Consider the following 144,179-nt stretch of genomic DNA (forward strand, 5'->3'; position numbering starts at 1 on the left):
CATATATCACCTCTACAACATACCCTAGGGGTTCGTATATCACCCCTGTAACACACCCCTAGGGGGTCCGTATATCATCCCTGTAACATACCCCTAGGGCTCCGTATATCACCCCTATAACATACCCCTAGGGGTTCCTATATCACCCCTATAACATACCCCTAGGGGTTCATTTATCACCCCTATAACATACCCCTAGGGGTTCCTATATCACCCCTATAACATACCCCTAGGGGTTCATTTATCACCCCTATAACATACCCTAGGGGTTCATTTATCACCCCTATAACATACCCCTAGGGGTTCCTATGTCACCCCTATAACATACCCCTAGGGGTTCCTATATCACCCCTATAACATACCCCTAGGGGTTCATTTATCACCCCTATAACATACCCCTAGGGGTTCCTATATCACCCCTATAACATACCCCTAGGGGTTCATTTATCACCCCTATAACATACCCCTAGGGGTTCATTTATCACCCCTATAACATACCCCTAGGGGTTCCTGTATCACCCCTATAACATACCCCTAGGGTTCCTATATCACCCCTATAACATACCCCTAGGGGTTCCTATATCGCCCCTATAACATACCCCTAGGGGTTCATATATAACCCCTGTAACATACCCCTAGGGGTTCCTATATCACCCCTATAACATACCCCTAGGGGTTCCTATATCACCCCTATAACATACCCCTAGGGGTTCATTTATCACCCCTATAACATACCCCTAGGGGTTCATTTATCACCCCTATAACATACCCCTAGGGGTTCCTATGTCACCCCTATAACATACCCCTAGGGGTTCCTATATCACCCCTATAACATACCCCTAGGGGTTCATTTATCACCCCTATAACATACCCCTAGGGGTTCCTATATCACCCCTATAACATACCCCTAGGGGTTCATTTATCACCCCTATAACATACCCCTAGGGGTTCATTTATCACCCCTATAACATACCCCTAGGGGTTCCTGTATCACCCCTATAACATACCCCTAGGGGTTCCTATATCACCCCTATAACATACCCCTAGGGGTTCCTATATCACCCCTATAACATACCCCTAGGGGTTCATATATAACCCCTGTAACATACCCCTAGGGGTTCCTATATCACCCCTATAACATACCCCTAGGGGTTCCTATATCACCCCTGTAACATATCCTCATATTTGTATATCAACTTATATATTATATACATATATATCACTATGGTACACAATTAATCATATTTCTCGTTGGTGAGACAAGGATTGTCGTGTCCGAGCTGCCTGGCACGTTCACGTATGTCGGTACATAGGTTGCGGCCTGACAAAAATTAAAATGTTAATTAGCATGGAATTGATTACATCTTTCAATAAATTTAATATTACATAAACACTCGCGTTCCAAACTAATTACAGTCTATCAATAAAGCAATGCAAATGTCCTGTCCTTAGAAATAAAAAACATTATTCTGAAAATATCTGTGCTTTCACATGAAAAGCTGCTTCCGTATTAAATCTATATATGTCTCCACATTCCTTAGAAGTCTCGATGGAAGATGGCTTGGTGGTTTGTTCGGATTTTACCTGTTTAATATATTCTGGTTTTAGTGTTGTTGATCCTGTCACAATGGACGCATGTCTTATGTCCTCAGTTCGTTATATCAATATTAAACAACTTACTCATCTCCCTACTACACAAACAATTACCATACTACAATGTAAATGTACGCGGAACCAAAGCCAGATAATGGTACTGTGAAGCGTCTGTGGTTTGGAACGAGCTATCTCAATTCCTTTCTTCACCATACATGAGGAAGGGTATACCAGAATTTTAAAATATAGAAATAGTACATGTACTTGTACATACTACACAGGGCAATATTTACATTTGCTCCGCATATCCCCATTGACACAATGCTAAGAGACAGTTGCCACCATACGCCTATAACACCAAGTGCCTCAGGCTTTAACACCCAGTGGGTCATGTGACATTAAAAACGCCGGGATTTATTTCTTTCTTTTGGGGGAGGGGGGCATTTTTTTCAAAATTGACGAGGGTTCATTTTTTTCAAAATTGACGGAAATTGTAAGACAATGTAAATATAAGAAAGTGAACAGTGGTTTTAATGTTGTTATAGTCGATATGGCAGCAAGATGTATGATGAGTAAATGTAGCATGGGAACCCGTTAGGTTCCCCATGCCATTTGCCAACTATACATCTTGCTGCCATATCGACTATAACAACATTAAAACCACTGTTCATTGCTTAATTGACTCCGAAAGGCTATATAAAAATACGAATATACCCTAAAACGACTCCGCTCACCAAAAGAAGAACAATGTTACCCTGTACAGACATTGAGTTCTCATTGCAAAGTTCCGTAAAATACAATCACATGAAAGGAAGAAAGCTGAAAAAATGTCTGAATATATAAAGAAATATATTTCAGATGTAACTACGTCATAAAATAGAAAATATATTAATTAAAACTAAGTAATACTTATGAAAACTATTTGAAACTAATTAGAAATAATTAAAACTAATATTATAAAACTAATGTATATTACAGAGATTGTGATAGGGACACAGTATACTTATAATGATTATAAAAAAGATCAGCAAAGAAATACAGATCTAGAGATCTAAGAGTAAGATTGATGTTGTTATATTAGGATATACTACAAATTAGGGTTCATAAACGATGAACACAAAACATAACTTTAAATAGAGTTAATTAAAACTAATTAAAAAGTAATGCATGACACATTCTAGCTACACATCCAATATACATCACTTATCAATTGTCAACAAAAACACATTTCTTAAATCCTTCATCGGGTAATAATGTTTGATAACAGAACAGAAAACGAACTCTTGTCTAAACTGTCTTAGTTTCAGAATTGAAACACAATGAAGTTACCGATAAAGTAATCACTAATGAAGAAGTCAATTCTGTGACACCCAAACTAAAAAAATGAATATCACATGACCCAGATTTTATGAACCATGCAATTATTTAACATAGAGGTCAGTGATGTCTATTGTCAGATTATTTACCTGCATTTAAAAATGTGTTATATATCCAGATGTATGTAATAAATATTTCATTGTTTTATTACATTAACATGGAGATTTGTATTCTCCTGATCACTATAGGGGTACTTCTATTACAAGATGTCGAAGACAACTTTAGATTCTAAACAATATTAAAACTTCTTGAGTTAATGTATGACAAAAATGAACAAAAAATTTAATTTGGTTTTAGAAAGCCCTAAAGGACATCCGATTCCATTCTCTGTCCTTAAATCTTTGTCAAATAAGATATATTTATATAGGTATTAATATTTACATTCCCATTAGGCTTCAGAGAGAAATAATTGTTTAGTAAGACCACATATAACTCTAATTTTTTATCTCTCAACCTCTGAATGCCAAAACTCGGGCTAAAAAACGACAAAAGAATTTATTTATTTTTATCTAATTATACATTTTTTTTTTCATGTTTTTTTACTATTATTTTCTATAATTATTTTATTATTATTATTTTTTTTATTATTATTGTTATTTATTATTATAATTATTATTATCTCTCCATTGATAACTAGCCATTTGAGTAAGTGCCCTTAGAATTTTGCAAACAATATTTGGGAGTTGGAAGAAAAGCAGTAAACTTCGGGAGGTGAACCCGGACAATAGCCAGCGGATACGTTCATCAATATACAGGCTTCTTGTGACTTCTTTACTGTTTAGAATCTCTTAAATCATTCTGTCCATATATCCGCTTGTTAAGGAAGCACAAACTTAAAATAAATATTTACATAACAATAACGTATATTGCTGGTATACCTGTATAAGTAATTCTACCAGAACTTATAAAGTAAATGATTTGGACAGCGACTGTATCTGTACTACAGTAACAACACAAGATTCAGTCTTCCTAAAGCCCAAACAGTTATTTACTGATAGAGTTCGATTTCTCGGTTAAGAGATAAAAACACTATTAATGTATAAGAAATTGAAGCAGGAATTTCAACTTGAGCCGTATTTATGTAGCATTAGCGACACCAATCCATGACAACTTTATACTAAGTTTCGCAATATAAATAAAAATATTTTTTTCAACGAAAATTATCCCAGCCGGTTTTTGTATAAGAGTCTGCAATGTTATTGAAAAAGAAACGTACTTTTTCTATAAATACCCTTTTTATGATTACGTTAGAGTAATGTATCCCAATAAAATGAAATTAAATATAATCAGAAGATGAAAATCCGAATACCATTTTGTTAGCTCATAACTCTGAGGGTATACGCAGTACTTCGTCCATTCATAAAACTGGCATTAAATCTGAGGAGAGTGGGCCCGGATCTAGTATAACCGATATCTTACTGTATGTTAATGTGTTGTCATCAAATTACTTGTGTAATTAGGAATGTGCAGTAATTTTTTTGAATTTGTCAAAGTCATTCCAAATGTCAATGAAGCCTCTACTTACAAACATTTTACACGACTTGTCACATTCGCGTTAAAGATCTAATAGGTTAACATTTAATCGTGTAAAAATTGAGTTACTAAAAATGTATAAGTATATATAATTTCAACTGCTTTGTTACTGAAACAAAATATATCGATAGAGCTATAATGAACAAATCAATTAATAATCGAGAGTTATTTTAGGACTTAAAGTCGCAACCGAAATCCTGGAAAATAAAGTTATAGGTTGGTGTTTATTTTCGTTACTCCAGCAACGTTAGAGGTTGACAACGATATTGTGTTTTTTTTCCTTTGACACAATCGAAGACGAAGACCATATTTTACTTATATATCCATCTTTTAAACGTAAATAAATTAAAAGGTATTATTGGATTAGGACTTCTGTTTTTATGTTAACTAAACTTGTTTGTATACAGAGTCGTAAGGTAATTAATAATTTATGCAAATTTATGGTTGAAGCATTTAAAATTAGATCATCTGATGTATATTTACTGTTAGACTATATACCTGTATATGTATTAATACCGAAGTTGTTACAGTTTATAGCACTGTTTTTTCTGTGTTTAAACTCTTAAGATATTATTGTATTTTGCTTATTATTTTTTGATGTTGTAAATGTTAAGTCAATTTGTACTTTCTTTAGTCAACTTTCTTTATTCAATCTCTTTACAAAAGTTCAATGTATAGAGAAACATATTTACAACATTCAACAAATACAATATATAATGTATATTGGAAAGGCCTATGTGAGGATACTGATGAGTCAGGAGTTGATAAAGGACTTGAACTCGAGCTTATGAGCTGAAAAGCTCAAGGCTAATTAAAGAAGTGTGAACTATGATCCATGACACGGTGAAAAATTGACGATATGCGTCGTAGTCGGTGCAATAACGTCAGATAATAAATCGGCTGACCAGCGCCCTCTTATGTTATTGGAGTAGAGTTCGCTGTGTGTCACAAGAGCTGTAAACGTTCGCTGGTCTCCACAAATTTTGTTAACAGTGGTCATTTTAAAGTTTAAAAAGTAATATTTGATTAAGAACGGAAATATATCCATGGTTTCTGAATTAACGTATTTGGGGTATGCTTTATACAGGACGGTTACCTAAATTCTCTGAAACAGAAACTGACTGTTTACGTTAGTTCGAGTAAAGTTGATATAGTCTAAAGGAGCATGTTTTGAAGGAGACTAAATATTTTTCATTACTTTCATCTAGCATACTTAAACTGCATCCGCTAGAAAAGACTCTCAAAGGCTCTACATCGCTGAACAAAATGTAATTCACACACATTGTATACAATTACAACCATTATGACGTCACAAGCGAAACACGGAAGTAATTGAGGTCCCGAAGGAAGGGATTTAAAGAGGCTTGCCCGCAGAGAGATCAGAAAAATTGGCTAATAGAAAAAGATTTTTTACACATGACAGATTGTTGGAATTGTTGAGTTTTTCATTTTATTTTCCTTATAAAACGCTGAAAAGTGATATTAAAACCTCATTTTTAAATATTATTTATTTAATCGCAACCCGCAATAAGTCTAATTTGATTGACACATCAAAGAAACAAGCACGTGCACAGTGCCGCACAGTGATAACTTCAAAGGCAGCGGCGATTTACAAAGAAGATTTGCCGTTATATTCCATACATTTCCCTCTCAGGTTGAGTTTTAAAACGTCTTTTAAATACATATTCTGTAATTGTTTTCAAGAAATAAAGTCGGAAAGCCTCTAATTTTGTCACATAGAAACGTGTACTGAAGTTTATTTAGTGATCGGAGATGTGCCGTTTACCGGTCCGTCTGCGGGTAAGCCTCTTTAAATGTGTTCATCTTGTTCGTAATATTAGATTAGAAACATTGCCGATGTTACTACCGATAATACATTCAGTATCACGTGATCGGTATTGTGTACATTGTGTAATAACGATTTGTCTAACTAAAAGCGCCATGAATGGTTCTACTTTAGTTTGAGTAAACGGTAATCGATGAGCCAGCCATATTATAAAATGGATGAACTGAGTATCTATTCAATTTCATTTATTCATTTTTTATCATTTTTGTTTAATTGACAAGAAACGTTGTTACGAAACTATCCTGTCACCATGGTAACCTTCTTGGATATCGTCTTGTTCCAAAGAAAAAGCTTGAAACAACGTTCATATAAAACTGATTTGTTTAAATTGCTAAAAATCTGTACCACTGACAATACAAATTGAAACAATAAATCCTATTGCACCATCATACGTCATATTGTACCATCATACGTCATACTGTACCATCATACGTCATATTGTACCATCAAACGTCATATTGTACCATCATACGTCATACTGTACCAACGTACGTCATACTCTAACAACGAACGTCATATTGTACCATCATACGTCAAATTGTACCATCATACGTCATATTGTGACAAACTACGTCATATTGTTCAAAGGACACAGAGCCATGGATCAGTTTGTTGAGAGCTGACACATATCATAATGTGACGGGATATGACATTTGAGGAATTCCAAGTGAAACTCTCCGAGTTGTTCCGAGCATAATTATCCATCATCATCGGGGAATTTAGCTTTAATATTATACATGTATATATTTTCTTATGTTATGGAGATATAACACAGAAACACGGAGTGTATTCAAAATAACAGCGATTTATGATGAGAGTACGATCCTTTTTTTGGTTTCCATAACATGGAAATATATTCGATATAATCGCGGCGACCTTACAAACAGCAACGCCATTTTTACGTTATAAGCTGTATTTTTTTAAGTCTTTGATAAAAACATTTACATTGTTTTACTTTTTGTTTATCTTTGACAATTTATTAATTTATTATTTAAGACAGTGCATTTCACACCACATAACAGTACTTTGTGTATAGCAAAGATGGAACTCGTGAAGCATGTCACGTGCTGGGTCGATGTCATTTCACTCCAGCTGCTTTTATTGTTCGTTTTGTCAAGTGATTTTTCCTTAGGAGATCATCATCAGCATTAAAGTTGACTCATTCTTTTTTTTTTATTTTAAACTATCAAACTATCAATGATATAAAAAAAAATGTAGTTATTGATATCGTTATGCCAAATTAAAACAAAAAACAAAACAAAAACGGCTTTCTTACAAGCGTATCAACAGACACATAGCGATCTGTCACTCAAACATTAAATGACATCTCGAGGTCAGAGGGCAAGTTAACAAATACTGAACAATACCTCTCCTACTATAAGGTCAGTCGGGGTTAATAGCACCATATGTAACACACTTAAGTGTTAAATCGTCTGTTATGTGTATGGGCGGCTTCACAAGATATATGTGGCGTAGTGATATCTAACAATCGAAAACCATTATATGTATATATACACATGTACACTAACTGTACGTGTAGTACCTATACAGTTTATAAAACAATATTATTAGCGCATTTTACAAGTAGTCTGAAGTTTCCCCATGTAGAGCACTTAAAAAGTTCGCTATGAGATCAGTGGACTATATCTCTATCAGATTTATTTACCCTGTGAGTTGACGGCCAGATTCGTGCAAACGATAACCATACGCGGACTATTCGGAACTCCCCGACTAAAAATGGCAGATCGGCAAAAAAGCAAACAGCAATTCCATCTGGCATAAATAGCTATATCATCACACTGTATATCATCACACTGTATATTACCACACTGTATATTATCACACTGTATATTATCACACTGTATATTATCACACTGTATATTATCACACTGTATATTACCACACTGTATATTATCACACTGTATATTATCACACTACATATTATCACACTGTATATTATCACACTGTATATTATCACACTGTATATTATCACACTGTATATTATCACACTGTATATTATCACACTGTATATTATCACACTGTATATTATCACACTGTATATTATCACACTGTATATTATCACACTGTATATTATCACACTGTATATTATCACACTGTATATTATCACACTGTATATTATCACACTGTATATTATCACACTGTATATTATCACACTGTATATTATCACACTGTATATTATCACACTGTATATTATCACACTGTATATTATCACACTGTATATTATCACACTGTATATTATCACACTGTATATTATCACACTGTATATTATCACACTGTATATTATCACACTGTATATTATCACACTGTATATTATCACACTGTATATTATCACACTGTATATTATCACACTGTATATTATCACACTGTATATTATCACACTGTATATTATCACACTGTATATTATCACACTGTATATTATCACACTGTATATTATCACACTGTATATTATCACACTGTATATTATCACACTGTATATTATCACACTGTATATTATCACACTGTATATTATCACACTGTATATTATCACACTGTATATTATCACACTGTATATTATCACACTGTATATTATCACACTGTATATTATCACACTGTATATTATCACACTGTATATTATCACACTACATATTATCACACTGTATATTATCACACTGTATATTATCACACTGTATATTATCACACTGTATATTATCACACTGTATATTATCACACTGTATATTATCACACTGTATATTATCACACTGTATATTATCACACTGTATATTATCACACTGTATATTATCACACTGTATATTATCACACTGTATATTATCACACTGTATATTATCACACTGTATATTATCACACTGTATATTATCACACTACATATTATCACACTGTATATTATCACACTGTATATTATCACACTGTATATTATCACACTGTATATTATCACACTGTATATTATCACACTGTATATTATCACACTGTATATTATCACACTGTATATTATCACACTGTATATTATCACACTGTATATTATCACACTGTATATTATCACACTGTATATTATCACACTGTATATTATCACACTGTATATTATCACACTGTATATTATCACACTGTATATTATCACACTGTATATTATCACACTGTATATTATCACACTGTATATTATCACACTGTATATTATCACACTGTATATTATCACACTGTATATTATCACACTGTATATTATCACACTGTATATTATCACACTGTATATTATCACACTGTATATTATCACACTGTATATTATCACACTGTATATTATCACACTGTATATTATCACACTGTATATTATCACACTGTATATTATCACACTGTATATTATCACACTGTATATTATCACACTGTATATTATCACACTGTATATTATCATCACACTGTATATTATCACACTACATATTATCACACTGTATATTATCACACTGTATATTATCACACTGTATATTATCACACTGTATATTATCACACTGTATATTATCACACTGTATATTATCACACTGTATATTATCACACTGTATATTATCACACTGTATATTATCACACTGTATATTATCACACTGTATATTATCACACTGTATATTATCACACTGTATATTATCACACTGTATATTATCACACTGTATATTATCACACTGTATATTATCACACTGTATATTATCACACTGTATATTATCACACTGTATATTATCACACTGTATATTATCACACTGTATATTATCACACTGTATATTATCACACTGTATATTATCACACTGTATATTATCACACTGTATATTATCACACTGTATATTATCACACTGTATATTATCACACTGTATATTATCACACTGTATATTATCACACTGTATATTATCACACTGTATATTATCACACTGTATATTATCACACTGTATATTATCACACTGTATATTATCACACTGTATATTATCACACTGTATATTATCACACTGTATATTATCACACTGTATATTATCACACTGTATATTATCACACTGTATATTATCACACTGTATATTATCACACTGTATATTATCACACTGTATATTATCACACTGTATATTATCACACTGTATATTATCATCACACTGTATATTATCACACTGTATATTATCACACTGTATATTATCACACTGTATATTATCACACTGTATATTATCATCACACTATATATCACACTGTATATTATCACACTGTATATTATCACACTGTATATTATCACACTGTATATTATCACACTGTATATTATCACACTGTATATATCACACTGTATATCATCACACTGTATATCATCACACTGTATATCATCACACTGTATATTATCACACTGTATATTATCATCACACTGTATATTATCACACTGTATATTATCACACTGTATATTATCACACTGTATATTATCATCACACTGTATATTATCACACTGTATATTATCACACTGTATATTATCACACTGTATATTATCACACTGTATATTATCACACTACATATTATCACACTGTATATTATCACACTACATATTATCACACTGTATATTATCATCACACTGTATATTATCACACTGTTTATTATCACACTGTATATTATCACACTGTATATTATCACACTGTATATTATCACACTGTATATTATCACACTGTATATTATCATCACACTGTATATTATCACACTGTATATTATCACACTGTATATTATCACACTGTATATTATCACATTGTATATTATCACACTGTATATTATCACACTGTATATTATCACACTGTATATTATCACACTGTAGTGTGATGCTGCAAGTAGACATTCGTTGTAATTAAAATTTCGATCACAAGACACAAAATACAAATTACTGTATTAATTTTCAATCGCCCTTATTTTATTTTATTTAAAATGAATTCACTGTTGTCAAAGTAAAATCTTTGGTGATTTTGTAATTTGGAATAATAAACAATTAGTTCCCTGTTTGTTCAAATGTATGGAGATATGGTGATTCGATTACCCGCGTAAAGTAATCTTTAAACATACGTCATCATATTGTACCAACATATGTCATGTTGTTTAACATTCGTCATATTATACAAGCATACGTCATATTGTATCAACTATCGTCATACTTTACTGACATACGTCAAGGTGTACCATTGTATCATCTGTTGATATCATATTGTACCAACATACGTCATCATATTGTACCAACATACGTCATCATAATGTACCAACATACGTCATCATACTGTACCAACTAACGTCATCATTGTACCAACATACATTATATTATACCAACATACGTCATATTGTATTAATATACGTCATCATACTGTACCAACATACGTCATATTGTACTAATATACGTCATCATATCACGGTACCAACATACGTCCTGAGTGATACGTTATAATGTCGACCTAAGCACCCGGTATTGTGCACGTGTTCTGAAGCCGAGAATCAAACAGGAAGATATTTAATAGTTTAACTATATAATTACTAGAGAACAGTTAAAAAAAAGTTGATACATGCACCTTAAGGTATAATTACTAACTGCATGTACATGTAATTACATTAAAAATAATAACAAAAAAAACAAAGCAAAAAAACACGTACAATTCAATTATAAAATCAACCGTCTAAACAGGGTTCTTTATATTTATGCGAACAATAGAAATTATTTAAACATCAAATATTACTTACAGGTTAAACAGACAAGGAGAGCACACTTCCTCCTCCTCATTAATTTCTCCATGTTGGCGTCCTGTCTGTGTTAATAAGAGGACGCTATCATAACATGCTCGATTGAATGGTACACTTTGTTAAACGTCCGCCATCTTGAACGCTGAAATGTGATGTCGCATGTGTACACAGAAAACTGCTGTCTCGAGGAAGAATTATTCAAAACCGGAAACTGCTCAAATGTGTCATTTGAGAGGCTGGGTCAGAATTGTTGTGTTGTATGTGTATGAGAATTGACCATCAGTTCATATTTAGAAACAACAGTTCAGGCTAAAACACCTTTGTGATAATTCAGGAAGCTTTAAATGACTGTGAATAAAAACTTCCTTGCTACATACATTTTACATATATACATGTACTGTAGGGATCACTCACTGGGCGTCGTTTTCTTTACAAACCTTATTACGTAAGGGCAATGACAATTATCAAACAAGGACTTTGTTTATCAAGTTTTTGAGTTTGAGAGACCGGTATTCCCTTTATAATCAATGTGACACTTTTCGTCCTTTTGCCAGGAGTTAATATTTTGGGAGAGATCTTTTAAAAGGGGAGGTAACTCTTTAAAACAGGACGTGTTACATGTACATTACAAAGTGCCTAAGTAAATAGCTTTTCTGCTTGATTTATTCCATATTTCCATAATAAAACAATTCAGCCAACATTTATATATATATAAAGGACTTTTTTTATGTCTTCCTTCTCTGCTACTTCCTCATTCTTCTCTATGCCGTCTTTATATAACTTATGTATACTGTATTCCCCATTTACCACAATTACATGTACCTTAAATAAAAGGATGTCTGTGGGTCAAAATTTACATAAATAAGACGATTTGCTGAAATTATCTCTGGAAGCATATATTTCTATGCCAAGAACATTCATTCATTCATTCATTCATTCTGTAATCCATTCATTAATTTTGTAATTCTTTTAATCATTCTGTTATTCATTCATTCTGATATTCTTTAGTTTATTCATTCACAAGAATCGTGGTTATTTAATGTATGCATTTTTATTTCATTTTTTTTTTAATTCTGGAAAACTCATTCATTCATTCATTCATTCATTCATTCATTCATTCATTCATTTATTCATTCATTCATTCATTCATTCATTAATCTACGTATTCCTTCATATACGTATTCATTCATTCATCCATGTATTCATTCGACATCCACGTATTCATCATTCATCCATGTATTCATTCATTCATCCACGTATTCATTCATTCTTTAAATCTTGAATCTTAAATCTCGCACTTTATTCATTCTGTAACGCTGTGACAGAATACTAATTACCGGTAAATTACACACTCTGTCAGAATACTAATTACCGGTAAATTACACACTCTGACAGAATACTAATTACCGGTAAATTACACACTCTGTGACAGAATACTAATTACCGGTAAATTACACACTCTGTCAGAATACTAATTACCGGTAAATTACACACTCTGACAGAATACTAATTACCGGTAAATTACACACTCTGTGACAGAATACTAATTACCGGTAAATTACACACTCTGACAGAATACTAATTACCGGTAAATTACACACTCTGTGACAGAATACTAATTACCGGTAAATTACACACTCTGTCGGAAGACTTATTACCGATTAATTAATTAAATTCTTTATTCATCGTAAACGGATACAGTTCATGGATACAACATTTGCATACGTTAAATTACAATAAATATTTCCAGGGTCAATCATACAAAATCTAATTTTCTGCTAAATAAAAATCTCGTAATATGTTTGCATGATGAACAAATTTTCCTAAATTGCACAATTCTTTTGTATTACCAGACGATAGAAATATAACTAATTTGAAGACGGAGGGATTTATTCGAAAATGGGGCTTAATATATTTGATTCTCAGCTCCCTGTACAAACACACTATGTCAGTGGGCTTATTACCGGGATAATATCAGTTAATAATTTGATAACTTTCCAAATTTTTGACTACCCACTAAGGTATAGGCGTCTCTAAAGTAATATATGAATGTGAATCATCATGTTCAATAATCTCTGTATATAGTAGCAATGAAAAAAAATATGTTCCAAAGTTCCTGATACCCTTAATATAGAATGTACAGATTAAATTAATTTCACTGATCGTTTCTCGGAAGAATTCTTTGATTGATTGTCGATTAAACATTTAATTTTGTTTCCATTGAACAGTTGAATGTATATGGTACATAAACGTCCAGGTTTTACTCAACATAAGTGATACGACATCATCCATTATGGAGGAAATATAACTTCATTATGTTCTATTCAAATTCATTATGGTTGTTTTCAGTGTTCGTCAATATATATATTTTTTTTTTACTATTCTGTTTTCAACTGGTTACAAAAATTCATTTTTTCATTAAATTTCTGACTGATAATATCTATAAAAAACGGATTTTTAATGTGGCAAAAATGTTTATTTCTAAAATATTGAAACAAATAATCAAGGGCAACAGAGGATTCCTTCATTAATTGTACCATTTCTTTTCTTTTTTTTAAATATTATTTTCACAATCGTCGTATATTTCACCGTAACACAATGTACATACACATATATAACGCGTCAGACTTCAATAGAGTTTGTCTGTAAAGTTCCGAACTTTATTACATCTATACATATCATATATTCAACAAAACAGTTCAATTCTAAAATAAAATCATTGCTGTGTTAACTATAGAAGCCACGTATTTTGTATACGGTGAACATGTAGTATATATTGACTTTCCGTCCGGGTAACTTGAGGCTACAGTAATAGGAAATGAGTCTTACATATGTTATAGATGGATATCATATCAAATTCTATCTACATCACGTAGTACATCTCTTATACACCTTCAAATCAGGCCATGTTTTCACAAACCAATGAAGTAACTGTCGAAAACTGTTAGGGTCTTTTCCCAAATAATGACGGAAATACAAGATTGGTTTCCGTCGATCACCGTCAACAATAATCGGAGTTGATTCCGAGAGTTTCCGGAAATTTCCCCGAGATGTTACGATTCCGTCAACAATTACTGTTTCTCCAAATCTTAGAAAAACGACAAATGATGATTTGCCGGAAATCTATTTGAACATAAATAGAAAGATCTAAATATATCGCGCTATTGATGATAATCGTTCCGTTTAAACTAGACTGGACTGCCTTTACTTACTGCCTTCTTAAACTCATTTCCACTGAGTTGGTAGGGCGTTGTTTAATTTCTCAGAGTGCAGTGGGATCGCAGGATAATGATAAAAAAACGTCGCATTTTTATTTTAATTGTTAACATGATGGGGATGTCACGGCGTCCTACCGACGATTGGGGATGTCACGGCGTCCTACTGACGACTGGGGATGTCACGACGTCCTAACGACGATTGGGGATGTCACGGCGTCCTAACGACGATTGGGGATGTCACGGTGTCCTACCGACGATTGGGGATGTCACGGCGTCCTACCGACGATTGGGGATGTCACGGCGTCCTAACGACGACTGGGGATGTCACGGCGTCCTACCGACGATTGGGGATGTCACGGCGTCCTACCGGCGATTGGGGATGTCACGGCGTCCTAACGACGATTGGGGATGTCACGGTGTCCTACCGACGATTGGGGATGTCACGGCGTCCTACTGACGACTGGGGATGTCATGGCGTCCTACCGACGACTGGGGATGTCACGGCGTCCTACCGACGATTGGGGATGTCACGGCGTCCTACCGACGACTGGGGATGTCACGGCGTCCTACCGACGATTGGGGATGTCACGGCGTCATACCGACGATTGGGGATGTCACGGCGTCCTACTGACGACTGGGGATGTCACGGCGTCCTACCGACGACTGGGGATGTCACGGCGTCCTACCGACGATTGGGGATGTCACGGCGTCCTACCGACGACTGGGGATGTCACGGCGTCCTACCGACGATTTGGGATGTCACGGCGTCCTACCGACGATTGGGGATGTCACGGCGTCCTACCGACGATTGGGGATGTCACGGCGTCCTACTGACGACTGGGGGTGTCACGGCGTCCTAACGACGATTGGGGATGCCACGGCGTCCTACTGACGACTGCGGATGTCACGGCGTCCTAACGACGATTGGGGATGTCACGCGTCCTACTGACGACTGGGGATGTGGCATCCTACCGACGACTGGGGATGTCACGGCGTCCTAACGACGATTGGGGATGTCACGGCGTCCTACCGACGATTGGGGATGTCATGGCGTCCTACTGACGACTGGGGGTGTCACGGCGTCCTACCGACGATTTGGGATGTCACGGCGTCCTAACGACGACTAGGGATGCCACGGCGTCCTACTGACGACTGGGGATGTCACGGCGTCCTACTGACGACTGGGGATGTCACGGCGTCCTAACGATGACTGGAGATGTCACGACGTCCTACCGACGACTGGGAATGTCACGGCGTCCTAACGATGACTGGAGATGTCATGGCGTCCTAACGACGATTGGGGATGTCACGGCGTCCTACAGACGACTGGGGATGTTACGGCATCCTACCGACGACTGGGGATGTCACATCGTCCTAACGACGATTGGGGATGTCACGGCGTCCTACCGGCGATTGGGGATGTCATGGCGTCCTAACGACGACTGGGGATGTCACGGCGTCCTATCGATGATTGGGGATGTCACGGCGTCCTACTGACGATTGGGGATGTCACGGCGTCCTACCGACGATTGGGGATGTCATGGCGTCCTAACAACGACTGGGGATGTCACGTCGTCCTAACGACGATTGGGGATGTCACAGCGTCCTAACGACGATTGGGGATGTCACGGCGTCCTAACGACGACTGGGGATGTCACGGCGTCCTACCGACGACTGGGGATGTCACGGCGTCCTACCGACGATTGGGGATGTCACGGCGTCCTACCGACGACTGGGGATGTCACGGCGTCCTAACGATGACTGGAGATGTCATGGCGTCCTAACGACGATTGGGGATGTCACGGCGTCCTAACGACGACTGGGGATGTCATGGCGTCCTAACGACGATTGGGGATGTCACGGCGTCCTTCCGACGACTGGGGCTCCCGTGTCGTGATACTGGTGATACCGCGTTCCCACGGAGTTCTAGTCGGTAACTTTCTAGTTGGTGACTGACTGCTCTCTCAATGAGTGCCTACAGCTCATTAGAGCTGTCATCGTGCGTCCACGGGGCGCATACTGCACTGTCGGAGTGCTCAAGACCTCCGTTCGTTCTGCATACACAAATAGCATCACCAGTTGTTATCTCGGTCGTCGCGGCAGATCAGATATTAGCCGACAATAATGAGGTATGTACAACAACAACAAAATCAAGAAACATGTCTCGCAAGATCTTCTTGCGAAGTCTCGAGATGCAAGGACCACGAATGTACAAAACACTAATGGCAGCAATACGACCACACGTGCGTTGGAAGTGAGAGGGACGTAGGCATAACGCACGGGCTTCGTGTGTTTTACTACTGCTAGAGGCCACAAACTTTGTTTACGTCATAACAACGCCCTGCCAATGCTGGGGAAAGCGCCACGGGGTCGCAATACTCTATGTGGCGCATGGAAGCGCGGTAGTGACGCAGTGATGTGTAAGTGCCACCGACTATAGCGTATCACTATGGTATATAAACAGGATGAAACGTGTATTCAATTGAATGACATTCAAGGTTACACTGGACAAATGTGTTAAGTCCATATTAAAAAAAACAACAAACATCAACTATCAGTATGTATTTCAGATTTCAGTTGAATGTCAAGTCCCGTGGACCTCTTATTGATGGGCGCCTTGGGATCGTCGTGAGGTCGCAGCTCTGGTATGAGAGGGCTTTTCACGTGCAACTTGTGGGCTGGGTGGTCCCAACAGTCCAAAGAAATTTTGTCAATTTAGCGTGGAAAAATGTAAGATATGCAATGCAGGCGTGTCCTCAAAATTTATTCGTCTAAAACCGATCACTTTATTGCTTACATACATATATACATAGTTTTTACGACATAAGGATGCTCCTTGAAGGGCGCTGGGATGCACATAAAGTCAATTTCAAGTGCTTTTTTGGAATTTGTTCCCTGCCCGCGCACGATGTATTGTCTAATTCATCAATGTGGTAGAATTCTTCTGAAGTATTGACACCAGTGTCATTCTGTACTGACGTCATCCTTTACTGACAAAGGAAACCTGACCACAATTTACTTCCCAGTAACACCTCTAACCCGGAAACCCTTATTCAAGGTTACAAAATGGAAACTTTGATCAATTGGGACTCACGCATTTAAACTCTAACCATTGACCTGAGTTTGTCTTTCTTTATAAACCATAGCCATGTCAATAACACACTTGTTTTTCGAGAATTCTAAATTAAAAAGAAAAATTCAAAAAGTGTCATTGCGTTCGTCAGGACACAAGGATCAGACTCAGCTGCAGTTTCAGATAAGTCTAATGTATTTTGTCACGTTATGAGATACCAACTGCCAAACAATAAAAGCGCGTTATGGACAATTACCGGATATGACGTAAGACGGAACTCCGCGAAAAAAATCCCCAAGTGCTTCTAGTAGGACGGCCTTGTTAAACTGTCCAGACCAAATTTTCACACATACTTGTTTAGGGTAATACTCGTTTTGAAGCACGCCCTCGCATCGTCAGTTTATCTTACAAGGCGAGGCTGAATGAAGTAGATTTCTCAAGTGGTTCAACATTACGGTCTTCAAGTGTGATATACATATCATGTATAGTATCTACTATATATAGACTGGGAGGGGAGGGGGGGGGGGGGGGTGACTGGCTTCGAGTCTCAATGAAAACAGTACAATCACTTTAGGTGTCTCATAAGTCAAAACTCATTGGCTGGATATTGATCAAATGTTTTAATGAATGTATGTATATCTATGTTGATCAATATGTGACACTTTAATAAACTATTTTTTTTTTCTTATAACAAATACGCCAGGGGGGATAAACTTTACCGCGGACACATAGTAAATGTTCTTATTACCGTTGCTGGATCCTCAGATGGTATTTACTGTAATCAATAGAACGTTATGACTCATAGATCGTGTTTAGATATATTCTACATGAAAGCCGCTCAATATTTACAATTTTAGGTATTCACATACATTTTAGATATTAACATTTTAGATATTAACATTTAGATATTTACATTTTATACATTTATTTTTTTAAGATATTCTATTTTTTGATATTTACAATTTTCTATATCTATTTTTTTTCTGTACATACATTTATGATATTCAAATACATTTACGTTTTTAGAATTCGTTTTTAGATATCTACATTTTTAGAATTCGTTTTTAGATATTTACCTTTTCATGGTTCAATTTTAAATGTTTACATTTTAGGGGTTTTGTTTTAGTTTTTTTTTAAGATATTTACATTTTAGATATATTTCATACGCCTCCCCTCGCTGTAATACACATATGCCATGCACGTGGTATCATACTATTCAGTATAGCGATAGACACCGGATATACTGTCAATCCCTGACTGTTTTTGAAGGAGAAACGACAAAATCTTGTATTTAATATTCTGAGCAGGTTATGTTCTATGAGTCATCAATGTTGACGTCATCATTTCCTGTGTACTGCCTGGCACGTAGACAGACACAGTGCTTTTGTGTATAAACACAACCCCGCACATTTCTCCAAACAGGCAAAGCCAACAAAAGTCATAACACTGTAAAATATGTTGATTTTTTCGTTATTTTGAGAAAATAAAACAATTTGACAAAGGCTTAGATATCATTGACAAGGGAATGTATTATATACATTGTATATTGAGATAGAACTAAATTGAATCCAAATAAGGGCATTTGATGTTATCCTTAGTGTTCATCAGACAGATAGTATAATAGGATTTGTTTACCATTTTAGTGTTGGATGTTTGGATATGGTTTTGTCATTTTGCCCTTTTCCATTTTGATAATTGAAATATTCATTTTTTTTATAAAAATTAACCATGAGAAATAAAATTTAAACATAGAGTTCGGATACATTATATTCTTTTATACATTCAAATGATAAAAGTATCAACCAGGATTTTGATGATTAACAAGGATATATATTAGTTTGGCCTTAGATTCGTAATTAAGGAGTCATACATTATCAATGTTATACGTATAAATGTACACTTTATACCTACAGTATCAACCATGGTCGACCTCACGAATTGTGTGGCATTATTTCTTCTGGTTTTCGGTAAGTTTTAACAAATTTTAAATGTCTATAACGAATCGTACTTCTTAGTAGTCACTTTTTCAGTCTACGGCCATCACTATAGTAATTTGTAATATATAGATTCACATATACATGTAATGTAATATAACCGTGGTTTGGGTCATGGGAATGTATAGATCTCGAAAGTGTATTCCTTTTTTTGTTTTTTTTTTTTTGTTATAAATATGAATCGTTTTAAACAACCTTTTTTCTCCTGTAATATAGACTATCAAATAAATATATAAGAACAACTATTTGACAATAAGAACATTGACAAGTTTGAGATGTCTTACATGTCTTGAACAAATCTAGGAACACCTGAGGTTGACTCTCCCGGTACTTGAGACATAATGAAAATCAATATTTAATGTTTGATATCACAATGAAAATATGTTCAACGTTTACAAACTACACCAGAATTTAACCATAGTATTTTTTCTCTCTGTATATTTTTTTCAGTCCCATTCTGCGTGACGACCCCCGTTCCAGACACCGCCCCATGTTCCTTAACAGTTTGGAATCGAGCGACGTTTGACAACGTCACAAAAACAAAACTGAATGTTCGGGAGGGTGCGACAGTGTCCCTCTCGTGCGAGTACCGCTGTCCCGGGGCTGAGAAAGGAAAACCACCTGAGATTGAATGGTTGGGACCCGGATATACCCGGATAAGGTCCACAAAAGGAAGGTAAGTACCCCGCCGCCGCTGCCTATCCTTATTTGAATCCCAATTATTAAAATCAATATTGCATGATATTCAAATGTTGCACCATTTCTATTCCAGGATATTTGTTGATCCGGGAGAGACGCCAAGGATTAAGTTATTGTATGTCCATTCCATCAGCGCCGACAATATCGGGCTCTACACCTGTCATGCCCGGGGTGGCCCATCCGTACACGCAGAGCTGGACATGGGTAAGCAATGGGGAAACCTACGTCACCGGAAGTGACATATCGGGCATCAAAACGACGAGAATTGTTTAAATGCTTAAATCCTTTTTAGAAAGACATTAATATACTAAAGCTTGTAAGGCAGTGTGATGTTAGAAACTTAATTAGCATTTTATGTCTCCACCTCGCTACTTTTTTTTTTCGACGATAGAGGTATCGATGACATTGTATTACCTACAACTTCAGCGCCATTTTACACACTCGCCTTACTAATATATAATATCTGAATGCTACCGCTGTCAAAATAATTTAATATAACACATGTAGATATAACAATCTACGTTTCGTCGCTTGTTCTGAAAGCGATATCGATCAACCGGATGCAATTTAACTTTGACATTTATGAGCGTTTTTCATTTGTCGTGACTAAGATAAGTTGAAGAGAAAAGCCTAATTCGGTCTCTATAGCAACACATCCTCTTTGACTTACGCTAGCTTTAGCATATTAAATGTCTGTCTAATTAGGAGTTGAGCAGATATCTACCTCGAAGTGAACGTTTTCTCTGTGCTCTGTGTGTGTTCGATATCACTTCCGGTGACGTAGATTGCCGCCATTGTGAGTATATGATGAGTACAGATAGTCCAGACATTTTCGGTGTACGCAATCATATGTTTGTAACGATAATGAGAGAGCTGGTTGTAATACACGATTATTGAAAGCACTGGTGGCTTCTGATGATTGGCATTAATATTTCACACAATGTGTACATGTCGTCTGCTTGGTTGGCTTTGCTAACACCAAATGTATACTTGGGTTTGTCTGTTTCTAATTTTACTTGGAATTTGATAGAAATTTTGTCAGTCCCGATTCATAAGCTATTTTGAGTTATATCATATTGGTGTTCTCATATTGTGTTGAATATGTCTTAGGTGGGAATAAAACTACTAATGAAATATATAATAAAATCCGCGAAAATACGAATGCAGGTGATAGCACAAAAAAACTACCTTCGGGTGATATTAGTTTTTTAGGAATATATTGATGAAGTTATTAATAGTTTTTGTGTTGTATCAACATTGTATAGGACAGATTCTGACAAAATTGTAATAACTTTTTGTATTTGTTTATATCAGAGGTGCAGGCTAAAGAGTTCACTAACCTGGATTTGACGAGAGGGGAGGACAGGCCGTCTGATGAGGACAGGTTTTTACCATAGTGACCACGCAGTTATAGAACAACGAACATCAAATTCAGTTTTTTCACAATATTTAAAATACAAAAGATGTACATGACACGTATGTCAATGTATGATTATTTGATCGCTCGCGCCAAACGCCACATGTATCATGTATACCGTGTAAACAAATAAAAGTTAAGAGGGTAAATACACCAGATGTTCAGAATTTGTATGATAAAATTCTTAACTGTGCATGAACATCTCTTAGTTTTCATTTAATTTCGATTGATATGCATGTATTGTCTCGATATCAATTTGGAAACATGTTCGGAATTCGTTGTTCGCTTCGCGAGTAGCTATATCCGGTGTACGATGAATAGACGTGGTGTTGTGGAGTATATCATACACTGTGTTTCGCTTCAGCACTAGCACGTGTTTCTTCGATATGTAGAAGCATAGGAAACGCAGATAAATGGCTACCTGTGACGTTTTGGTGTCTAGTAAGAAATGTACTATTTTGCATTTATCAAATAACTGACGAGTACAATCACAGAACTTTATTTTTATCTCAACAAGGCCTTGTCAAAGATTAAATGTTAGATTTTATCTCTACAGAAATTTTTTATATTATCCGTTTTTGAGATAAATAACAAATTCCATAGCCCGGGCACTGGAAACCGGAAAAAACCCTCTTACTTCAACCAGTACCAAGCACGGTATCAATGAAGAGGGCTTCTCCGTTTTGACTTTTTATGACTTCCCACAAACTGTCTTTCCTTCTAAAGATATCTTGGGGGTGTTGACTGTCTCTTAATCACAAACTGCGATTCCAAAATGAAAATTTTGAATTAATTCCAATGGAAATTAAACAAATATTGACCCAAAATATTATTCCCCTATGTATCGTGTAGTAAATTTTACCTTCTCGCTACAGGGGAAACCTGAGACCTCAGGGTCATGAAATTCGCACCTGTCGACCTATAGAGTATTTGATGGTCTTGAGAAGATTTTTGAAATTAAATTTCAGTCATTAGCCTCCAGAGGGGGAACTATATAATTCACTATTTTGGTTGACCTTTGGTCATGAAACGCTTCAACAAAATTCCATTAAAATTTGTTCAGGTGTTTTGGGTACCAGGTGTGTCAAAAATGTTAACTAATGACGAAAACTTTTACTCGAGGATCCGTCTCAGGCGACCTAACAAGAGGCCCAGAGGGCCTGTATCGCTCACCTGGATATTGCAGCAAATATAGGGAAACACTAGGGGATTAACAACGGACACCGGAAGCTCATTGGCGCAGTTGAGCTGTAATTCATGCTGCTGTAAGGGAGGTAACTCGTGTAACGTTGTCATACTTCATGAACTGGACTAAGACTATTTCCTCAACTGTATTTATTTTTAATAAAATCAGACATACATAGATGGAGAAGGTGCTTCCAAGGGAGAATTTTACACATCGTAATTGTATATACAGAGTTTCCCTTAGAAAAATACACATATTCCCACTTTTTACTGTAAGTCCTCCTCGGAAATAATATCTAAACAATAAAAACGAAAGTGGGTGTTCCGATAAATATAGTCTTTTACATGAAACAGATTTAACTTGTATTCATACAACAAAATTAAGGTCATCAAAAATGATCCTCCAGCCCACGAGCCTTGACGGAATTGGACGAGATGTTACGATGGGATCCATGTCTGTATCGTAAGATGAACTTTATAGTGACATCAAATATATTCAAAACGTCATACATCTGTTAAATCTTTATTTCACATATATACCATACAATAAAAATTAAAGTCACGTGAAATTTGCATATTGTTTACATAAAAAAAAAACATTTATGAAATGAAATGAAGTCAAACCGATGATCAATGTGAGGTATCCAGCAGTATCATGAAAATACATACACCCCTCAAAAATTTGACGTCTGGCCTCCTAATCTACGATTGGCTTATGAAACATCAGCCTGTCATGTTTTCTCTTTAACTTGGTTCCTCTACATTCCTCATCAATCTGGACTGCTACAACATTGTTCCTTACAGGAAGCGATTTAATTTGTCAGAATAAAGATTGTTATAACGAGATTCAATTGTATGGTATTAATGAAGTTCCTTAGGCTTCGGAAAGGAGGGGGAGGTGGGGGGGGGGGGGGGTTATTTATTGTTTTCTTCACTCAATCACTTTCCACTGCAGGAACATGAAATTGTCATTTGAAATTATTTAACAATTACGACAAAAATAAAGAAAACATATATTGAAGTTGACAATTATCTTACACAGGTAAGGTGATTAAATCTTCACACTGTTTTTGGTCATTATATTATATACATGTATAAATATACCAAACTCTTAAATACACTGACATCTACTATACTACACACGACGGTGTGGAATGACGATCTACGTCATAAGTCCGCCTCATATCTACTTTCTAATTCCTGGAGGATCAACCATAACGTAAAATCAGACTATTTCCGGAAGAATGAGATCAGAATGTAAATGCTGAATCGATGACACCAGACACCTTCAAAATCCAAGGGTTCCGCGTAATAAACCTATCAAGATTGCAACCCTTGGGTTCCGCAGGTGAAAGACGAATGATAGTTTGCTGTAGTGGGTCACGATGAATAGTTTTTTAAGTTTAATGAGAACGAAGTATTTCCGTTATGATTCGAAGTGTAGAAACTTTGAATTATCGTTGGGTCTATACAGGGACCATCGTGGAAATATTTTGTTCCAACAGTGAGCACATGTTTATCTGATAAAACACATTATGGTATCATCCACCAATTGAATTATATGTGTTTCAAAATCAATTGAAATTGCGGTCGTTAACAACTATGAATATGAATAATTGATTTTTAAATGATTTGCATAGTTCAAACAAAGTTACATTCAAAAAAAAAAAGTCAATTAGTGATCATTTCATATTCTCGTTGGCGCTGATGACGTCGTCGAATGCACGTGAGGAGACCGTCTGTTAAGCTGTTCCCTGGCGTAGCGATCTCTGCTCTCTGTCGTAAACCTATGTAAGTAGTCCCTCGCGTAAGATTCAAAATGCTTCCGCTGTGAAATGTCCATGGTTTGTTTGACGGACGAAAGTGGAGGGATTTCACCTGTAACAAATGGACATTATTATTAGGAAGGCTATTTTTTGTTTCCTTGCTGTTGAGAAGAAAAGATCTTACAGTAATTAATCTAAAGTCTGATGAGGCGCTAACAGATTGATAAACGTCTTTATAACATAAAAACAAGAAATACCTTTAAAAACGATAAACTGCATAGTTTTAATACTGGTGGTTATAATGTTAAACTGTTGGCGAAATAATTCAAAGAACTAATGCGTTTCAGCACGGAAAACAAAATTAGACAAGTTTGAATCATTTTTGGTGATAATAAGACTGTATTTGAATCAGGAATATAATGTTATTAATGTGTCATTTGAAAAGATACATACACTTATTCAGGTTGCATTCAATCTTAACTTTGTTTCGTTTTAACTGCATATTGCATTTTGCATTTACCGCTACATTGACCAATCACATACTTCATCTTGACCGGTAACGCCACTTGTCGCGTCATATCCGGGGCCAAAAGAATAGTATACAGCTATGCCGAATAATAACCAAGAGACTCAGAATTGACAAATGACTATTCAGCAAGTAAAATCAGGCGAATTGAAAAAAATATCAAATACAAACCTCTATATGGTGACGTGCCTTCCGGTAGAAACGTCGGAAGTGGAAGGACTGGCGGAAGATTTAAAGGAAGTCGGGGTAACCATGGAAACATGCTGCTGCGAACGGAAGAGAACGCTGACGGACTATATCCAACTGGAGAAAATGCAGGTGGTGTCACGTGATATGGTTCAAGACGGTGTCTCCAGACATCGAACATGCGCACTATATTTTTTTCTTGTTTTCTCCATTTCGCTCTTCGGTTCTGGAACCATACCTGTGAATTACAAAAATAAATAAATAGATTAATAAATTAATTAAATAATTAAATAAATAAAACAACAGGGAATAATCAGTATGACATCTCAATATAATTCAGACACATTCACCATTTTATCAAAGTTCCGGCTTATGACAAACTACTGGATATTGACGGTATTGTAACAATTCGGCAAATCCCGGCAAAGTTCGGGAAACTGATTAGATTGTTTCGATTACTTTAATCAGAGACGTGTATATCACACTGATATACACGTCTCTGTTTTAATTTAGAATATATATAATTAATACTGCTGATGAATCATATCGTAATGTCACGAGACCACGCGACCCAATTAACATAAACATTAACAAACATGCTTAGCTACGAAATTTAAACGATTGTATTTGATCGACGCAGGCACTATTTTTCCGTTTGGAATCCAGTTGGTACTTTAATGTATGTGTGTACTATACGCTGAAGTGTTTTACCCAAACTGATAAATGAAAATTCTGGCGCGACGTGGGTAATAGAGAATAGGGATGAACAATTAGTGCATATATGATATTCAAATTATTCAATAATTCCGAATTTATTGTGTCAAGTGTATTCTTATTAATACGTACGTTGTATAACCGAATCATAAACATATATAAATATTATAAATATTTGTAACTTTGCCAAGCGACTAAATATAATCGAATTACATCAAGCAAAAACATGTTGGTTTGGAATTAAAATTTAAATGTTCGAATTCAGATTATAATTTTATTTAATTATCCTTAATTTAAAAAGTTATAATTATTCCATTGTCAAAATTACTTTTCAAAATTTAAGCTTTTAAACTTTAATTGAAAGCACGAATATTAAATAGAGAAAAGCTTTTCCTTCGAGTTAATAAAATCCTCTTTATAATCCCTTTATCCTAATCTGCGAACTTAAACTTCATTTGTGATTTTATTTTTAATCTTTACATTTCCCCTTAAGTGTCGTACGAAAACCTTCCTTTCAATGATATGTCTCGTAAAAAACACCCTTCCTTTCAAAAAGGACAATTTTAACAAAACCAATATTTCATCTAGATTAAATTTAACTTAATACCTCTAATCTCGATTTTCGCTCATCAAAATGACACGATTGATTTGTTGAAAGTTTATAAAACGTTAAACTAATTGGAATATTTGAAAACAGGTCTTACAAGTGCAAGATTAGACGTTTAATCTATAACTCTGATCCTGTCTCGATTCGTGGTGTTGTTTTCGATTATCTTTTTTACAAATCTGTCACTAATTGGGAGGTTTTAACAATAGATTAATTCAAGACGCTCTCCTGATTATTCTCAAACGTCCCACTTACGTCAGAAAGTCTGCACGTGTCAACAGCAGGGGCATGCTACTTAAGATGATTTTAATAAACCCTAATAATCTCATCATTATCAAATTGTCATTTAAAATCCTGCAAACAGTATGGTTCGATGAACGTGTGGAGAGTCTTACAAAGATATATGATTCGGTCGACGTGTGAAGAGTACCAGCGAATGAAATGTATTCGGCTACTAATCTCGGTACCTGGACGTGGAAGGGGGGCAGTGAGACACAGCAAGGCCAGGCATTAATTTTGGTTTTGGAATAGATTTGGTTGGAATTAACACAGCGGTTTTATTCTAGAAATATCAATTTCTTACCAGTATTTTTAATCTGTTCTTTCAATTCCTGATAGAATACACCTCTGTAAGGCTAATATTGTCTATATATTTTAATTCCCTGATCAAGTAAATCGTCAGCCCCGCAGTGAGACTTGAGGGCCCATCCGATTACAACGGTTTGTGAAAATGACACGGAATTTGTTTTGTATATTGATGGATGGTATGATATATCAGTTGGGTTATGTAGTAAATGATATAATTATTTCTAATGTGTAATCTGTATTTAACCTCGATTCTTTACGATAAACAAATATTTGTCTTGGTGTTGTCTCTCTGATCGTGGTGTGATGAATGACAGTTACGTAATCGACACAGTAGGAGTGACTATAAGGTATTTAAGTAAGCTAAATTAGACTTTGGTCTGAAAATAGGGAATACACGATGAATATTGATCGTCACGCGGATAAATTAACACGTAAAACGAAGGCGGCTCTTTGCGCACGCGTGGTTCCCGTAGACATTCGAAAATGTTGAGCAGCTATGGTCAGTTTTCATTTCATATCGTTTTTAAAAAACCTGATTCGGCACATGCTGTTAGTTACACTATAATTCTTGTTTATTTTGTTGATGTTGTAGGAATTTATAAGTTGGTAAAACTTATTGACTTATCCCTTTGTCAATTTATGTCAATAAAATATCTTTAAACTAAACTATGAAACAATTTCCTTGTAATATTGCTAAATTTTAATATCTGAAAGAAAAGAAAAAAAAATGAGAAATATATAAGATAATTTTAACACCATATTTTATTTTTTATTTTTTTTTTGTTTTTTTTTAATTTAACACCTTTTGTATTTCAAAAACATAAGGGTTTTAATAAATGACAGATTTTATTAGACACATTTAGAGACATTTGTTCCGATCAAATAAGAATGTCTAACAAAAACATTCTAAATGATAAAATGTCTACCGTACAGTTTTGTCGTAAAACTGTCCGGGGCGTTTATACTCCGTGAAGTGTGATGTTATTAGGAACAGTGAATTATGTGTTACGTCACATATGTATGTATATCCATGAGGTTTAACAGATTATTACAATGAAGTTTGTTGATACGCTAGGTCTGGGCCTGTGTGTTGTATTAATAGGATATACCAACGTTCTGGCTGCAACGTCCAAGCGCCATAATAAATCTCATTTCAAATCCGATTGGCTTGACAAATAAAAATATTAATATTTGGTAACATATTAGCGAGTTATTACATTTGGGCTAAGTATACTCGACTGAGTTGATAAAATGTTTATCTTATAAGTTCTCTGTGGCGTAAAGGGGCCAGATATTATATACTGGTGATTGCCATCATTACATTAAATATTATATAAATTCATCAGTTTTGAATCCAGGTGTGTCCGTAATATTAGAGTCCTAGTCAACCCTCAAAATAAGATTACATAAAACGTCCGTTTCAAGAAGGACGGACATGTATTGCATTGTATACAGGATTATGTAGATATTCGCGATTATTGCAAATAAGTAAAGCATATAATTCAAATATTGTAATTCTATATTGGTTTTGGAAAGAGGCGTTGATAATTTGCAAAAAAACTTGCCCAATCCCTTTGTACGTTTTGACAGTAAAATATGTTTGAATCAATTAAAATCAAGTCAAACAGCTTGATCAAAATGGAAATATCCTAATGAATACACCATTGCAAATTAAAATACATTTTATTACTGAAATTAATATTGTATTTTCTATGTGTCTTTAAGTTAAGGAGCGTCAGTTTAAATTATTGTAAACATGGCGATGTCTTTATTGATGATTTTTACACTTTTCAATTGACATTTAATATTTTATGTGAAGTTCTCAGATGCGTACTAATATACAGTATAATACGTGTCGTCATGCAAACACTCAAAAATGCGCATTCTTACGGCAGTGTGAGCTTGGACATTAAACCTGTTATCGATATTTATTTTTTTATTTGAAGCAATATCAGTGGCGTAGGAAGCGGGGGGGCAGGGGGGGCAATTGCCCCCCCACTTTTTTCAGTGGGGGGGCAAACATATCTTTTTGCCCCCCCCCCCCCCCCCCCCCCCACTTTTTGACATCCAAAATCTAAAAAAGGGGATAAAACGCGAATTTATATATTCATTTCGATAAATATCTGTATATTTCCGAACCGATAATGTTTTCTTTAAGGCAGCGATAAAAACTTTATCTTGTACATCCGGAACATTCCGACTTTTATACTAGTATATCAATCCTCAGACCTGTGTGTCGGTCGTCTGCAATAGCCTGGTAAGTCAATATTTATATCTTAATACGCAATTTTGCTTAACTTCATCACATAGATTCAATAAGTTGATGATAATTTGTGAAGTTAATTGAGTTCATAATGAGAAAAAGACAGAAACACAACATGAAGAAGAATGCGCGGTTTTAACGTGAATAGAGTGATATTAATTACCGACAGGTACGAGGAAATACAAAAAAAAAATCGCCTCGCGCCTACGGCGCTCGCTTTATCACTAAATTACTGCCCCCCCCCCCCCCCTTTCGATTGCAGATCTACAGGGGGGCTTCGCCACCCTGGGACCCGCTGGGCGGCCCCCAGACCTCTCGCAAAAAGGGAAAAAAAATCGGCTCGCGCCTACGGCGCTCGCTTGATCACTTAATTACTGAACCCCCTTTCGAAAACTCCTGGATCCGCGCCTGATCCCGAATTATTGGAAATGTGCTATATTCAGTTTTCGCGGAGGGCTTAGACCCCCTTGAACCCATATCAGGGCGCTGCCCTGGACCCGCTGGGCGGCCCCTCGGACCCCGGCCTACGGCGCTCGCATTATTACTAAATTACTGGACCCCCACCACCCCCACCCCGCCCTTTCGAAAATCCTGGCCGGGCCTGGTGATTCATGTTTTGCTATATTTAATATATATATTCTGATTTGCGTAAATAACTTATTTTGTACTACATAAATTATCAAAATTATCATGGGATGTTGAAATGATAACTATTGGCTAATTTTGCGGAGATGGCATACGATTTGTTTAGTGCGTAAAATTTAAGGTTAAAAAAAATTTTGCCCCCCCACTTTTTGATGACTTCCTACGCCACTGAATATCATTGATAAATCCGATTTCCCGACAAATCTCTGACTTTTATCCAAATGTATGTATTTGGTCGGCCTGACTTATCATAGTATGTTTCCACTTGATTAATACACGACACATGCATGGATGATTTGATGACAGAAATTAACGATATCTCAAATGATTGGGGATCTATCTGGGTTAGTTATAACTAATATTCGTTATTTAGATTTTTTAAGTTCCAAAATATTTTTCCTACATTGTGTATTTGTGATATTGATTTTAATGAAAAACAAACTGATAAAACTCAGTCATACCAATGTCCGGAAACACAGTTTGAAATAGGCGCGAATTGCGGTTTTCTTTTTTACTTCAAGGTAAAAAGGCCCCTCCCCTCCCTCCTGCGTAAACCACGGCTATAATACGGTCGGTGTATCAGTTCTGGGGATCACTGTAAATTTGTTTATAGTGTTTTCCAAACGAGCCTATTTTACCTCATTAGTGAAAATGCCTGATACTTCTGATCAATTTTCATTTTAATTCCACAATAGGGATATTCTTCTCAACAATTCATCCCTGCGAACCTAAAAGAGGATTAGTTAAAATTGTTTTGTCCTTTTACTATGTCGGAAACTTTCCATCAGCGTCCCAATTTATAAATTACCGAGCGTGTTAGTGGCGGTTACTGGCGTCCAGCAGCGCCCCCTGTGTGTCTGTATCTCGTATCAGGAGCGGTTAATCTTCCTCTTTTATCTCCAAAACAAGGATCGCTAATCTCTCCCCTGGAGATACAAACTTTCTAGATAGCTTGAGAATGGCACATTATCGGAGTTTTATAAGTTCATACTTTCTACAAATCGATATTGGGTATTTTTGTTCTGTTCTTTAATATTTAACCGTGTTATGTAAATTAAATCCAATGGTTTCAATACTTCGCCCTGCCCAAAAGAGATGTTATATCCACGTAAACGGTTTATTTATGATCTGGTTTATATATTAATTTACGAGAAATATCTTCGTAAGTTCACGAACCACTGATGGCTGCAAAGTAACAGCGTAAAGCTACATTTTCATTTTTCTAGCTCCATTCTTCAAAATTTATTCGACTGATTATATCATTTTAAGCAATAAACTTTTTTAACAGCGAGAAAAAGCATTATCAAAATTTTAAATACTGTAATCTTAATCACTGAATTTTAATTCTATAACGGTTCCTCACATATTGATTTGGTATATTTTGTATTCGAGACAACAGAGTCCATTGGTACGTATACTGTATACCAAATGTAGCGTAATTATGTAACTTACTCAACTCATTTACACAGTAGTCTTCCCTGACGATGAAAAGTACAAAATAGAAAAGTGTTTGTTTGATTTGTTGAAATTGTTAATTTCTGTTGATTAATATTTTAACAAATATGGTGGTTACGTAGGAATTGTAAGGCAAACCAAGTTGTAAGCTTGTATTCGTGGAGCAATGAATATCCAATATTTAACCAAATTATATCTTATAAAGTATTTTATAGTTTAAACATATTTTATTGACATATAATAATGACAAAGGGATTAGTCAGCAAGTTTTTCCAACTTATAGACGACTTCTCCCGTAATAATAACAAAATAATAAACAATAACATAGTCACATGATGGCATATACAAATATTCAGAAATTCGATAAAGAAACGAAAATATAATGAGAGAGAGAGAGAGAGAGAGGTACATATAAAGTTAAATGACTGCATCGGGAAGGATCACGACTTTTGGAATGAATTCAAATATACTTAATCAATTAGAAGAAAAAACAGTTTTATATTATATGGATAAATGGAGCATTAAGTTTTTTTATTATAGGAAAATAGTATGAAAAGGGGAGGGGGGGATAGGAAGTGATGATCTTTTATACTTGATGAGATATCTCATATACTTGGTGAGATATCTGATATACTTGGTGAGATATCTGATATACTTGGTGAGATATCTGATATACTTGGTGAGATATCTGATATACTTGGTGAGATATCTGATATACTTGGGCAGATATCTGATATACTTGGTGAGATATGATATACTTGATGAGATATCTGATATACTTGGTGAGATATCTGATATACTTGGTGAGATATCTGATATACTTGGTGAGATATGATATACTTGATGAGATATCTGATATACTTGGTAAGATATGATATACTTGGTGAGATATCTGATATACTTGGTGAGATATCTGATATACTTGGTGAGATATCCGATATACTTGGTGAGATATCCGATATACTTGGTGAGATATCTGATATACTTGGTGAGATATCTGATATACTTGGTGAGATATGATATACTTGATGAGATATCTGATATACTTGGTAAGATATGATATACTTGGTGAGATATCTGATATACTTGGTGAGATATCTGATATACTTGGTGAGATATCTGATATACTTGGTGAGATATCCGATATACTTGGTGAGATATCCGATATACTTGGTGAGATATCCGATATACTTGGTGAGATATCTGATATACTTGGTGAGATATCTGATATACTTGGTGAGATATCTGATATACCTTATAAAAAGTCTATAATTTATAAATAGAGGTTACACAACGAGTGGTTGTTGGATATGGAATTTATTTCACACGAGTAAGTTATTTTTTAAAAGTTACAAAAGACACGAGCTTTAGCGAGTGTTTTTTGCAACTTTTACAAAATAACTTACGAGTGTGAAATAAATTCCATATCCAACAATTTCGAGTCGTGTGACCTGTTTCTACCACAATAATATCGGCTTGAATCAAAGGGAAACGTGGCCAAGAATAATTTCGCGTATGCAAATAAAGTGTACCGGTGACGTCCGGGACCCGGTGATGTGACGTCATTAGATTATTGATGACGTCAATAACAATTGCAGCTTGGGTCAAAGTTCACCGTGTTAGCCAATCGAAATGCGTACAGAGTTTATACCACGTGTGGTATAAACAGATTGTTAATCAACAGCTGTAATGATTAACTGATGGTCTGAGAGTTGAATAACACAGGGTATTGTGGTAGAAATAGAGGTTACACAACGAGTGGTTGTTGGATATGGAATTTATTTCACACGAGTAAGTTATTTTTTAAAAGTTACAAAAGACACGAGCTTTAGCGAGTGTTTTTTGCAACTTTTACAAAATAACTTACGAGTGTGAAATAAATTCCATATCCAACAATTTCGAGTCGTGTGACCTGTTTCTACCACAATAATATCGGCTTGAATCAAAGGGAAACGTGGCCAAGTATAATTTCGCGTATGCAAATAAAGTGTACCGGTGACGTCCGGGACCCGGTGATGTGACGTCATTAGATTATTGATGACGTCAATAACAATTGCAGCTTGGGTCAAAGTTCACCGTGTTAGCCAATCGAAATGCGTACAGAGTTTATACCACGTGTGGTATAAACAGATTGTTAATCAACAGCTGTAATGATTAACTGATGGTCTGAGAGTTGAATAACACAGGGTATTGTGGTAGAAGTTATTTTATATAATTTGGTTAATGACTGGATCAGTATCTCCATTAATAAATGATAACTTGGTTTACCATGTGATTGTTTCAGCTGTCAACCTTAAATCAATCTCATATCTCAGGTTAGGTGATATGGTGACACATACCACAGGGGCATTTCTAGTCTTATATTTAAACAAGAAATATCTTTAAAAAAAGATAAACGGCATAGTTTTAATGCTGTTGGTTATAATGTAAAACTGCTGGTGAAATAAATTAACGAACTAATGCGTTTTAGCACGAATAACAAAATTACATGTATATCAGTTTGAATCATTGTTGGTGATAATAAGACTGCATTTGAATCAGGAAGATAATTTTATTAATGTGTCATTTGAAAACACATACATTGATACATCCACTTATTCAGCTTGCATTCTTAACTTTGTTTCGTTTTTACTCCATATCAGCATTTTGCATTTACTGCTACATTGACCAATCACATACTTCATCTTGACCAGGAACGCCACCTGTCGCGTCATATCCGGGCCAAAAGAAAAGTATACGGCTATGCCGAAAAAATAGCTAGAAATACCTATATAGTCTTAATATATAGGTATTTCTAGATATTTTTTAATATAAGACTAGACATGCCCCTGTGCACATACTGTACTCGATGGTGCGTCAGGAGAAATGTACTTTACTTAAATTAAGATTGTGTATTATTTTTGATTGACAGTTACCTGCACCCTTGCTTCTGTGAGTTCCACTTTCTCTGCGATCTGTTCCCGTAGTGTACAGTCGGGGTAGTGTGTGTGCGTGAACACCGCTTCCAGCTCCCGGAGCTGCTCCGCAGTAAATGTGGTCCGGTTCCGTCTTTGCTTCTTCAATGAAGCCGATAGATCGTCATCCGCATCGCCATCACAAAATGCTTCGTTGTCATATCCTGAAAAAAAATAAGAAAGCTTGCTTATCCATTATCGTCTAATAGTGCAATGATAGAAACCAATTTATATCTCATACCATAGCTTCAGTGGTAGCATAATGATGATTCATGTAATCGTGAGACTTAATGTATCTTCATTTATAACTTTATATTAACATTTGCTCTACTAAAAAGACTTGATAAGTTCCGGGCTATGACAACCATGCATGAACCGGTATAAATATTAAGTGTTGATAACCAATGTTCGTTATTTGCACGCCACCGATCGCACGACTCGTTAATATTGTCATAATGCCAAGTACCGTTTTATTTAAATATATCTTATTTGCTTCAAACGCAGAAAGGATTAGGCACTAATTATTACAACATTACTAAGGCCCTCTCCACAATAAATATTAAATAAATTGAGAAATGGCATAATATGATCACAATGAAAACTTCTTTTTTTTTACAAATAATCATAAAAACAAACAAACAAACAAACAAACAAACGAAACAAAAAACAAAAACAAACGATGTATATCAAATCATATTACTGGAACATTTGGCTGGATTTTATATAATTTTGCACACGTCTAAAAATGCTTGTGTTTACATCTATCGGCAGATTTCCTTATAGTAGTAAGTTTAAATCACTGACAACCTCCAGATCTAAATTTTGTAAATTTGAGAAAAGGGTACGTCTTTGTATAATATAGTGAGAATATATGAAAAAGAAATGATAGGCATTCTCACAGGAATTTCCACAAGAACACTCAGAAGTTTCAGTTTGATTTACTCTAAAAGATCACAGTTTAGTGAACTACATGTATACCTCATCTTTGTATGCAAAATATTCTCCCCAAAACTGTGGGAGGAAGGCGCTGTTTTGATGATTAAATTGAAATGAAATAATGGATTTAAAAATAAATAGAGGAGACGATATTTTGTGTTGTCGTTGTGACGGATATAAATGATAAACTGATATAAATCTATTTATGTATACTAAAACACGATTTAATTTTACAAATCTACATCATATCATTAATAAGCATCGACTCTGACCTTCGTTATAAGATACTACACACACCATATAGCTTAATATCTGAAGTAAGTGTGTAGGTATCTTATCAATACAACATTCTGTTGAATTACATTATGTGTTTGTAGGATAATAAAAACTGAAGAAAATACAATTAGATAAAAGTTTTACATCTTAATAACAAAGTTAAAATATATACAGATTGGCCTAAATGTGATATCAATTCTAAATCATCTCAATTTTGTGATATGAAATTAATTTAAATTTGAACCAATTTTGTTGCAAACAATACGCAAAAGATCGATAGACTAAGGCGATAATGAGGAATTTGATATTCATCTCTATTTCTGAGATTATAAGCAGACAGATCAGACACTTTCGGGGGAAGAAGAGACACAAGATAGCATGGTGAATTACATGACTGAATGCTATAAAAATGAGTTTCTGATATTTCTACGTTCTTTTCAGGATTGCCAGTTCAATCCCCGATATACTCTAAATTTACTTGTAAAAATGGGAAAACCTGTAATAATTCTGGAGGCATCATACTGTATGTTTTCAATAGCTTCTGTGTCTCCTTCGTTGCAATTACCCAAACCTCACATGCATATTCTTTAAAGGGCCGGACGTATACGCCAAAAATAATTCTTCTGTGTTTTTGTTTGTTTGTTTGTTTTTTTGTTTTTTGTTTTTTGTTTTTTTTTTTTGTTATTAAGTGTAAGAGTTTGATTCCATATGTGATTTAAGTGTATATCCAGAATACTTAACCCTTGTAGAGAAAACAGTATTGCAACCATTACGACTAGTATGATTTTAATACTGATTCCCATTTAGAGCGAAACTGTGATGAAGCTACTGCTAAAAATGTATTATATGAAATAAACGCGTACAAAAAACAAACAAACAAACAAACAAACAACCAAAACAAATAAAAACCAATCAATAAAAATGCTTTAATAATTATCCGATTAAACTTGTCTTTAGTTATTCGAAAGCGTGAATAAATTAGCATGTATCCCTGTTACCTGAAAAAGGGGTGAATTTTCAAATATTTAATAAATTTTCCGACAAATATTACGGAGTAGAAATTTTATAGAATTGTAAACAAATTAAACTTTGTTTGATATCACAAAGGTGGTGTATACATATAGGGAGATTTATCAATCTCGGAATTAAAAAGAGTTGTATCGTTTATTGATTACAAAAATTATTTTTCGAACTTCTGTTTTAAACAAATTAACACTTTGTTAACACTGTCTACTCGGGAGCATCATGGAAAGAGCATCTGAGATTTTATATGAAAAACTAAAGCATCTAAAACAAATTCGTATTAAGGGAAATCAATACGATTTGATTAACATATAAAATTAATTAGATTGGTCAAAGGTTCCAACTGAATAAAGAGCCAGACCGATTCAGCATTGCAAATGTCATTGGAACCAAGATATTCATGTAATATATATATACATATATGTCTAGTTTTCAGGGGAAAGACTCTCAAATTGGATAAATGAATTTAAAAGATACCTTAAATTGTTTTGTTTTCACTGTAATAACCGTAAATATGGTTATATTGGTGATTGTTTTCTGCCAAATCATTATTATCTTAACAATGATAATTACTTACCGATTTTCAACATACAAACATCGCATTTCTGGCAAAATATTCAAGTTAAGAAAACTTCATAATTTGTTTCCATTACACATTGTATAGTTATATCAAATAAAACAGACCATGTTTTTGTGAGGAAAAATAATAGATCCTTTAAAATGAACGATATTTGCTTCTTCTTTTCTTCCATGAAATATCGTAGTTCAAGTCTTCAATATCATTTTGAATCAAAAATTAATTTGATTTTACCAAAAAAACTTGAATAATATTTATGACTCTGATTTGATCTGTTTAAACTGAAAACAAAAGCTTTTAAATAAATGGTTGTTTCTGATTGGAATGGTTAGTGACAGCTCCTTGTGTTTTAACTCGTCATCAAATACAAATCCTTACCTCTGTCTGAGGAGTCATTGTCATTATCATCTACCACATCTATTTCTTCGTCACCAGAATCTTGCTCCGTCTTTTCGTGAATTGCCCTACTGACAGCCTCTCGGTCTGGTTTGTACGTGAGATCCTCGGCATCGCTGTAATCCTTTTCGCTCATTTTAATTAAGTTAATAACACAAAATAATGATAAAATAATCCGTCTATAATTATGTTTTTATATTTGTTTTAAAGCACTTCTTTGAATCTTTTATACTTCGTGGAATGATGTACCCAGTTTTACTACATTTCTAAACGAGATGTTCTAGAGTCATCCTACAAGTGGTATTTTCAAACAATTATTGTTCCGCTTAATGTCCACATTCAAATTAAAAACGATCCAGAATTTATATTCTGAAACAATCCATTTTCACATTTCGTAGTTTTTCCACCAATCTAAAAGTTCCGAATTAGATTTCCAAAATAATGAAAATGCGTGTTCCTGGTCGGTGCGGTGTGTTTGAGCCTGTGAAGAGAGATACCTGTGGACTATCTGTTACACGTCCTAATTACCCACTAATATCCAACATTTCCTAGGTTAACTTTATCCTCTACGTCTGTATTGTCCGTGGCGAACGAGCTCGTCCACTTAGAGTGAAAGGCTAAAGAGTATATTGAACCGAACAATGAGCACATCCCTGTAGGGGCGAAATCCCCTAAGCGGGATTAGACTGTAGGAATCGTACAAGATACGCCCCCAATAATCCGATCAGTTCAGCGTTTTTTATTATGAAATCACTCTCTCGTTAAAATGAAATAGCTTCACGCATCTTGATTGTTCAAATATCAACAACGTGTTTATTTGCCTGTCGTATTGAAAGTCAAATTAAGAAAATCATTTTTATTTATACACTAAGTATAATTCGTATTGTTTCTGGCCAATTCTTGACCAATACAGTCAATGACAATGAGAATTGTTTATTCTCGTTAACAGTACAGTCGAACATGTGTTGAGTGGACCCCGCCTATACGACAATTTATCCCTATATGTACAAGTTCTGAAATGACCGATTACCCTGATCACCTAAGTACATCTCCATAAACAATGCACTTCTTATATAATTACTTGCATTTTATTATCGATCATTCTGCACTCCAATAGTCCCTATTTCTAAATATATGTATTAAAGAAAATTGTATGTATTCAATAAACATATTTGTGCAATAAAAAGAAATTCATGCAATAGTTTTCATTGTGTGGGGCAGCATCGTGTAGCATCGTGTAGCATCGTGTAGCTTCGTGTAGCATCGTGTAGCATCGTGTAGCTTCGTGTAGCTACCTGAAACGACTTGTCTGATTGGACGATTAAGAATATTTCTAAACTTATAAAATATTGCATTTTTTGTTGTTCAAATATTGCCTTTTTCTCTTTTTTTTTTCAAATATTGCAGGCTTTTTTTTAATTGTTTTTTTTTCACGCCATAGAAGGCAGTATTTCTGAAGTACAATTAATGATCCATGAAATTTCAACTTAACAATATTATTTATAAACTTGATTAATTTGACAACAACCGATCAGGGGATCCAACCCGGTTGCCTAGATAAAAGACTAAACCTTGGGTTGTTACTGCGCCATCACCCAATACTACAATGTCACTTGTCCTTATTTCTTTATTCATATTTGGCGCTACAGTATCAGACTCTCGTTCTATATTGAATTGTGTTGGTGCCATGTGTGTCTTTTATAAAATCCTTCGGAGTTACAAGTGGTAGATAATGTTGGGAGACTTTAGCCCCCGAGGTTTGACGAAATCTACATATATCATTTGACACGGTTCAGAATATACATATGTTTAACGTTAATTTAAAACCTAATATTGAAAAAAACACGGAACGCAGTTGCGTTATGGGACTACGACACCTTTTTATCCAGATTTTGACATTTCTTTCGATATATTTTGAGTTTCCTCGTCTCTTCCTTAGTTTAAATATACACGCCTTTCATCTCGGCGGCCGAGGTCCAATTTCGCGATCGTAAAATCCGACAAAGGAATCAGAAAAGCTAGAGAAGGCGCACAGAAAATCTTTCTGTAACATTACCGGCCTTCCATTATATGCCGGTATTGATAGTTTGTGTTATGAAACAGACTTAGAAACTCTAGTCGTAGAAAATGTAGAAAAACTACAACTGCTATTTAAGCAATGAACAGCGGCTTTAATGTTGTTATAGTCGATATGGCAGCAAGATGTATGGTGGGCAAATGGCATGGGAACCCGTTACCCATGCTACATTTGCCCACCATACATCTTGCTGCCATATCGACTTTAACAACATTAAAAACCACTGTTCAATACTTATATTTACATTGTTTAACATTTCCGTCAACTTTGAAAAAACTGAACCAACAAAAAAAAAACCGCTTTTTTTTTATGTCACATGACCCTCTGGGTGTTATAGCCTGAGGCACTGGGTGTTATAGGCGTATGGTGGCAACTGCCTCTTAGCATTGTGGCAATGGGGAAATGCGGAGCAAATGTAAATATATAAGATTCACAACAAATTAGCTACATATTTTCTTAACCATCTTCTTCCGCCATGATTATTTGTGAAAGCAATGCTCTGCGAAACATTAAAAACAACACGAATCCTCAATGTAGACTCTCCCTTACCAACTCTGTGACCTCTACACCTCACAGTCGGAACACCTAAATGATGCAGCGCGTTAACTACCTACATCAGATTGATAGTCTCCATCACCCATATATTTTTGAGATCAGTGATCGTAAGATGATTCTGCATACAAGGCTTATACACCAATTTAGTTCCCTTAATTATGATCCATTTAGGGCAAACTTTGTAAATAATGCTGCATGAACTTGTTGTAATCCGTATGAGAATGTACATGAACTTCACTACTTTATAGATTTTCCTCTTGTTATAAATGAACGGGATAGGCCTTATCAAAAAATTAAATTCTTTAAATGATGAATTCAACTTAGAAACACTCTTGTTTGGAGACTCATATCTTACCGTGGACCTTAATTCAAATTTATTCAGATATGTATACACGTTTATTAAATTAGGCAACAGATTTTAATGGTAACACATATTTATTGAGTATTGTAGTAAATATGCATTTTCCATTGTCACTAGTCTTCTATGCGTAAAGTACATGTACCTAAGAAGATGGCGTTCAGTTATAACCGAAGCATTATCGTCTTAGAAACGTTTGTACTGCTGTTTTGTGAATTTTCATTTCCACAGTACCCAGACCCCAGTTCCCAGACCCCAGTTCCCAGACCAAAGTACCCAGACACCAGTACCCACACACCAGTACCCACACACCAGTACCCAGACACCAGTACCCACACACCAGTACCCAGACCACAGTACCCAGACCACAGTACCCACACACCAGTACCCAGACCACAGTACCCAGACACATTCACCACACACACCAGATACCCACCACCAGTACCCCAACCGACCACAGTACCCACACACCAGTACCCACACACCAGTACCCAGACCACAGTACCCACACACCAGTACCCACACCCCAGTACCCACACACCAGTACCCAGACCACAGTACCCAGACACCAGTACCCACCCGACCCACACACCAGTACCCAGACCACAGTACCACCACCAGTACCCGACCAGTAACCCACACAGACCCCCCAGTACCCAGACCACAGTACCCAGACCACAGTACCCACACCCCTGTACCCAGACCACAGTACACAGACCACAGTAACCAGTACCCAGACCACAGTACCCAGACCACAGTACCCAGACCACAGTACCCAGACCACAGTACCCAGACCACAGTACCCAGACAACAGTACACAGACCCAGTACCCAGACCACAGTACCCAGACCACAGTACCCAGACACCAGTACCCACCACAGTACCAGACCACAGTACCCACACACAGTACCCAGACCCTGTACAACCCAGTACCACACTACCGACCCACAACGTACCCAACCACAGTACCCACACACAGTACCCGACCACCACCCAACCCAGTCTCCCAGACCACCAGTACCCCACACAGTACCCACCCAGTACCCAGACACCATGTACCAGCCACAGTCCCAGACCCCAGTCCCAGACCCCGTACCCAGCCACATACCCAGACACCAGTACCCAGACCCCAGTACCCAGACCACAGTACCCAGACCAACCAGTCCCAGACCCCAGTACCACACCCACATACCACACATACCCACAGTACCCAGACCCAGTACCCAACCCAGTACCCAGACCCTGTACCACACCATAGTCCAGACCACAGTACCAGACACCAGTAGCCCCCAGCCCCACAGTACCCAGACCACACCAGTACCCAGACACCAGTACCCAGACCACAGTACCCAGACACCAGTACCCAGACACCAGTACCCAGACCACAGTACCCAGACCACAATACCCAGACCCCAGTACCCAGACCCCAGTACCCAGACCACAGTACCCACACACCAGTACCCACACACCAGTACCCACACACCAGTACCCACACCACCAGTACCCACCAACACCCAGACCCAGTACCCAACCCGTCCCACACAGTTACCCAACACCAGTTCCCCACGACCACCAGTACCCACACCAACAGTACCCAACCACAGTACCCAGACCACCTGTACACAACCACAGTACCCACACCGTACAGCCCAGACACCAGTTCCCAGACCCCTGTACCCAGCCACAGTAGCCGACCACCAGTACCCAGACCCCATACCCAGAACACAGTACCCACACACAGTAACAACCAACACCCAGTTCCCCACCACAGTACCCAGACCACAGTAAACACCATACACCCATACCCCTACACGTACTCACCCCACAGACACCAATACCCCGTACCACCTACCCAGAACTCCATACCCATATTACAGTACCCAGTACCAACCAGTACCCAATACCCATACACCATACAAACCAGTAACCACACGTACCCAGACGACCAGTACCTCAACCACAGACCCTACCCAGTACCAGACCAGTCCACACACATTACATCCAGAGACCACTTCCCAACCCTACGACCACATGTACCCGACCTCCAATTCAACCCATACCACAGTACCAGTACCACTACCAACCGACAGAACACCATCCTAGTACCCAGACCATTTCCCACACACAGTACCCAGCCTTACCCAGACCCAGTACCCACATACCTAAACTGACACCGTCGAATTTCTCCAGTACCAGACCAGTCCCAACCCATACCACCAAGACCCACCAGTACCCATACCCCCCAGTACCCACCACAGTACCCACCAGACCAACCCTCCACCAACCCAACCACCAGTACCTCAACCCCATACCACAGTACCCCAGTACCACCCCACCCCAGTACCCAACCCACCAGTACCCCAGTACCCAACCAGTTACCCCCAGTACCCCCACGACCCTCCCAGACCCCAGTACCCAGCCCCTGTACCCAGACTCCCCCACATTACCACCCAGACCCCCTCCCACCCCCCCCATACCCACCCCCTACCCCTTACCCAGTCCCCCCCAGTACCCGACCCCCTCCCCCTCCAACCCGTACCCCACCCCCTACCCCCCCCCCCGTCACCGCAGACCCAGTACCCCGACCCATACCCACACACCAGTACCCACACACCAGTACCCACACACCACACAGTACCCGACCCATACCAGACCATCCACACCAGTACCCAGTACCCAGACCAAACCCAGTACCCAGACCACAGTACCCAGACCCACAGTACCCAGACACCAGTACCCACACACCAGTACCCAGACCACAGTACCCAGACCACAGTACCCAGACCACCAGTACCCAGACACCAGTACCCAGACACCAGTACCCAGTACCCACACCACAGTACCCAGACCACAGTACCCAGACACCAGTACCCAGACACCAGTACCCAGACACCAGTACCCAGACACCAGTACCCAGACACCAGTACCCAGACACCAGTACCCAGACACCAGTACCCAGACACCAGTACCCAGTACCAAGACCACAGTACCCAGACACTAGTACCCCAGACCACAGTACTCAGACCACAGTACCCATACCCCAGTACCCAGACCAAAGTACCCAGACCAAAGTACCCAGACACCAGTACCAAGACACCAATACACAGACCACAGTACCCAGACCCCAGTACCCAGACCCCAGTACCCAGACCCCAGTACCCAGACACCAGTACCCAGACCCCAGTACCCAGACCCCAGTACCCAGACACCAGTACCCAGACCCCAGTACCCAGACCACAGTACCCAGACCCCAGTACCCAGACCCCAGTACCCAGACACCAGTACCCAGACCCCTGTACCCAGACCCCAGTACCCAGACCCCTGTACCCAGACCCCATTACCCAGACCACAGTACCCAGACCACAGTAACCTACAGTAGGTATTAAATGTTAACTACATTGAAGAAGACGATAACGTCAAATTTAAAGAAATTATTGATAGATTTGACGTGATTTCGAGAAAATCGAGTGATCTAGTCACTCCTGTTGAAAATAATAATTTAGTGAACAAAGTGAGAGAAAAAGTTTTAAAAGTTAATAAAACATATAGAAGTAGAAAAACAAAGCATGGTTTATACAAGAATGTCATATTAAGAGATCAGAGTTTAATAGGGGCAGAAGTCAATATAGGGTAGATAAAAGTCAAACAAAGTTAAACTTAAAAAAACAACAACAGGTTTATAATACAGGGGAACGTTGAATAAATCTTAGGAAATACACCAAGAGAAATGGAAACTGAAATGAGAAAATTTTCCTAAAATAATCTGACACCATTCTGGAAATTGATAACAAAATCTAAATAAGGGAGGTAACTCTGATCAAATTACGGTAGATAATCTCTTGAATGGTGAAATTACGGATATAGAAATGAATAAGGTTCAAGGTTAAATGGAATACTGAATTATTTGTTTAAAAAACCACAGTTGAATTATTTAAGCTGTTATATTATAATAAAGGGTCATTACCTGATTCTTAGAAGATAGGTGTTATCAAACTCTTGTATAAAGACAAATTAAAGCAAACCTTTATTAGGTGTTACAAGAAGCACACAGAACTTCGTGGCGTTTAGAAAGATCGGGATATTATCTTTATAATTATATTGGAGCTAAAAGGAGAATTATTCTGTTTTGTATATAAATTTATAAACGTGTAGTAATATACGCATAAATATAACAATGAATTTCAAATGGATTAAGAATGTTAATGATGTATTTACAGAAACCGGTTTAGATTTTATTTGGGATTTTCAAAACACATGTACATTTAATAGAAATCATTAAATAAAGATTGCAAGAACAGTTTATTCAAAAATGGTTTCACGATATAGAGAGCTCCTCAAGAGGACGTACATATAACAGGGGGGGGGGGGGGGGGGGGGTTCAGGCGTATGGATAGAACTAAGATCAGTATCAGTAATCATACCGTTACGATGACGTCATAAATATTACCTATTATGACGTCACATATGTGACTCACTATGTACAATTAGTTACCATTTGTGGCAAACAGTTTACATTGAATTGGGATCAGACACTATGGGCTGTATCGAATCTAAAGGAGAAGGCGGACACAAACGTAGACTTACATTGAGCTCACTATTAAGGAGACTGCAGCATAATAAGGTATGGTAATAGTGTAACAACAACAACAACAACAACAACAACAACAACAACAACAACTACTACTACTACAACAACAACTACTACTACTACTACTACAACAAAAACGTCAACAACAACAACAACAAAATCAACAACAACACCGTCAACAACAACATTTTGACATTTTCATTGTTGTATTTATTTTTTTATTTTTCCTGGCAGGTTGTGCCATTTATTGACAATACGGCTGGCGGCGCTCTAAATACCGGGACACCTATGTTAATTTTGACAAGAAAGACTGAACGAATGGTTTTGCAGCAGCTGTGGGCAGAGGGCATCATACCAAAGAGGCGAGACGGCGGTGTAGAATTTACGATTGAAATTGGTGACAAAAAAACACAACGGAACTCACATGATTTATCTCTCTCCATACTACCAGGTGTACCACAACGTTCGACTGTCGAGAGATCTCGACCCGTCGTACTGCAAGAGACTGATAGCAATTGAAGAGAAGATGGACAGAGCAAAATCGAACCGTGAAATGACGATTAAGGAACGGAACCTAAAGGCGGCTAGAACCACCGAGGCGGCCCGAAAGAGACGTGAAAATAAGCTGAGGGAACAAATGCCTGTTGTCAATGATACACCTCGATAAAGTTATAAATACATGTACATGCGATATGCAAATAAACTCTCACGTGCTTCGTCTTTTTGTCTGATATGTCTTTTAGTTTAAACAGTTTTATTTTTCAATTTCCATTTAACAATACATGTATATATACAACCTATAAATGATACAAAAGGGAATTAGAAACAAGTGTCAAGACACTTATATAAATCTGACACCTATATATATATAGGTTGACGTTACATAACAGCATAGACATGATAAAACACAACATCGTATCATAATGACAATATAGTCTAATGTGGAAACATCAGTTGGAATTTGATCAAATAATTAAATACATTGCAGTTAATAAAAAGGGAGAAAAACATGAAAATGGGATTTGCTGCTTCCATCTGGTTGTAGATATTTATTTATTTCTACTATACTGTCTACTATACTTTCTACTATACTTTCTACTATACTTTCTACTATACTTTCTACTATACTGTCTACTATACTTTCTACTATACTGTCTACTATACTGTCTACTATACTTTCTACTATACTTTCTACTATACTTTCTACTATACTTTCTACTATACTTTCTACTATTCCTCAGTGTATTCTTATATGACTCTTCAGAACTACACTAAGTCTTTGAAATCAGCTACCAACATTAATTACATAGATTTTACAGATAACCCGGTACATCTCCGTCATACGAAGCCAACGGTCGTTCCTATTCTGCCACCCCTTACCTCATATATTCTTACGTCCTGAAACAAACTGTGTCGGGTTCGATTCCCCGACCGGACGTGTAAAGGTATGGGGTGACCTGCCCGACCATATCGGTTTTCCCTGGATTCTCCGGTTTCCTCACACAATACGACCCTCACACAATACGACCCTCACACAATACGACCCTCACACAATACGACCCCTCACACAATACGACCCTCACACAATACGACCCTCACACAATACGACCCCTCACACAATACGACCCCTCACACAATACGACTCTCACACAATACGACCCCTCACTGTCACACAATACGACCCTCACACAATACGACCCCTCCCACAATACGACCCCTCACACAATACGACCCCTCACACAATACGACCCCTCACACAATACGACCCTCACACAATACGACCCCTCACACAATACGACCCCTCCCACAATACGACCCCTACCACAATACGACCCCTCACACAATACGACCCCTCACACAATACGACCCTCACACAATACGACCCTCACACAATACGACCCCTCACACAATACGACCCCTCACACAATACGACCCTCACGCAATACGACCCCTCACACAATACGACCCTCCCACAATACGACCCCTCCCACAATACGACCCCTCACACAATACGACCCCTCACACAATACGACCCTCACACAATACGACCCTCACACAATACGACCCCTCACACAATACGACCCCTCACACAATACGACCCCTCACACAATACGACCCTCACGCAATACGACCCCTCACACAATACGACCCTCACACAATACGACCCTCCCACAATACGACCCCTCCCACAATACGACCCCTCCCACAATACGACCCTTCACACAATACGAACCCTCACACAATACGACCCTCACACAATACGACCCCTCCCACAATACGACCCCTCACACAATACGACCCCTCCCACAATACGACCCCTCACACAATACGACCCCTCACACAATACGACCCATCACACAATACGAACCCTACCACAATACGACCCCTCACACAATACGACCCCTCACACAATACGACCCATCACACAATACGACCCCTCACACAATACGACCCCTCGCGCGCTTCAGTGTTCAAGTTGATATGACTTGTTTCGCAATTGTTATAAAATAGATAAAATTTACATTTTTATTTATCAAAATTTACATTTTATGAAAGGATCAATAGAAAGCAGATGTCACCTAAAATCTGGAGAAAAAAACAAGGAAAAATATGTCGTGGTGATACTAGACTTTGTCATTACATATGCGAGCCAAAATCTGGTTTTTCCTTTATAATTTATGGACGTGAGACATTTTGTTCCGCTATTAGGCTTTTATAATTGATCTATATACTTTTTTTAATCAACATAGTACAGGTTAACTGTGGGCGAACGAAACTCTCCCCGGGAAAGGGTAGGGGAGGGGAAGGGTAGGAAGGGGCATATTTTCTTCGGGGGTGACCGAACTTGTCCTTTCGTCGGGTTAGTTCGGACATCGCTGGCCTAATATAATCACTTAAAGCTGAAGTTACCGGTAGTAGAACCCTTATGAAGATAGAGAAACGAGAATATGGAATACTGGGGCTAATACAGCCAAATAACGCCTTTCTTCAGAGATCTATCCGCATAAATATATCATAAAATAGGGTCGTGCGAGCCCGGCCTCCTGTATTTGAGCACGGCAAAGGTTTTATGAATACGAGCTCTGTTGCGAATTTATAGTCATAAAATTACCTACTGTACATAGAACTCTAGTATTATAAAAGTGCTTGAATTAAGTTAACTTAAAATGTTATCTGTGTTTTCCCAAAGTCAATGAAATACAAGTATAGTGACTCTAGATCGGTTGTAAACAAGAAATTTACTCTTTTTTCTCTCTCCTTTTTTTTTAGAATTTTACAAAATATATATTGATAATTTTGCCGCCAGCTAAACTACATTCGAAGGGACATAACTCCGTGTTTTTTTCTCGTCAATCCCATGATGCATGTCGTTTTGTAGCAGACGTGTAAACAGGAACGGATATTGATTGGTCAAGAACTGTGATTTTGAATCGAATATAAGTAGGTATTGATCAAAAATTTAAAACTTTAGGTATATTATTGTTCTTTGTACAAAATTAATTATCTGTGACATCTATGAAATAGTAGATCCGTAAAATTTCACAGTAGAAATCAACTGCCAGTATAAACTGAAATCAATGGCGTGATGCTGAAATTTTAATATTTTTTCGTAGCATCAAGCCTAGCAATGATTACTTAGTCCTATCCAGCCTTTGCCACCATCTTGGTATGTCTTCATTTGATACGTACAAAATATATTCATTGGCATCAGGTTAGTGACAGCATTGTCAATTCTTATTCATGTTAAGTTGATGACAATATGTTATGTTATAGGCCTCACGTAAGAAAAAGTTGTCGATTTCGTCCTTCAAATTGAAACTCTTGTTCGTTGTCTCCAGCTTCTTAGAAGGTATGTCTCTGCCGTGAATGCCTACATTTTCCATTGAAAAACAACACGACTGAACATATTAATTTGACAAAGAGACTAAAAGTATGAAATTCCATTTTTGTTAAGTACTGCAAGGAATATGATTTTCAACTCCAAATCAAAGATAATGCTAGAATATGCCACCCAAATCTGGTCATCTGTGCGCTTAAGAATGATCAAACTGCATTGAAAATGACCAGCGAAGTGCATCCAACAGACTTTTAGGATTAAAAAAACTCCAGAATGACCACTCAGGATGGGTATTCAGTCTATTTAGTCTATTCACATACTTGAGGACAAGAGTCTTAAGAACAACATGTTTGAAATTAGCCCCAGTTTCCTCTGGCCCTGACACCATGTAAAGTGTCTCCAGACATGGTGTCAGGGCCAGAGGAAACTTTGGCTAGGTTGAACTAATAACAATAATTATAAACTCGAGTTCACTGCATATAGATATCCTTGATAAGAAGAAGCTATTCATACTGCTATATGATACAGAGTTAGGGGCAACTCCAACAAACTGTTTAAGAAATAAGTTGTTTTAAATCCTGTCTGAAGAGCCATTTACATATTAATGTCCATTTCAAATTTCATCCAAACTTTTACAGATCTACATGTACATAAATTGTAAATGGTGTTGTGGACCTGGCCAGCTAGCTCAAATGTCTGGTTGTATTTTTCCCCTCCTGTTACAAAAGTAATAACCATATCTATGAATAACTTCAATAAGTATCTCCAGTAGTGAAGAGCTTATACAAGTGTCAAGGCAAGTGACAAGGCAAAGGCCACAAAGGTAACCGTAATGTACAGTTGTGCATTCATAAAAAAAAAAGAGAAAGAATTTCAAGAATAGAATCTCTAGGATACTTTGTAGACAAAATTGAGCTTATCTATGATTTAAATATTTTGTACCAATCTGTCCTAGTCCTGCAACCCACTTCATCCAGACCTTGAATTCTAGCTGTTATTTGAAAGAATATCAAGTGGAGTGCACAGCTTGACATATGGAGGACAGGGAAAATGGCAACCACAAGCAAGCAATTGCAGAAAAGAATGAAAATGGTAATTTTTGTAAAATTATGCCTATAAATACACATCCTTTTCTTTCAGGCTTGAAAATAATCTTATTTAAAAAAATATATTGTCATGTTCACCAGGCTATCAAAAAACCTTTTCCTGCAAAAAAATAATTTGCTTTGATGAAAAGACTTAAGAACCATTATAAGTCTGTGTTAAAAGTCAAAGTCGATAATCGTCCCAACAGTTTTAACAATACGCAATTTCCGAGCTAATCTCCCCTTGCAAGCTCTTCCTTAGTATTGGGTAGGTTTTGATAAACTCCAGTTAATATATCGGGCAACTTTGGGACGGTGGATTTCCCATCCTCAAAATAACGAGAACAATTTGCCAAATTTTGTTCGGGGACCAGTCACTATCAGTCCACTTTCTCGGAATACATTCATATTTTTTCCGGTATGGCAGCGAAAAGGATTTTACACTCTCTATCTATCAAAATTTGAAAAATTTATGAAGATTTCTCATTTCAGCCATTCTGGCAAACAGCAGAAATGTGCTGGCATCATGGCAACGATGAGGCAACAGCTTGCCTTTTGATTCTAGTCCGACATGTTGGTTTGCTACCTCCCCGACAAAAGAGAGCTCAATTTCAGGGGTGATAACTCAAAAATTGAGTGTTGGAAATGCTAAACATTTCAGTTAGACAGCCCTTGAACACTATATAGATTTGCTAAAGTTCATAATTTTAATGCATGTATTTATATATTTATGAATTGGTGGTGGGAAGATGTTTGGATTTAAAATTGTTTAACATCATCTGATCAAATAATCAATAATTTCATTGCCTACTTAGAAAGCATTATGTCAATTGTTCATATATTTCATTCATAAGTGATAGGATGGGCATTTTAGAAATTGAATTTACGCAAAATAATATGACAACTGATAATTTATCTATTTTATAGGAAATTTGAATAAATTGTCATCTGTTATGTTTCTCATCACTACTATAACACACATTCCTCTAACAGTGAGATATAAGGTGAGCCCAAAGTCAACACCAAAGAGTAGTAGGAAGAGGAAACAGCGGTTCTGTAGTCCTAAGGTGTCACCAGGTAAAGAGCAGTTTGATTCCTATAGCATTTTGATTACAAAGACACAGGACTACAGTTTATTACCTTAAAAACACATTTTCCATGTAAAAACAGCAAATGGTTAATTAGGAAAACAGAATTTGGAGAGGAAAATGGAACAAAAAATTACCCTTAAATAGTAGTGAAAAATCCCTAGATTGATCCCTGTGTACACCTAGAGATTAGGTCATGTTGCTAGTTTGCGGAGAGGTAGGACATTCCATGACTTCATATTACAGTGTATCCTAGTTATCACACTGATCTGTATAGTGTTTCACCAATAAATTGTGTTGTGACCATCCAATCCTTTATAATCAAGTACTACCTCATCCTGGGTCTTTTCTGTTATTGTCAAACATCCCTAATTACTTCAACATAATTGGCACACTTCAAGAACTTAAGGTACCTACATGTATACACAATTTTCGGATTTTGAAAGATGTATCCTACAAGCATTTTGATATTTCCCAAATCACTTGGTGCTTAAATATCTGTATTCAATTTAGAAAATGCCAAATTATAATTTGTTTCCCTTTATTGTTTACACTAATTTACAGGAACTGATAATTTTTGAACATTCAATAAATTCACATAGATTCACCTATAATTATTCTAATCATTGCTCATTTTATGAATATATCGGTGCATTTACTTTTCATGAATTTCTTGTAGCTATAAGTATACAGGATGGTGTTGGACTCAATTCTGAAGGATCAACTACTGAATCTGAAGGTATCCAGAGTCCCATACACAAACAAAGAAGACTGAGAAAGAACCCAGCCCAGGATAGCCCAAGGAATGCCACACACAACGGTGAGTCCATATCTTTACATTGTTGCATTTGCTACCATTAATGTGGTCACCACCAAAGCAAATGTCTATTTTCTGATGAAATTGAACGAAGTACAAATTTTAAAAAAGAATGTCTTTTAAAAAAATGTTTGTGAAATTTGATAGTTTTTTTTAAATCTTATTACATGGGCAATGACCACTTTCTGTAAATTTCTAATGTATTACTAGCTTAAATTCAGTTTTAGTGTAAATGTATCTATTATAATTATATTGGCCAGGTCATCTACAAGAGAGAGTTAAGCACCACAGCTGTTATAGCCCTTTAGCCCAATGTATTAGTATAATAAATAGTCGTATAACTTCAGTCTGTGTTTGAGTTCTTTGTTCATAAATATAAATTTATGTGTTATACATAAATGCTGTTTATGAACTAAGACGATCTGTTGCTAATATCTACGATCCTTGTATCATATGTATAGTAGTAAGATAGTTAGTAGTAATAGCAGAGGATACATAGTGATTGGTCAGCTTGATAGCAAGTACGTGATTGGTCAGTCCAGTCACGTGATTGGTCATTCTCTTCAGCAGTTTTTTCGGTGAAGATAGAAGTTTTGCGAAAAAATTATTACCGCCACCTCCCCACCACACGACCATTTCAGGTGATGCCTGGGGTTATAGCAGCTGTTTTTCTATTCGAAATTCATAAGGCAGTCTAAGTGAGTAAACACTTGCCAGCTGTTTCCGAGCATGGACAAATCGTACCGTTTTTCCCCCTTCCTTATTAAGGGAGTTAGGGTTTATGGCACCCCGCTCTGCAGCAATTAATGATTACCGAGTGGGGCATTTTACATCATTTGTAATTCGTAAGTCTCCCAAGAATTCGTTTATATCTACTGATAAGTTCACTCGACTCAGTTACATGGCCTGGCCAACAGGAACAGCTTTTCTATATATATAGCTACATATACAGTCTACGCTAGCTTAAATTCAGTTTTAGTGTAAATGTATCTATTATAATTATATTGGCCAGGTCATCTACAAGAGAGAGTTAAGCACCACAGCTGTTATAGCCCTTTAGCCCAATGTATTAGTATAATAAATAGTCGTATAACTTCAGTCTGTGTTTGAGTTCTTTGTTCATAAAACTGTATATACCCCCACAAAATAGTTTCTGGAATCTGGCTGTCCCTTCATCTGATTCAAACAAATTGTGTCAGGATTTTGTCCATACATTGACCCCTACAATTTTCATTAAAATGCAGTCAACTAACACTGAAGTTGGGCAGTTGCACTTATTTTTTTTATTTGCCTATAATCTTTATGGCAGTTGTGTTTTAAACTGAATCTTGTTTGGACAACTCCTAGTTTTTACATAGTATGAGGTGTAGTGTCATTCCTGTAGAGTTATGCCCCTTATCTGATGTTTGTGGACAAAATCTTGTCTTGACAATTCCAGTGCTATAGATTTCATCTACACTTTGTGTGAAATAAGACATTATATACAGATCAGTACAAACCCTGACTTTGATGTTGTTGAACTAGCTTTAGTAAGAATTATTCCTACAAAATGTAATTCATGTTACTACCTAATTACACCCTAAGCGATTATGTCAAAAATGCTATTTCATTGCCATCATTCAGTAAGTTTGTCATTGAGTGCTGGTAAGTGTTGGCCCTTGGCTTATTACAGGATAAATACAGTACATTATCTTACTTCATAATAAGTTATATAAAACAAGGCGTGAGAGTTAGTTGATAGAAGTGTATGTATTAGTTTATATTTTGTGTTTTGACAGAAAATGGTAGAAACTTGAGAGGAATTGGTGATGAAGTACAACCTCTGATCAAAGACAACAAGGACAACAGGAGTTGTGAGAGAGGAAACAGTGACACAACCTCACACAAGACTGTTGATCTTACTACAAATATAAAGTCACCAATATCACAGAGCAATGGTCACCACAAGTTGAACAGGTCTCTTGAAAAGGAATCTGTAGGTCAAAAAACCACATTGGAGGAACCAGATGTATATATGCACCACAAAGACCAAAGTTCAAAATCTGAACAGCAGTGGGATCGGACATTTATTCCCAGTCAGGTGTCTCGGTCAAGTAATGAGGACATATTGGCTACACAAAAAGCTGCCGAGGTGATGGCAAGAATGAACTGTCTGGAAAATGATGAAGACATCCTTGATGTAGAAAAAGAAAACACAAATGAAGGTAGCACTCCAAACGAATCCTCTCAGACCTTGACAAAAATTTCATCCAATGGAATTCAGAAATATTCATCATCATCCCAATGTCATGATCCTCAAGGAAATTCCTACACAAATTATCAGCCGACAGATGTAATGTCTGACCAACCAACAGAAATCACTGCCAGTCAAAGGGTGGAGTCTTTGAAGAAGACCACAAAATGTGATGTGCCCAAAAATGTTGATTTGCAAAAGAAAGGAGATGGAGCAGATATGAACTCTGAACCAAAAGGAACTATCCTCTCTAGTCTACTGGAAGGTCGTGACCAGGAATCCTTGATAGCTGCTGAACTCCTCACTCGACTTGACCGTGATATACATCTGTCTGAAATACAGCCGACAATTTGTCTCGACCAACCTAGCTACCCTAACTATAGTAACATGGCTTATGGGACCTCAAGTCCAGCACAAGGCATCAATGTGGCTAATTACTTGGAGCACAAACCAAAAAAGCAGGGTAGTTCTGGTACAGGAACTGTTCACCATAATACTGGTGTACAGGTCGACTTGGAACATCGTCCTACTGGTCATCCAGTCAGCTGCACATTCGAATCCCAATCTGGGTTGAGTGTTAGTGAAAATGGAGGTGAATCAATTCCCTCTGCTAGTAATTCTTTGTCAACACCAGCCACAAGGCAAACAGCATCACAGATTTTGTACCACAACAGAACAGGACAGGAGCAACTGGGACAGGAGTGTCAGAGAAGCCACAGCTTCCATGGAACAGTAGACAATGTATGTAGAGACCAGAACCAAATGCCAAGACCTAGTGACCCAGGAGCCCTAGGGTGGGAGCAGGGTCAGATCAATGTCCCAACTCCCCAACACAGGAACATGGGGATTCCAGGATGGGACCAGAGACAGCAGTCATATCATCAACTAGTTGACACAGCCAATCAAAAGGATCCTATGTCTTTTACTGGTGCCCTCAAAGCTGGGGTCCAGCATGATATGGCCAGTGAACAACTGGCAGGTGAACAGATTAACAATGGGTACAGATATGGCCCAATGATTCCAGGGAACTCCCCTTACACTCATCACTCTAATATTGGAAAAAATAAGCAGTCGGAAGCTTTGTATGAGCGGAGAGACCATCATGATGCTATAATCCCTGTAGAGCAAGGCATGCCCTTTGGCCCAATGGTAGAGGATTCACATTATAATGGACTCCCAACTTTCCAGTCAGGAAATTATTTGAATCTTTCCCAAGAGACTATAGACAATATGATACAGAACAATCAAGGCTCATCCTATGTTGGGAGTCCTTCTATACAAAGTCAACCCCTCCCTACTAATATTTCAACCCCAGACCCAACTGTCCAAGGATTTGGAGACTTTGTTAGCTATCCCCGTTCATCGCAGTCCTCTGAAGACCAGTATTTCCAGCCAATACGATCGAAGAGTCAAGGACCTGATGAAATGTTGCCACACATGGCTAAGCGACGAAGGAGGTCAAATTCTGCCAAGACTGTCAACAATGATAAAAGCCCTGCATTTATAGATGTCATGAATAATTACATGGTGAAGAAAAAACCATATGAACATGCTCTACATCCACTACAAACAAAGGACAATGATTCAGATCGTTTCTTCTTGATCCTGTCGCCCGAGGTAAATTCAGATGAAGTACGTGATATTGGACATAAAGGTCTTATAGCTAAATACATTGACTACCTTATTGTTGAAAACGAACAGATCACAGAGATGTCTAAAGCTGTGTCTATCCCAATAGAGCACTGTGTTATGGACGATCCTTATTTGATGGACATCATTCGGGTGAAGATTCCGTTCCCAACACTGAAGTACTACCAATGGCTGCGTACCTACTATCCGACCATTCAGATTGACTGGCTGGCCCTGAACCAGCAGATGCTGCAGTTTCAACCTGTTGGAGACTGCCGGCCCCATCATTACATCCTGGACAAGCGACCCCCACCTGTCCTCCTTGGGGAATCATTCTACTTTTTCCAGCGTGAGAGAGACAGACTGCTTTCTTGTTGAATCAGTGAGTTTTAAAACTCGAGTTTTCTATTAAGTAGATTTAGTGTATGATGCGGAGACAAGGGTATATCAGTAGATATGAAACGTTCATGTCTCCTCCCAGAAATTTAAGGATTCTGCATATGCAATATCCTGCTCACAGCTGCATGCTTTCAAAATAATTCTTGTACTTGACATCATTTCTTACAAGCATGCATACTTTTTGGTTTAATTCAAACTCATTTGTTTCAATTTAGTTTACAAATTTATTTATTGCAAAAAGAAAAAAGAAAAAAGTACTACATGAAAGATTGAAGAATTGTCCATGTGACAATTTCTCATCATTGTTACTGTATTATTGTGGATTTTTTAACTTTTGAATATACAAATAACAACATTTAAATGATATTAATGATATTGAAATAGAATGAAATCCTTTCATATCATTCGCTCAATAATAAAGTTGACATCTATCAACTCGTCCAACAGCTATATATACATTTACATATATAACATACGTAAAGTTGGTTTTATGGCAGCTAAAAGTTCTAGAAAATCTCGTGCAATTTTCAAGTACATTTTTAAAATTTTTATTTTAAGTTTGTCATATCAAACCTCTTAATCCAACTTGCCTATCTGTTTATGTATTTTTTTATGTGGATAATGAAAAGATTTTTACCCAATTAATTTTTTTGTTATATGTTAAAGACAAATTTGAATAATATAGCGCATTCTTGGATGAATGCAGATTTTCATTCAAAAGTATTTACAATGTACTTTGAGTTTGTCTCAAAATCTTAATATTTTATGTATATAAACATTAAATCTTTATTGTTGTTGAAATTCATAACGCAGTCTTTTTTGTCACCTTTAAAAAAAAGTCAAAAAGTAAAAGCAATGAGGCCTACTGTCTTGGAATTTGGTATAATTGATTGAGTAGTATTATTTACTGTGTTTACTTTCATTTCATTGTGTTAGAATGTTTAATGACAGGTGAGTGATCCTAGAAACATCTGTAATTTATCTCTTTAATAACAATTTACTTTGTTATACCTGATTAATTATATCAAGTAACTTGTGAAAGTTTATATGCATTTGTCATCAATTAAAGTTACAGTAATTAACTTAAGAAATCAAACTCTCTTTTCTGTTTCACAACTTAATTAAGTACAAGTATATGATAATGAGGACGGGGATATATAAAGTATACATGATGTCTGTCAGTTCATACCTCTGTCCATATCCTGTAATATATCTCTCTTCTGTTTGTATGTATATGTATGCTCACTTAAAATCAGTGTTGTCGCTCCAGTTACATCTAGATTCAGCTTTTTAACAGATTTTGATTACAATTCAGATATTGGCCAAGTATGAGAATACCTCAAACAAGTTTGTGTTGATTGATCAATACATGAGGGGCTTTGTATCATTTGTCACGAGGGACTTTGTATTGTTTATCAAGAGGGACTTTGTATCATTTGTCAAGAGGGACTTTGTATCGTTTGTCATGAGGGACTTTGTATCGTTTGTCATGAGGGACTTTGTATCGTTTGTCATGAGGGACTTTGTATCATTTGTCACGAGGGACTTTGTGTCGTTTGTCACAAGGGACTTTGTGTCGTTTGTCATGAGGGACTTTGTGTCGTTTGTCACGAGGGACTTTGTATCGTTTGTCAAGAGGGACTTTGTATCGTTTGTCATGAGGGGCATTGTATCGTTTGTCATGAGGGACTTTGTGTCGTTTGTCAAGAGGGACTTTGTATCGTTTGTCACGAGGGACTTTGTGTCGTTTGTTAAGAGGGACTTTGTATCGTTTGTCACGAGGGACTTTGTGTCGTTTGTTAAGAGGGACTTTGTATCGTTTGTCACAAGGGACTTTGTATCGTTTGTCATGAGGGACTTTGTGTCGTTTGTCACGAGGGACTTTGTATCGTTTGTCAAGAGGGACTTTGTATCGTTTGTCACGAGGGATTTTGTATCGTTTGTCACGAGGGACTTTGTATCGTTTGTCACGAGGGGCTTTGTATCATTTGTCACGAGGGACTTTGTGTCATTTGTCACGAGGGACTTTGTGTCGTTTGTCACGAGGGACTTTGTATCATTTGTCACGAGCGACTTTGTATCATTTGTCACGAGGGACTTTGTATCGTTTGTCACGAGGGGGTTTGTATCATTTGTCACGAGGGACTTTGTGTCATTTGTCACGAGGGACTTTGTGTCGTTTGTCATGAGGGACTTTGTGTCGTTTGTCACAAGGGACTTTGTATCATTTGTCACGAGGGACTTTGTATCGTTTGTCACGAGGGGCTTTGTATCATTTGTCACAAGGGACTTTGTGTCATTTGTCACGAGGGACTTTGTGTCGTTTGTCATGAGGGACTTTGTGTCGTTTGTCAAGAGGGACTTTGTATCGTTTGTCATGAGGGACTTTGTGTCGTTTGTCACGAGGGACTTTGTGTCGTTTGTCACAAGGGACTTTGTATCATTTGTCACAAGGGACTTTGTATCATTTGTCACGAGGCTAAATAAAACGAAACAAAAACATACCATTTCAAACAGTTTTTATTCCCAACAAAATTTTACTTTGAGAATTGTCCTACACAAACCCTAAACAAGTATTTAAATAAATAAATATGAAAAATAAGACATTTATCATGTCAGCACCAATGATCTCAAACCGGATAAATAGGCTGTACACATAGTTTCTATCTAAAACTGGATAAATAGGCCATCTTATAAGGCTCTATCTAAAACTGGATAAATAGGCCATCTTATAAGGCTCTATCTAAAACTGGATAAATAGGCCGTCTTATAAGGCTCTATCTCAAACCGGATAAACAGGCCATCTTATAAGGCTCCATCTCAAACCGGATAAACAGCCTGCAAATTATAAGGTTCTCTGGAGGCACTTGTTCTAGCTAATTTCACAAAACAATTCTATATCAAGATACAATTATTTCAGTTTTTCGCAGATTTCCAGTTTCTTTCTCATTTTGAACTTTAATTTTTAGACTGACATTAGATCATTTTGAAATACACCGTAGATTATGAAGCATAATCAATGAAACAATGATAATGAATTGAAACAATACATAACAGGTTTTAAGAATTATCTGCAACTTCAGATGTCATTTTGTCCATCTTTTGGGACTTCACTATGAGAAATGATTTGAAATATATTTGTCTATTAATACAGCAATGCAATAAACATTTTTTATACTGATTTATCATCATTAGAAAAATTCTCTTATTTCATTGTTTGTATTCCAACCACTACATTATCATCCCTATGCATTGTAATACCATTATTATAACATGGATATGAAATATATAAATAAATAAAAGTATTCTAAGATAATAAAAAAGTATGAAAGCATGAAAAATAAATAAATGAAATATTATAAATCAACATTTAATACACAAACTACAATGTTGAGACATGTAAAACACAAAACAAGATATTGGGCTGTACTACACAAGTTCTAAAAATATCACACGTGCTTTGGACAAAATAAATAAAAACAAAATACATCATGTACAATCAAATCACAGCTTATTATAAACCTTTAAAATATAACGAAAAAATTGTAAATTTGTTTGTTTTTCTTGCCATAAAGTAACGTTCATCAATAAACATAAATATACTTAGTATATCATCCACAATCAAATAATGTTTACTGGTTCTAGGTACCATAACCTTCCACTTTGATATTTCATCTTAATTATCAGGTATCTGTTCTGTGGACAAAATATAGCTACTTTTGTTCTGATCGGTCCCAAAATCGAACAAGGGAGAAAGGGTTAAGAACCTTCAAATGGTAGTTTCTCGAAATATATGTTCCTGAGAAATAGCAATAACAAAAAGTGTTATCAGCGAAGTATTTAATAGTCTTCCTGAACTCATTCTCCTTGAATATATGTTTTAAAGGGTCTCCATTAAAATCAACACATTTAAGTTAATATTTTCCCCTTGTTTTATCTATTTTATAAGAATTATGGTTTTGTTTTCATATCAGAATTCTCTGCAAACTGTTTTTCAACATTCAGAATCACATGCACAACTTGGGAACCTACAAAGGACATTTGAGAAAGATCAATGATTCATGACCAGGTGAGATCGGCTTAAAAACATACAATAATGTTCTAACAAATAATTCGAACAAACAAACTAAATCATTCACATACATCACAAACTAATCTGCATAGATCCAGAATTTTTTGGCACAAACATGACAATGTCTTTGAGTAAATTAAATGTCATCTTAGTACAAAACATTGGGTCACTGAAAAATGTGAAATATCTGTATGGCGGTAACTTTAATGGTAAACAAGGTTTTTCTTCCATTTTCTTTTAAATGTTGGTACAATCATGAGAGTTAGGATTCATCTCAAATCTGTATCTTGAATATACAATATGTATTACTTTTAATTTATGTCATTCTTATAATTTGCCATATAAATTTGATTCAGAAACAATTATAAGTTTTGCAACTTAGATCAAATTTTTCTCCGTCTATCTTTACAATACTAGCACTAAATTAAAACAAAAAACAAAACCAAAAAAGCACGCACACACAAAACGTAAATACATGTAATATAGATAAAGTGTCATATCTGGTCTAATAGTGGCTAACCATGTTTATAACTTAACTTCATAAAAGCTCTGATTAAAACAAGATCTTTAATCCCATTCTGATACTGTCCATTCAAGTTTGGATATCTAATTTCTGAGTATTGGTGTGAGATTAAAGATCTAGTTTTTTGTTTACTTCATGAATAACTTTTATTTTCAAAAGAAAGACCCACTAATGGCAATAAACCCATTAGGTGAAAAGCCATTCACATGAAATATACAATATTAGCTTACACCTGATTAAAACCTACACTAAAATTGGCAAGACATTTTGATTATCAATTTAGCAATCATATTTTATGGTTAAGTTGACATTTACCAATGACATGTAAATTATTTTCAAATACCAAGATATTTAAATATCAGTGAAGAAAAATAAATATTCAGCAACCTCCAAAAAATATAATCTATGAATATTAATGGAGCAAGCTCCAGTCATTTTCTGAATTATCACATGGAATATAAACACTAGTTTGAAGTTCTCTTCATCATATGAAGTACTTTTTATGATACAATATATATAATGAGTTTCCCAGACAGCTACCTCTTAATTGTCATGTTAAGAAATACACCGACTTGCCCAATTTACAAATGCGTGTATTTATAATATAAAACATGTTACTTGAATAAATCAATATCACAGCTTGGCTTGCATGATAATTTATTTGACCTTACATTTACCAATTTACCAATAACACACATTACATATCAACACAAACAAGAACATTTCTTTCAAGACAATTAACACAATGGCTTTGTTCTGATTGATGAATTTCCAAGACAATACCTCGTACATTTTTCACCTTGTACAGTCAATATGTCTGTTCCACAACAACTTTCAGAGAGTCTTGAGAAATCAGAAGAAATAGACAGAATTAGTTTCTTCTTGTGGGGATAATACCAGGTACTGATGACCTACGCTGACTCAACCTTGACCCTGTGACCCCTGACCCTGAGTTTCCTCTTGCACTTAAAGGCCCTGGGATCTGAGTAGGGCGGGGACTTGGTGTCGGAGTTGACTCCCCTGAACTAAGACCAGTGTTGGGGAGGCGCAGTACAGGAATGGAAGATGGGACTGGCGACGATGTCAAATACTTGATTGGTTTTTTCTTCAAACTCAAACTCTTCCAGGCCACAAACACCTGTAAAAAATACATGTACAATACTTATCTATTAAGTTAACAAAGCCCATTCACAATCTGATAGTTTTTTTAAGCCCAGAGGGTTGATATATATATTCTCTGACTCACTTTAGGCCATGTGCTTATGACAGGGTTATAGTGAAATAGCATTTGTATACTGAACTGTTAATTATGTAGGTAGGCTTATTACCAGGCATGGACCTATCGTCAGATAAATAAATAATGTGCTCAAATAGCTAAACTACATTAATTATTCTTTGTTGAGAACATGAGACTTCTCCAAACCATAGTCACTTTAGTTTATTGTGATTTCCCTTCATAGAAGTTATCAGACATTATATAGTTGTTTTATCATAAAAAAAACCACGACAAACCTGGGCTAACAGGTGCTTCTCATTATAATTGTACATCCTTTTCATGGCAAGCTGTTGGGCAAACTGTATTCTCCACTGTCGCCAACAAGTCTTGTATATATTTTCTTTTTCCTGTTAATAAAATGATTTGTCAAATGAATTCCATGTGTGCAGGCAGAAAGACTCCCCAACTTATTTCACAAAAATTTACTCATGACTCATGAATTAGCATTCATAACTTTTAAAATCGAATTATTTCAGTAGAAAGAACAACTTAAAATGTGGAGTTTCAAGTTGTCGGACCAAGCTACAAATGTAGTTGCTCTTTTCTGAGGCTTGAGAATTGCAACACATGCAAGCTTCCCCATCAAGTAGACCTACATGTGCGGAATTTGTATATAACATTACCACATTTCAAGGCTATGATATTCTGTCTCTTATAAAATACAGAGACTGAAAAAAGCCAAATTCAAACATTACAAAAACAAAAAGCTGTCCACTTGTATTTGTAGAATGCTAAGTTTGCTTAAATATGCATTCTTGCAATGTAACATCAAAATTTTCTTTCGAAATATATTCAGACACAAACAAGATATCACTTATGAAATGTTCATTCAGAAAAGATCACCACCAAAATCATTAGTCTCATCTCCATACATCATTAAATCTAAAGGACATGCTTCTTCTAATTCATCATCATCATCGTCATCGTCATGGTCATTGTCATCATCATCATCATCATCATACAACAGGTTTGAATGTAATCAATGTAAACATAAACAATTCATTATATCCTACAATCTTGACATCTATTGATAAGTGGGATACACCATGTACATACCAGAATCTTGGCAGTATACATCATGTCCACTCTCAGTTTCCAAAGCCGCCCATATTTCTGTGACAGCAGGTTGTTATGGCGCTGTACCTGATGTACAACCAAGATCTCACTGTGCCACGCATACAGGACCATCCGACTGTAACAAAATGATAAACACAAACCTTCAAAACCTCAGATTCTACAATGTTACTCATTCTATAATAGTAATAATTTGAAGTTCTGATATATATATCAAAACAGTTCACAAAATATCAGCTATCAGTCAATATTTTTCTCATCTCCCTTGGAAGCGTACAACAAGAACTGCCATTTAGCGCTAACAGCTTGTGAACATCTTCAGTACATCCCTATTTCCATGCTTATTTACAGCTGAGCTGACTAAAATACAACAGAGTAACATAACTAGCAATCTTTTCATCATCAGCCTATTACCACAAGACCTCTCAATAAATACGCATACATGTTGATGTTCTATATAATATTGTTTGGTTGGTTTTTTTTTTGTGTGTACATTTATGTCATTGGCGTATGGATTGGTGTACCTGCATACATCTATTTGAACATAAGTCATACAGGTACATTGAAAACTTTAATTAAATGACATTTCAGTCAAGGAAGCTAGATTTAATGCAGTAAATTTTAAAAAGATACATCACCAATGATTATTTTTTTCTGACCCTGTTTACCCTCTTATATATCGAATATTGCAAAGAAATGTTGATGTGACGTGATTGAATTGTCAACATGACGTCATTGTACTGCTGATGTGACATCATGGTATTGTTGACATGACGAAATACAATTGTTGAGAACATGAAAAGAGCATGTGTAGCTTGTCTTTTCCCTAGGGTGAGATAAGAAAATCTCACCGCGGTAAAACTACGGATATCCCTGTCCAGGGTAAGAGAAAAGAAAATTTCACACTGGTCAGATTGTAGATGTTTCTGTTCAGGGTTTGAAAAAAATTATCCTATATCATCTGCCGTAAGTGTGAAGGAGCTTTTGTATGTGTAAGGCCAACTTGGTCCTCAAGATCCTGATTACTCCATGTGAGTATCAATTAAAGGATAACATTGGGAGTACCAAGGGGACATATCTGTGATCATCATTACGTCCATGTGATTGATGACAAATTGAGCAGGAAGTTTGACAAATATTGTGTCTTTCCAGGCCACACAGGAAACCTGACTCATAAACTGCCTATGATCTCGGATTTCATCTTCTATATTGATAGCTTCTTCACAGCAGTAATTATGTTCCATAAAATTCTGCCCAGACAGGTCAGCCAATTTATTTTCAGATGTTATTGATCATGCCAACAGTGTCTGTCACATAAGTATCTCACAAACCTCTTCACTATCGCTATGGCCATCAGTATACATTTTGAACTTACGACAAACATACTGATATCCTTCTATCAGGATAGAATGACAACAATAAATACCTGAGGTGCCTGTTATGATGTCTCACTGCCTTCGCCTCCTGGTCTAGTTGGTGCTGTCGCTCCTGTTTGCGTCGGAAAACAAAACGGCACCACACACGAACGCCTCGGCGAGCCAGCATATGGTGGTAGCAATGGGCGGCAATGACCCTATTGAGTCGTTCTCTCCACTTTACCAGGGCATGATGCACACAGGCTTGGTCCTTGTCCTTCACGACCTGTACAACAAGAGAACCTCTTCAGTGTAAAAAAAATCAGAAAATCTGTGATTGCAATGGAATTTGAAAAATTTTACACAAGCAGAATGTGCACAAATAAACTATTTGAAAAAGTTCTGACCTGAAATAGAATGAACTAAATTTGATTTAATATTTCCAAGAAGTGGAGAAATCATAAATGGCAGTCTCCTTGTGACTCAATCATATAAAACTGTAATGCCACATTTACATATCAACATTCAAATGTTCTTTTAGACTGTTCAGGCACTTCAAAGAAAGTGTCTCAATCTTCAATACATGGACATTGTATTTGAACTGACCTTGTTACACATGTCTGTTAGGGACTGGTAGTAGTCAAAGTGTTCTCTCATTGTATACCAGGATGAGATAAGTAGCCTGCGATTGACACGGGCAGACATCAGTTCATGTAGACTTTTTAATTTACGGCGTCGCCTTGCTACCACTGCCCAGCCTCTCAGCACCCTAAAAATATAACAAGGAAGATCTTGCTTGGATTCAAATACTGAAAAAGTTTATGATTTTAATTTAACTCAAATTGCAGCAAATTAAGTGTTTTTACAGATAAATGTGTAATTTGACATACAATATATGTAAACTAGTGTAAAAGAGAAAATATACAGATGATTACACAGTTTACAAAATTATAGTTAAATACAAAACCTTCATATGCATGAAAAGTGTTAAAATACATGAAAAGGTACCTTTACAATTTATCAATATCATCCCATGTATATGTAAAAACCACCATATAATGATAATTTTTTCCAATTAATATTACTTGATTAACTGTAAACAGAATAAGGAACTCAATTTAAAAACTGCCAACTTTTTCCCTTTATAGCAATATATCTTGAATTTTGGTCTAAATTCTTATAATATGACAATTAAAAAAAGGCATTAAAAACAAATCCCGTCCATTTCCTTTAAATATTTACCGTATTTGAAGCTTGAGGTTAAAGTGGTGATGGATGGACCGGCGTACGCGTGTAACATGGACCCAATACAGAAACTGTATTGCTACACTACGCTGTTGGTGGGCTTGCTGGAATGCTGCACATTTCGCTTGTCTACTCTTAGCCTCTGAAAACAGCAAAATTTACATTTACCACAAAAAATTAAGCTATTCAATTGACAAATAAAAATACCAGTTTCTTATGAGAGAGCTCACAAAAATCTAAAGTGACTCTTTTTGAAAATTATATTGCTTACCTGCTGTAAAGATGTGCCACTCTACAAACACAGTACTGATGAGTTTGGTGTTGAACATGCGGCCAGCCTGGCAGCACATCACTGAGGTCCTCCAGTTTGATAGGTAACAACTGACAAGTTCTTGATCTTTTCGAGCAATGTGGTCGGCAAGCATGTCCTCGCGCTCCAGTTGACGATCGTGACACGATTTCCAGCGACGGAAACATGACCGCAACTGTAAAGGATCAACAGTCTCAACTCAAGTTATCGAAACAGTGTTACTTTTTTTCTGGTCATTTTGGGAATTGGTATTTGGTGAAAATTATGCAACAAAATGTTAAGAGGAAAAATGATGGATGGATTTCATGTCCTCGACACATTAATTGCCCAGTTTAAATTTAAGATTGGGTGAATTTTGATGAAGATTAATAACATACACAAATATACATGTACATTGGATAGACATGAAAACACTACTAAATATTCAATATACATTTCTCTTGTGATCATAACTGTGAAATGTTTATTGGCCAGTAATCCAACCTGTACTCAAAATCTTGGTCTTTTGAAAAAGATTTTTTTTTACCCAAGGTTTTTTAAAATTGAGATTGGCCAAAAACAAAGCTGTGTTGTCAATGTCACATCTGAAGTTTTTATTTTTTATCCTGATCGAGGAACATCACCCTACCTGTCGATATTTGAAGTGTTGCTGTAGATGACGCCCCCTGGTTGCTTGTGCCTTTCGATGCCACTTCCTGCCAATCTGTAGCGCTCGCATGCGGACAACTTTCTCGTGGTCTTGGTGTTGCTGTAGGCGACTGATATAGAAGTTGTGCCAGGTACGGAACAGCTTCCTCACCTACACAGACAGACAGCATTGTTTCTCAGAAAACTATAACAAGAAATTGTCTCCGCCAAATTAACACTTTCCAGTTATATAAGTTTGTAACACATTAACCAGGAGGACTTTAAGCCTGATCAAGTGAAAAATTACCTTGAATATTTTCTTTATAATTAATATGTTCCAAAACTTTTGCTTCAAATGTTAAATTGTGTTTCAACAGTAAATGCCCAAGATAAATTTTTTGTGGAATTTTTTAATTTGAACAATTTTACACTCTTTGAAAAAATTATGTCGGTGCATAGGAAGACCTCTAACCACACTGTGGCTGTTGAACAAAGTTCACACTTTTAGTCAGAAATAATTTATACCAAAATGAAAACTTTACAACTGAGTAAAACAAAGTGTTTTTCTTCTACTCATCTCCTTATTATCTTTTTTTCTTAAAACAATACCTCTGACCAGTGTTTAGTTTACAGACAAAAGAAATATTTTCTCAGCAAATATCACACCACTGATTAGCTTGTGTGAATTCACAGCTGTAACGGTGACATACCAGTTTGGTGTAGCTCCTGACACGGAATTCCAAGATCTGGCGTTTCCTGGTTTTCTGTTGTAGAGTCACTTGGTGCCAACTGTAGAGAACCCTGTATACAAACAAATACACTTATTACATTTATACATTTATAACAGCGTTCAAGGCAACCTAGAAAATATTTGTAAAACAGGCATTAAGGAGGTCCCTTGGTATTAAAGTTTGAATCAACTTTATGAAAATTAGTGTGTTTCCTATACAAAGTATATCCAATATTAAATATCCAAATCCATTTTTCTGACTTTTGAATTTACTAATCAATGTAATTTTATTTCAGTCTGTGAAACAGAAAATGATGTCCATACGTTGAAACAAACAGTACAGTGTATAGCATTAAAATTACAATAGTTCTCACAAAACTTAGTAATGGAGGTAAATATAAGTCTTATCATCATCAATGAAAATATTTATCATTGTGAACTTTAACAGTCAACACATCAATGCTGAGTGGAAGTTGCGGAGACAATGAAATAGGTTGCGAAGACAATGAAATAGGTTGCGGAGACAATGAAATAGGTTGCGGAGACAATGAAATAGGTTGCGGAGACAATGAAATAGGTTGCGGAGACAATGAAATAGGTTGCGGAGACAATGAAATAGGTTGTGGAGACAATGAAATAGCACTGTGTTACCACTTTTACTGTATTGGGTATTGGTTATATAGACAGATATAGACATTCCTCATGAAGATGTATCATAAAAATGGTACTAGATCCAGAGACATTGTTACATTAGACTTACTTGAGAGTTAGATCCACAGACAGTGTTATATTAGACTTACTTGAGAGTTAGATCCACAGACATTGTTACGTTAGACTTACTTGAGAGTTAGATCCAGATACAGTGTTACATTAGACTTACTTGAGAGTTAGATCCAGATACAGTGTTACATTAGACTTACTTGAGAGTTAGATCCAGACATTGTTACATTAGACTTACTTGAGAGTTAGATCCACAGACATTGTTACATTAGACTTACTTGAGAGTTAGATCCACAGACAATGTTACATTAGACTTACTTGAGAGTTAGATCCAGACATTGTTACATTAGACTTACTTGAGAGTTAGATCCACAGACAATGTTACATTAGACTTACTTGAGAGTTAGATCCAGATACAGTGTTATATTAGACTTACTTGAGAGTTAGATCAACAGACATTGTTACATTAGACTTACTTGAGAGTTAGATCCAGATACAGTGTTATATTAGACTTACTTGAGAGTTAGATCCAGACATTGTTACGTTAGACTTACTTGAGAGTTAGATCCAGATACAGTGTTATATTAGACTTACTTGAGAGTTAGATCCAGACATTGTTACGTTAGACTTACTTGAGAGTTAGATCCAGATACAGTGTTATATTAGACTTACTTGAGAGTTAGATCCACAGACATTGTTACATTAGACTTACTTGAGAGTTAGATCCACAGACACTGTTACATTAGACTTACTTGAGAGTTAGATCCAGACATTGTTACGTTAGACTTACTTGAGAGTTAGATCCAGAGACATTGTTACATTAGACTTACTTGAGAGTTAGATCCACAGACATTGTTACATTAGACTTACTTGAGAGTTAGATCCAGACATTGTTACATTAGACTTACTTGAGAGTTAGATCCACAGACATTGTTACATTAGACTTACTTGAGAGTTAGATCCAGATACAGTGTTACATTAGACTTACTTGAGAGCTAGATCCACGGACATTGTTACATTAGACTTACTTGAGAGTCAATCGTGTCTGGTACCAAACTGTGATCTGTTGCTGCTTCCTTGTTTCTAGTCTCCACTTCATGAATGTGTTCACCACCAGGTGGAGCTGCTGTTTCTTCTCAACCAATTTTGAGATATTGCGGTGCTGCTTTGCAGCTACAAGAAAAAAATGGAATATTACAAATTTTCAATGTTTGTTTGTTTGGTTAACTGCCTCGAGAAATGCCAGGGTCATTTTGAAGCAAGGTCTCCTTGTGGTAGCTGGTGGCTACCTAACTCAACAGCTTACAGGAGGTCTGTCGCATGCCATCAAGGGCAATTTGGGTAAAGTGTATCAAGGACATAACTACGATAGTACAGAGACCAGTCCGTGTCTTAACTTCCCAAGAAACACAACCTGCTATGAGTAGGGAGTGTCAAACAGCTCATCTTTGTTCTACATGTGACATCTCAGGTTACGTAGGCCTCGGGTTACGTAGGCTGGTGATGCTCTGACAGAGCTATCACAACCCCTTAAAATAAATGTGTCTGGAACTAGGGGATAGAAATCGCAATTGTTCAGACTTAAAGTGTACCCTGAACGAAAAATTATATTTAAATGTTATTGGTATTGATTAATAAATAAGAATGCAGAAAACCGCATCAAAATCGGCCGACCCATTACCGAGTAATTGCGATTATTCTCGAAAACACACCTGAAGCCCAAAGCCGAATACCTCGTTTTGGTGACCTCTGACCTGTGACATCACAGGTTGAACATGATCGGAGCGGCCATATAGGAAATATATAGAAACAAACGTGAACACGTGCCTGTAATTAATGCGAATAAGACAACAAAAATGAAAGTGCTGAATAAACTCTCCGAGTTATATTTGTGAATTAGTTAATTACAAGTGCTACCGAAACCAGGGACATATAATTTTCTTTTTAAACGGGCCATATATAACATGTAGCATCTCACTAATTTTCTCCCATAACGAGCCATATACAACATGTAACATCTTACTAATTTTCTATTATAACGGGCAAAATACAACGTGTATCATCTTATTTATTTTCTATTATAACAGGTCGTATATAACATGTATATTTAGATTTTTATTTTATTTTAACGGGTCGTTGTAACATGTATGACATTTGAATAACGGGCCGTTTATAACGACTTACATCATATAGCCTTTATTATGAGGGCATGACCGGTTTGTTACATACAAATACATGTACCAATATTGATTTCGGTTATAATACTTCTAGTAATACAAGTTTAAAATGCAATTCAAACAAGATGTGAAATAAATGCTAATCATTTTTAATTGTTTATTAGCCAAAACAGCAATGATACCGTTATTTGTGATTTTTGGGTAATTGTCCGCGATCAGTTACTCCCAGACAAGATTCATAGAGTAAATTTCCAACAGCATGAGGACCGTAATTTCACACCTGGTAATTGTTTAGCGGTATACTAACCCATTCAATGTTGAGAATTCGTAATTCTCCGAACATGTTTATACATCTTTTAAAAGCCCCATTTTAAGTGAAGATATGACTTGCGACACGAATTGAAAGCAAAACCACAAGGATCTCGATCACTTCATAATAATGACACAATTAAAAAAATAATAGCAAAAATACATAAAATTTGAAAAAAAAACATACACGAAAATCAGTATTGATTATGATTAGTCACGATTAAATACAATAATGTAAACTGTATGTTTTTTATCATAAAAAAAACGGAGTTAAAATGATGGTTTTAATAAGTACCTAATTATGCTTTATACCTGTACAGAAAATCGAAAGTATCAATTATATTATAATTGTTGCGAATCACTTTTATATAATTTCACTGACAACGATCGTATATAAATAATATCTTTCTCAAGCATTTAATCGTTTTTAATCCCTGAGACCATGTCATGTAAAATATGGGATAAAATCTGTATATGTAGAAGTTTGTTGTAGACTTCAACACTGGTATTCATACGGGAGACAGATTTAGTCTATTGTAGATCATGATGATTATAATATATTACTTTCTAAATTAAGTGTCCTTCATGACTAGAAGCGGGTCTGTATAAAATATAACGCATGAATTTACTGTACGTGTGTTCGTCTTTTCTCACAAACCACAGTATCCAGAACTGTTGTATTGTTGGTATGTTTATTTGAATATTAATTTGCGAATAAAATGGCACATTATTTTATTTAAAAATGTTGATGCTGTGTTCCTTTCTTTAGTAATGAGTAAGAAATGGTAAACACTTAACTAATATACATTTATTGGTGATTGACCGATTATCACACCAGTCTGTGTTAACCAAGCGGTCATTTTCAGAGTCAATTTCACTATTTTTTTTTTATTTTTTTTTAAACTCAAACTTATATTGTTGGATTCCGACTTCTTGTCGGCAATATTCGCCAAATTCAACAACCTCAAATCTCATGTCCAGATCGTATTCAGACATGTTTGTGCTGCTACTGTTCACACTGTCCTCTATGCTACTGGCCACCATACCAGTCACTCTGTTCAACCTGTGACGTCATAGACTGAAGAGTTCCAAATCAGCGTGACTGACCGATACGCTGATTAGCAGTCGACGGACAGGTGCAAATCACGTACTTCGATGTGCGATATCTCGGCACTCGGCCAACCGATTTTGATGCGGTGTGCGACATTCTTCTTTAGTGGTTACAAATAATAACATATTTCATTATCGTTTTTCGTTCAGGGTACACTTTAATCGTCTGTCACTGCCGGCAGGAGATGGTGCCTCACCGATCATTTTTTAATGACCACATGTATAATGTACATTCATAAATTGTGTCACCGGAACTGCATATGTTAATTACTTTTAACATTCAGGATGAAAACTACAGTGCTACATGGCAACATTAAAACACTTTGAAGTCTTCACCAAGAAGTTTATATCTGTGGCTATGGCAGATCAGCTGAGAATTAAATCTGACGTAAAGATGTTTCACATCTTACCTACAGTCCACCTGTGCCATTCTCCGACAACTCTGACTAGGTGACTCTGCCAAACGTTCTTGTGTCGTTGTTCCACCTGTGACTGCTGTTGATACCGCAACCGCCACAAATAAAATACCTGTAAAGATAAAAATATCTTCCTTGAAGACCTACAATCGTATAAACTAAATTACTGTAAATCATTGGTATGATTTTAAAACCACAACTTTATCAACTTCTTGATGTGGAAGTTCCTTATAGGAAAAGAATAGAGAATGTATGTTAGATACAGGTATGCATGCCAGTCAGCTCACATTACCAGAAATGGAGTTAATTTGTAAAAGAAATTTTTTTCACAGCTACAGAAAGATGAAAGGCAACATTTTAATTATGCCTTCAACAACTTTGTAATGAGACCAGAAATGCTATTGTCTTCATATCAATAAAACCATAACTGTTTGAAACAGAAGTTCTATTTTAATAGAAATATAAATTCATGCTGTTTAGGCAAATGTAGCAAAATAAGATAAGGGAAGCCATGTATGGTATATTGAAATATTATTGTATAATATGGCAGAGCCAATGAGAATTTACATGATGTCTACAGTAGACTGGGTTGAAAGCATGACTGCCAGACCTTTGGCTGAATGTGTTTGTGTGTACGTACCTGTTTTTGGAGTCTGTGAGCACAAAATGTGGCCGATTGTTCCCTCCTCTCTCGTCTCAGACATGACCAAACCTTCCATTCTCCTATATACCTAGAGACAAACAGCCAATCATATTTGATAAGGTTTTGATGAAATTTTTTCTCTAACCTTTGAATTTATTGGCAATCTGGTCCATAAGCCATACTACATCAGCCCATAGGCCATAAACATAATACATCAGCCCATAGGCCATAATACATCGACCCATAGGCCATAAACATAATACATCAGCCCATAGGCCATAATACATCGACCCATAGGCCATAAACATAATACATCAGCCCATAGGCCATAATACATCAGCCCATAGATCATAAAACATCAGCCCATAGGCCATAATACATCGACCCATAGGCCATAAACATAATACATCAGCCCATAGGCCTAATACATTGGCCCATAGATCATAAAACATCAGCCCATAGGCCATAATACATCGACCCATAGGCCATAATACATCAGCCCATAGGCCATAATACATCGACCCATAGGCCATAATACATCGACCCATAGGCCATAATACATCGACCCATAGGCCATAATACATCGACCCATAGGCCATAATACATCAGCCTATAGCTATAGGCCATAAAACATAGGCCTGAAACAAACAGAATTTAAACCCAATGAACTTGACAATTGGTCACATGATTATAAATTAATGTTTTCTTCACATTGTAAATAAATACAAATTTTGATCTTTCTGAATTTGGACTTTAACCTCATAACTTCGACTTTTGTGGTAACATGAATTTTTGTTTGACTAGTATTCTGAACTTCCATCATACTGTAGTACAAAATATATTTGGCCTTATTCTTATTAAAGACATAACACTGAATTTCTTTTTTTCCTATGAAAAGTTTTATAACAATGTGGTTTAGATTTCATTCAAGCTATGAAATCCAGGAATATGTCACAACCTGTCAAAATGGGCGTATAAAGCTCTACCTGTGAAGTAAGACTTTATTGAAGGCCTTCTTCAATCTATAAATCTGCTGAAACTTGAGATTCCACACAGCAAAACACTTCTGCAGAGTCTTTTTCTCAATACGACCCTTGACCTCCGTCTCCAGTGGCAACAGGGTTTGTTCTTCAGGAGTCAAGTTACTCCACAAATGACACACACGTTCCTGGTTGCGTTTTTCCTTTGCCTAGTAAAGGGAGATTACTTATCATAAATGTACATGAATTTTATTTTGATTATTTTCAGCTTAAATTAGCTGGATTTTTAAATGATACACTTGTCTTTCCTTACGATTTAATTCCATATGTAAAGAAAAATCAGTTTCTGAACTGTAAATAGATCTCCACATTTAAAAGAGGCAAAATGAGATCTCAACAGTTAAAAGAGGCTAGGTGACATGTTACTTGCACTTTCTAATATGTATATATTGTTTTGACAACCAAAAATGAATACAACATGTAATTTTATGCTAGAATTTTCCTACACAAAACAAATCTTATAAAAAAAAGAATATGCAAAACTACAATAAACATTGTATCCATGCCCCTAGTCTAATTATATCTCTTATACAACAAATTCCTCAATATATTATTTGAAACCACTTTATGCTGCCTATACAAATGGTGAAATTATTACTCACCTTCTCATACCAAACCGGGAACATCTTTCGGAACACTTTCAGTGACACATGACGATGGGCAAGGGCAGATAACTCTTTCTTCTGCTTGCATTTACATTTGTGTTGGTACAAAGTTGTGAACACCCAGGTCTTCAGAGTTGATTCCTGTAAAAAAATTAAAACTTGGCTGTATATTGAGATAAGTTGTATGATGTATCAATTTGCCAATATCTTTAGGTAATAGGATATATTCACCGATCCCTGTAGCAAACTACTAAATTATCTAAATTACCTATCTACGCTGTAAGTTTCTCAATTTGTTTGACTTTGTTATGAATTTTTCATCATTTTTCATCAAAATAAAAACAAACTAGAAAACATCTGTAAGACATGAATGCCCCTGCTGCCACTTGACAGCCCGAAACCTAAACAGTTCCTGAGATTAGCTGAAGTTACATTGCATTGGAACAGGACGGGATAAAACGGGACAGGACGGGACAGACATGGGTAACACTATATGCCCCCCATTTTATAGCGGGGGCATACAAATTTCCTCTTATGTGACCATAGCTTTTAGTATAAGTCTCATTTTACAAAATCTTTCTGCACTCAGATTGACGGCAAACAAAATGTTTCTATGAACTTCAGCCTTGAAATTATAAACATGTGGAATCAATGATAATATTTCAAAACAGAAAGAAACCATGCCGGAGTAACACAAACAGCTGAAATTTTCACTTATTTGTTACGTTAGCATACATGCCATACCTCCCAGCGTGAGACAAAATCTCCCTTAATTTCAAGTCATTTATTTCCTCCCGGGAGGAGAGCCCAAATTCCCGTATTTTGTAATTTCCTCCAGTATTTTGGCCGACACCATTTTTGTTTACAATTTGGTAGAATTTTCCACGAGATTTTATGAGATTTGGTTAAATTTAGCGATCACGCGATCCATCAGTTCACGGTTAGTCGAGGGTTACACATAGATCTACTGTAAGTGTGCCTACTGTAAACTAATGGTAAAAAAAACCAGTATGCCTACCATAAAATGTTTGGCTTTGTGGTTATTGGTTTGAGCTGTCCTCCATATCCTAAACACATGCCTCATCTTCGCTTCCTTTATGTAAGCCTGCAGCTGATTGGACAACACTTTGAGTTCTCGCTGACGATTGGTGAATTCCTTCCACTGATCAAAGGCAATGCTTATAGGCCAAAATCTGAGTCGCTTCACGGCATGGAACACAAGTGTCTACAAAAACAAGTGTTATTCATACAGAGACAAATAATTACATTGTAATCTTATTACTATTTATAAGGCAAGATACAGACAAAAGGCCAGAGGGCCTGCATTGCTGACCTGGGTATTCCAGTAATCATGGCAAAACACTCTGATTTAGGTTATATTACAAATATTTTCCAACTTTTTGAACTGCATTTCTCAACAATGGTTCAATCCAAATGTGGACCAAATGAAGAATTCAGAAGAAAAGCTTAAACATTTTTTGCTATATCTCCAATATTTTGCCTCATCCCTCCAGCTCCAAGAGAGCCACACCCTCTTTTTATACAACATAGAATCTTCTTTGACCAAGGCATTCAGGATTTAGCAGTGATTTAAAGGGAATGTTGATTGATGACAGATGGACAGATGGACAGACGGACAATGAATGGACAAACAGAAAATGGACAGACGAACAATGGACAGATGGACAATGGACAGACAGACAATGGACAGACAGACGATGGACAGACAAACAATGGACAGACAAACAATGGGCAGACGGACAATGGACTCTGCACCATGCCATAAGCTCATCAGCCCAAAAATACAATGCTAATTTTTACCAGCGAAGTTAAGTCTATGATGTTCCCCACCTTCCTTTACAAAACCAATGATGGGATAGATGTATAGACAATTCCATGTTCAAAATATGTCAAAGGCAACTGTGGCTTTTTCTTTTCAGCACAGCAAAAAAACTTAATTAATAGTAACTGTTATATAGATTAATCTACCCTGAGTTTCTCCGTTTTCACAGCTTGTTCCATAGCGAACCGAGTGTCAAGGAAAGACTTGTCTGCCAGGGTTGGTCGATGGCTCACGTCTGTACTGTCCTGATCCAGATTCCACAGACTGAGGGAAGGAGAGAACATTCTGTGAAGGGAAAAGTAGATAATGAATGATACAGACAATCAAGTTTACAAAGGCCATACAAGGGGGCAGAGTGTACAGTAGACATTACAGATTACATGGAGTTTCTTTCCATCTAGATTTTGGTAAGAAAAACAATATTCACATTAAAGGTAGTCACCATCGAAATTAATAACAATTTTCTGATTAAATGGATTAAAGTGCAAATCTAAGATTTTGGATCAACATCGCTATTTAAATAATATGTAATTACATAAATTTCGATGAAAATCCCTGACTGATTTCAACTGTCGAGAGGACGAGATAACATGCAAATGAGGCTCCCAGATCAGACTACCTTATCCCATAATGCAGTGTAAAAGTTGATGCAAGTGTAAACAAAAATGGGCAAACAAAATCATGCCTGAAGAAAACAGTAACACAATCCACCACAAAATGAAAAACAAATAGACAGACAGTATCACAAGTTACAGTATCTTTAGGACAAAAGAGAGATTGTGGGAACATCATCAAAGAATAAATGGGGAAGCCTGCATCCTACTTCATACTGTACATACTTTGATGAAAGTCTACTTTTTCGTACACTATGCTCTGTCCTGTATACTTTCTTATACTTACACTATGAACTTTTTGAGATAAAAAATCCATTATGGGCTTAATGAATGAAAGTAAAACTTTCCATGAAAACTGATTTAATATTCAATTTTTGATAAAGTTGTTGTTAAAATGAATATAAAGCTCACAGTCTGGATACTAGAATATTGCCTGAGGCCAAACCAATGTTACAATTATCAGCCTTGCTGTCGATTTTATCCCATCACTCGACCAAATAGTCTTTAGACAGGGCTATTTATAGTATTTTCCTGGTCAAGCTAAACACTATACTTTCAAATAAACTTAATGATAGAAGGAATTGACATCTGGAGGCAGGAAGTATTTGTGTGTGAATTTTTTTTCTACATTTTATTACGAGGGCGACCATCTTTTGTATACAAAATAAACTATCCATTGCAATGATCTGCCTCTGTAACTGATCCCCTATAACTATTTTGAAGTTAAGTGACACACAAACCTATTACCCTAATCCCCTACCTTCTAGTTGGTGTTCCTGGCCCTCCTGAGGAGTAGAAGGCTTCTATCCTCCTCGGTGTACCTGGCCCGGGTGACAGGTAGGGATCCACCCTTTCACTAAATTCTGTCCTTGGTGACAGACACGTGTCACTCTGGGGGGAGAGTCTGTACTCAAACACACCTGTACAGTGACAGAATTTCTTATTAATTAGTACACACAGCATTTTAATATTCAATGGCATACATGCACTATGTCTTTACAAGAGGCCCAATGGGCATGTACACATGTATTGCTCATCCCCTTCAAATGTATCTTTGACATATTCAATTTACCTGGATGTTAAGTATATTAATACTTTACTCAAGAATAAAAGTAGTCTTAGGGTTATTCATTCAAATATACTTTTTAGCCCAGCATACTACTGGTCTAATATCAGGTCTCTGGGTCTCTTGGTTATAAGATTTTTTTGTTTAAAGAATTTTGGCACATTTGAACCATGTGACCTTGAAAATGGTATGGTTGTCCTTCACCCCTGCATCTTACAGGCCCAATATTAGGTCACTGGGCCTATTGAATATCAAAAAGAATTTATTTAAATAAAAAATTTGACACCCACCAGACGGCTGGATGGCTTGATAGCAGGATGGCTGACGGACATCGCACCACAGTGTATAGTTGTTTAAAAATTAGTCACTTTTGAAATTGAACTTCATATAAATACAAGAGAGTATCCTGATATTAAATCTCCAATACAACTTTATCAGGCTTCAAAGACAAGTGTAAAAGTCACATATTATTTACAGCCATTTACATTTGCATTCCATACTACTTTTTCCAGACAAATATAAATGTTTTACAACATAATTTTAAATCTGTATTATTTATAAGTATACCTGATGATATTGACATGATATCCCCACTGGGCGACTCAAGACCGAGACTGACAGCGAAGTTGTGTACAGCATCGTGTAGTCTCGTCTGTGTCAGATGGTGCCATGCCTGTATAGCCTGTAGCTGAAGTTTACGACACAGAAGGGCCTGGTTCTCTCTGTAATGGCAAAAACATGAGGTAAATTGTTCATATATAAACAAGTGTAGAACAGTCATACAGTCACAACCCTGGTTGCCAGTTTGCTGCTCTACCATAGAGCAAAAGGACAATTCTCTCCGGCACGGGATTAAATCGAGCAAAAGGACAATTCTCTCCGGCACGGGATTAAATCGAGCAAAAGGACAATTCTCTCCGGCACTAGAGTAAATCGAGCAAAAGCACAATTCTCTCCGGCACTAGAGTAAATCGAGCAAAAGCACAATTCTCTCCGGCACTAGAGTAAATCGAGCAAAAGCACAATTCTCTCCGGCACTAGAGTAAATCGAGCAAAAGCACAATTCTCTCCAACACGAGAGTAAATCGAGCAAAAGGACAATTCCCTCCATCACGAGACTAAATCTAACAAAAGGACCATTCTCTCCATCACGAGTGATAATAGCATGGCCTCTATTTGCCACACAACCCAGTTTGCCAGTTTGCTGCTCTACCATCAAGCAAAAGGACAATTCTCTCCAGCACTGGACTAAATCGAGCAAAAAGACAATTCTCTCCAGCACATGACTAAATCGAGCAAATTTTTTGCCATTTTTGTGACAAGCAAACCATACGCTGTCAGCCATTTACATCTTTAAGACTAACAGACAACGTCAACAAGTATGAAATGTTTCCCCTGAAATGTAATGATCGGCTAATATGTGTGACTTACCTTGCAATGACGATAGCCCTGAAGTGTCGGCGCCAGAACAAGAAAGATTTTCTCAGACTGAGGTCTGTCCGGTCCTGTTCCATCCTTGTTACAATGGCTGCTTCATCCACAACCTTCTCGCGGACATTGGCTAACCACAGGTCAAAGTGTGACCTCAAAATCGACATATTATACTCCTGAATGAAAAGTAAAAAAAAAAATACAGTAAAAAGGTGATACTGCTTTATTAAATTTTATAGAAAACGTGAAATGAGTCACAAATCATTTTAGCACTTAATTCCGCTGATCAAGTCTACTTGCTGTACCTCTATCTCGTTGGCCTCCATCCGCCTCTCAAGTTGTCCGAGGGCTTTCTCCCGCCAGTACAGGAAGGTCCTTTTCAGCAGCACTCTCTGGTTGAAATCGTCAGCTGTATGTTTACGTGATATAATTAGCTTCCAGCCCTGTAGGGAACGTCTCAGACGACTCAGGTTGTTTGTCTTGTGTACGTCCTTCTCCAACTGGTGGATCTGATACTGGTGCCTTCAAAATATTCATAGCATATTTTGATCAGATGATACTGTTCATTTCGATGTCCTCAAATTCTTTAAGTAGTAACTTAATCTTGAAAGATCAGCATGATGATGCCACAATCACAATACTTGTAGAAAATTCTATCTAAAACTTCAATGAATACAATCATAATTTAGTCAAATGCTTTTTAGCACAATAAGTTTACCGCCAAAAGATTACCAATTATTTCCACTAAAATAAGATTACCGCTAAAATAATATTACTGCTAAAATAAAATTAGCACTAAAATAAGATTACAATTTATTACCACTAAAACAAGATTTCTGCTAAAATCAGATTACCAATTATTACCACAAAATTTAGATTACCATTTATTTCCACTAAAATAAGATTACCACTTATTACCACTAAAATTCAGTCTTGCATTTTTATTAAAATTACTTAAAAATTGAGGAACATATGAGTCTGCAGCTGCTAGTTTAGCTACAAAAAATTACATTACTTTTACTTTGAATAAGGTGCTGTGACATGATGAGATATTACCTGGTCTCCTCAGAAGTACCCGCCTAATGTGTTAAATAGTGAGATATCTTACCTCCAGATTAAGAACTTGGCCCGTAGTTGGCTAGTCTGGAAGAGGACGCTACTTCTCTTACATGCAGCCTTGTGTTTCACTAACCAGCGCCAATTGTCAAAGACTCTGTAAATAAAATTCATTGATCAATACTGATCCGACACGTAAATACTTATGTTTTGTGCGATTTTATCAAAAATTTACAATTTCTAAATGTTGGGTCTGTCACCGACCCAGTGACTTATTTTGCTGTAATTTCATATTTACATTTTGCAATAATGTAAATATGTTAAAAGCTGTTTTAAATATTTTCATAATAAAAGGGAATTCACAATCTTATCTGAACATCACAATTGGTCCTCAATGACTCATCGTCTATTTGTTATAATAAAAACAAAAGCAAAAACCTGTATCACATCTTTTAAAAAATCCTCTGAAAAAAAGTGCTACATACTCTGTAACCATGGCCCTCTGTCGGCGTAGCAACATAGGTTTAATGGTGAGGCGCTGCTGGGTAGCTATCCACCAGGTTTGGAAGTTTCGTTGCAGCTGTGAACGTTCCAGAATTGTACGCATTTGGTCTGCTTCCTGTTTCTCACTGTTGACCTTTGATTTGGCATCCAACCATCTTTGGAACATTACTATTGAGGAAAAAAAAGAAGAATTCCCATTTGAATTAAAATTGAATTTTATTTAGCACAGAAAATGTAACTTATCTTATTTATTGGAATGTGACCTCAATATTTCAAATGGTTTCAAACAACAGAACGTGCGTACATATAAGAAACCTCCATAAAAAAATTCAAAACTAAGAAACCAAATCACCTCTCTCAAGCCCCACCAATTTCTGAAAAATTCAAAGTCTAATCCATCTCTTTCAAATGACCTCACCACCAGATTTCCCAAACAGCCATGCCCCTCCTAGAGACTTCTCAATGGGCCAAGCCCCATCTACAGACTTCCCAAATGGCCGAGCCCCACCTACAGACTTCAAAAAGTCCAAAGCCCCAAGAACCTAAAAGGAACAAGCCCAATAACTTTTTCCAAAGGTCTAAACCCAACCTACCTCTCAAAAGTGCTAAACTTCGGACTGGCTCTGTGGCTTCCAGTAAGTTGTAGAGCATATGTCTGTGACACAGCTTCTTCCATTGAACTATTGCTTTCCTATGGATGAAAACATGCAGTTCTGTAAATTCAAATTAAACTCTGGTATGATGTTGAAAATATTTAAAACATTTAAAAACCTTTCAAGAAAAAAAACAAGAGGCCCATGGGCCTTAACGGTCACCTGAGATTTGAATATTTCAGTTAATTTAATTGACCCATTTTGAACCCACCCATCAGCCCCTAGGGGTCAGTCAGGGCCAACAGGTGTATACCATTAAGCTGTCATCCAATGCTGATAGGGTCATGAACTTCATTACATTAGTAAAGCACTATAAGACCCTTCCACCTATGAAGAGTATTTGATTCTGTCTTAATTGGGTCTTGAGAAGAAGATCTTTGAAATTTCAGTCTATTTGACCCTTTTTAGCACCGCCCATCAGCCCCTGGAGGTCAGTCATGGCCAACATGTGCATACCATCAAACTGCCATCCAAAGCTGATAATGTTAACCAAATAAGAATGAATTCCAATAGAAATCAAACAAATAATAGTCAAAAATGAGATTTCCCTATATAAACTATAGTAAATTTTACCCCCTCCACAGGGGCAAATGTGAGACCCCAGGGTCAGGAAATTCACAATTTTGGTAAAGCACCTTAAGACCCTTCAATCTATGAAGAGTATTTGATTCCATCATATCTGAGATTAGAGAAGAAGATTTTTGAAATTTCAGTCAATTTGACCCTTTTTAGCCCCGCCCATCAGTCCCTGGGGGTCAGTCAGGGCCAACATGTGTAAACCATCAAACTGCCATCACAAGCTGATAATGTTAAGAAAGTTATAATGAATTCCAATAGAAATCCAACAAATAATAGTCAAAAATCTGATTTCCCTATAAAAACTATAGTAAAGTTTACCCCCTCCACAGGGGCAAGCCTGAGACCCCAGGGTCAGGAAATTCACAATTTTGGTAAAGCACATTAAGACCCTTCTATCTATGAAGAGTGTTTGATTCCACTATGTCTGAGAGTAGAGAAGTAGATTTTTGAAGTTTTAGTCAATTTGACCCTTTTTAGCCCCGCCCATCAGCCCCTGGGGTCAGTCAGGGCCAACATGTGTATACCATCAAACTGCCATCATAAGCTTGATAATGTTAACCAAATAAGAATGAATTCCAATAGAAATTCAACAAATAATAGTCAAAAATATGATTTCCCTATATAAACTATAGTAAAGTTTACCTCCTCCTCAGGGGCAAACGTGAGACCCCAGGGTCAGGAAATTCACAATTTTGGAAAAGAACCTTAAGACCCTTCCATCTATGAAGAGTGTTTGATTCCATCATATCTGAGAGTAGAGAAGAAGATTTTTGAAGTTTTTGTTAATTTGACCCATTTTAGCCCCGCCCATTAGCCCCTGGGGGTCAGACAGGGCTGACATGTGCATACCATCAATCTGTTATCCCATACTGATAATGTTAACCAAGTTAGAATGAATTCCAATAGAAATCCAACAAATTATAGTCAAAAATGTGATTTCCCTATATAAACTATAGTAAAGTTTACCCCCTCCCCAGGGGCAAACCCGAGACCCCTGGGTCATGAAATTCACAATTTTGGTAAAGCACCTTAAGACCCTTCCATCTATGAAGAGTGTTTGATTCCACTATATCTGAGAGTAGAGAAGAAGATTTTTGAAGTTTTAGTCAATTTGACCCTTTTTAGCCCCGCCCCTCAGGCCCCTTGGGGGTGGGGACCATATAATTCACAATTTTGGTTGACCTTTAGCCATAGAAGCTTCCTGCCAAATTTCATTGAATTTGGTTTAGGGGTTTTGGAGAAGAAGTCGCACGACAGACGATGGACAACGGACAACGCACGACGCGGGACAAAAGGGGATTAGAATAGGTCACATGAGACTTTGTCTCAGGTGACCTAAAAACTATATGACAGCACAGCCATGATGTTTAACCTGTTTTATCTATTTTATGGGCAAAGGTTAACACTTAATGCCGACTTTGTGGCAGAAGCATGAAAGTCAAATATCCCCTTTATTACATGAATTATTTTTTGTCTTGTGGCCAAACATCTGTGCCAGTGAAGTAGCTAACTGTTACCTCACACAAATGTTGGACCAGAACTGCTTCGCTTTCTGGACGTCAAGTCTATCCTCGAATGTTTGACGCCAGATGGACAGACATCGTTGCTGTATCTGCAGGTCTTTGGTGCGTTTGTAATCTGCCATGATTCTCCTGTACAGGAAAAGAGAAACATATGTTGACTCGGCCACAGGTCAGAATCAGTACAAATCCTTAGAGTTATATCCCTTTTAGAATCCTTGTGCTGCTAAATGTTTAAGACTCCAGCTATTTGTAAATAATATTTTGACAGTACGCTTCTTGTTCCAGTATTATGGATCTTTCTGTTACCTACTAACAAATATGGTTTGGAAATCATGAAAAAAAAAATTGCTGATTCGTAAAAAGTCTTTAAAAGGAATTTTCAACAACACAACAATTTACAGAAAGTTAGAAATGTATTGTTCTAAATCATGTAACTTGTTAAGGCTTATTAATAAAAAAAAATTCAGTATTTTTAAGGAGATTTCTCTTGAACTCCATGCTTTAGTTTCATGGATATTCCTTAACATAAATTTATTCATAGTAAACGTTATTGACCTAAGCTAAAAGATGGATGTTGATAAATCTTAAATTTCCCAAATGGTTTCCTGCGAAAAATGAGAAAATAAGACTTCAAAATGATAATAAAAATACACATGCACACAAAATTTGAACTTCACAGAATAAAGCCATAACTGATTTACATAAGTATAGCCTAAAAGTGTGAAAAATATCACAGACAATTCATATAGATCATGTCATCCCTAAACTGCGGAGAAAATGGACGTGCCATAATAATTACCAGTACAATGACATACAAAAAATATAGCTGAAAGAGAAATGGGCATATTATTAGGATAAACTTAGTTGTAAACCTGCCAATCACTAACCGATCCAGTTAGTCAATATATCTATAATAGTTTAAATTCATGCACTAATCGCAAGTTACTAATCACTACAAATACACTAATCAAGTTCAAATTACTGAAAAGCAATTCTAATAACAGCAAGACATTTTCCCCCTGGTCCCCAAATTCTGAGATCAATAAACTCCACAAAACCTTTCACACTAAAAAAATACATGTCACCATAGTAATCAATACAAAAACTGGTGCCAGGTGTTGTTCAAAGTCCGAGAAGAATTAACTACCATTTCGATCATTTTCCAAACATGTACAAAGCCTTTCTTGTTTTCAAATGATTATCTACAGTCTTAGGCTTGTTTTTCTATGAATTGGTTTGACAATATACGAAATGAATTTGAACAACCAGGTCGATGTTTAAATCAGCTGAATAACACTTTCAGTAAGATCACACAGAAAAAAAACTCCCTGGTATATAAAATTTTCCGCAATACCCACACAAAACCAGAAAGAAAAGTAAAGAAATTCGTAGTTTGACTTGATATTAAGTTTATCATACCAATCCTATCAACGATTTATTTTACCACTGTTATTTTGATTTTATATGTCAATTAATTTTTTAAACACACGACGCTAGGTATCACATATTTTGCTAAGTTTATCACCCAATGAACAGCCAGGATCATTTTGAGGTGGGGTCTCTGTGTAGTAGTTGGTGACTACCTCATTGAACAATATACAGGAGGCCTGTCACATGACATCCAGAGCAATTAGGACAAAGTGTCTTGATCAAAGACACAAATACAACAGCAAGGTGGGCCTGTTCCTTAGCTTCCCAAGAAACACCAACCTTACACAATACATATATGGCTGTAGTATTTATACATAAACTCAGATCTGGGTTTATAATACTGATATTGAATCACAGCATAATAACAGCTCTGTCATGCATTTCTGTGATTTTTTTAGTAAGGAAATTCTAAAGGGAAATATAGATATGATTTTGAAAATATTTGTGAAATACATTCCCTGAGAAAATAATCAAGTAACACTCAAGGTGAAGGTTTACTCCGCTGGAGAAAAAATTATATTTATTAATTGACATGTGGTACTGCTCCGTAGTCAAAACTTTGTCCAGTAAATTATAACAATAATTTCAGGATGTTGAGATGCGGCCTTTTTTGGTAATTTTGACGGTAACTTTCGCTACAACAGCAAAATTAATTCCCATATCAAAGTAGGTCAAAATCAACTCTATTTTAATATTTTAAAAGTTAAGTCTGGAAACCGAGTTGCTAGTTATCAAGAAGAAATTGCAATGATCCCATAGCTTTGAGGAAAATGTAAACAAAACACAAAGACACCAACAAACAAATTTCAGAAACAATATCTACCAAGTAACGAAATTTTAAAAGATATAAACTTAAAAGATCAACATCAAAATTAATCAATGAATTAATTGAAATTTACTGAATACACTTACAGTTTAGGGTTTGAATAACTATGCAGGGAAATAAATGACAAACTTATCACACAAATAACAGTAATAAATCAACAGATGCTGAAAAAAAATATTCATAACGATTGATTTTAATTTGAACCTATTCAAGTATTTAGACAGCAGATTGAACTAATTCTTATGTGTTTTTTTTTTGTTTTTTTTATTACTTTTTTTACTTCTTTTTTTACAGGATAATTAACCAAACACACTAAAATTTGAATAAACAAACATTCTAATTTAAAAGCACTAAAATGATAAATCTAAAAATTATTGCTCAACAAACTGTCTTAATTACTCCTAAACCTTTACATAGCAAGGGAGGTAACTAGGTTGATCTAAGGTGACTGGTGTGAATAAAAACATCTACCGTCTATAAATACCATATGGTGTAGGTGTGGTAGTACAGTTATATTACCTTGTAGATGCTTTATACTTTCTAAATCAATTTAAAGGTAAAATATCATGCTTAGATATTCTATTTATATACATATTTTCAAGTATAGTGCATAGTGGCAGGTAATTTTATGACTTGAATTACCAGAAAGTAAATAAGATTTATTTTTTTCTTAAAATCTTACATAATTCTGTGTACGAAAATGACTGGTAAGAATTGATACACAGAATAAAAACATGTATACCTTCATACACTGAGGTCAAGCCTTAGATAGGTTTATTACTAGAAAGGTATGATATTTATTATAGAATAAATTTTCATTCTGTAGAGTAAAACCTGCATGACATTCCTTCATGCCCTAGACTGACACTAAACCTACATATTGTTGAAGGAAATTCATCTTACTATACCTTAACTATTTTTCCTCAAATTTTTGATACACAGTGATAATATATAACACATATGAAGTGTCTGTGTGTATATATATACCTGAGTTCTTTTCGATGGTGAGTGTATGCCCTCCACTCCTGTAGAGCGTGACGAACTAGTGCTCTCTGTAAGTGGACGATACCGGCCTGGCGCCGCCTCTGTAGTAGCTCCACATTGGCACGCCATAGTTGAAGGGCTGTAGTAAGAATCTCGTGTCTCAGACGTGCTTCATTTTCAACTCGCTCTGCAAACAGTCTTGTCCACTCTACCTTCCAGATTTGGAATGCATTCCTATGATTTTGAGAGTATTAAATACATCATTTATTACATGTTTGATAATGAAATAGTCTGAATATTCTATTTGCTAAACAAATCACTTTTTATTTTAACCTTGGAATAAGACAAAAACTTTAAACATGAAACACAAATTATTTTCTGAACTTCTGAAACACTTTAACTAAGCAGCCTTATTTCTTCAGATTTTTGGACACAAAAAACTTAATAGAATTCTGCGTTTTGCCCCTTGTCAAAATACTAATTTGTCAAAGAACATCAGCTAGCTTTCATTACTACATAAAAAGCTGATCAAAGAATGCACTTTTTCTTGCTGTAAGACATTTGTATTTGTATTAATTTTAAGTTAGTATAAATGTTTTATCTCTGAAAACAAAATGAGGTACATACATGTTATCACTACATAGATTTTCTCCCCTTGTTCACATGAATAAGATAAATGTGCTGTTACATAAGAATTTGGCACAAGAATTATGTTTAAAATAAACAAGAGCTACCTGCCCTTACACTGCAAATTAACACCAAAAAAATAAGTTTCCCTCCAATCACGATTCAAGTTAACATCTGAAACATGAGTTACCTGCCCTTACAATGCAAGTTAACACCAAAAACGTAAGTTTCCCCCCAATCATGATAAAAGTTAACACCAGTAACATGAGTTACCTGCCCTTACCTAATGAGCTGCCTGTTTTTGTTTGTGCGCGTCCTTTGGACGAGTAGCTGGTCGTGCCACTGATGGAACACTTGTTTTGTAGTCGCCATGCGCCAGTGTTCTCTGCTAATACTCATGTCACGCTGTCGCTCTACTTTACAGACATGTGACGCCTGTCGCCAGGCGATCAGTACCATGTGTAACGTTCTCTTCCTGGTCAAACAATGAACCAACAGGTTAGTACAGCCATAAGTTATCATTTCTACACAGACAACAACAATTTTATTGGGCTTTCATGAATTATTGACATTCAAAGTTTTTCTTAATTTATGATAAATTATGATTACGAAGACTTAAGAACTATTATAACCACAATTTTGGAGAACTTTGATCTATTTACTTTCAAATTAGGTTTTCACTGGAAGCTTAACATTTTATTTAAAGGGCATTCAGAGTAAAATACTGGTACTCCAGTAATCTTCAGAGCAAATTTAGGATAACAGTACCTCCGTATCAACAGAAGCCATAACACATAACTGTATTACCTTGATACATATCTGTATTACCTTGATACATATCTGTATTACCTTGATACATATCTATATTACCTTAATACATATCTATATTACCTTGATACATACCTATATTACCTTGATACATACCTATATTACATTGATACATATCTATATTACCTTGATACACATCTATATACCTTGATACATATCTATATTACCTTAACACATACCTATATTACCTTGATACACATCTATATTACCTTGATACATACCCATATTACCTTGATACATATCTATATTACCTTGATACATAACTATATATTACCTTGATACATACCTATATAACCTTGATACATATCTATATTACCTTGATACATATCTATATTACCTTGATACATACCTATATTACCTTGATACATATCTGTTTAACCTTGATACATACCTATATTACCTTGATACATATCTATATTACCTTGATACATATCTATATCACCTTGATACATATCTATATTACCTTGATACATATCTATATTACCTTGATACATATCTATATTACCTTGATACATACCTATATTACCTTGATACATGCCTGTATTACCTTGATATATATCTATATCACCTATATACACATCTATATTACCTTGATACACATCTATATTACCTTGATACATACCTATATTACCTTGATACATACCTATATTACCTTGATACATATCTATATTACCTTGATACATATCTATATTACCTTGATACATACCCATATTACCTTGATACATATCTATATTACCTTGATACATATCTATATTACCTTGATGCATACCTATATTACCTTGATACTTATCTATATTACTTTGATACACATCTATTTTACCTTGATACATATCTATATTACCTTGATACACATCTATATTACCTTGATACATATCTATATTACCTTGATACACATCTATATTACCTTGATACATATCTATATTACCTTGATACACATCTATATTACCTTGATACTTATCTATATTACCTTGATGCATACCTATATTACCTTGACACATATCTATATTACCTTGATACTTATCTATATTACCTTGATACATATCTATATTACCTTGATACACATCTATATTACCTTGATACACATCTATATTACCTTGATACACATCTATTTTACCTTGATACATATCTATATTACCTTGATACATATCTATATTACCTTGATACACATCTATATTACCTTGATACACATCTATTTTACCTTGATACATATCTATATTACCTTGATACATATCTATATTACCTTGATACATATCTATATTACCTTGATACATATCTATATAACCTTGATACATACCTATATTACCTTGATACATATCTATATTACCTTGATACACATCTATATAACCTTGATACATATCTATATTACCTTTTCTGTGATGTTGCCGATATTCTCACACAATAGATATTCTTAATATTTACAAACGCTAGAGTTACCTGGTAGATAATGCTTGTATGATAATCTATATGAACCTTACAGACAGACAGAAGGACAGACAGACAGCCCAACAGAATCAAGGATGAAGTGTTGAATGTCATACCCCTTTACCAATTTGTTTATTTGTTATGTTTATTATTTACCTGTGATGTGATCTCGCCATGTTAGACTTTCTAAACACCATCACCATTTGGACAAACATCTTGTTTTGTAAATGATGTGAGAAAAACAGTCTGAAAGCAATTAAAATGAGTTAATTATCACACAAACGAACCCTCCACTGACACAGCTGATTATCAAAATTCCCAACACTTTATGTACATGTATAACTGCTTCCAAAGTCCATATGATATTGAATTCATTATTCAAAAAGATATATCTAATATTCAAGAAAATATAAATCTTGACCATCATACATTTTAATATTCATTAGTTTGGTCTTCACCTCTAATGACTTCAGATATACAAATATGGCTGGAGTAGATTTTTTTTATTGAAAATAGAGCCATTCCAGTAAAACACACAATTTCAATTTCAGATATACAAATATGGCTGGAGTAGATTTTTTTTATTGAAAATAGAGCCATTCCAGTAAAACACACAATTTCAATTTAAACAGAAAGCTGCTTTTTTATCATTACATATGAGTTACATCAAATTCAATGAAATACAGGCTTTAAAAATCTAGAAAATCATTGCAGCGTTTTGTATTAGTCCAACTAATATTTCCAAAAATAAATATGAACCCTAACTACGTAGTACTATATAGCACTCTGGTTATCTCCTTTTACTTGGTAAATTGATATAACAATATTTTCACTATTGTAAAAATTTACTTAGCAATATTAAATAGTACCACACAGCACTCTGATTGTCTCCCTTTACCTGGACTACTGATATATTTCACACATTCCTACATAGTACCAAACAGCTTGATTGTCTCTCTTTACCTCGCTGTGGTCACTCGACATTTTTTCTTCTTCGAATCCATAGTGAATAGTTTCCAACACCTCAGCTGTTCAGTAAGTAGGGTTGTCCTAGAATTAACACAAAATTGAAAATTTTGACATTTGCAAATTTTCAATGAAAATTAAATAATCCAATATAGTTGATGTATACATGTGTTGATCGATTTACTTCCGATCCTTTTTTAAACTTTCTTCATTATTGTTTAAATATCTAACAAACAAAAATAATCAAAATTCAAGATGTATCTATTACTTACTGGTTCTGAGTTTTTTGTTTACTTTTTTCAAAATAATTTACCAACATTTATTTCATTATTTCTTAAAAATCTATTTTCTAAGCCCATGTGGATATACCTAAAGTGTTGGTCGGCTTTGTTCTCCTTGAGGCGTGTAACAAACTGTGAACGCCACTGTGTGAGCGCCCCGCGTAGGATCTTCTGTTCCCCCTGACATCTAAGTTTTCTTACTCTGAAATAGCAACAAAACCGTAGTTGTGAGAACTTTTCAACCTTCAGGCATTCATCATTAAAATGGCCATAGGTCCTTCCCCTGGCAAAGGTTCAACAGTGAAGGGTAGGAATTTGTAAAAATCTATTTCTACTTCTCTAATTTGTTAATTTTTTTTATTATTATATCAAAATATTTACTCTAATTTTGAAAACCTGGAAATTGCATGCATATACATTTCATTTAAAAAAAAAACAAAAAAAACAACACTACAGCATAACAAAATTAAAACACACTTAGAAAAGAATTCATACTATTTCATCTCTTTCTGAATACATTGTTCTCCAAAAACAAACAACCAAAAAATATACCATTAAGGCTTGGTTTACTCAAAAAACGCAAAAAGTTGTATCACTGCAACTGATGATAAATGAGTTAAAAATGAAAACTAAAAATGATAAAAAGTTGATGCATGGCAAAACCTTGTATGTTAATGGTAAAAATTTTGCTTTATTTTACTGTATAACAACATGGCTTTAACACTCAGACCTTCAGGTCAAATATCAGCACGCTGGTTCTGATACATTAAGATGTTTATTTAAAGCATTCCCATACAGTGTATACTTCGTGCCATGAAAGCATGAAAGCTAACATTTTCTTTGCTTAAATATGTTATTCTTTCAAATAAAAAAATTTCTGGAAAATATTTCTCATTTTGAAATGGAAAAACTGATTAACTATTAAATAATGATCATTAGTTCATATGAAAATCTATCGAAAATGTGAAACAAAATATGAAAATGAACATGAAATCACATCATTATGACGAATCAAATCCAAATTCAATATAAATGTACCTCAGCCAATCAGAAGTTTTGTAACAAATATCTCGACCAATACCAGGACACAAGCATCCACATCAATTTGATTGTAAATGGTACAGAGACCATTTCAAGTACAATTAAATAAGCACTCCATACATTATATAGTCAGGTTAATGAACCACAAAACATTAGCTCAGACAATGGAGTAACCAATGGATGGCTCTGTTACCACTGGGATCAAAAGTTTGTGCTGTGGGGAAAAACAGAGTGTGAATGTTAGAGGATAATACTGTTTTTATTAATCAAGTAATCAAAAAAGATTTATAATTACTGAACAAAGATTATGAATTAGGTTTTGTGCAATAAATTTTGTATATCATAAATTTCTGTGTCATATTATTGTATTAATTTCTTTATTATTTCATTTTTGAAACAATGGTTCAATATGTTTCTTAACTTTTATTTTTTAAAACTTTGTGGGGTTTAAGGGGGATGTATCACACATATGGGAGTGAGGCAGATTTGCAAATGTGAGGAATTTGGGAACATTATTTATCTTGCGATGTGCACACAGAAACTGGGCATTATGTTGATTCTAAATGCCTCTACTTACATTTCCATAACTTGTGTGTGCGTTTTACATCGCCTATAAATGTCCATATAATTCAATCATATACAATCAAAAATTTCCATACAACTTTGCCTTCTTAATTTGTTATTCAAATGAACAAATTAAACCCAAATTTGTATCACTTCAGTTTACATTTTCCCCCTTTCATTCAGTAAAACTTCTTTTTGTGTACCAACCCTAGACAGCTATTGACATTTATCTGTAACTGTATGTAACAGCTATCACCATGCATTCATGTTTTTCATATTTACACTCTAAAATTTTCCGAATAGTTTAAATTCTCTCTTCATATTACCATAGTAAAAGATTGATGGTACACTGTGATTGTCGATATTGTCTTTAAGTTCCAAAGTTATACCAAGTCAGAAATGTAGTTAAATTGTTGGACACAGTTGTATACTCACTTCTGCGACTCCACAGTAAAACACTGCCATCTATTGAAGGATTTCTCCAGACGCTGCCGGCGATTCTTCATAGCTAAATTTCGCCACTAGCATAAAAAAATCAGCAAAATTACATGTTTATGGCCTTACAGAAAATATTGACCAAACATTCTGATCTGATTTTCCTTACTCTAATTACCACCCAATAAGTAAAATCTGATTTTCCTTGTTCTAACCAACCTATAATTAAATTCTGATTTTCCATACTCCAACCGAGCCAATTAACTAAAAACTAATTTTCTTACTCTAACCATTCATTAAGTAAAATTTGATTTTCCTTACTTTAACCATCCATTCAGTAAATCTGATTTTCCTTACTCTAATCACCTGTTAAGAATTTATGAGACAAAAATTTAACTGACCTGAGTGAAGCGGGCAGCTAAAACAATGCTGGTCATTCGCGACTGGAGAATGTCCACTTGGATCCGTGAACGACTAATGGCCCATGAGAATGCTTTCATACCTTTCCGCAGTGAATGGTAACGATGGAGACCAGCTGCTCGACTTTCCTTTAATTTTGCCATGGTGCGATTTTTCCACATCTTAAAGTATATCTTCAGAAGACGATCTCGTAGAAATATCTCTGCTCTGTAGATATTTTTAAAAAAATCGTAAAAAGTGTTTTTAATATTAAATACCAGAGGTAGCATCAAAAATATATATATATATAATCACAAATTTCTTATTACAGTTGCAGCTGGCAAGAATGCTTTATGTCCTCAATGTTTCATTTTCTAAATTGTTTTCTCGTCCTATGATACTAATAATACAGCCTTTTCATAAAACATACCTAACTCCTTGTTTTTCTCTACATAATTTCAAATGAATTTTACTTATCATAATTAATGATGAATATGGACAAAGATTTGACAAAATTAAGATTTGCTGAAAATCTCATGTAGACTAGCAGAATGTAATACACCAGTAAAGGAAAATCACATCCTCAATGAAGACATTGAGTTGAAATACCTCTGAAGACAGACTCCGTAGTTAGCGGTGTCCAATAGCTGTTGGTCACTGTCTATAGGGGTCTGGACCTGTACAGGAAGTGAACTAGTTGAATCTCGTTTCTTTTTCTGTATCTTGATAAATTTGGTCCCGACACGTTGCTTGAGAAGGCTGGAAGACTGGCTGTTACTGAGGCCGATCTCACCATTAATGACCGGAACGTGATCACCGACATGTAGATCCATGACACCATTGTTTTGTCTTTGATCTTTCTGCTTGTCTTTATCAGAGTTATCATCAGATTTCATCAACCTATCTAAAGAACTGTTCCTTCTCTTCTTTTTAAATCGGCTGTCTCTACTGCTCACAGAATTCGTCCTCAGAGGACTGGACATTTTCATAATGAGTGCATCCTTATCGGAGCTTTGCTTTGTGACAACATCTGAGAGTAACTTTTCTTCCAAGTTTGAATTGATTTCTTTGCAGTTGTGTCCAGATTTAATATTAAGGACCCCATTAAGTAAACTGTCGTCTGCTGAATTCTTCTGCCATTCTTGTAGGGCGTCTTCGAGGAAATTTTCTATATGAAGTAAACGTGTGTGAGCAAGATTATGATCATCTCCATTGAGGCCAATGTTGACCTTGCTTGTCACCTTTTCCTGTTCAATGGCCTTGCACTCTGTTTGTACTAACATATCCTCCCCTTTCTCCACCTGATAACCTCCATTTCTTGTTCTGTGACCACCATCTGTGGTCCTGTAGACATGCTCTGTGGTGACTGGTGTAGTCAGACTGTCAAGTTTCTGTGTGGAGTGAATAGCTTTCTCCACGACAGAAGAGTCTACATATTTTCGGGGAGTACTCTGACGTACACAGTCTTTGCGACTTGATGGTTTTAGAAAGTCTGTAAGAGTGCTATCGTCCTCATCTACAGCACCTTTTCTACGGAAACCCTTGCGGCGATGACGGACACACTTTAACCAGCGTCGAAAGAAGCGAGCCTGCAATGTAAAATAAAGATAATGCTTTCTGATATATCAAATTTCATATTTGATATCAAATGTATTTCAAACAGGGGTGAAACGGTTTACCATGGTGTAACTGAACCAGTATTTTTCTTTTGTTTCGGTACACTATATTGCTAAAGCAAACTATGGTACATGCATCGTGAGAAGTAAGTTTTAATATGGGTGTCTATTTTACTATGTGCCAGAAAGTAGACTGATAATACATGTATATAAAAGCTGGTTTCTGATTTGTCAAGCCATTTTGATGAGTCCCAATCGTAAGAGGCCTTACATTAAAGCTTTGACAGGAAAATGGCACCGGTGCTTAGATATGACCTGGCTTCCTATCGATTTACGATATCGGTTTACGATCAAAGGACGTGACTTCAGCTACTTGCAGAATGTGTTTTACAGATATTAGTAGTTACTTAATGAGGTAATAGGTAATTTCCTCAACAGACATTTTGTTCAAATTGTTGGTCATCAAATTACTTTGATTAAGCTGGTACAATGTGTTCAATACTAAAGATTTAAAGAAAAGGTTTTACATTGCGTCCGTAGCCCTATTCATCTTTTTGTACATTAGTTTATATATCTTAAAATAGACTGAACAGAAAAAACTAACTGTCAACAGTGCACCGCAGTATGTACTGAAACGTGCTCAGCGTTTACTGTTTTACCCCTAATTTAAAAAAGTTCATCTGAGATAAAAATCAAGGCCTTGACAATTCTTGGGTTATAATGTAGAAATGTAAATTATACACAATTGTTGTAACAACACAATGATGTCACAAATCATCAAAAATGGCTGCCATATTTTTCATTTTACAGGGAAGAATTAAAGATTCAAGCAAAAAAAAACAATGACATTTCAGCTCTATATACCTGTAATAAGCATTATATATAAAACCCCCACTTAACACTGTTCTTACCTTCAGGACAAGTTCCTCTCTAGTGTGAGCATCAGCACTGTAGAGCTTCTTGATGAGTTCAGCAGCCTGTATCACGCTAGACTGGCTCCCGGAGGACCACACTGACCCGGACAGACTGGTGTCCGACACCCTGTAATGTATAACTATCTATCTTACTGGACCATACAGACATGGACAGACTGGTGTCCGACACCCTGTTATGTATATCTATCTATCTTACTGGACCACACAGACATGGACAGACTGGTGTCCGACACCCTGTAATGTATAGACATGGACAGACTGGTGTCCGACACCCTGTAATGTATAGACATGGACAGGCTGGTGTCCGACACCCTGTAATGTATAGACATGGACAGACTGGTGTCCGACACCCTGTAATGTATAGACATGTACAGACTGGTGTCCGACACCCTGTAATGTATAGACATGGACAGACTGGTGTCCGACACCCTGTAACGTATAGACATGGACAGACAGGTGTCCGACACCCTGTAATGTATAGACATGGACAGACTGGTGTCCGACACCCTGTAATGTATATATAACTATCTATCTTACTGGACCACACAGACATGGACAGACTGGTGTCCGACACCCTGTAATGTATATATATAGACATGGACAGACAGGTGTCCGACAACCTGTAATGTATATATAACTATCTATCTTACTGGACCACACAGACATGGACAGACTGGTGTCCGACACCCTGTAATGTATATATATAGACATGGACAGACAGGTGTCCGACACCCTGTAATGTATAGACATGGACAGACTGGTGTCTGACACCCTGTAATGTATAGACATGTACAGACTCAGACTGGTGTCCGACACCCTGTAACGTATAGACATGGACAGACAGGTGTCCGACACCCTGTAATGTATAGACATGGACAGACAGGTGTCCGACACCCTGTAATGTATAGACATGGACAGACTGGTGTCCGACACCCTGTAATGTATATATAACTATCTATTTTACTGGACCACACAGACATGGACAGACTGGTGTCCGACACCCTGTAATGTATAGACATGGACAGACTGGTGTCCGACACCCTGTAATGTATATATAACTATCTATTTTACTGGACCACACAGACATGGACAGACTGGTGTCCGACACCCTGTAATGTATAGACATGGACAGACAGGTGTCCGACACCCTGTAATGTATAGACATGGACAGACTGGTGTCTGACACCCTGTACAGATCCCCCCTTTGAGTGAGCCCAGTCTCCATGACATGATAATATCTCACTGAGATTATACATATTTAATAGGATGTAATTTAGTGATGACAGTCAATATGAGGTGTTGAATGCATGTGGTGATTAAAATCTAATCTACAGTTACACATTGGAGCCATAATGTATGCATATATATAGAGTAAAGTAAATTATATTAAATAGTTGGAGATAAATTCTGGGAATGCTGGAATCAGTTTATGAGTGGAGTATGATTAAGTAGATATATAAAGTCTGTTTTAGATGTAGGTGTAAAGTATGAATTATATTATTAGCAGATATATATTCCTAAAGTCTATTTCAGATAAACGTGTAAACTATGATTTAGCAGATACATTATATATATTCCTAAAGTCTGTTTCAGATATATGTGTAAAGTGTGATTTAGCAGATACGTTGTATATATTCCTAAAGTCTGTTTCAGATATATGTATAAAGTTTGATTTAGCAGATAAATTGTATATATTCCTAAAGTCTGTTTCAGATATATGTATAAAGTTTGATTTAGCAGATACATTGTATATATTCCTAAAGTCTGTTTCAGATATATCAAATATGTATAAAGTTTGATTTAGCAGATATATAAAAGTCTATTTCAAAACTGACCTTGATTCGACTGCATCTTGATATTTTTTGGGAGTTGGTTGCGAGGCCATTTTGGACAGCTGATTAGACGGTAGATCCCTTTCCGGTATTATCTGTAAACTTTCATCTGAAAGTCCATTTTGGTGATCAGGATCAACGACATGCTTGTCCTGTATCCTATGCTCGTTTCTCTCTTTGAATTTTTTATTTGATCCGCTTTTGTATTTTCCTCTACTTTTGTGATTTTGTTTATTTCCATTGACAAAACCGTCTGAATTCTGATGCTGACTTTGATGCCTATCGTCCATTCCATCACTGTCCCAGTCGGAATCAGGTATATTTTCCTTAGAGGAGTCCGACATAAAATGATCCAAATGATCCGGCTCATGCCAATTCCTGCTTGTTGACCTACGTTTTTGTTGATAGTGTTTACTCTTAGAGCCCTCACTATGATTACGGTCACGTCCAGATCGTGAACTTTTGGGAGGATCAATATGATCCTTTTCAGTAGAATGTTTATGCCTTTTACCACTCGTTTCTGTTTTGAACGTGTCTACATATCTCTGTACGTTTGTCTGATATCTAGTGTCCTCTGCTTGACTAGATCCTAACTTAGTTCCCCCATACAAACTTTTGGCATTAGAAGCGGACTTTGGCACTCGCGGACTCGACGTTTGATGTTTTGACACATGACCTGTCGTCTTATGACCGGTCTCCTTATCTGGTGATGACCACACGGGATTATAATGCGGAACATTGCTCTGAACAGTCTTAAACCCCTGATGTCCTCCATCTTTGTTTAGTAATGAACCCACATCACTAAGGGGGTCACTTCCTATGGAAAGATTTGTCTGTGCTACTTGACTAGGCTTCAACTTGCTATTACCTTGATCAATCTGATTCCCACTTTGTATCAAGTCTCCGACAATATTGGACCGACTTACACCACCTTTTTTCTTTACTTTCATTTCAACATCAACAACATTGCGATCGTAAATTTGTTTGTCTGTGTTCCTTGACGATGATTTTATGTTTCGGTCATTATCATCTTTAACCATACCTTCCAATCCTTCCGAGAAATTCAGACACCGTTTTTTCCTATCATGGAGCTCTATATACTCCTCCAGAATGTTTGACACAGATGAATTTTTGTTAACACTATTTTGTACATCAGTCCGAGGCGTCACTTCCTTTGATGGGTGTCCTTTCTCCATCAGGTGGACGTGAGCCTGGTAGTTAATGAAGGACATACGAGCCAATTCCTTATCCACCTTACGACTGAGAAGTGACCGTTTGGCCCTCGCAGTGTCATTCTTAGAAATTTCTACTTCAGTATCTTTTTTGGTGTCCACCGTGAAAGTGTTTGAATTTATTTTTGAAATGTTTTCATCTTTATGTTGGTCAAGGTTATGTTTAGATTTTAAAATTGATACAGGATCTTTGATTGGTATAATTAGTGACCTTAAGGCTGCAATTTTGTCTGTGAAATCTAGACCTCCATTGTATAAGTTAGCATCTTCATCATCATCATCAGTGTCAAATGCCAAAGTTCGCCGAACTTTGCTTGTATGTTTTTGTTTCCCTTGACGATCAAGATGGCGGTTGTTCCTGTTGTCGAACGACACACCATATCTAGTTTCTCTACACCGAACAGTATCCTTGTCTCCAGAAGGAAAATGAGTCCTACCCCGTGGACCTTTGCGATGAAGATGTAGGATTGAGGAGACCCTACCGTCCTCAGTATGCATGGCAGCAGACATTTTGAAGTCCCATACACCAATAAATCAACCATACTCCATGTTGCCTCGTGTTAGTTACGTTTGTCCAAATCTTCCATCATCTATTCTTTAATATCCATTTTGATAATCTATAATAGAAAGAATAAATGAATTAATGATAAATGAATAAATAAATAAATAAATAAATAAATGAACTGTTATTTTCATTCCAATGCAATTTCTCAAATAGTCAGAAAAAAAATGAAGAATGAATTCTACTTTTCTTTACCTTTGGTGTTTTGCAAATTCAATTCCAGCATGAAAGTATATTCTTAATTTGCATAAAAGAATGATTAATTGTTTTTCATATGTGAAAAAAAACAACATTCCTCATATAGTGACAAGCAATCAGAAACAAGCACTTTGTTTGAAGAAGAATTGGAAAAACTCAGGATATTGTATGGAATTAAGTGTGAGACAGAGAGACAGATTGAAGAGATCGAGAGCTAGATTACATTACAATCACCTTTCAATCTCTACTTCAATAAAATAAGCTGAGAATGCCTGATAACATCCATCACTTCCAACCTACTGGAAATGAAACTTAGAATGTAAATGTTCAAAATTTTCCTTTTTTGACTTCACAGCTAACATTGATGTTTGATCTCATTTAATTATTTTTTAGGAAAATTGTTATCATCTGCTAATTATTAATTAATGTTGTGTGTGGTAAGGAAGTTTTCCAGAGTTTGTCATTCATTCAACATTAAAAATACAGTTCTGAGCATTAACACATTTGACTGAACAGTAAAAGAAATTCAGCGTCAAATATGATAAACTTAACAAGGCTGGTCACTCTTGACCTGATACCAGAGGTCAACATGACTGGCTAATCTGACCTTATACCAGGGGTCAACATGACTGGTCACTCTGACCTTAAACTGAAGGACAAGGCTGTTCACTCTTGACCTTATACCAGAGGTCAACATGACTTGCTAATCTGACCTTATAACAGAGGTCAACATGCATATGACTGGTCACTCTGACCTTATACCAGAGGTCAATATGACTGATCACTCTGACTTTATACCGAAGGTCAACAAGGCTGGTCACTCTTGACCTTATACCTGAGGTCAACATGACTGGTCACTCTGACCTTATACCAGAGGCCAACATGACTGGTCACTCTGACCTTATACCAGAGGCTAACATGACTTGTTACTCTGACCTTATACCAATGGTCAACATGACTGGTCACTCTGGGCATACAACAAAAGTCAACATGACTGGTCACTCTGACCTTACACCAAAGGTCATTGTACATAACATAAAGATCTGGTTTCAGTGTTACATTCAGCCCAATGACAATTTCATTTTAGATCATATCTCACCCACAAGCGACTTCAGTGTTGTCATCTTGAACTTATTCATAAATACCCCTACTGCCGTTGATCCCTATCTGTGGACAATGAAAGTCAAAAACTATTGCGAACAGTATCCAACATGAAGTTGAACTTAACATATGGAGCTGTAAACATCACAATAATTCCATGGCTCGAAGAAAACTACACAAAAAAAGTACGTCAACAATTGTAATTGATGTATCCCTGCGATTAAAGTCTTAATAGAAAATAAAACGTTGTAAAAATACATAAGTTTTAAACATAAATTAGCTAATAACGAAATTATTGAATTATCTAAAGATAACCTGAGGTCTTATGAATGGAGCTTACAAGCTCCAAAATACCTGGAGTATATCAATTACACAATAGTACCGATTATTATTGGTATTAGCCATGATAGATGTAGAAAGGCCAGAGGGCAGAAAAATGTTGTGAATTGTTGATTTAATGTATCAAACCTTTAGCTTGACATCTCTTCTGGTAAAAGTGCAAAAACTTGAACCATTCAGAAATAAAAAAAATAATAATAATCTTCATATTTAGTAGTTTGACATTAAAAGTAAAGCACTTTCAGTTTATGCCACAATTCTTTGAAAATTAAATATTTATGAAGATTATAGTGTGAGGTACATTGCTAACTTAAACATGGTCTATAGAATTGGAAGTACTTTAAATGTCCCTAACTTTTACATATAAAATCGGTTTTCATACAAAGACAGGACATTTAACACCGAGATGAAAGTTGAGGCCACAAAAGCCTAATGATATGTTTCAGGGCTTGACACACACATTCCAGGCATTAACTTCCACTATGTCTGGGATTTTCAGTTCATAGACTTTTGAGGCATCTTAATCCTGACATTTAAATCCTTTCCTTGACATTCCTAAATCACCTGGGAGGCAAAATTACCTGGATATATGATATCAGGTATGATGTCAAATTAACCAGATTTACTCCATTTAAATACCGACCCATGTTCGGGGAATCGTAAACATAAAACATCTTGTCCAACTGTGATTCGTGTAGTCCTAAAACCTCCTAACTTTGAAATTTTAGTTTTATGGAGCTTTTTACCTATTTGTTAAAAAAAAACTTGTTAATCTGAACATTTTTAAATAGGAGATAAGCATGGCCCTTACACCAGTGGTCAGATAATTGGGGTTAGTATGACCCTTACACCAGTGGTCAGATAACTGGGGTTAGTATGACCCTTACACCTGTGGTCAGATAACTGGGGTTAGTATGGCCCTTACACCATGGTCAGATAACTGGGGTTAGTATGGCCCTTACACCATGGTCAGATAACTGGGGTTAGTATGGCCCTTACACCAGTGGTCAGACAATTGGAATAAGTATGGCCCTTACACCTGTGGTCAGATAACTGGGGTTATTATGGCCCTTACACCAGTGGTCAGATAATTGGGGTTAGTATGGTCCTTACACCAGTGGTCAGATAACTGGGGTTAGTATAGCCCTTACACCAGTGGTCAGATAATTGGGGTTAGTATAGCCCTTACACCAGGGGTCAGCTAATTGGGGTTAGTATGGCCCTTACACCAGTGGTCAGATAACTGGGGTTAGTATGGCCCTTACACCAGTGGTCAGACAATTGGAATTAGTATGGCCCTTACATCAGTGGTCAGATAATTGGGGTTAGTATGACCCTTACACCAGTGGTCAGATAACTGGGGTTAGTATGGCCCTTACACCATGGTCAGATAACTGTAGTTAGTTTGACCCTTACCCCAGTGGTCAGATAACTGGGGTTAGTATGGCCCTTACACCAGTGGTCAGATAATTTGGGTTAGTATAGCCCTTACACCAGTGGTCAGATAATTGGGGTTAGTATGGCCCTTACACCAGTGGTCAGATAACTGGGGTTAGTATGGCCCTTACACCTGTGGTCAGATAATTGGGGTTAGTATGGCCCTTACACCAGTGGTCAGATAATTGGGGTTAGTATGACCCTTATACAAGTGGTCACATAATTGGGGTTAGTATAGCCCTTACACCAGTGGTCAGATAACTGGTGTTAGTACGGCCCTTACACCAGTGGTCAGATAATTGGTGTTAGTATAGCCCTTACACCAGTGGTCAGATAACTGGGGTTAGTACGGCCCTTACACCAGTGGTCAGATAATTGGAATTAGTATGGCCCTTACACCAGTGGTCAGATAATTCGGGTTAGTATGACTCCTACACAAGTGGTCAGATAATTTGGGTTAGTATGGCCCTTACACCTGTGGTCAGATAACTGGGGTTAGTATGGCCCTTACACCAGTGGTCAGATAATTGGGGTTAGTATGACCCTTACACCAGTGGTTAGATAATTGGGGTTAGTATGGCCCTTACACCAGTGGTCAGATAACTGGGGTTAGTATGACCCTTACACCAGTGGTCAGATAACTCGGGTTAGTATGGCCCTTACACCAGTGGTCAGATAATTGGGGTTAGTATGACCCTTACACCAGTGGTCAGATAACTGGGGTTAGTATGGCCCTTACACCAGTGGTCAGATAACTGGGGTTAGTATGACCCTTACACCAGTGGTCAGATAATAGGGGGTTAGTATGACCCTTACACCAGTGGTCAGATAATTGGGGTTAGTATGACCCTTACACCAGTGGTCAGATAATATAATTGGGGTTAGTATGGCCCTTACACCAGTGGTCAGATAACTGGGGTTAGTATGACCCTTACACCAGTGGTCAGATAATTGGGATCTGAGATCACAATATAACAGGCTAGAAAAACTGTTGTACTGGAGTAAAGAGCAGGATGTCTCAGCTAGAGACAGGCTGATAAAAATGGAATATTGTCTATAAATATTTATAGGAGAGAAAAATAAGAAAAGAAAGAGAAACAATCTACAATAACTTGTAGTACCTCTTATCGTATGATCAACCAATTAAACTAACATCAGGCTATTAAAATCTGTGTGTTTAATGGACTCTTCCTCGGCAGATTTCTGTTTAGAGATTGGATCAATATATTCCGTAAACGACCAAATTAACTTCAGCAAGTGTCCTCCCTGTGTCAATGTGTGGATCCGGAGTTGAACATAATATATGGGTCTGTGAAGGAACATTAATGGAATACAAACATTAACTCATCTTTATTAATATTGTATATTTCCTGTGCAGGTGATAGAACTCAAACGTTCTTTTAAAGGTTTCCTCCACAGTGAAAAATGTAATACAACTGTCATACAGCTGGTTTACCTTCGATCAGCTAATATCAATGCTACTTTATTCATTCGGGTATTAAAAGTAATTGACCATTTATAAGGCTGCAGCATTTCAAAAACGATCCTGAATTAAGTAAGATCTGTAAAATAATGTTATATTTTGCAAATTGTTGTTACATCTTTATAGTTAAATCACACCGGTAACAAAATCTGTCAGTAACTGTAAACTTATACTTTGTTTATACCGGTATTTAGCTGTTGTTTTAACAATTTTGTTTGTATTTAGCTCTCGTTTTGTCAATTTTGAGTTTGAATAATTACAATTTCTTTTTCGTGTCTATTTTGTTTTCTATTGTTAAAACATATCTTAAGGTTCACAAAAAATATTTCATCAAAATTTAATCTAGAATGTTTAAGTGAACAAAAGCATATGTCCCCCCTTCCCCCTTATTAGGTATTGAATAATTTGCACTTAATTGACCTTTGACTTTGAGGTCGAGGTTACAACAAACCAGTATTGTACTAATGGAGACATTAGATATGGAACTTGTATGCCATGCTATATGTTGGTATAGCGACAGACCTGTAATTTCTCATTATTTCATTTTCTTACTAAGATTAAAATTAAATACCTATCTTTTATATCTACATGAATATACCAGAAATAATTATGTAATGTAAATTTCTATGAGTATAGATGATGGACTGACACTGGGTCGAGAGGCCCTCTGGGTTAAGTACCTTCAGAAATTAAAGTCTTCCACCAATCTAATTATACATCTTATGTAGATCTCAGTGACATCACCCGTAGTCACCATATAATCATCATTAACCAATCCTCTATGAGAAAAATATTAATAACTCTTCCATATACATTTACAAAAACAGTCATTGTCATCACAGGCCATTGAAATTCTAGAGAAGAATTATTAAATGTTGAGTCTAATTTAAAATATGCAGTATTTAACTGTGCATGTGGGCAGTGTAAGAAGTGAATGTGTGACCAATTGGGTATTGAATGGTGACCAATATGGAAGTTTTCAGATAGAACACACTTCCTCCAGTTCTTGCCATTATAAATAATCTCTCACTTCCATGTCAGCTTCCCTCTCTAGGAGTCTCCCAGCTTAGACAACCTTCTCCTGACGGTATCCCCCTACCCACCCGCCTTGTTCTCACCCTCTCCCTCAGACCCTCAGAACAATGGTACCATCTCCCCCTTATTCTCCCACCCCCTTATTCTAACCATTTCCCCCTTATTCTCCCACCCCCTTATTCTCCCACCCCCTTATTCTAACCATTTCCCCCTTATTCCCAACATCTCCCCCTTATCCCCCCCCTTATTCTGCCCCCCCCCCCCCCCCCCCCCCCCCTAATCTTCTTTAGTAACAGTGACCTTAGAAGCAGTGTGTGAAGTTGAGTATGATCAGTCCACTAAATGAGTGTTATTTGTAATGCAGACAGAATGACAGGGAATGAGTGACAGAAAAACAGTGGTATTACATTATCTCTGTCAGATCTTCAACCAGGGGGAGAACAAATTTAAAAGAGTGTTCCTGTTATCAGGTTATTACTGAAATAGAAGTTGAAGTGTGTTCTATGAATATTGTTTAAATTTCAAATAATATTTCAAACAACCGTTGACAAAGGGTCCATGAACATTGGTGACATTTTGTCAATACAGGAACATAAGACTAGACCTGTATACATGTAAACTCGTTATGATATCAATCTGAGGTTTACAATACCTACAATACACACATAGTGTAACACTCTATTGTAGCCTGCTATAGAAACCAGACTTACCAGGTACTTGTTGAACCATTTCACCAAGTCCAGTCCTGCTACAAACATATTGTACACACCACAACACTGAAGTAAAAATCTGGAGAATATAGCAGGTGTCTAATGTGGATAACTGATAAAATTTTCCTACATATGCAGATATGAGCATCAGCTTACAATGAAATGTTTCATTTCAAATTAAATACAGAATTGATCTCGAGATCACCTAAGGCAAGGTTTTTTCATTTGTTTGGAAAATTGAATAAATATTCCAATACTCAAACCATGTTAAATCAAGGGTATTTTAAAGTGGGATGTGTGGGTGTGATCTCATATCATAAGGTATATATGTAGCAGAACTGGACTAGGCCAGGTAGCTATAATGGATAGACTGTCAAACGTCAGGACTTATTTTCATTGCACTTTTCCTCTCCTGTTACAGAAAGTGTATAAGCTAACTCCATATGCAGGATTTTAAATAAAAGAAAAAGTTCTTCACATAGGTATTCATGTTAAAAATTCTAATGAATGGAGATTTAGAAAATATATTCAGATTTTAAAACATTTGCTGAAATCAACTACATTGTGTATGTTGTGTGATATTTTCTCTTGTACCTTTAATTTTTAAGACATTATGAAGTTTTTGACATTTTTTCTCCTCCCTCATGAAAATGTCTTGTCCTTAGGTATGCTTATGTAGCGGGACTGGACTGGGTCGATCATCGGTGACCAGGTAGCTCAATTGGTAGAGCATCCGGCTAGTGTTCGGAGGTCCCGGGTTCGAACCCCGGTCTGGCCGCTACATTTTCTCCTCTCCTGTTACAAAATTGGCGCCCAACTAAAATAACCACGGTGGTGGTATAAGGGTCTCGTGTGTCTTCGAGGGCAAAGACTTGAAAAAAAGGAGGGAGGTGTGTAGCGGGACTGGACTGGGTCGATCATCGGTGACCAGGTAGCTCAATTGGCAGAGCATCCGGCTAGTGTTCGGAGGTCCTGGGTTCGAACCCTGGTCTGGCCGCTACATTTTCTTCTCTCCTGTTACATGTTTACCATTCTATTTGTGTACATAGCTATAGTTGGGTGGTACCCAAGTGACTCAAAGCAACTTTTATATATTGTTATATTACAGTAACACAGTCATCTCAGAGCAGTTCACAAATGATCATCTGTGGTTATCTGGCCCTCAGCAACCTGAGCCAATGTCTTTCTTACCTCCCTTGGGAGCTTACAGTCGGAGCTGCCTTTTCAGCCCTTCCCTACCACATCCTCATTTACAGCTGAGCCGACTGGAACACAACAGAGTATAGTATCTTGTTCAAGGACACAACACAGAGCCCATGCTGTGGCTCGAACCAACAACCCTTCAGTCACGTAGCCCTGCATGCTACCACTAAAGCACCTTGACCCCGTATAAATATATAATAATAGGCTAATTGTATAATGATAGTCAAATTATTTTGAAATATGGAATTTACATCATGTATGAGTACAAATATAATTATATGTTAAAGATCAACATAAACAACTCTGCGACATCACCTGGACAACAAGGTGTTTCAAGACCCTTTTGTAAGATAGAGCCATCAATCCACTGTTGGCAGGTAACAACATCTGGCACCTGAGCATTCAGTCAGTATAAAAACTCTGCATCAATATACATAAAACCTCCCGGCAGTGAAGGGTTCTGAAGTGGCTGTATTAGGAACTATCACAAGTAACCTTGGGTAATCTGTTTACATTACCACAGTGAAGTACAAATTGATTTACATTAGATGACCAAATACAGAGACACCATTCTCCACACTATTGACAGTCACCCAGATAAAAACTTACTAGGATTTATAATGATTTTCATCGAAGGTATCCCAGTAACTGGTAAGATTTAATTATTTAGACCAGATTTGATACCTTCCAGTACAACAATTCAAAATCCTGTAAAACATTTATCACAAAATTGTTGAAAGTAGTTCAGAGCATGAGGACAAGGGCAGATAACCCTAACTGGAATCAAATTATAAAAGGTCACCTTATGAGCTCATGCTAGCAAACTTTCCCTTTATGTTTGCTTGGAAAACAAAGGGTCGTGACTCTGTGGTATGATAATGAGCCCTAGCATGGGCATAATATTCCTCATTATTCCTTCCGATTTTAAGTGTAAGCTAGATGAAATTGAAGAAATTTCCTGGAGCAATATAAAAGAAAGCATCTGTTGTGGTTTTCTGGGGGGTTGAGGGTTGTTGGGGGGGAATTTGTGAGGAAGAGGGGTAGTATGAAAGTTGAGAGTGTAATAAAGTCACTTTACCTGGTAATAGCTCTCCTGGTCAGCTGAAAGGCCATAATAGAGGATGTATTAATCCTGTTAGAATAATGTAAATGGTACTAACTCAGGCTAATTGGAATTTTCCTCCATAGCTGAGTATGCTGTCTGCTTTGAGCCAAATTTTCAGTGAGTAGTTCCAGCCAGTGTGGACAGGGTATTTTTCATTACTCCTTATTTCCAGGGTACAATATATAAAGTAAGGTTTGACCCAAAATGTGGACACATTGTTATATATGGCACTGTTTGGTCAAGACGTCTGAGAGTTAAACTATTATACCAGGATTTGTGTATATATTAACCTAATTGGCCAGTAAGTCAGCTCATGTTTTTAAGCTAGAGAAATACAAGAGGCCCATAATGGGCCTTAACAGTCATCCGACTCTAAAGACCATTGTAATATTATAGTGGCACTCATGTTGACCATGACGGCCATCGTGGATCTTGGACAACCAGAAAAAAAACAATACTTGGTCAGGACATTGTATAGGCCAAGTTAGAGCTGAATGCCACTGGTGGAACTTGAGAAATTTGAAATACTGGGGCTAACATTTCAAAAATATAAGCATTCTTATGAGACAGAGACATGTAGATAAACAGACCTTAATCTTAAGGCCACACAAGTGTACCATCAGAAGTAATGATCTTTTTAACCTCCGTGAAGTCTTTCAACTAAACATAGGAAATAATATATATGCAGTACGTTTTATAATAAACCTGATCTTTAATTTTCATTTCTACTTCTCACATAAAAGAGATGATTGTTGAAAGGTTTGTGTACACAGCTTACTGTACAAGTTATAATGAATAATCAACAAAGCTATCCTTGTGTGCTATAGGTTGGTTTGGTATTTCTGAACTTAATCATAAATAAAACATATTGTTGGAATTAAAATCCACACAGTACATTCAGGAAAGGCAGGAAAGGTTCCATGTCCTTAACCATATTATTGGCTCAATAAAATCTATTGCATAATAAATTCAGACAAATGTTTTTCATTTATATATATTCATTTTATTTAATTTCATGTTTTTTTCTGCTGTAAGTAGTATATCATCACTTTACAAAGAAAACATACTGCAATATTCTCAATAGTTAATAGTTTCAATTCAATGAAGACTGAGAAATGATACAGAAAGCCACAAGGCAGCAAAGGTGACTCAGATATGGTCAAGTCAAATTCAATAGTCAAGTCCTATAAAATCTCCAAAAAACAGAACCACCATTCCAAATAATGCTTGGTTTCAACTTTAAAACACAAACTAGAATCTATATTCAGCATCAGTGACTTGTGACAAAGTCTATTTTTAGTAATGGTGACTTCGACCTTAAAGGTCATTCAAGCCTTAAAGCAATAGGATTTGCACATTTTCATAAAGCAACCAACAGCCCATGTTTGAATTTTGTGTGATCATGTGGTCCAAGAATTGGGGACACAAAGATACAAGCCAAATTCTATGATGACCTTGGCCTTTGGATGATCCTGAAATTTGAATGACCCTGACCTTTGGACGACCCTGTCCAAATGTATAAGATTCTGTTCCTTCCCTCCCAAGTGGAAACCACATGTAAAATTTGAACTCTACTTGAATAATGATGGGCAACAACTACTGAATTTAAAATTGCACCACAACTCAGATACCTAAAATCAACAATTATACAAGTGAAGATTAAATTCATAAACAGACTTCAGTAGGTTTTTCAGATCAGCTTTAAGTCAAACTAAACATTAACATTCCTTAGGCCCTATAGCAAACAAACAGTTATGGGTTTTTAAAATCTGTATGTGTATTGGGGTAAAGTAAAGCGATTTCACAGACAGTCACTTCTCAATGAATTCCTTTTAGCTTCTAAAATATTTTGCCCCGAGGATTCAAAATTAAAGTAACCATGCATGGGTATTAAATTAATCAGGACATACATACGACCACTAACTTTGAACATGGAGATTTAAGTATCACTGTGGAATCAAGATACGTTATAACTTGTTAAATCATTATGTATACTTTACTATATATAATACTTTATCACATCAAAAAATAAGAGTTACACATCCCTTCATTATTCAACTTCAAGTCATAAAGAACAAGATTTTTAGAGATTTCAACATTTAAATGACTTTAATATAATTATATATATATAGGCTTTCATTACAATAATCTACAGACCGTCTATAACCTACTCCCTGCTGGTGTAAATTCCAGTAACATTGTGTCAAAATTGAATATTTAAAGATGATATACATGTATTTCAGTACAGATCATTTAGAACGGTTCTTAGTTTGCATTGCATTTCTTAATTACTGCTCATATTCAGATGAATATCACACACAATCAGATACATTTCAACATGTCGTTAGAATCTCAAAGTACTTGCCCTACTTTTTGATGGGGAAGCATTTTATTTTTCTAATTAAACATTAAATCACATGCATGGAATATATTAAAATGTTTTACTCATCCACTTGTGAAAAATTATAGTCATACTACTGAAATATTTGTGATTTTTAAAATGAACCATTAAAATTCTTCTCTTTTATACCTGAGAAGGCTTTAAAAATATTTTTATCAGCGATATTCCTCATTAAATACAATTTGATGATCCATTACACATTATGATCAGACTTAATTAATTGAAGGTTAACAGTAAATAAACTGTAAAGCATGAATACACCAGTTTTCCGCATTAAAAATCCAAACTTAATAAAAGTTTGTTTATAAAATTTGATATAGCTTTAAAATAAGCCAAGATTTTCAACTTAATTGAAAAAAAAATTCCTGCATTATCAAAATTTACAGTATATCTGCTTATCTGTTAGACCTACAGTTCTAATGAATGTAATTCAGTAGTCTTGTATTCTTAAAATTTTATGTTTGAGAGAAAAATCTCAAAGAAATTAGGATGCAGAAATTGTGGTCAGACCCTTGATTTGACCGTAACATTATACCTTATACGTCATCCTGACGTGTGTATTAACACTGTCAAAACAACCATTCTTTCTGTTTTTACCTTTAAAAAGAGAAAGAATTCAAAGGATGAGAAATTGATATAACGATTCAACAGTAGAATTGTTTATTAATTATCCTACTTTGTCAAATTCAAAACTGAACACGTCTAATTTACCAGAACACAAGAGAAGTGATCGAAAGTTTGACAAGGTGACAATTATAAGTACAATAATACTTGTTTCCCTAGGAAAGACAATGGAGTAAACAAATATATGGTTAGGGAACGTTAGCATAGACAATGGACCTTTATTAGCCTATAGTGAGGTCAGCTGGCCTCTGTATGGAACAGGTTTTCCACTCAATACACAGTACATGAGTTATTTATGAATTGTATAATCAGAAGTTAAAACCTCCACTGTCTCCATTTTGTATTGAAATAACATTCCTGAATATCTATGGTGGTACTGATGTAGATTTTCACTGGGTATTTTATAAATTAAATGGCAATCCTTTTCAAATTAAATTGGATCCTTGACAGCATAGTTTTAATGGAATTCCTGAAAATAAGTGGGGTCCTTTTTTTGTTTCTTAATCTACAACAAATCCTATGTTTCAAAAGGCTCTATGGACAGCTCAAATGTATACATATATAAACTCTACTTATAAAAAATCTATGTTAGCCATATAGTTTATTTGATCAATAAGAAAATGAATAATTTTACATAAATATACCATGCAATATCTTCAATGTGATTCAATAACATTGATATTAAACCGTACAATTATAATATTACATCCCTACAATAACAACCATATGACACCTGTACAATAACAATATGACACCTGTACAATAACAACCATATGATACCCCTACAATAACAATATGACACCCCTACAATAACAATGACACCTGTACAATAACAATATGACACCCGTACAATAACAATATGACACCCGTACAATAACAATATGACACCCGTACAATAACAACCATATGACACCTGTACAATAACAATATGACACCTTACAATAACAATATGATACCCGTACAATAACAATGACACCCGTACAATAACAACCATATGACACCCGTACAATAACAATAAGACACCTGTACAATAACAACCATATGACACCCGTACAATAACCATATGACACCTGTACAATAACAATATGACACCTGTACAATAACAATATAACACCTGTACAATAACAATATGACACCCGTACAATAATAACCATATGACACCTGTACAATAACAATATGACACCCGTACAATAACAACCATATGACACCTGTACAATAACAATATGACACCTGTACAATAACAATGACACCTGTACAATAACAATATGACACCCGTACAATAACAACCATATGACACCCGTACAATAACAACATGATACCCGTACAATAACAACCATATGACACCTGTACAATAACAATATGACACCCGTACAATAACAATATGACACCCATACAATAACAACATGATACCCGTACAATAACCATATGACACCTGTACAATAACAATATGACACCTGTACAATAACAATATGACACCTGTACAATAACAATATGACACCCGTACAATAACAACCACATGACACCTGTACAATAACAATATGACACCTGTACAATAACAACCATATGACACCTGTACAATAACAATATGACACCTGTACAATAACCATATGACACCTGTACAATAACAATATGACACCCATACAATAACAATATGACACCCGTACAATAACAACATGATACCCGTACAATAACAACCATATGACACCCCTACAATAACAATATGACACCTGTACAATAACAATATGACACCCATACAATAACAATATGACACCTGTACAATAACAATATGACACCCGTACAATAACAACCATATGACACCTGTACAATAACAATATGACACCTTACAATAACAATATGATACCCGTACAATAACAACCATATGACACCTGTACAATAACAATATGACACCCGTACAATAACAATATGACACCCGTACAATAACAACTATATCACATCTGTACAATTACAACCATATGACACCCGTACAATACCAATGACACCCGTACAATAACAACAATATCACATCTGTACAATTACAACCATATGACACCCGTACAATAACAATATGACACCCGTACAATAACAACCATATGACACCCTACAATATTAAAACACAATGACACCCGTACACGTACAATAAACATACTAATTAGCCTAGTCAGTATGGAAACTGTGACATCATATACAAATGATATCACACTCATGTACATGACGTCATGTATGTCTTGGTACAGAAAGATCATCTTCTGTGATCATCGCTAGATAGAGAACCATTTAAAATGTATTGTAGGACTGTTTTAGTTTTTTAAAAACAAACGAAGAAAATCTAACATGAAATATGAAATTAATCATGCTAATAGAATTCAATATCATATGAACAGTTGTGCTAGATCCTCAATACACTAAACAGACACTTCAATCTTTTTGGTCCGCCTACATGAAGTTGAGCAAACACAAATTGATATGTGACAGTTTATATACATTATACTCAATCTGGGGAAACATCAACAAAACCTGTCAATAAAAAACTACTTGTGTTTAAAGTATAGAAATTCTCACCTTGTAAGTTTTTAACCATCACGGCCATGATAAATACACAGCTGTTAACCAGTCATAAGATTATTAGCTTTCAATGGAGAGATTGTGAACCATTTGTTTACTAAACATGTCAATCAACACCTAGGATATATACGTTTGAATATACTCTGTATACATCATGGACTTACCAAAGTTTTAGTGCATATACTTTAGTTCCTCAAAAAAAACTCCTCCAAACACACCACAATTTAAATTATTTCACAAATGACTGTGTGTCTCACACCTTAAACATAAGGCAGTATAGGTAAATATATACCTATATAATACAGCACACAGTGTTACCAGAGTGTATGTATATCCCAGTAACTTTCTTACCTAATCTCCATTTCTAGTACTGTATTTTAAAAATGAATCCAGTTTAAACATGCAAGTATTGGGTTATAATAAGTAATAATACATACCTGTACGACAGCTTTGACGGTAAGAATTAACACTATAGCGAGTTAAATCTCTCAAATTCCAACACAACACCGACCACAATATCCAGTACAATACTAAACATGTATCAATTTGTTTTCAATGTATATTAAATCTATCAATGGTTCGAGTGAGCAAGTGGCGGGCTTCCCTCCATTAGTTCATGCCAATACTATACCTGTGTGTAAGGAAAGCACACCTGCATGTATACGGTAAATGTCATGAAAACTGCATTGCTTTTAAAAACATGTATAATGTTTTTGTTTCTTTTTAATATTTACACAATGGCGTCAATACATTATTTTTTTATCAGTGATATTTTTAATTTGATTTTAATTATTAATTCATGAAATTTGATTTTAATCAATTACAACAGCTGTCAGAAACATTTGATCATTTTTCAATGTTTTGTTTTATTTTAGGGGTTTATTGTCCTCTAAACAGCCAGGGTTATAAGAGGACAGGTGTCTTATTGTAATAATTCTGCTTTAGTAATTAAGATATATGGTTTGAATGTAAATGAATTCCCTAACACCATGGTCAAAGTATGATATGTGACCCCTAACGCTGTAGTCACAGTAATGACCACAAATTCAATACTAAAATAAAATGTTCATGAATGCTATGTCCTCAGAATTAAATGGAACATCCTACATTTTATTTTGTGAAAACCTATGAATTATTGATATTTCTTTTTCTGTTTACAAATTAAATATCTTAAATGTTGAAGTCTGTGACCACCAGGAAGAGTCATTAAAAATTAATCAATAAAAATACAAATGAATATTCAAATATGAATGGGTTCTATTGTACAGCATTTAAGCCTGAACTATTTTTCAAATAGTCATTGAAAATTGATAAATAAAAATATGAATATGTAAATAAGATAAATAGATTCCCTTTAACAATATTTAAAGCTGTACATTTCCACCAGACTACCAACAACTGCATTACCCTATAATGTCAGAGAGGATTTTTTTTCAAAAGAATAACGATTGAAAGATAGAAAAAAGTCAATAACCCATTTTGTAAAGGAATAACAGGTTCACCATTGACAAGGTACAGGTATACAATTGTTGGGTCGGCAGGCGAGCATTTAAAGTCCAGTGTTAGAGATATTGATTAACGCCAATGTAATCCTACCTTAACTCTAGAACATTTACCGTATATATTTACCTATTGACTTGCATGGACTTGTGGTCTTTGACGGGTATTTGAATATACAACAAGGAATATTTGATATAGGCACTGAACACACTCGTCACAGCAACATAATGGGCCAGTTTTCAACACTCCCCGGCCAGGTTCAACACTATGGGAATTTGATGACATCTATCAAACACCCCTTGATTGACTATATAAGCAAAAATGATGTATATGTATTGCATATTTTAATCTGATCTGATTTAATTTGATGAAGATTTAATTTGACACACTATACAATAATTAAATGTCAATAAGAGGGTACCTGATCTACCCGATATAATAAGGCACATGAGGAATGGAATTATATGTCTAACAGACATTGCTATGTCAATTATCTATTGAGAATGTACAGCTAAGTTAGGGGAGGGGGACTACAGTGGGCATGGATAGGCAGAGGAGGGGGACTACAGTGGGCATGGTAGGCAGAGGGACAGTTGTAATCAGAAGGGAGGAATGAAGGGGAATTTGGAGAGCTGGTGTAGATTAGGAGCTGCGGTGGCCCAGTGGTTAAGGTGTCCTGACACTTTATCACTAGCCCTCCACCTCTGGGTTGCAAGTTCGAAACCTAGGTGGGGCAGTTGCCAGGTACTGACCGTAGGCTGGTGGTTTTTCTCTGGGTACTCCAGCTTTCCTTCACCTCCAAACCTGGCACGTCCTTAAATGGCCCTGGCTGTTAATAGGACGTTAAACAAAATAAAACCAAACTAAATGTAGATTAGGATCAGCTGCTTGGTAACTCCTTTATGTAGCAACAAGGACTCCCAGCAGTAGGAGAGATTATCTACAGTTCATATACCTGATTTTATTTCAATATAGATTTAAAATGATTCCTAGAATGCATAAATTTAGCAGTTTTGATCAACAAAACATAGCTGTATATGACAAAATTTAACATACAAGCTACAAACCATATCTTACAATTATTACAATTTTAACCAATTATTTTTGAAAGAAAATAGTAATTGCGATGACTGAATAAACAGTGAATTAGAAAAGGGAAATTCCAGATAAACAAACATATTGGAAACAATTATTTCTGAATAACTGATTAATCATGTAGGCAAGGTGAACACTAATGTCATTATAATGTATTTTTACCTGAGAAAATGATGGATCTGTTACACCAACAACCACAAAACATTGGATCAATACAGAATATATTATGTGGTAGATTTTTCTCCAATAATTCATGATAAACAGTCTCCACCTTCATCATTCAGGAAATAATATTTTCATATGGTTATTATATACTCCAACCAGTCTTAAGCCTCAGAAAAGCTGTATATACCAGACATTTCTCCCTGGGTGTCACCAACCTCTACTCAGAAAATCTGGATAAATTAATGTTTTTCAACGGGTGTCACTAAACCAGATATTTTCCCCCTGGGTGCTACTTATCAACCTGTGTAATCAGACAACCAGTAAAAACCATTTTTGTTTCTCCCTGGACATCAATAACCAACCTCTGTAATAAGAAAACCTGTAACTAGACGTTTCTCCCTGGATGTCACCAACTTCTGTACTCAGGAATTGATGTCCAGGGAGGAATATCTGGTTTATACAGGTTTTCTGAAAAACTATATAAATCAGACATTTTCCCCTGGACATCAATTACATTTTCGATGTAATCAGAAAACCTGTATAAACTAGACTTATCTCCCATTGTATCACTCATCAACCTCTGTTAAAATCAGAAAACCACTTACCAACCTCTGTAATAAGAAAACTTTATAAACCAGACATTTCTCCATTAACATCATATTACTAAACTCTATAATCATGCAGAATCCTATGTAAACCACACAATTCTGCCTGGATGTCAGCAACCTTTGTACTCAGACAACCTGTATAAACCTGACAATTCTGCCTGGATGTCAGCAACCTTTGTACTCAGACAACCTGTATAAACCGGACAATTCTCCCTGGATGTCAGCAACCTTTGTACTCAGACAACCTGTATAAACCGGACAATTCTCCCTGGATGTCAGCAACCTTTGTACTCAGACAATCTGTATAAACCGGACAATTCTCCCTGGATGTCAGCAACCTTTGTACTCAGACAACCTGTATCAACCTGACAATTCTGCCTGTATGTATACACGTATGTCACTTAAATTACCAACCTCTGTACTCAGACAACCTGTATAAACCTGACAATTCTCCCTGGATGTCAGCAACCTATGTACTCTGAAAACCTCTATAAACCAGACAATTCTCCCTGGATGTCAGCAACCTTTGTACTCAGACAACCTGTATAAACCGGACAATTCTCCCTGGATGTCAGCAACCTATGTACTCTGAAAACCTCTATAAACCAGACAATTCTCCCTGGATGTCAGCAACCTTTGTACTCAGACAACCTGTATAAACCGGACAATTCTCCCTGGATGTCAGCAACCTATGTACTCTGAAAACCTCTATAAACCAGACAATTATCCCTAGATTTTGCTTATTAACCTATGTAATCAGAAAAAACTGTCTAAACCAGACAATTCTCCCTGGATGTTGCTTACTAACCTCTGTAATCAGAAAAACTGTAAAAACCAAACCATACCTGGGTAATACCTGAATAGATCTGGATAGAATTTACTTCTGTTGGTAGCCAGGTATCTTATCTCTCCTGTAAGTGTAACCTGTGTGGAGGTCAACATATAGCCTACCCCATTTAACTCTTATCTGTATATACAGTATCCTCGTTAAACATAGATATACCTGTATAGGTACAGGTAAATGTGTGATTTATGGACTTTTTCAAAAGGCACTGGGGCAATATTATCTGGTTCATAAAACATATGATTGATCAATTGTGAATCTATAGCCCAAGACTTTCCTCATTAAACTAATATCTACTTGATCAAGCGCTGGTCATATTACAGTTCTGGTATTTCACGATTCGATTTTATCTGTCAGATTAGAATTTGACTAGAGACATGCTTTTAATTTACAGCTATTTCTGGCATTGGAACAAATTCTTTATACCTACGAACTAAATACCAGCAATCAACTTACACTTTACCTACAAATGTAGTTTAAAGCCATTAATACCGAGATATATCATTATATGAGTAACTTCCAGTATTGAATAAAATTCTATGACAAAGTTTAAAACTATTGAAATGTAGCCAAATTCTACTTCATTCCTTCTTTTGACACCAAAGGTAAAGCTTTCTCCATAAAAACCATAAAATTCTTATCAAAAGAAATTAGGAAACTTTTTTTTTAATCTGTTTCAATAAAATTTACTGATACAATGTGGCTGTGTTATTATTATCAGTGATATTCAAAAACAGGAACACTGAAATATCAAATGACAGAAAAAAAACCATTATAATAACTTAAAGACATTTTATAGAATTTGGATTAATTGTAAACAAGTATTTCAAGCTTTCACCATGCCTCAGAAATAATAATACAAATACAAATAACAGTTTTTCGTTTCTGATATAAAATGACTTTAGACTTGTTATGACATAAACTGGTATAATAAGAAGTCTTTATATAAATCAGAGGGGCTGCAATAGCTCAGTTAGTTAGACCCCTTAGGTGAAGCTCCCAGGTGCGTGGTTTGAAGCTCCCTATACAATGTATATCTGTTTGTGTTTCTCGTGTGAAACTGACTTTAAGTCTGTGATGTCATGGTTGTGTCCTTGGACAAGACATTTTACCCTAATTGCTCTGGATGCCATGCGATGGGCCTCCCATATATTGTTCAGTGGAGTAGTCACCAACTACTACAAGGAGCCGCCACCAAAACAATATTCTTCGCTCTAACTTGTTACACTGCCTCGCTGTGATCCCTTTGACTAGGGATGGATGCTGAGCCCCAATCTGGTCTGCTACCTGAGCAGTTTGATTGGTCAAGTAATAGTATCTCCTCCCCTTCCTATCTCCTGAAGATGGTAATTAGCTAAAGGGCCACAAGGCCATAATAAACAAGAGGCCCAGAGGGCCTGTATCGCTCACCTGGTTTCATGAGATATGAAACAAGAATGATGCTTAAGTATATTTGTTGCTGGTATTGCTATGTCAATATATATCATAAGCATTTTATATGGGTACATGTACATTGGTTTTATTTTAATACTAAAAATGCCAAAAGGTACATTAATCCATGAAATGAAATTGACTTTTGGCGCGACCCCATAGGGATGCTACCACACAAATGTGAGTGATATCCATTGCTTAGTTTCAGAGAAGATTTTGTTTAGACCAATTGGCCCCTTTTGGCCCTGCCCTCTGCCCCCTGGGAGTCAGCTCCTTCCTTTATACAATTTTGAATCCCTACCCCAATAGGATGCTAATAGTCAAATATGAGCTGTTTCAGAGAAGTTGTTCATATCAATTTAGCCAAATTGACACCTTTTGGCCGAGCCCCTCAGCCTCCAGGGGGTCGGCCCCATCATTTGTACAATTTTGAATCCTTAACCAAAGTGAATGCTACCAGTCAAATATTAAAGATATCCATTGCTTATTTTCAGAGAAAAAGTTGTTTATATCAATTTTGCCAAAATAACCCCTTTTGGCCCCGCCTCTTAGGTCCCCTGGGGTCAGCCCTGTCATTTGTACAATTTTGAATCCCTACCCTAGGGGGTTGCTACCTGGCAAATATGAGTGATATCCATTGCTTAGTTTCAGAGAAGAAGTCGTTAATATCAATATAGCTTTATTGACCCATTTTTGCCCCGCCTCTCAGGCCCCTAGGGAGTCAGCACCACCATTTGTACAATTTTGAATCCCCACCCCATAGTGATTGCTTCCAGGCAAAAAGGAGCAATATCCTTTGCTCGGTTTCAGAGAAGAAGTCGTTTATATCAATACAGCCAAATTGACCCCTCTTGGCCCCGCCCCTCAGGCCCCCCGGGGTCAGCCACACCATTTGTACAATTTTGAATCCCCACCCCATAGTGTTGCTACCAGGCAAATATGAGCAATATCGTTTGTTCGGTTTCAGAGAAGAAGTTGTTTATATCAATATAGCCCAAATGACCACATTTGGCCCCGCCCTTCCGGCCCCTGGAGGTTAGCCCCATCATTTGTACAATTTTGAATCCCCACCCCAAAGTGATGCTACTGACAAATATGAGTGATATCCTTTGCTCGGTTCACGAGAAGAAGTCGTTTATATCAATATGGTAGCTATATTGACCCATTTTTGCCTCGCCCCTCAGGCCCCTAGGGGGTCAGCACCACCATTTGTACAATTTTGAATCCCCACCCCAAAGTTATGCTACCAGGCAAATATGATTGATATCCTTTGCTCGGTTCCAGAGAAGAAGTCGTTTATATCAATATGGTAGCTATATTGACCCATTTTTGCCTCGCCCCTCAGGCCCCTAGGGGGTCAGCACCACCATTTGTACAATTTTGAATCCTCACCCCATAGTGATGCTTCCAGACAAATAGGAGCAATATCCTTTGCTCGGTTTCAGAGAAGAAGTCGTTTATATCAATATGGCCAAATTGACACCTTTTGGCCCCGCCCCTCAGGCCCCTGGGGGTCAGCACCACCATTTGTACAATTTTGAATCCCCACCCCATAGTGATACTTCCAGACAAATAGGAGCAATATCCTTTGCTCGGTTTCAGAGAAGAAGTCGTTTATATCAATATAGCCAAATTGACCCCTTTTGGCCCCGCCCCTCAGGCCCCTGGGGGGTCAAGCCCCATCATTTGTACAATTTTGAGTCCCCTACCCATAGGGATGCTTCTGACCAAATTTGGTCAAATTCTGATCAGTGGTTATGAAGAAGAAGTCAATTGTTGACGGACGGACGGACGACGGACGACGGACGACAGACGACGGACGACAGACGACGGACGGACGGACGACGGACGACGGACGCCACGGTATGGCATAAGCTCACCTTGGTCCTTCGGACCAGGTGAGCTAATAAATCTGTTGAAGGGGAGGAGTGTCCATCAGTGTTGATCACCACACTCTTCCCTCCATAAGTGTCAGGGTTACTAGTGATGACATCTTCCCTCTCATCCCCTGGGGGGGGGTTTAGTGTTTAGTGTAGTGATGACCACCAGGATTGGACCTGACCACCCATCATATGTGTCAAGGTTAGTGATAACACCTAACCTCCCCTCTCATCCCCTGGAGGCCAACGAGGGGGGAGAAGTGGTGGTCTACACAAACCCCCACCCATACATATGATCACCTTTATATTAATAACATATTAACATTAATATTGTAACACATTAACATCCCCTAAATATTAATAACATATTAACATTAATATTATAACATATTAACATCCCCTAAATATTAATAACATATTAACATTAATATTATAACATATTAACATCCCCTAGATATTAATAACATATTAACATTAATATTATAACATATTAACATCCCCTAAATATTAATAACATATTAACATTAATAGTATAACACATTAACATCCCCTAGATATTAATAACATATTAACATTAATAGTATAACACATTAACATCCCCTAGATATTAATAACATATTAACATTAATATTATAACATATTATAAATTAACATCCCCTAGATATTGATAACATATTAACATTAATAGTATAACACATTAACATCCCCTAAATATTGATAACATATTAACATTAATATTATAACATATTAACATCCCCTAGATATTAATAACATATTAACATTAATATCATAACACATTAACATTTTAATACTGTGTTCACCTCTGAACTTATACATGTCTAGGGATGTCTGGGATGTGATCTATACATAATTAATCAGCTTTGATTTTCATTCTGCTGAAAACCATCATCAATTATGATAACGTTAGTGAAAATAAATTACTGTAAGGTTATACATTCATTTATTCAACTAGAGAATCTTTTCCCTGAAAAAACATGAATATCATAGATACTATGACTTTAACTTAGTTATCAAAGTTAGTTTCCAACATCTTATACTATTGTAATACTCACAGGAAGGAGTAATGAAAAAAAATCCTGCCCATGCCCACTCATGGAGCTCAAGCTAGCAACCTCTCACTCTATAAGCAAACAACATAAATTCCAATAGTAGCTAAATGAGCTATTAATTAAGGTTATAAACATATTTTCTACTTTCACTGAGGGCCCTAGAACGTTCAATTACGTTTAAAAAAAAGCATTCATTTATGACAATTTGCCATTCACAGTTTATGTCTGCCGTTCAATCTCCAATCTATAAGTTTGGAGTTTCACCTTATAATAAAAGTATACTAGCCGTTATATCCACCATAGGCCCATGATGCACTGTAGTCATTCGTCCTACAATAAGGCCAGGGGGTTCAATAAGCTCAAACTAGGAGCTTGATTGGGCTTGTTTCAGAAAAATGAAATACAGATATTTGTTAGTACTTCTGCTTATTTGGTTTATTTAGTTTAACGTCCTATAACAGCAAGTCATTTAAGGAGGTGCCAGTTTTTGGAGGTGGAGGAAATCCGGAGTACCCAGAGAAAAACCATCGGTCTATGGTCAGTACCAGGCAACTGCCCTACGTAGGTTTCAAACTCACAACCCAGAGGTGGAGCGCTAGTGATAAAGTGTCGGGACACCTTAACCACTCAGCCACCACGGCCCCGCAGTATTTCTGCTAGACTCAAGATTCTAGAAACATTATTTTAATGACATATATGGCATAACATGTAAATATAACGGGAGCAGGGAGTGCTGTTTAATTCTCAACAGATTGAATTGCCTCGACCCTTATCCCCTTGACCATGTATATATGTGTGTATTTTCTTTCATGATTTAAGTTTTTCAATTATTTGGATCTGTGAATTGTTTGTACACAGTGAAGTTTCATGAATAAGCTTTAAATCTCCAATACAAATAGGTGTTAAACACACTTAGAGATCTAGAAAGTCCAGACATCAACAATGGATCAAGTGGCTCACAAAAGCTTTCATCCAGTTTTTCTGTGTGTTATTTCTCAGACTAATACTACAATAAATGTACAAGTACATGTCTATGTATCTAAAACAAACATGTGTAGAGATCTATAAGTTTTTATAAAGAGAATAACAATGATATACAGAAATATTAATTTGTTCCCGGATATCCCGTACTCTGACCAAATACTGATCAGTTCTACATCAAACACAAGTATTATTTTGGGGTGAATGTGAATTCAAATTAGTCAAAGACCCTCCATTTGAAATGTAAAGAAAAAGTTGTTTAATACCCCTGAACACTAGCAAGACGCTCTATTATTTTAGCTTCCTGATCGCTAATGATCAACCCGGTCCAGTTCTGCTATATACATTTGTATATTGATATTTTGTTTCACAACCTTCTTCAATATTTTTTAAGATTATAAATCTTTAAATCTTAAATCAAAAGTATATGTTCACTGTATCAACTTTATCAAGTAAGTTTCTAGCCTGTTTCATTTTGTTGTAATAAAAGAAATGTTATAAACCAATACATACATTGTTGTCCTTGTGGGGAAAAATCAATGTACCAAATCAGCATGCTTGGTCAGACAGATGACCTCATACATTTTTCACATCAGGTTGGGTACCAAATCATTGTAATTTAAATGTAAATATTTATTGCATTAACTTAAGTTTTGAAAATAAGCATTTTAAGTTAAGTTTATTGAATAGCCTGTCTTTTCAAACTGTGACCCAAACATAAATCAGCTGACACGTGAACCTGCTGATTAGTCTTGAGAGATTAAAGGTGTTGATTGTACACAAGTAGAGATTTATGTAAATGTTATTAACAGCCCCAGGAGAGGAATCAATCAAACGTCCAAACAATTGTAAATCATTCAAATAAACTACAAATACATTATCTTATTCGGATACAATCAATCATTAACATGAACAAAGAAATCAGTAGGTTACTGGGAGGACAATCGAAAATGAAAATCATATTCATGAAGCATTGGTCCTGTTTGAAGACTCGTCAAGTTGGTTTAAAACCTAATTTACAGGAACCAAAAAAAATAGGGTTATAATCATTACCAGATAATATTTCTCAAGGTTATGCCAGTAATGTGGGTCCTTAACTCTTGGTTTCCCCTAATCCTCGGCTTCCCTTAACACTTGGTTTCCCCTAACCCTTGGTTTCCCGTAACACTTGGTTTTCCCTAACCCTTGGTTTCCCATAACACTTGGTTTCCCCTAATCCTCGGCTTCCCTTAACACTTGGTTTCCCCTAATCCTCGGCTTCCCTTAACACTTGGTTTCCCCTAACCCTCGGCTTCCCTTAACACTTGGTTTCCCCTAACCCTTGGTTTCCCCTAACCCTTGGTTTCCCGTAACACTTGGTTTTCCCTAACCCTTGGTTTCCCGTAACACTTGGTTTTCCCTAACCCTTGGTTTCCCATAACACTTAAGTTTCTCTAGGCCTCAACACTTGGTTTGAAAACAAGCATACTTGGTATTTCTAAAGCAATACATATCCCCTAGCCTGGCCCCCTAAAGCAATACATGTCCCCTAGCCTGGCCCCTTAAAGCAATACATGTCCTCTAGCCTGGCCCCCTAAAGCAATACATGTCCCCTAGCCTGGCCCCTTAAAGCAATACATGTCCCCTAGCCTGGCCCCCTAAAGCAATACATGTTCCCTAGCCTGGCCCCTTAAAGCAATACATGTCCTCTAGCCTGGCCCCCTAAAGCAATACATGTCCCCTAGCCTGGCCCCCTAAAGCAATACATGTCCCCTACTGGCCCCCTAAAGCCATACATGTCCCCTACTGACCCCTAAAGCCATACATGTCCCCTACTGACCCCTAAAGCAAAACATGTCCCCTACTGGCCCCCTAAAGCTATACATATCCCCTACTGACCCCCTAAAGCCACACATGTCCCCTACTGACCCCTAAAGCCATACATGTCCCCTACTGGCCCCATAAAGCCACACATGTCCCCTACTGGCCTCCTAAAGCAATACATGTCCCCTACTGGCCCCCTAAAGCCATACATGTCCCCTACTGACCCCCTAAAGCCACACATGTCCCCTACTGGCCCCCTAAAGCTATAAATATCCCCTACTGACCCCCTAAAGCCACACATGTCCCCTACTGACCCCTAAAGCCATACATGTCCCCTACTGGCCCCCTAAAGCCATACATGTCCCCTACTGGCCCCCTTAAGCTATACATATCCCCTACTGACCCCCTAAAGCCACACATGTCCCCTACTGACCCCTAAAGCAATACATGTCCCCTACTGGCCCCATAAAGCCACACATGTCCCCTACTGGCCTCCTAACGCAATACATGTCCCCTACTGGCCCCCTAAAGCAAAACATGTCCCCTACTGGCCCCCTCAAGCTATACATGTCCCCTAGCCTGGATCCCTAAAACAATACATGTCCCCTACTGGCCCCTAAAGCCATATATGTCCCCCTACTGGCCCCCTAAAGCCATACACGTCCCCTACTGACCCCCTAAAGCCATACATATCCCCTACTGGCCCCCTAAAGCAATACATATCCCCTACTGGCCCCCTAAAACAATACATGTCCCCTACTGGCCCCCTAAAGCCATACATGTCCCCTACTGGCCCCCTAAAGCAATACATATCCCCTACTGGCCCCCTAAAGCAATACATATCCCCTACTGGCCCCCTAAAACAATACATGTCCCCTACTGGCCCCCTAAAGCCATATATGTCCCCCTACTGGCCCCCTAAAGCCATATATGTCCCCTACTGGCCCCCTAAAGCCATATATGTCCCCTACTGGCCCCCTAAAACAATACATGTCCCCTACTGGCCCCCTAAAGCCATATATGTCCCCTACTGGCCCCCTAAAACAATACATGTCCCCTACTGGCTCAAATGAAAATACGTGTAGTTAGTTACATTGACCTTGACCCAAAAACCCTGAAACTCAATTTTTGATGATATTATGGTCCTTTTATCATTGTGCAGAGTTTGATCAAAATTTCTCAAGGAATGACGCTGCTACAGCGCTGACAAACTTTGGCATTATACGTATATATGTAGTTAGAGCGGAAAAATGCACGGCCAGACCGGGTTCGAACCGGGACCTCCAAACACTAGCTGGATGCTCTACCAATTGAGCTACCTGGTCGCCGATGATTGACTCAGTCCAGTTCCGCTACATATATATGTATACATACATGTATGTACAACATGGACCAAGAGGAAACCTGAAGTCCCCTGGTTTCACCGCTAGGAGACTACTAGGTAATATGTGATAATCATGTCCTCATTCATTATAAACATGTTTGACAACTGCTATAAAATCTCAGTCAAACCTAAACCTAAATTTCTATTTACCTCACTGGTAACTACTGACTTAAGTGTTAATAATAATCCCCTAATTCATTGAAGGTAAATCCCAAATAATACAAAATTAGGTCATTATCTGTCATTTTTACAGGTAAACAATGACAGTTACAACCATTTAAATATCAAAACAACTATACCATAATCTATTTCTGCTGGGGAAATTCCCCTTAAGGCAAGATCACTTCTCTATATTAAATGAAACCTTGAAAACAAAAATCCATGATGATTTTGTAGAAAAGTGACAAGTGAATGATGCTTAGGCTCCAGAACCAGGCAATGCGGATGTTATACTTACACATCATCAGTTTGGGAGTTGGAATAAGTCGGAATAAAAAGATTTAAACTTCGTGGGGAAGAGAGGTCCAATATACAGAGATAACTCCTCGATTTCCACTATAATTTCAAAGATCAAAATTATAATATAATGCCTTAATCCTTTTGGCACTCACTTAAATACTTGATGATATGACACATGATGTCCGATATAGAACTAGATAGTCCCTCTATAGTGGACTCTAGGTTCACACACTGTCAACTTGTCGTGCAGCACCAAGGAAAGACTGTGTCTACTGTATCTAACTGTCAGTACAGGAGTAGGGAAACCTAGATCCAAGAGTCATTTCTCTGATGTCTTCTGTTGAAGTGACACTGGAGAACAAGACCTACTGTACTGTTGTGATGGAAGGAGGCACAGGAAGGAGAACAAATTCTTGAACTGTCTGCTGCTCTCTAGTTGTACATCCTCTCACGCGGCTAAAAAGAAATTCTCACCAGCATGAGCTTTAACAAAATTAGGTCAATACAAAATCAAAGGGATAGGGGTTCTGTGGCTGGCCAAATAGGGGGAACTGCTGCCCCACCACATCTTTTCATTTTCCTGTGTATAGGCTGGCCACTAATTGTCCAGCTGATTACCTCCCCCTAGTTTGACACAAATCTGGGAAAGCATTCCTCAGAATAGATTTGATGCAGTGATATAAGTTTTGGATAGTGTGGCCAGGGGCAGTTTTATTACCAGTGGTTGACTCCCAGCTAGGGTAAGGGGATTGAATAGGAGTTTGGTTTATGCTGTATACACCTGCAGGTCTTAGCTAGACACTAGAAGTTATCAAAGCATACATGTTTAAAAAAGACCTTGACTTTCTTCATCGATTGGAGTGGACAGAGCTTGACTTTTAAGATGGCCTCTAATTTTCAAAAAGTGCTAATTTCCAGATGGACTGATGAAACACAGAACAGTAGTTTATCTATATCAAATATTTTCTAAACATGGATCAATTTTGTATGAAAAAAAAATCTACACATCAGAAAATTTCATCTAATTTACATGTAACATCATCATTTAAGTACGTTTGTAAAATGAAATGCTATTGGTAAAAGTTATCTAAAAGAAAAATAAAGTGTCAAAAGGTATTACAAAACTGAAATGAATCTTAAGAAAATGCTTCTATCTCCACCATCATCATGATAATAATATCCATTTGCACTCAGTCAACATACAAGTATACGTTGTGTTAAAATAATTTCGTTGTTTATAGGAGACAAAATTTAGATCCAATTTGGTTTTTAATCCATAATTCAACATTAAAACTCTGTGCATGTGCTTTATAAGTGATCAGATTAATGGGAAATTAAGAGAGATTTTGAAATACACAGTAATATTTCTTGCTGAGTTCCAAAAAGATCTTTATTAAATTTAAAATGTACAGGTCCCTTGGTCCCATTAGTAGTCATATATACAATGTCAATTTTGAGGCTGATCTGAAAACAGAATAGCTGCCTGTCAGCTATTTTGAATTTTGACATTTGAAGTTTCTTATTGCTTTTCTCAGACATTCTTTGGTCTCTCTAACATTTCAGATGTTGGAATTCAATTTGGAGATGCATGATATTATAAAATAGCCAACAGATGGCCAATTATATAGATCTTCCCCCTTGTTTCCAATGGTGTCCATTTTTGCATATTGGATTTTGAGACTAATCAAAAACCAAAATGGGCCTTAACAACCTTGCATAAAAAATGAGAATTTAAGAAAAATGATATCAGTGGTATATGTAGTGTGCAAAAGTACAGAGTACACATACCACTGTCATATAAAACAAAAATGGAAAATCACATTTTCTATGCAGGAGCCTGTGCCCAGAGGTGGAGGGCTTAAATAAGTGATAAAGTGTCGGGACACCTTAACCACTCAGCCGAAACCACGACCCCCTAATTATAGATAATAGAGTTCATCAACAAATCTGATGTTATAACACATGTACCCATCTATACACAAAAGGTTTGTCTACCATGATCATAAAAGGTTTCAATTTCTCATCAACATTATTGAATGTGTAATTACCACCCGATCATACTGTATTTGTACAAAAGAGGTTCTATACTCAAAGGGAGACTTAATGAGTAAAATACAATATAAGCTTTGACCTGGTTTTCAAAAGCTTTCAATAGCTTAATGACAAAATATGGTTTAACACAGAAATATTGGTATAATGTGGTAATAAGCTGATATGACTGAGCCAGAAATGTATTACATGTATATTATAGAGGTATCACCAGTGCTTATTGATCCTAACCAGGGACGTATAATATATATATGTCCCTGTCCTAACTTATTGGTTTATCAACTTCAGGTGAAATAAACCTCTGGAAGTTTATTTGGAATTACAACATATCTAATAAAAAAAATTAAATTTATAATGAAAATTATAAGAACTTCATGTTAAGATTCTTAGTCATTATTTCATATATTTATGACATCATTATCATCGTAGTGTTGATAATGTACTGAAAACACATTCATACGGAGTGCCCCATCCTAACAGGAACCGAACCTGGTCTCTGACATAATCCCACGCTCTACCAATTGAGCCAAAGAAATAAGATTGCTCTGTCAGTCTGAGTGACAAAGACCATTATTTATCACATGCACCTTTTGACGCTACATCAGTTTTATAGCATCACAAATGGTCTCTGCTGTTATTAAATATTTTTTTTATACCTCACTGGTTGGAGTAATAGAAATTTGTGTCACTATTATAAACACAATATTGACTCCATTGCAGATTCCAATGAATATGTTATTAATTAAACAGTTCTTTTCATTAACCTGTGTCCTAGCTCTAACTGAGATCCACTCAAGGAGTACCAGCATTTCAAAGTTTATGTACAGCAGTCTGCACTGTGGACAGAGGATGACCACAAAACAAATGGCTATAAATAGGTCATCCTTGCTTTTTGGTGACCATAACACTAGGCACATACGGCAGTGTCAGTGTGTTGTGAAGCTGAGGGGTACATGTTTGTTTAGAAGTGATTGGTCATTGTCGCTTAAGATTGCTCTTGTATTCCGGACACGCCTCTGGAAAGTTCTGGAAAGTTATTATACAGAAATTTAATGATGGACAACAAGAAATACAATTGTAGTCCTGTACCTTTTCAAGGGGTTCCATTTTTTGGCTACCGGTATATTTAAAATTAAAAGTTAGAATTAAATTGTCAAAAAATAGACATGTAGCAAAATATACAAAGAAATTCTATGCAGTTCATGATATCTGAATTTTTTTTTTTTTTTTTGCTTCATTCAAACTTTTAAAACCATAAAAAACAATGTTTACACTAGCTGATTTTTTATAAAGACTGGCAGTGCACAGCCTGCATTCTGGAAAAGTCTTATTGACATTACTAATATCCTGATTCAAAAATATCAGGACCAAAACAATTAAGCTATTATTTCATAACGTTAGTAATATTGATCCCTAGTCTAACACAGACGACAATGGGGCGATTATTGTTCTAATCTGTTAACGATCTTATTAATTCGTAAATGGATCCAACATAATTTGCAAAGACCACTAATGTATGCGGATCATATTAAAGGTGTGGAAGATTATATCATAATATTATAGACCACCATTACGAAGGAGTCTAACAGGTGTCAAAGCAGGTGAAAAGGGGTGTACACTTCGATATAACAATGTAGAATTGTTTTCTGGCAGTAGATAAACCATAGGCTTTAATGGTCTACTTATCAACTAATTGTTTGAATTTCTATAGAAAAGGAATTACTTAATCATTCCAAAACGTTCAGGGAAGTTTGTGTTATTTCTCTGTTATTCCTGTAGGAAGGCAGTCATGCACTTTTGACGTTGTAATCTCATAAAAGATAAAACTAAAAATTAACTCTCACCAGTATACCTTAATTATTATACTGTTTGATATTTAATGTTTCAATATCACAAAATGTTTGTATTCTACTGAACAAATGTGCATGGCCTTAATACAGAAAATCACAATCTCTAAAGATTTTACAGGATTATATTGTCCAAAACTTGTGTTGGACTTAAATCAAAATAAATGATGAAGCAAATATGTCTTGCTGAAATGCAGATGCTGCAGAGACTACAATGTGGTCCGTCATCCAATCAGTCTTCTGTCTGTTGTCTGTCTGTCCATATGGAATCCTAATTGTTATTGCTATTTCTCATAAAGTTCTTCATGGAACTTTCTCAAATTAAAGTGGTAGGTTCCCCTTGGTCCTTAGTTGTACATGCTCCAATTTGAGACAGATTGGAAAACAATATGGTCGACAGGCGACCATTTTGAATTTTGACAGTTGAAGTTTGGAATTTCTACGAAAGTTCATCAAGGATCTTTCTAAGATTTCACCTGTAGTCCTTAGTTGTGCATGTTCTTTTTTTTAGTTTTTCATCATACATATAGAAATATTGTTAATTTCATTTAGATTCCTGTTGTTTTATTTCAAGTTTATTAACAAGGCTATTTCTCACAGCTATTTATAAATAGCTCTTTATGTTACATTGTAGTGTGAAAATATTCATATTCATTATTCAATGTTATAAGCTTGAAGACTTGAAAATAATGGCCGCATCCCTACTTCAGATTACATTATATATAATATTAACTAATTTACTCAAATTTGCAGTTTGCTCCTGAAATAGCTTTCACAACATGAACAGGTCAGTTTCATCTAAAAATGTGAATAAAGCTAATAATTAAGCTTCATCTCAAATTGAAAAAACGACATGGTCGACTGCGACTGGCGCTGCAGAATAAATCCATAATGGCTAGGTTAATCTACAGAACTGATCAACACGTTAGCCAACACATTCAGCCTTATATATCTGGGCTAATATAGATTAATCACACTAATTACCGTTAATTACAGCAGGGACAATTATAGAACCAACTCATTCTAATAACATTATGAGTGGAATCCAACAGTTCATGTGTACTGGAGTAAGCTTAAGAAACAAATCAGATATTCCTAAATGCTGTACCTATATTAACAAATATTAATGAGCTTTCTAAAAGGATTAAATAAATGACGTCATCTGTCATTTTAATATCATAATCCGAAAGCTGGTGATTACCAGGAGTATATTAAAATAAAGCAATGTGGTTATAACACATGTACTTCAAAGTCAGAACAATGCGATCATAAACTTGTGAAACTACATGAGGAGTTGTTTAACAAGAGAAGGACCTCCTTACCCCTGTAACTCCCAACTACTCCAATCTACCCCAATAACACGTTGGTATTAGGAAAATGGTCATCTCCCTTATTTGAGGAGCCATTGAGATATCGTCAAATATACCTAGTAAAACAGAAGGAAATATACCAACAAATTTTCCCTTTGATTGAGTTATATTGGGTGATATATAGACACTTTGGTTCATCTTGCAATAACAACTTTGATGTTGAGGTGATGCAGTCACTTTCACTGGCACTCCCAGGGATAACTCTGGCTCTTAAAACCTATGGGAGATTAGCAAAATTCCTATGAGATTTGTCTGTATAAAGAGGTACAATTTTGATTTTTTAATGAGATTTTTTTGAAAAACATGGGTAAAAATTCCCAAATCTCTGTGCCCAATGTGATCCCTGCTGACTTCACAATGTGTTTAACATTTTTTATTCCAATTACTTGATTTACACTGAAAGATAATTGATCTTTTATTGATTTTCACTGTCTATGGAAAACTTCAATGTAGGAATTTAATATATATATATATACTGTATACATACATGTAACTCAATCAAAATTCAAATTTGGCAACCAAATACGGTCATATTCTAAAAACTCCTATTTTTGTAACAATATAGAATGTGTATGAACTCTGGATTTTTAGTGTTGAACTTGACTTATGGCTATTAGCTGATGTGATACTGGGCAGGTGCCTGGTTATTTCATCAAAGCAGTGAACCAAAAAAGATTGGTCCAGATTGACATAACTATTTGTATTATGATGATCACACACTGACACAGGTTATCCAAATACAACCAAATGGAAGTCAAGATTTCATTTTTTCACAAGGGATGACACCCCACCCCCCATAAAACATACACATCTGAAAACTATTCCAGGGTAACCTCTAGCTATTACGCCCACATCTGCGCTTAATTTAAATTTCATATCCTTCCAACTACGCGCCTGTGTATTGTATAGCCTCAGTCCTCTGTAGTAACATGTCTTGTGATACGGACATGATTATTTCCATTAAATCAATTAAATAACCTGTAATATGAGGACATTTGTTTAACCAAATAGGACACTATAAGTATAAAAGCGTGAACAATGATCACATGTTGACCTTGAAATGCAAATGGCGGCTGTGATGATAGCATACACATGATGATGAAGATTGGTAGCAGAGGCAGTCGGTCGAGAAATTATATTCATACCCTCTGTCCTGAAAAAAAACCTACGAACTCCTGTTAACAAAATAGACCATGTAATACCGAATATTAAAACCTAAATGCAATAAGTTAGCATTCCAACGCATGTAAAATTAATGATTTACCTTTTCTTCTCAGATTCCATAATTCGTCCGCCATTGAACTTCCGAAAAAGAACTCTTCAAAGAGAGATAACTCGCTTATGAAAACTCATCGAAATGAAAAGAAATCAAAGTACCGAATGTACTCTAGAGCAAAACTGGTGTGTAATTTACTTTGACAATGGTATGTTAGTTTCAAGGTATGAAAATAATGTCAGACAGACATTGCAACATTTTGAAGCGTTTTACCCGGGTCATTGTATTTTTTGAGAAGGTTTAGTGATAGGACTCTTCCGACTCTCAGCTATACAGTAATAGATTAGTTGATTCTGAAAGAATGAAGAATTTAGTCGTAACTCTACAAAAGTTTGAAGGAAACCCGCCATATTCTGATTCAGTTATTTGCATGGAAAGGGGAGATGGTATCTCTTGTCAACAAATAAATCTACCGATTGCAAAACTGGCAATCGAACATGTGGACGAACTGTGAAGGCATGTCAGCCAGTTTAGTTTGAAGGAAAACTGACAATCAAAGGCAGTCCTTATAACATTTAACCAGGTCATCAGAAACAAGAAATATCTTTAAAAAAGATAAACGGCATAGTTTTAATGCTGGTGGTTTTAATGTAAAACTGCTGGTGAAATAAATTAACGAACTAATGCGTTTCAGCAAGGATAACAAAATTATCTCAGTTTGAATCGTTTTTGGTGATAAAAAGGCTACGTTTGAATCAGAAATATAATTTTATTGGTGTCTCATTTGAAAAGATACATCCACTTATTCAGCTTGCATTCAATCTTAACTTTGTTTCGTTGTTAAATGTATATCGCTTTTTGCATTTACCGCTACATTGACCAATCACATAAGTACTTCATCTTGACCAGTAACGGTCAACTGTCGCGTCATATCCGGGGCCAGACGAATATTATAAGACTATATGCCGAAAAAGGCCCAACATTTTTTGCACTGAAATGAAGTATGAAAGATGAACGAATCCAAGTCAATATACACCCCGAGAGAGGAAACATTAACACCTTGCATGATTAATCTGCGTATTCGGATTTAAAAATCGATGCACTGAGAAGTATTTTTTGTGGTATTTAGAATCATTATTACATTTTTTCAATACCATAATTATTTTGATGGCAATATTTCAGACTTTGCAATACGTCTGAAATTTTACTTTATGAATACACCTGTTTCATGAATAATTTTAAGTTTGTAATGACAGTTTGTTAGGAACATGGATTTAGTACAAAATTGCACGAACAGAAATACTAAAAGAGCAGAGACATATATACATGAATATATGTCTCTGGTTAAAGCTTTATAACTTAGCAACACAAATGACTCGTGCCTTGACCGGGCCTCGAACTCATGATCTACGGCACCCAATCGCCTAGCCAGAAATACCCGCTGCGCCACATCGGCGTTCTTAAAAAAGAAAGTTTCAATGGCGCGGTGACGGTCGGCCCGATACAGATTCGGGTTCTTTATTTTGCAGAGAGTCTTACGGCTCATAGGCGCATCAATAATACATGTACAAAGAATACAATTATTCACGTCTAATAAACACACTCTCACACACACCAACATAATTAAATAACTACGTAATCAGGAGAGTGATGGCTATGTGTAATAATACACAAAAGTTTTAAATGGTAAAAGTAAGCATTGTAAAAATTACACATAATTAAGTACAAACTCATGATAGAGAATAATTAACTGAATATGTAAGAATAAGCTGCCGTGTTGTACACTTTAACTACTAAAATAGTACTGGTTATCACGCTGCCTTTCAGTATAATGCAAGAAATTGGCAGTGTTGCATAATTCTTTGACATTGTTTACACTCAAAAGTTTTATTAACTTGGACTTTTGTAATATAATTTTTTAATGTATTTCCCTTAATTCCTTATAAAATGAACACCTCAAAATAAAATGAAATTCATCCTCTACATCGCCGTCGTTACATCTGCTACATAATCTATTTACTCTATTAATATTGCTATGACGTCCAGTTTCTATATTAAGATTATGCGCAGATAATCTAAACTTTGTTAACATACGTTTATATTTTGTTTCAATGGGTTTACATAGATAAAATTGTATATCAAAATTTTCAGTAAGATGTTGGTTAAGTTGGATGAGTTTTTAATTCTGCTACGCATTTCCTCATCATTAACTTCTAATAATCTTTGTTTAATAATAGCATATGCCACAGAGACGGGCAACTCGTTCTCAAACAAATAATGAAGACCTAGAATTGACAATTCATGTTTAATATTACACATATTACACATACACATATTACACAGATACCATTTCCACTCACACACTCGTCACTGACACACTGACATGATCATTGTGGAAGACGTTTATAAGATGATATGATACGAATACCTGGATCGCAATGTATTTACATACATAGATACGTACTTACATATATCATAAATATTTCTCTTGGTACAACTACGACAGGAAATCCAAATCTATATCTTCGGATCACAAACACATAGTGTATAGGCCTATGATACATTGTGCTAATAAATAGATATATATAACTTAGCAACACAAGTGACGAAGGAAGACAACTTTTTGTCTATACAAGATTTGTTGATCATTATCGTAACTGACGTGGTACATCCATTAGTCCATAACTCATAAAAGTATCAAATCTCGCATTCTCGCACTCTCGACCTTAGGTCGAGCACGCGAGAATGCGAAAACGCGACGGCGAGGGAGCGAAAACGCGAGAATGCGAAAACTCGACGGCGAGAATGCGAAAACGCGACGGCGAAAACGCGAGATTAATCTCGCACTCTCGCCGTCGCAAATTCGCTTCCTCGCCGTCGAGTTTTCGCATTCTCGCGTTTTCGACCTAAGGTCGAGAGTGCGAGAATGCGAGCTTATGCTTTAAAGGGCGCCCTCGCACTCTCGCTTCCTTGCATATACATATAACCAACGTAATGTATATCATTATGTATGTTCCTTACACGAGGAAGCGAGAGTGCGAGGGCGGCCGTTAAAGCATAATCTCGCATTCTCGCACTGTTGACGTTAGGTCGAAAACGCGAGAATGCAAAAACTCGACGGCGAGGGAGCGAAATTGCGACGGCGAGATTAATCTCGCGTTTTCGCCGTCGCGTTTTCGCATTCTCGCCGTCGAGTTTTCGCATTTTTGCGTTTTCGCTCCCTCGCCGTCGCGTTTTCGCATTCTCGCGTTCTCGACCTAAGGTCGAGAATGCGAGATTTGATAATTGGCCCTAACTAGCCACCATATAAAACTGTTTTAGTACTCTGGCTTTCGTGTTTACGTCGAGAGCTAATGTAATCGACAAAGAACATGCATGTAACTTTGTTTTATTAACAACTAATACAAGTGGCATTGTAATACAGCTTTCATCATTACGTCAACAGCTGATGTAACCCACAAAGTAAATGTTTCTTTGTTTTTATTTCATCACCAGAAAGGCCCGAGTGGTTTTCGGATTGTATGTAAACAAAGCACGTGCGCACAGACTTCAAAGGTAAAAAGAAAATTAAACATCTTGCTTTTTTATTATAATATTTCCCAGAAATCAATGTTTAAAATCAGGAGAGAGAATAAGAAATATCAAATTTTAGAATACTCATCACAACAATCATGGCCGCTGCTAACACGGCGTAGTGCCGATTGCTAACACGGCGTAGTGCCGATTGCTAACACGGCGTAGTGCCGATTGCTAACACGGCGTAGTGCCGATTTTCGCGAGAGATTGAATGTTGTTCTTTCCCAATTTCCTTAACCAATTTAATTAGCAAATATTGTTTGTTTGGGGTTTGCATATCTTCTTTCGAAAATTTACGCAGCAGTGTAATGTAAATATTTTCATTTGTCCATCTTGCCACACATTGTATAGTATTTGGAAATCCATGTACCGCATTTTAATGTGTCTGGCATGGGTTACTGATAAAATCTGAAATCTGCAAATAACATGATTTCACCTCAGGTAAAGTTGATGATTGGAGGGAAGGATATAGATGTAGTTGATACTTTTTGTTATTTGGGATTAGTTTTTAATTATAATGGAAGATTTACTGTGGCACACAATACATTAGCATCGCAGGGAAGAAAAGCTTATTATCTTCTCAAAAGTAGAATTAAAAATTATATGCTTAATGCCGAAACTGAATTATCACTATTCGATACATATGTGTCATGTATACTTAATTATTGTTGTGAAGTATGGGGACATCACCCAGCACCTAAGATTGAAGCTGTACATCTTTTATTCCTTAAAGGATTACTAAACGTGAAGAAAACAGTCAATAGCTCCATGGTGTATTTTGAGACTGGTAGATATAGTTTACATGTACAACGAAAAATAATGATCATGAAGTATTGGTTAAAGTTGTTAAAGACAAATAATTGTATATTGAAGTCATGCTATGTGGCACTGCTAGAGCTCAATATTAAAAAACCTAATTGTAAATTAAACTGGGTCTATGAGATAAAAGATGATTTATGTAGACATGGCTTTAATTACGTTTGGATTGCTCAAAATGTTAACAATGAAAAACACTTTTTAGAATTGTATACGCAACGCTTGCATGACATATTTATACAAGATTTACATAGTTCCTTTAATAATTCTTCTAAGTGTCAAATTCATAAATATCTTGCGAATGACTTTGAACTTCAATATTACCTGACGAAATCTCTTAATTCTAAAACTAAACAGATTTTAAGTAAATATCGTATGCAGGCACACTCTCTTCATATTGAGTCCGGACGCTATAATGCAGTTCCGAGAGGTGAGCGAATTTGCACTGTGTGTAACAACAATGATATTGAAGACGAAATGCATTTTATTTTATTATGTCCTGCGTATGTAGAATTAAGAATTAAATTTTTAAAGAAGTACTATTACAAACATCCTAGTGTATTCAAGCTAATAGAATTATTTTCATATAAAAATATTAAAACATTACGTAATTTGGGTAAATATTTGGTGCATGCAACAGATCAAAGAAACAATCTAATGAATTTATGAACCTATGCGGTATCGTCTATAGTGCTATATTGTACTTCATTATTTTAATGATATTAATGGTAATGAGTATTAATATTAATTTTGTACATGTATAAGGAATTATCCTCCGCCATCTTGGGACATTATATTATTATGATTCTTGTATTATGTATTGATATATACCTATATGTTATATGACATTTGGTAAATAAAAAACTTGAAACTTGAAAACTTGGAGACTTCACCTGTGACCCCATTTGGCGACAGTCGGACTTCACGGTTGACTGACTCTTGTAATTATCCCCTAGAGGTAAATTAGTGTCACTGACCGTAGCTAACATACCCTTTGGTGAGCACACAAGACTACAGACAGATACAGATATTTTTTTATTAAAGTCTCACCTTTCGTAATTACATTAAAACATTGCCCTACATACATATGGAAGATCACATAAAATTTCATCACGAAAGCCACTCTAAAAGAGTTATGAGAGACTATAGATATTTATGACAATGACAATGACAATATTTATTCTCATAAACATATAAAGTGTAGAGAATTATATACATAAAAAATTGTACAGGACATATGATATAATACAAGGATACCTTTGTTAAGCAAGAGATTATCTTAAATATTTTGTTGAGTCGTATACTTATTTCTTTAATTAATTTCACAAGTGATTTCAATTCATCGTCTACTACAAAATTAAAAAGTGTATTAGATTTGAATGTACTTGGTCTTTCATAATAGTATCTAGATATATATTTTTTTCTGTTTAATGCTATTTGATGATCGCTACAATTAAATTGATAATGGAATTCGTCTCCTATTTCATTCAGGTTACACAGGTAATTTTTAGAAATAAGAAGTTTTGTTAAGTAACATCCATAAAAACTATACATCAATTAAAAAAATGTCAGTCTCAAGAAAGTAAAAAATTCAATGGTATATTAAATTTCTTCGGCGATTTGAAATATCACAAAGGGCTTTGGCAGGGAATTTAGCACAGTGACCATGGTGACTGTTTGAAAGAACATAATGCAGCTTCTGAACATTACTTAATTGATTAAAACTAGCGTCAATATTTACTACTTTAATGAAAAGAGCCTCGCGTATATCCTCATAGATGGGGACATACTGTTACTACATGTACCTCATCCTCGATATTATCACTACAAAAACGACAAGTTCTTTCATTCAAGGGGAGGTTTTCATGTCTGCCAGTTTCCAGGCGTAACTTGAGGAGCGACTCCACAGCGAAATTTACCAAGTGCACTACGATGTGACCTGGGCAGGCTCACTTTAATGTATTCCTCACAAACAAATGAGTTTTTGATTTTATTATACGTCCGGAGTTTGTTACCTCCCGCCCCACGCTGTTCTCGAGGGTTGCGTAATACCTGCAGCCACAGGGGCTTGGAACGATTTTCCAAATGATGGTCCATATAAATATAATACGGGCTTGGCACGATTTCCCATATATTACGATTTTCCAAATGATGGTCCATATATATATAATACATATATATATGGACCATCATTTGGAAAATCGTGCCAAGCCCCTGTGCCTGCAGCCAATGGTCTTTATACTGGGCCATCAATACGTCACTAACCAATTTGCAGCCACTGTCATATGAATTTCTTCTGACGTCGAGAATGTCATTCAGATGGACTTTCTCTGTAACCCGTAAGTGCTAATATATCAGAGACGTGTATACTGAGTGGGTTAATATACCTCTAAATAATCACGGCTCCTTCCCCGAACACCAACTCTGGTAAAGACAAAGGCAGGTGTTTATGTAGGAAGTTCTTTGAAGTTTAGTTATAGCCTGTTTCAATATGAAATACCAACTCAGGTAAAAGAAATAGGGTCAGCTCAGGTATATGAATCAGATATAGTTGTCTAAATTCAAAGCACTATCATATGGAATATTTTACTACATGTAGTAATATTGAAATGACAATATTAAATCAATAAATATATATAAAATAAATAAATAATCAAAATTTAAAAGCGCTATGCCAAATGATATATTTTGCTATTGATAATGACAATATCAGATTAAATATACAAATAAAAAAATAAATAAAATTAGAAATTGTTTTCTAAATTCAAAGCACTAATTTTAGATGTTAACTATTATATTGACAATATCTGTTGATAATGAAGTTAACGTTGACCTGTGCATTCGCCATTCCGTGTATGATAAACAAAAATATTTTACAAAAAAAAAATACAAAGACTAACTAATATTGCTTTACAGTGAAAAAGTATGAATTTAAGATTTCGTAATTATGCTAATTTAAATGTTGATAATCAGATATATATTTACATCATCAATGAAAAATGATGCCAGTCTGAATTTGCTGAAATAATATAAAAGAATGTAAATTAAACAATCGTATTAAAGTATTTTTAAAATATTTATACTAAATCTGAAAACAAACACAAATTAAATCAATACGACACAAAATTTAACAAAATGTTAAAGTTTTATCAAGTATCCAACGATACAATTGTTTTACAATTCAAGATTCAGTAAGTATGCCGAGATGTAGATAGTTCAAATATCAAAGCAAAATATGATGATTTTCCAAAGTGTACTTCAGTTTTATACACTATTTCTTAAACAGTTTGACAATCGTCAATACAATGAAATACAATAATATTTTATTAGCAGCTAATGATTTTCTGATCACCCAACAGGTGAGTTGATTTACCTGTGTTCTGATTTACCTGTATTCTTACATTAAGAATATTTCTGTAACAAGTTCAAGTTCAAGTTCTTTATTACTTTAAGTCAGCTGACTTATCAGTTATAACATATATACAGAACAACATAATACAAAGACAACAACAGTTATACACGCGTACGCACACACTCGCACACACCGCCACCGCCACACACACACACACACACACACCGCCACACACACCATCACATACAGTGGAGAGTAAACACTAAGTCGCAGTAATCAGCTCAGATCTCCTTTTGTTTGCTTGTAACAAATACTTGCCAAGATTTCTTATTTCCGACAAATTCTCACACGTAAGAAGTTGAATTTAATTTATACATGCTTGGATGTCTTGCATAATATTTCTTAATCAATTTTATCCTTATGTCAATATAACAGGGGCATTTCAAAATGAAATGGAACTCATCTTCGACATCATTCAAGTCACATAATGTACATAATCTGTTTTGTCTTTCGATTCTGTTATATCTGCCACACTCGATATTTAGCTTATGTGCAGACAATCGAATTTTACATATTTGCTTTAAATAAATTATATTTACAGATTTTGATAAGTAATACTGGAGACCAAAGTTACACACATATTGGTACAATGCTCCTTTCGGAGAAGATTTAATTTTTTCAAAACATTCTTGTCTAAATATGTCACAAAGACGTTCTTTTATAATATAAAAAGTGTTATTACTTACACTGGAAGATTCCCACACATTTCCAAGACCAATTCTGTATAATTCTTGTTTTACACTCATTAACCATATGTCATTATTACAAAGCATATCGTCATAGCATGACCTAAGTATACAATTTTCTACATTTCTCAGTTTTATCCAATATTTGAATATTCGAAATTTTCTAATAATTTGTAAGGGATATCTTCCCAGTTCATAATACACCATAACATTACTAGTTTTATTATGTAATCCTAGTATTTGCTTGCAGAATCTCACATGCAGTTTTTCAATATCCGGAGCGGTATGGAAGCCCCAAACTTCTGCTCCATAATTTAAAACACTATTTACATAAGTATCAAATACTGCTAATTTTGTTTCAATATTAAAATAATTTTTCCTACAAACATTTAAAAGTGCAAACAATGCTTTTCTCCCCTGGTCAGCAACTTGCTTCTGAGTTTGTTTGAATTTCCCGTTAAAATTTAATAGCACACCCAGGTAATTAAATTGGTCGACAACATCCAATCTATTTCCTTCGTATGTCCATATTTCATTCCCTCTTAGTATCCCTCCATTTCTAAACACGACAATTTTAGTTTTCCCAGTATTTACCGTCAAATCCCATTTTTTTGTGTACTTGGCAAGAGAGTTTAACATTGTTTGCAAACCCTCTGGTGTTTCAGATATAATCACCATATCGTCAGCATACATAAGTAAAAACATGTTTATATCTTGTATTTCAATAGATGGGCAATTATCTACTATAAATTGCATTTCACAATCATTAACATACATAGCAAACAAAAGGGGTGATAATATTTCCCCCTGAAATAATCCGTTATCTATCTCAAAAAAATCTGATAGAATACCATTATATTTAACACAACATTTCACATTTTTATATAATGATCTTATAACTTTAAGAAGTTTTCCTTCTACACCTTCCTTTATCATTTTATACCATAGATTCTGTCTGTTGATAAAATCAAATGCTTTTGTATAATCTATAAAACAACAATAGAGACGTTTTTTCTTTTTTAACGTACGATTAACTAAAGACTGTAAAGCAAAAATGGCGTCTACA

At 36.1% G+C, this 144,179-nt stretch overlaps 6 protein-coding genes across 8 annotated transcripts; 4 read left to right on the forward strand and 2 right to left on the reverse strand.

Annotated features, from left to right (window-relative positions):
* Positions 1-20,169: 20,169 nt before the first annotated feature.
* Positions 20,170-23,024, forward strand: LOC117344853. The gene is made up of 4 exons (XM_033907700.1): positions 20,170-20,334; positions 20,812-21,037; positions 21,134-21,264; positions 22,375-23,024. The coding sequence occupies exons 1-4, from the start codon at positions 20,289-20,291 to the stop codon at positions 22,455-22,457; spliced, it is 486 nt and encodes a 161-aa protein (XP_033763591.1). The 5' UTR covers positions 20,170-20,288; the 3' UTR covers positions 22,458-23,024.
* Positions 22,565-39,160, reverse strand: LOC117344852 (paired box protein Pax-6-like). The gene is made up of 4 exons (XM_033907699.1): positions 38,557-39,160; positions 35,328-35,530; positions 26,126-26,378; positions 22,565-25,540 (listed from the first exon to the last, which is right to left on the reverse strand). The coding sequence occupies exons 1-4, from the start codon at positions 38,708-38,710 to the stop codon at positions 25,350-25,352; spliced, it is 801 nt and encodes a 266-aa protein (XP_033763590.1). The 5' UTR covers positions 38,711-39,160; the 3' UTR covers positions 22,565-25,349.
* A 3,457-nt stretch (positions 39,161-42,617) lies between these two features.
* Positions 42,618-43,352, forward strand: LOC117344728 (extensin-like). Its single transcript, XM_033907557.1, has one exon. The coding sequence runs from the start codon at positions 42,618-42,620 to the stop codon at positions 43,350-43,352; it is 735 nt and encodes a 244-aa protein (XP_033763448.1).
* Positions 43,353-45,993: 2,641 nt separating this feature from the next.
* On the forward strand, positions 45,994-46,869 carry LOC117344854. Its single transcript, XM_033907701.1, has 2 exons — positions 45,994-46,185; positions 46,387-46,869. Exons 1-2 carry the CDS (start codon positions 46,099-46,101, stop codon positions 46,669-46,671), a joined length of 372 nt encoding a protein of 123 aa, XP_033763592.1. The 5' UTR covers positions 45,994-46,098; the 3' UTR covers positions 46,672-46,869.
* A 2,645-nt stretch (positions 46,870-49,514) lies between these two features.
* LOC117344855 lies at positions 49,515-58,572 on the forward strand. The gene is made up of 5 exons (XM_033907702.1): positions 49,515-49,593; positions 50,946-51,082; positions 52,069-52,152; positions 52,843-52,983; positions 54,759-58,572. Exons 2-5 carry the CDS (start codon positions 51,025-51,027, stop codon positions 57,218-57,220), a joined length of 2,745 nt encoding a protein of 914 aa, XP_033763593.1. The 5' UTR covers positions 49,515-49,593; positions 50,946-51,024; the 3' UTR covers positions 57,221-58,572.
* Positions 58,573-59,743: 1,171 nt separating this feature from the next.
* Positions 59,744-115,519, reverse strand: LOC117344856. Of its 3 annotated transcripts, none has more exons than XM_033907703.1 (36): positions 115,359-115,519; positions 98,933-100,778; positions 97,074-97,203; positions 95,156-96,135; positions 94,549-94,774; positions 94,148-94,233; positions 93,726-93,758; positions 92,196-92,309; positions 91,824-91,910; positions 91,017-91,106; positions 88,894-89,085; positions 87,987-88,217; positions 84,737-84,871; positions 82,581-82,678; positions 81,969-82,155; positions 81,536-81,640; positions 80,733-80,949; positions 80,428-80,603; positions 79,564-79,718; positions 78,691-78,850; positions 77,463-77,601; positions 76,492-76,698; positions 75,471-75,614; positions 74,815-75,017; positions 73,826-73,916; positions 73,180-73,297; positions 70,202-70,346; positions 68,434-68,524; positions 67,725-67,895; positions 67,058-67,271; positions 66,784-66,928; positions 66,148-66,310; positions 65,613-65,827; positions 64,169-64,304; positions 63,349-63,459; positions 59,744-62,974 (listed from the first exon to the last, which is right to left on the reverse strand). In XM_033907703.1, the coding sequence occupies exons 2-36, from the start codon at positions 100,669-100,671 to the stop codon at positions 62,708-62,710; spliced, it is 7,701 nt and encodes a 2,566-aa protein (XP_033763594.1). In that variant the 5' UTR covers positions 100,672-100,778; positions 115,359-115,519; the 3' UTR covers positions 59,744-62,707. The 3 variants fall into 3 exon arrangements, with proteins under 3 accessions (XP_033763594.1, XP_033763595.1, XP_033763596.1); XM_033907704.1 differs by lacking the exon at positions 115,359-115,519 and adding an exon at positions 115,086-115,182; XM_033907705.1 differs by lacking the exon at positions 93,726-93,758 and having other exon boundaries at positions 115,359-115,518.
* Positions 115,520-144,179: the final 28,660 nt, after the last annotated feature.

The sequence above is a fragment of the Pecten maximus genome, chromosome 16 (genome assembly GCF_902652985.1).
Source record: "Pecten maximus chromosome 16, xPecMax1.1, whole genome shotgun sequence".
Classification (NCBI taxonomy): domain Eukaryota; kingdom Metazoa; phylum Mollusca; class Bivalvia; order Pectinida; family Pectinidae; genus Pecten; species Pecten maximus.

Excerpts from the sequence above, each read along its gene's own strand:
- LOC117344853 (XM_033907700.1), top strand. The coding sequence starts at position 20,289 with ATGGTCGACCTCACGAATTGTGTGGCATTATTTCTTCTGGTTTTCG. Across the intron at positions 20,335-20,811 it reads ATTATTTCTTCTGGTTTTCG|TCCCATTCTGCGTGACGACC; the intron begins GTAAGTTTTAAC and ends TATTTTTTTCAG. Across the intron at positions 21,038-21,133 it reads ATAAGGTCCACAAAAGGAAG|GATATTTGTTGATCCGGGAG; the intron begins GTAAGTACCCCG and ends TTTCTATTCCAG.
- LOC117344852 (XM_033907699.1), bottom strand. The coding sequence starts at position 38,710 with ATGAGCGAAAAGGATTACAGCGATGCCGAGGATCTCACGTACAAACCA. Across the intron at positions 26,379-35,327 it reads TCACAGAAGCAAGGGTGCAG|GTATGGTTCCAGAACCGAAG; the intron begins GTAACTGTCAAT and ends TGTAATTCACAG. Across the intron at positions 25,541-26,125 it reads AGGCACGTCACCATATAGAG|GTGAAATCCCTCCACTTTCG; the intron begins GTTTGTATTTGA and ends CATTTGTTACAG.
- LOC117344728 (XM_033907557.1), top strand. The coding sequence starts at position 42,618 with ATGTACCAGCCACAGTCCCAGACCCCAGTCCCAGACCCCGTACCCAGC.
- LOC117344854 (XM_033907701.1), top strand. The coding sequence starts at position 46,099 with ATGGGCTGTATCGAATCTAAAGGAGAAGGCGGACACAAACGTAGACTT. Across the intron at positions 46,186-46,386 it reads GGAGACTGCAGCATAATAAG|GTTGTGCCATTTATTGACAA; the intron begins GTATGGTAATAG and ends TTTTCCTGGCAG.
- LOC117344855 (XM_033907702.1), top strand. The coding sequence starts at position 51,025 with ATGGAGGACAGGGAAAATGGCAACCACAAGCAAGCAATTGCAGAAAAG. Across the intron at positions 52,153-52,842 it reads TAGTCCTAAGGTGTCACCAG|CTATAAGTATACAGGATGGT; the intron begins GTAAAGAGCAGT and ends AATTTCTTGTAG. Across the intron at positions 52,984-54,758 it reads AAGGAATGCCACACACAACG|AAAATGGTAGAAACTTGAGA; the intron begins GTGAGTCCATAT and ends GTGTTTTGACAG.
- LOC117344856 (XM_033907703.1), bottom strand. The coding sequence starts at position 100,671 with ATGTCTGCTGCCATGCATACTGAGGACGGTAGGGTCTCCTCAATCCTA. Across the intron at positions 76,699-77,462 it reads TGAAAACGGAGAAACTCAGG|ACACTTGTGTTCCATGCCGT; the intron begins GTAGATTAATCT and ends TTGTTTTTGTAG. Across the intron at positions 73,298-73,825 it reads CTCACAGACTCCAAAAACAG|GTATTTTATTTGTGGCGGTT; the intron begins GTACGTACACAC and ends TTATCTTTACAG.